The sequence below is a fragment of the Argiope bruennichi genome, chromosome 5, assembly GCF_947563725.1.
Source record: "Argiope bruennichi chromosome 5, qqArgBrue1.1, whole genome shotgun sequence".
NCBI classification, from domain to species: Eukaryota; Metazoa; Arthropoda; class Arachnida; order Araneae; family Araneidae; genus Argiope; species Argiope bruennichi.
The window spans coordinates 110,950,646-111,094,824 of NC_079155.1; the positions used below are offsets into that span (position 1 = coordinate 110,950,646).

Here is a 144,179-nt window from a genome sequence, read left to right on the forward strand (position 1 = left end):
TGACGAGACTATTTTGAATTAAATGTTGTTAATTTATTCTTTAAGAGGATAAAGAACACTATCAATTTTGCAAAATTAAATTTTCAGTTAATGTGAAAATAATGTAAGTTTTTGCTGTTTTTTTTTTTTTTTTTTTGTAGTAACTGTGGAAGAAATAATCCTATCTGAAATATTTTAATAGCCTCTTAGAGTTTCAAATTTTGCTATTTCAGTGGTATCCAATTCATTTTTTCATAGTATTTCTCTCAATTCTGATTAATAAACACATTAATATTTGAACTTCTTAAACACTATTTCTAAAATATCTTTTTACCATGTTTTCATTTGCTTCAAAATAGTGATTTAACAATGCTAAAATGGGGCATTATCGCTTAATCGGAGATAAGAAAAATAAAGCCAAATATTCAGGAACTAATTAAAGTAATAATGGATGAAAGTAAAAGAAAGTGTTTAGTAAAATAATTATTCCATGCTCTTTGAAATAACATACGATAGACAGCTAAATTATAAAATGAAGGAAGGGAATGAATTAAAAGGGAAGAAAAGAAAATGCACTGTAAAATAGAGGGATTAATATCATTCAGCATCCTCAAATCTTTTTTGAAAACTACTGGAAACCTTTTTTTTTTATACAGTATTTTATAAATTATGCATTCGTTTTAAATTAATAAATTTTAGTTGAATACAAAATTTAAAAACACGACGTCATCTCAATGTGGGAGAAATTTGAAAGAAAACTAAAAATGTCAATATTTTTCTTAGTTTTTGTAATGTAATATTAAAAACAACATATATGAAATTAAAAAAAAAAAAAAGTACTTTTCCGTTAGCCGGGCGCAAGCGAAAAATCGCCAAATAATGTAGAATTCCGCCAAACTTCTTACGCCAATCCAAATTCGCATTTGGTTCACAAGTGATGACATGTGTGCCCGGCTAACGGAAAAGTACCAAAAAAAATCATTCTTATAAAGGAAAAAAATTTATTATGCAAATTACCATTTTGGGATTCTGTCATTATTAGATTTATTGATCAAAATGATTAAGTAATATCTAAGTATATTTAAATCTAGATGACCAAAGATGTATAAAGAGATTTCTTAAAACAATTTTTCTCTAAAATATATTTATTATCTGATATATCAATACTTGTCTGTTATGTTTGTTCAAACGCTTTAAAAAAAAATTAAAAAGAAGTTAATAAAAAATCAATACAGCTGTCATTTTTTGGTTTAAAAAGTGATACAAATATAATCTAAACTTTTCTTTTCTCCTTTTTTAAATCAGAATTAAGCTGAATCAGGCATGTGTTAGAATTTGATGCCTGAAACTTTTAGACAACTTTTTGGAAAACTGAATAAATTATTAGTATGGAAATCCATTAGAGTATTTTAAAAACTCGATGGTTTCTTTTTCAATTCAAACAAGCAAGTTTTAGATAACGTCATGTAAGAGGCATTAACGATCACTGTTTCTATAAACATTCTATTCTATTCCGTTAATTTAAAAAAAAACAACAACAACAAAAAAAAAAACCTGTTCCGACCTGTCACTGTGCTGCCCTCTTGCGGCAAAAGAGAAAAACGCTTCAGTGTATCGTGTAGCGTTAGCGAGTGTGTGTGCGGTAGCAAGGCTGCGCCTGCTACGCAATGATGACCAGAATAAAGGGAAAAAGAGTCCAAATTTATTCTTGTGTTGTGATTTTTTAATAATGTGAGAGCTATCGACATAAATTTAGTGCTTGTGTAATCATATGGTCCGTCTCGGAGGAGTTGAAATAGCGATCAGCGATGGATTACGTTTTTTTTTGTGTGTGTGAAAATATGCGAAGTGGATTAGCGTAGGCTTAGGAAACGAAAGTTGTAGCTTGAGTGGTGTTTTTTGTTTCTGTTCTCTGTGTTTTCGCGTATTCTCTCGTCCCAATTCTCAAGGATAATTATTGTGGGTAAGTGTTCAATTACTTAAATTTTCATTATGTCTTTGTCTAGTTTGAAGAAAGACGAATTAAAGAGTTTGTGTACGGAATTAAATATTAAATTTGCATCTTCCGCTAAAGTTGTAGATTTGATAAGTATAATTGAGAATAGTGACATTTATAAGCAAAAAATTGAGGTTGTGAAAAATTTAATTAAAGAGATTTCAGACGAAAGAAGTAAAAATTCGGATCAAGCCGAAAACGAAAGGCGTTCATTAGAACAAAAATTGGAGATTGAAAGGCTTTCGCTTTTGCGTGTAGAGAAAGAAATAGAGCTTTTGAAGCTCAAATCCTCATCGTGTGAGCTTAGAGATAATGAACAGAGTTTTAGTTTAGAGAATTTAATTAAGAGTATCAAAGTTTTGACGATTCCTGTTCCCAAAAATGCTGAATGTTTTAATCTCTTTTTCAATTCGCTCGAAAAAGCTTTCAAAACAAAAGTAGTTAGTGATAAATTTAAAGCGGAAATTCTATTAAATCTATTAGGGGATAGAATTGACAATTTAATGGTTTATATCAAAGAAGAAGAGTTGAGTGACTATGAAAAAATTAAATCTATTGTCTTAAAACAATTTCAACCAACTTATCAAGAATGTCTAAAACAATTTAAAAGTGCAGTAAAATTGCCAACAGAAAATTATGTGCAATTTGCTTCAAGAGTTAGATCTGTTTTTGAGTATTACATTCAACTTCGTAATGTGAATGATTTTTCTAAATTGTGTGAGTTAATGGTTTCTGATCAGATTTTTAGCACTCTTCCTCAAGATTTAAAAAGTCATATCAGTATTAAACAAGGAGAATCTGTTTTTAATGTGCAGGAATTAAGTAGAGAATGTGATTTATTTGTGGCTTCTAAAACCGGAACCAAAACTGAGTTTTCCCGCGCATTCGTTACGAATAGAAATGAGCAAAGGAATTTCGGTAAAGGAAATTTTGAGAATCGTAATAGAAATGTTTCTAAAGTGTTCTTATCGAATATTAATTCTAAATGCGTTATGTGCCAGAACAACCACTCAATATTTAAATGTCAGGAATTTCAAAAACTTTCTGTTAGTGATAGAGTTGCATTTGTGAAATCCCAAAACTTATGTTTTAAATGCCTCTCACCAATGTGCAATGTGAAAAAGTGTTCTGCAAGAAATTGCTTTTGTAATAAACCTCATAATAGGTTACTTCATTATCCCAGAGAGTTTGATCATTTCAGTGGGAGTGGTAAAAACGAAACTAGTACCATAGTTAATAAAGGGGAAAGTTCAACTTTAAACCCGGAAGTTAATTCCTTTTATCCAACTTCTTGCGCAACAAATGAAAATGTGCAATCGACATTTTCAGCTACGAGTACGGTTGAAAATAAACAAATGAGAACTGTATTGTTAAGCACGGCTAAATTTTATATTCGAGATAAATTTGGGAATCTGCAATGTGTTAGAGGGTTGCTGGATGTAGGAAGTCAGTTCGATATTATGACTTCGGAGTGTGCAAACAGATTAGGGTTAAAACAAGAAAAAATAAATGTAACAATTTCATGTTTAAATAATTCCTCAATGACTGTTACCAAATTTATTAAAGCTGAAATTTCAAATGCTGATAAGAGCTTTAAGCAAAATTTTGAGTTTCTTGTTGTAGATAAAATCACTGAGTTAACCCCAGTTAAATATTTAAGTGTTAAAGAACAAATTCCTTCTAATATTAATTTGGCTGATAATTTTATGGTTCCCCAAAAAGTTGGTTGTCTCCTAGGTGCTAAATCGTTCTATCATTTGTTGAGGCCAGAAAAGATCTACTCATCAAATGCAGAGTTGTTTTTTCAAAATAGTGTTTTTGGATTTTTGGCTTGCGGTAGTGTAATGGAATTTGATTCCCCAAAAATTCATTGTGGGTTAATTATTGATGAAGATTTAAACAATACCATGAAAAAATTCTGGGAACTAGAAACTGTTGAGTTAGAGACCCCTAAATCCCATGAGGCAAAAATCGCTGAGGAACATTTTGTTAAAACTCATTATAGAGAGCCTAGTGGAAAATATGTAGTCACAATCCCACTTAAAGAGGAACCTAGTTGTTTAGGCGAGTCTAAAAGTATAGCATTAAAAAGATTAAATTCACTTTGGAGTAAACTATCTCGTGATAAAACTTATTTAAAATTGTATGAAGAATTTATTAATGAGTATGAAAAGTTGGGACATATGAGAGACGTGACGCATGAGACAGAACCAGAAACAGTGTATTACATGCCCCATCATGGAGTATATAGACCAGAGAAAATGACCACTAAGCTTCGTGTAGTATTTAATGCCTCTAGTGCAACCACGAATGGAACATCATTCAATAGCTTACAATTTAATGGGGGAATTGTGCAGGAGGACTTAATTTCAATTATGATGCGATTCCGCAAACATCCATATGCATTTATTGCGGACATTGAGAAAATGTATAGGATGATTTACATTCATCCCAGTCAGCGAAACCTACAAAGAATACTTTGGAAGGACAGTGAGTTTGGTCCAGTGAAAACGTTTGAACTGTCGACAATTACTTACGGTACTACTAGTGCCCCATTTTTAGCTACTCGAACGCTAATTCAAATTGCAAGGGATGAGGGACACAATTTTCCCCTTGCAGAACCCGTTGTTGAGAAAGATTTTTATGTGGACGATGTGCTATCTGGTGCTAAGACTTTACCCTTATGCATAGAGATGCAACAGCAGCTCACTTCCATGTTAAAACGAGCTGGCATGAACTTGCATAAATGGCGAGGCAATCATCCTCAGTTGTCTACCACTTCTGGATGCAACTACGACTTTGCAGACTGTGATAACAAAACTTTAGGTGTCACGTGGGACCATACTAATGACTGGTTTTGTTTTAAGGTGTCCATAACTTCAACGGATGTTCATACTAAACGAACAGTTCTATCCACAATAGCCAAGTTGTTTGACCCTCTGGGCCTCCTTGGTCCTGTGATTTCACTAGCGAAAATCTTTCTACAAAAATTGTGGCTTCTGAATCTTCAATGGGATGATCAGCTTCCTCCTGAAAATCATAGTGAATGGGAGAAGTTTTCAACCGAGTTACAGTGCATTAACAACATCAAGGTGAGCAGATGTATTCTTCCATTTTCCGACGTCGAAGCTATAGAGCTTCATGGTTTCAGCGACGCTTCTGAAGCTGCCTTTGGAGCTGTTGTGTACTGCAAATCCCAAACACCTGCTGGTGAGGTTGTTGTCAAGATGGTGGCCAGTAAATCCAGAGTGGCTCCACTGAAGAAGCTCACGATCCCGAGATTGGAGCTCTGCGCGGCTGTGCTGCTGGTGAAATTGATGCAGCGTATCCAGTCAGCTCTTCGATTGAAAGTGTCCAATATCTATTACTGGAGCGATAGTATGATTGTGCTGTCATGGATTAAAAAAGAGACGTCCCAGTTAAAACCCTTCGTGGCAAACCGTGTAGCCACACTTCAAGACCTTTCGTGTCAGGAGCAGTGGAGACATGTTTCATCAGGTGATAATCCAGCTGATCTTATCAGTCGTGGTGTAAATCCGTCCAAAATGCTCAAGAGTAACTTGTGGTGGGAAGGCCCTGCCTTTCTAAAAAACAGTGAATATCCATGCAGAGAAATCTCTGACTCTGTGATAAAGGACGATGTAGACTGTGAACTCAAAAAAGTTGACTGTGAAAGTGTTTTAGTTACTACATTGAACAATTCATGTGTTACTGATATTCTTAATTGTAGTAATAGTTATACTAAAATATTGCATGTAATAAGTTATGTTTTCAGATTTCTCCACAACTTGAGGAGTCCAACTGAAAGGAGACTGGGTCCCTTGAAAACAGAGGAAATTAGGAAGGCTGAAACCTTCATAATAAAGGAAATCCAGAGTAGGGAATTTTCAGAAGAGTTAAGGTGTTTAAATAAAAATAAACCTGTTCTTGACAAAAGTAAGATCAAATGTTTAAACCCCTTTTTAGATGAGGTTGGTGTACTAAGAGTCAATGGCAGAATAAGACATAGTAATGTAAATTTTAACTGTAAGTTCCCAATTATTTTGCCTAAAGGTCATAAAGTAACTAAGCTTATTATAGAATTCTTTCATAAAAGATATTTTCATTTAGGCCCTACTGCTTTACTACATTATGTCAGACAACGTTTCTGGCCAGTTCAAGGTAAGGCAACGTGTAGGAAAGTAGTGCATGATTGTATTAAGTGTTTCAGAGTTAAACCCATAGGAGTTAAACAATTGATGGGTGATTTACCGAAAGAGAGAGTGACTCCTGACTTCCCATTTAATTGCTCTGGAGTAGATTTTTGTGGCCCATTTCTTGTGAAATATAAACATCAAAGAAAGGGCACTTATCATAATGTGTATGTCTGTTTATTTGTATGCTTAGTTACTAAGGCAGTGCACCTCGAGATGGTCACTGATTTAACATCAGATGCCTTCATAGCGTGTTTAAAAAGATTTGTGGCTCGAAGAGGTTTATGTTCGAAATTATTTTCAGATAACGGCACAAACTTCATAGGAGCAAATAAGGAACTTTCTAAGTTATACAATTTAGTTGTAAAACCCGACGATAGTCTTGCTAGTTATTTGTCAACAGAGGGAATTGATTGGAACTTCATTCCACCTAGAGCACCTAACTTTGGTGGCCTCTGGGAAAGTGGAGTTAAAGCATTTAAATATCATTTCAAACGCATTTTAGGTAATTTCAAATTGAGCTATGAAGAATTCCTAACAGTTATTACGCAAATAGAAGGAATTCTAAATTCTAGACCACTTGCACCTCTGTCGTCCGATACCGATGTGTATGACGTGTTAACCCCTGCTCATTTCTTAATTGGCAGATCCTTAAATACTGTTGTAGAGCCAAATTTAATCGAAGTTAAAGACAATCGATTATCCAATTGGAAAAAACTGACAAAATTAATTCAAATGTTTTGGAGAAAATGGCATATACAGTATCTTAATAATTTGCAACAGAGGTCCAAGTGGAAGGTAGAAAAAGATAATGTAAAAATCAATGAGTTAGTGCTTCTTAAAGATGAAAACCTACCCCCTCAAAAATGGGCATTAGGTAGAATAATTGAGTGTTATCTGGGTGAAGATAAAAGGGTCAGAGTTGTAAAAGTTAAAACACAATCTGGAGTTTATAAAAGAGCCATTTCAAAAATTTGTATTTTACCTATTGATGTGTAATCTTATATTAGTGTTCTTTATTGTGTGATTAATGTTATTACCTTGTAATGTGTAGTGTTTAAAATCTGAATTTGTGTGTTTTTATTCAGCATTGTGCATTGAATTGTGATATTCCATAGTTTTTCCTTGTGTGTGTGTGTTGACAACATTATGTCAAGGCGGGCGGTATGTTCCGACCTGTCACTGTGCTGCCCTCTTGCGGCAAAAGAGAAAAACGCTTCAGTGTATCGTGTAGCGTTAGCGAGTGTGTGTGCGGTAGCAAGGCTGCGCCTGCTACGCAATGATGACCAGAATAAAGGGAAAAAGAGTCCAAATTTATTCTTGTGTTGTGATTTTTTAATAATGTGAGAGCTATCGACATAAATTTAGTGCTTGTGTAATCACAACCCATAAATTTAAATTTTTACCTTTGATCAAATTAGAAATAGATGAAAAATTCCATTAAAAATTAAATTACAATTTCAATAATCGGTATTTTATTGTGTTTATCTTACAGCTATATAAAAATATTATTCCTGTAATTTAAATGGTCCTTCAAATTGAAGATCAGAGTAAACTAAAAATAGAAATAACAATAATTTATTCATCTGACAATTTTAACTCACTACTTTTTATAATATTTAAATGCAAGTTAACAAATTGCAGAGCTTGAAATTAACAAGAATATATTAGTTATAATTTTCAATAAGAATAAAAAATGATGATGAAAAGTAAATAAAAAAAAGGGCAACATTCATGATGTTAAATTGCAATAATAGGATTTTGTATTTTTGGTTTCTTAAGAGAATTTTAGCGAAATAATTAAAATTCTGCTTCTGTAATCTGTATACTGTTTCCGTTTTACGAAAGGATTTATAATTTTAAATTTATTTTTAATCAAGAAACACAGATGGCAGCACAAGAATCGCGAATAATCCGAGAGATGCTCAATTTTGAATAAATGTATAAAATGGGCATTAATTAAAATAGATATTTCATTTATATAAAAAATTATACTAAATGAAAAAAGTCTATAGAATATGTTTATTTATTCAAATTGAAAACACATGCACATTATATATGTTTATATTTATTGATGTCAATTTGATGAGCCAACCAACTATAGTCTCAAATGCTAACTCAAAATTTTATTTAAAAAAATTAATATTATTAAGGAAGTTACATGGAAAGTTATGGAATTTATATTTTATATTATGGACTCATGATTCTGAATCTATTACAATGTCACGAATAGTTCAGACTCAGATTCACTTCATTGTCCATTCTTAGCCACTAGGATAATTATTAACGATTTTTTAACCGAATAAAGTATATAAATACAAACCTCATGTTTTAAATGAAATCCAAATGAATCCAATACATATCGAGCTAGTAGAATTTTTTAAAAAATTATTTTTCTTCACTTTTACTAGAGTTGTTTATGATTACAGGTTTGAAACCTATTTAATTTGAACTGAAGTGAAGTATAGGCACATGGCATATTTATGTTGATTGTTTACCAAAATTCTTATGATGGCTACGGTATTGTGGTATTCGTGAATTTCAATTATTGTTTACCCGGCAAAAGCTAAGAACTACGATTCTGGAGCATACGGCGGAGAACACACCTTCATTCCTTATGAAGGGTACGGAAAAATATAATAACGATTTGTGTTACAAGCCTGTTACACAAACCTTTCAGAAATGTCACAAAAACTCACTTTTTATTTAATGGTTTATTAGCTTCTACAAAATTTATGGGGATAGTTAATTTGAAAATTTCTTAATACATTTTAAACCTCACTATGAATTACCTTAAAATTAATTTATGACTATTTACGTAATGTTCACTAAATTATATTGTGAAAGTAATTTTTAATTTTATTACTTACTGACTTCCATCCAGCGCTTAATAGAAAATGGAAAAGCAGTTTGTGTGTACAATTTGTAACAAAGCATTCACTCGTTTACATTCGCTTAAGACACACTGCCTTGCACATTCAGGAGATCAACCATACGAATGTGACATTTGCAATCAAAAATTTACATTATTATCAAAACTTAAGAAACATAGTATCGTACATTCTGACGAAAGGCCGTATGTATGTGAAATATGCAACAAAGGATTTTCAAGAGCTGATTCTCTTAAAGATCATTTAGTGACTCATACAGGGGAGAAAACACATGCTTGTAATTATTGCCACAAGAAGTTTGTTAATTCATCTCATCTGAAACGACATATGAACACTCATGAAGGAATAAAACCATATGTATGTAATGTGTGTGAGGCTCGTTTTACTCAATCGGCCCATTTAAAAATACATCAAGTAGTACACGAAGAGGATTCTAAAAAGAACATTCACGTATGTGATGTTTGTGGTAAATGTTTTGGAAGAAAAGGTACTCTTAAAAGACATAAGGAAATCCATACAAATAATAAATTTCATGAATGTGAGTTCTGTGGAAAATCTTATTCTCGTTCCAGTACTCTGAAAGCTCATTATTTAACTCATACAAAAGAGGTGCCTTTTGCTTGTGACTTATGTCCTAAAAGATATGCATCCCAAACAAGTTTACGATTTCATTATCGAAAGCATTCCGAAGAGTTGCCTTATGTTTGTAGTATTTGTGGTAAAGGTTTTACAATAAAGAGTGTCATGAAGAGACATGAGCTTATACATAACAATGAGAAAGTTCCATGTACTGTATGCAATAAAATCTTTTCTGGTCCTTCGTCTTTGAAAATACACATTTATCGTAAGCATTCAGTAAAAAGTGAACCTGATTAATCTTTGAATGCAATAACTTCTTTGTACAATTAAAAAAGAGTTTATTTTGTAATACTATAAGCCTTATAACAAGTCTTTAATTATATTTCAATTAGTGTTTTTTATAACCTTTTCACTTCCACAATTTTTTTACTATGTTTCAGAAATATGTAATTAAAAAAAAAGTCATGTATGAGTTATATTTTAATTTTTTATATTTTATTTTTGTTATGAAATATTAATAATATTTCATTAGAATGAGCATTATAGAAAGTGTAATTACATTTTAATTCCTAGGCTGTTTTTATGGTATTTTCACTTCCTTAAATCTTTTTTACTATATATGTTCCAGAAATATGTATTTTTTTTTAAAGTCATGTATAAGTTATATTCTGATTTTTAATATCTTGTTTTTGTTATGAAAATATTTGTAATATGTTATAAAAAGCATTAGTTTATAATTAGATGTTAAAAAAATATGAAACTAGAAAAGCACATAAAAATACAGTTAGTTAAAATATCTGCAAATGATAACAAAATGATTATTTATATATGTATATTTGTCTTTCTACTCAAAGTTTTTGTATTATTAGTTTTTTTTTTTGTTTTATTAGTGAATAAATTTAATGCAGGAAGGGAGAAGGAATTATTCTTACAATTTTGATAAATGATCTACAAAGTATTTTTATTTTAATTATGTGTTTATTTATATTAAGAATCTTTGTTGGTATGGCGAATTGTTCCTTTAAATTTGCGTATAAAAATAGGGATTAACATAAAAATAAAGTTATTTGACTAAAAAATTTTGACTAATTAACATTTACATAAAATATTTTGACTAATTAACATTTACTACAGTGTGTTATACTAATTAGTATTTGTATTGATGTATTTTGTATGCATCATTTTTATGAATTTTTCTTGTGCAAATTACTTCTTATGATGAAGTTGATTTTTTGGGAAGTAAAAGATCAAATTATATCCTACATAAAGCAGTTATGTATTTTGAATTTTGTTATATAGAGAAATATGTTATGAAAAATGCTTTATAATGAGGTTTCAAAAATTCTTCTCTTATATCACATCTACAGCAGACTTGACTGAGATTTCATATGATCTTAAATTATTAAAAATATTCCTGCGGCAATAATTGTAATTAACCGAATTATGAAAAGTGAAAATATTTTTTATTTATTAGAATATATGAGTATTTATTATTAGACGTATACTATTAAGTTATTAATTGTAGAAATATTAACTGTATATAGCATTGATTACTGTTTATAATTATTAAGGCAAATTTGCTTTGTATAATAGTTTTAAAATTAAATAGCCTTACTGTTTTTTAAAATTAAATTGTTAAAATAAATTTATCATTGCTATTTATTGCGTTCTTTTTTCTGCCACAAATCTTATCAACCTTAAATTAGATCTGCAATATTTTTTCATTTTGATTTTCTTGCTAGATTATTTTCTTTTGTTGAAGATCCATATTTGAAAATGATTAAATTGTTTATTTTTGATTACATAGATTTTCTGTGTTATTTTTTTTGTATAATTTTGAAGTAAAACTTGATAATTGAATTATGAATAATTAAAAATATATTCTGACAAACATTGATATTTTTAAAAACATCTCTGAAATTAATTTTAATTAGATAATTTAAGTTTGACAGAAAAGCATTTGACTTCAAATATTTTATGGTGATACCCATCTATTGTTGCCTATTGTCTTGCATATTCATACCTGCTTGAATTCCATCTTTGCACTTTTTTTTTTTCATATATTAAAATTTTTAAAAATATTTTACTGCATTTTTTTATTTTTATTTTATATTGTTGAAGATCTAAAAGTGCATTAGCAGAAACTTAGCATGAATACTATAAATTTATATTAGGATACCACAACACATTAATAATGAGTTACTACTGCTCTGTCATATTTAATAACTGCCATTAGATACAGCTATGGTATGGACTCTGGAAGTGACCATATTTCAAGATTTACTTAAAGTTGCTCATGATAAGTGAGATGCTCCTAGATTCACTATGAGGGCATTTCTGGAATGGATGTGTGATAGAATCATTTTTGTGAATTTATATGAAACTATCAGGAAAACGTGAAGGTATATGAAGATGCACACTTTAAACATTTTATATGCATTCAATTTTATATGCATTATATATGCATATGCAATATGTTTCCATTGAATATTCCTTCCTATATAATATGTTTCCTTTTGAGTGCAAAATTTGAGTTTGTAGTTGTCTGATATATACTTTTTGTTATTGGGATATTTCTATTAGTTTAAGGAATTTTTACAATTTATGATTTTTTTTAGATAGGATAGCCATTAAAAGACAAATATTTTAGATGCAAAATTTTCGATGATAATTATAAAACAATGATACTTTAATTTTTAATTGGAAAAAACATCTGATGAATAAACAAATTATTAATTCAACAAGCAACTTATTAATGTAAGAATCAAGAAATCACTATTTTAGGATATTCTGGTTTAATAAAAGATCTCAAATAATAAATGCTAAAAGGTACAATGTTTTATGGAAACTGATCTGTATAAAAATTGAAAGGGTTAGTTATAATCAAAAGTCTCATTAATTGGCCAAAATATTTCAATTCAATAATTTTTAGTAATAATCTTTTCTACATTTGATAAGGCATGTAAGCATTAATAAATATTTTGGACTATGTTTCATGTGAAAGTGCTTACAGTTAGTGCGTTTTGATAAAAAGTAGAATTGGAAAACGGATTTGTTAGACTGATTTGTTTTGTAATTATGAAATTGCATAATTTTGTCTAAATAATAGAAGTTGGTCAAAATTAAAACATCCCTACTCTCAGCTCTCTATATAGCGAACAACTAAAAGGCTCCAAAATTCGCTGTAAAAGCTCCAAAATTGTTGAGCATACTATTCAAGACATAGGGGGGAAACGGATTACACGAAAAAAAAATTTAGTTCCAGAAATACTGATAGATGGCGCTGTACAATAAAGATAGATGACGCTGCAGAACAAAGGTAGATGGCGCTGTACATTAAAGAATAGATAGTGCTGTACAACAAAGATAGATGCCGCTGTGTAACAAATATATATATATATATATATATATATATATACATTGAAAAGATTCAAAATGCACATTTGTAACACATTTTATTCGAACGTATCAAACATTGAATCACAAGGACCTTATCGGTGCAAGGGAAAACTGCTCAATATGGTTCTCTTCTTCCAGATGTAAAATCGGCATTCTGTGGAGATCTTGTTCAACTGTGGATCGTTATTGGTCGATTGAGATGCTTCTCAAATGCAGAGTGGTACTGTCTTTCAAATCTGCCAAGGTTACCAGACGTCCTCGATAAACAAGATTTTTAAGTGTCTCCAAAACCAAAAATCACAGGGAAAAGGATGTGTGGAACGAGATGGGTAGGTTCCGGAAGCGTCGGAACTAGTCCCGGAAACTAATTACTCTATCATTAGTAAAATGCCGCAGAAGAAACTGCTGCACAGAGTCCAATGTGACGAGGCGCTCCATCGTGCATAAAGGTAATTTAATCAAGACGTTGGCGCTGTTGTATTTTGTGGTACTACAAAATTTTCGAGCATATTTTGGTACCACCTGGTCTTTGGCGTAAATTCTCGTCGACGAAACTCTCGAAGTGCAGCATTTCCTTTGTTTTCATAAAATAACTTCACAAGCAAAGAGCATAGCCATCGCTGATAAGAATGATATTTTCTTATCTTTACCCTTTTTTATGCCTAGAACAGTAGCAGCAAACCAAGGGTTTATGCAGTTTCTTTACTTTTTTTTTCTTTTTTTATATCAGTAATAGAAATTAAGGAAAAATTCTTTACCGCATGTGGTTTTTTTTTAATGATTATTTGTGTTATTTTAGCATATTTTATGTTGTTCAGCGCCGTCTATCGGTGTTTCTGGAACTAATTTTTTTTCTCTACGTAATCCGTTTCCCATGTCTTGAATAGCATGTTCAACAATTTTAGAGCCTTTATACTGAGTAGTTTGCTGTATAGAGAGCTCAGGGTAGGGATGCTTTAATTTGGATCACCTTGTATATATAAATACTGTGTTACAAAATATTAGTCTGGGTTTTAAATAACTGGTACAAAAAAAAAGAAATTATGGTTTTTGAATTAAGAAAAAGGCATCTACCATGATTCCATTGTTACTAGTATAAATTGAAATTTTGATTCCTTCAAAAAATTTATTGTCTATTATTCACAGTTATTTATTCTTCAAAATGGCAACTTGATAAAATATTTGTTTGTTAACATATGAAAATAAATATAAATTGATTTTGATGCTAAATAAGTCGTTGAAAGAAGAAGAGGGGGGGGGGGGCAGAAACTACTGGCTTTTGTAATAAGAGAAATTAATCTACCATGGCTTTGATATTACAAGTATAAATTGAAATTCTGATTCTATCGAGAAATTTACATGTTTTTTATGCCCTTTTTCTCAGGCCCGGATTAAGCCATATTGCGGCAGGAAGCAATGCAAGATTTGGGGCTCCTTTTGTTCTTTTTAACATCTCAATTCATATTTTATTTAATATGTATATAAAAAGTTGTCAAGAAGCAAATATCATGACGAACTAAAATGACCAAATATTTCATTGCAGTCAACTTCAAGGAAACTGAATTTTGTGTTTCGAATATATATAAAAAAGGAAGTATTTAACAAAATAGCAAAAAAATTGTTACAATTTTTAAAATCCATTTTATATATGCTATTAAAAAGTGTTCGTTAGTGTTGTTGAGTTAGTTTGCTAACTGAAAAAAAAAGATCATATAACATCATTATAATACTAGATAATTATAGGTTGTAATAAAATAAGGCAGCATTTTGTGCAGGTTTGAGATTCGAACTCGCAACGTTAGGGTTCGTAGACGAGTAACAAAGTCACTAGACAAAAGTGTACACTCCTTTTCGGATGTTGTTATCTGGCTTATGAAGTTACCTCCACAATTTCTTGCTTATTTGTTGTTTTTCATTCTATAAAATGACCAGTTTTGAAAATGCTAGAATGGTACTCAGATTTGTTTTTAAGTGCTATTTTAATATTGTCTTTCAAATAAGATAGATTATAATAATAGATTGTAGTTGATTATATTTATTTGAAGAAATTCGAGTACACGATTATTGTGAATCAAATGAAAGTATGGAATTAAATTATTTTTAAAAAACTCAGACCCCTTAAAATTTGAGATGTTTTTTATCAGGTGCCTGTTTGATAATGACATCTTGTGTTGTTTGCATAAAAAATACAGTCATTCAAAAATTTTAATTAAAAAAAAACCCACTCAATTTCTTTTAATTTATGAATTTATTCAAATGACAAAAGTACATTCATAATGGTTTCAAAAACTGTCGTTTCAAACTACTTCATAAATGGCACTATTAGAATGAATTTTCATTTTTTCACGATGAATGAAATGCATTCTTTTACACTTCCGAAAACTGAAAGACAAATCACAATTCCTTCCGAAATAAAGGCGGGTTTACACTCAACCAGTTGTAAGATTCCAGTAAGTCACGCATGCGCAGAAGAAAGATTGCGTATGCTGTGAAATTGAGGACAGTAGAAGCACGACCTTAATAGAAGTTCTTGTCTCGATGAGAACGAGTACCTGCTGTTGTACAGTTTCTGATACTGAATGGATTGTATCGGGCTGAATGTAAACTCTACTTTACTTCGCTTCAGATACGATTTCCAGGGGCGACAGTCTTTGGTTTCCTGTTGACTTTGGAGTCAAGTAAATTTGGCAACTGTCTCAATGTTCATTGCAAATGTAAAGTTACCAAATAATCGTTCTGGATTCACCAAAATTTATGAAATCAACTTCACGACAGTAAAATCAAATTCCCATCACAGTGAAAAGTATCGTTTTTACACCATGTTTCGGATATCTGGTGACCCTTTGACGCTCTTAGTCTTGATGGAGTCGTTCGTGAATTTGACCATTGATGAAACAGTCCCCTGCCTCACTGTCCTCTTGCTGTTTTGTCTTTGAGAAGCACGGGACTGCCATAACGAGATGCTTCTCGATCTGTCGATAGATTTCTGAGTCTTCCATCGACCGAAATGATGCTTTAAAGAATTCTGGACCTGTTGAAATGAAGAAACATTTCAATCACTCACATGAGAATGTCATTGTGCAAAGGTTATATTTTATGGTAGAATAGAGTGGGCACAAAGTCACAGACTGATAAAATAAATTTATTGCCTAAAAATATTATTTTTAGATAAGTATTTTTCTTGGTTAGCCGTCAGATTGATGGCCAATCGCCAAAATTGAATTATTTGGGAGATGTTCCCCAAATGGTATCCTGCCAATTTTTTTATTTCAACCTTAGAAGCTGTTTGTTGCCATCTATAATAAATATCTAAGATGAAAAACTTTAGCAGGTTTTTGAAAGATTGGCACGATTTTATCATGCTTAGTGAGAAATCGAACACTTACATTGTCTTTTCTTTAACAAAAATGTAAATGATATACCAAATTTTAGGTGAAATTTTTTTTGCCATGTCCCTTGATTTTAGCGAGTTCGCAAATTGTACAGACTAAGTCTATGGCAAAGGATACCGACGTGCTCTGATTGGTTTAAGCCTTGGCATCTTTTTGGCAATGATTTGCACTCATAATAGTGTAGTTTTCGCTTATTTGGCTCAAACCTTGTACCTTTCATTAGTTTTATGGAAGATACGAGTGAATATCAACACGATCTAATTTTAATTAATATAATTGTTTTCTCTAAATATTACTAGTAATAATACTAATACTAATTATGAATAATAATAATAAATAATACTAATAATACTAGTAATACAAGTAACTAATGTTGTTCATGCACAGAAGTATAAAAACTAAATGAAAGTAATTACTCAACATATAATGCAGCAATTATATAATTCTTATTTTTCGATGATTTTCGTGCCTTTATTAGATAATTTATGCAGTCATTGAAACTTGTTGCTGAACGTTTGTTACTTTCCCATCAACTACATATGGGGAGATGATTACTTAATGCCCAAAACGTATAAATATGTAATCTTTAACGGAATATGTGATTTCGTAGCTAATTTTTTGAGTTATATCAAAATAATATTAAGAAGAAACACACACAAAAAATATTTTAAATAAATTGTCATTTTTATATTTCCCGAATTTAGGTTTCAGGATTTGATCTGTTCTGCTGTATATATGTTCCAGATTAATATTACATGTAAACCGTAAAAAATAGGGGGGGGGGATAAATTCACAAATTTTATTTATTTTTATAATATTATATTTCGGTATGGCATCTTTTTGGTAAAACATTGCCAAAAAAAAAAAAATGCCAAGGCCTAAACCAATTAGAGCAAGTCGGTATCCTTTGCTATAGACGTAGTCTTTACAATTTGCGAACTCGCTTGATTTTATCTCCAATATGGTAACTCAAACAAGCCAGCAGAGTAGTTCTAGCTACTTTACATACAATATGTCGACCATTATCTTTTTTGATCTTGGCGAAGGTGAAATTAAAGTAGAATTTAAAGAGTACTAAAATTTGTAATTACACCAATTAGTTTATCAAATTTCAACATGCTTCCGCATAAGCATAAAATACCCAACAAGATTGTTACAATATCTTCTCGATATTAGCTGACATTCAGAACATCGAGCAACATCGTGGGGATATCGTATAGTATCTTGTGTTAATAGAGTCCTCTTTCTAGCTTGAAGAATGTCAAGCTGGTATTTTACTTCTCACAGTAGGGTGTCCAAAATTTGCAACACTAGGGACAACATTTATTATCCTAATTTTGATATTCAATTATCACGAATTATACCGATTAATGTAGAAAACAATGTCTAAACTTCTCATGAACAAAAGGGGCCGATTTTATTTCATGGAATCACAGAAATCACTGCGCTTTCTCCTTCACCGTTTTGTTAAAAATTAAATTTTCATTTACTCTTGCATATACCCCCCCCGGGGGCACCTCGAAATGAGGATGAGATACTTCCGGCATGGTGGTTGGATCTCGCCACCCTGGAGGGTACACTAATAGGTGGGGGATCTGACTCCTCCCATCGATGACGGGACGTACTTCCTTCGGGGAGGGTTGTACCGTGGCCGGTGACGGCCCTTAGGACTCAACCACAGTTCCCGCCAATGTTGCTGTTGCGGCGGTCCTGTCATTCAGTTTTTATGGTTTAAATCCGTGTGCCTTCGTGGCGGGTCGGAGAGTCAGATGGCTGACTTACTCTTGCATATATTGATAAGATATGTCATTCGCTCAACGATATAAAAAAATTATGATCAAGGTTATGCAATGACAAACATTTTATGCTACTATATTCAACTTTTATGTCACCCAAGCATTTTATAACAAGGTTAATATTTTCTGCTGACCCTCTTTTATATATTTCATTTCTTAATTTCAGTACCATTACGCCTTATTAAAGAAAACTGATTGGTTGCCTTTTTAGTAATTACTAGTGAATGTTTCTTTACAATTCGTTATTGGCTTTTTTAAAATCCGTAGAATTTTTTAAATCTGAGTGATTTTTTTTTTTTTAAATTTACAATTAATGTACTTCTAATTTTCATGCATGTTATACTTGTAATTAAAAGGTAATATCGGGTTCTGATATCAATTACTGCATTATTGTCTCAAGAATCAAGTAATATTAAAAAAATTTTATTACAAATTTTATATATATTTAAAAAAATGAAATGTTTTTCTAAAATTAGTCTGTGGCTAATTTTTTGTAACATTGCAAAGTGGTTTTAATTAACGGTACTATTGGAGAATTTTCATGAAGTAGACTCAATAAAGTTCTTTCCTACAAATTCAACTCCCAATGTAATTTTTCAAAAAATTGTTATTTACACTAAACCTACGAATCAATGAATGATTCATTTCCAGCGGCACTTTTATTATATCTGTAAAATGTTGATACGTGTAGTATTAAAATTGTATTTTAAAATCTATACATTTCCTGTTGTTCAACCAGTAACTATTCACTTCGAGCTAAGCATTTTAGTCCAGATCTAAAAACGAAAACTTTTGTTTTCTGTTATTAAGTGAGAAATACTTAAATTGATTTTAACTTGAATTATATTTGAAACAGTTGGGAAAAGGGATGTTTACCGATGAAAATAATGATATTGAAACTAATTTAAATTAAGTTATTGCCTCATGAGATCGATTTTTGATTTGATGTATCATTACAAAAATCGAATTCCTTATATTTGCACTTTTTCTGCTTTTATAAGTGAATTTTAAAACTGAATACAGTAAAATAAATTAGTCAAATCTTTTTAATGCCGCTGGGCTTTTCGATAAATATTTTGATGAATTTTTTTAACTAGAAATTTCGTATTTTTAATGAATTTGTTTTGACAGGAAAAAAAACCCTTTAAAGCACTAATTTTTATTGAAATATTTACTCTAATATTGTATAATTTTTTTCCTAAGAAATACACTTTAAAGTTATTTTTCATAAAAATGGCAAATGTTCTGTTATGAAATATAAAAATTTGGCGTAAAATCATATCCTAATTGTTCATATGTGTGTATGAGCAATTTATTTGCACTTATATTACCTTATAATCCGCATTTTACCTCTTACTCATAAAACTCTAACTTCTTAAAAGTTTAAAATCATTTTTTAAAAACAAAAATAAAAATAAAAATGCGTTAGATGACTTATGCGGATTAAGCAATAAATACTCAGAAAGTTGTTTAAAGTCGTGCACTGGTGCGAAACGTAGACTCTATGAAATCGCAATCTGGTTTATAATAGTTACGAATGAATTGATTTGCAGTATAACAAGCAAAAGTAAAGTTTAAAATAATTTTTTAGTATTTACAGTTAATGCACTATTAAATATTATATAATGCAAAAGAAGAAGAAGAAAAAAATATTATCAAAAACATCTTTTATTTTCGAATTTAATCAGGAAAAAAAAAAGCAAAACTATAATTCACTTTTAATTAAATCTCTTGTTTCTCTGCTAAGCTCCTTAATTAAGTTTCTCTTGAGGCTTGTTTTAAAACCATAGTCACTTTTTTTTTGTAAAATTAATTGTTAAACTTAACATACTCTTTTTAAAGATGAAAACTTTGATTTAATTAAGAAATATATAATTTCCAAAAAGAAGTTTGAAAAGGACTTTCTGCCTGGGCTGTCGTGACTCAACTCAATCGCACTGGATAAAAATTATACGAAAGGGTTTAATTCGTTGGGCGAAAGTAAATTTTGCAAAATTAAACGCGTTCTTTTTACTTTCTCGTGTACGTAGTAGAGAGAAAGTATAGTAATCGTCAAAAAATTCGGACAAAAGATTTTCTCGATTTTCCACGTTTTAGATATCCATGAGCTCAAAAAACACATTATAAAAATATATATATTCGTCCGTCTGTCTGTGACAAAGATAAATTAGAAACGCTTTGAGCTAGACGGATGAAATTTGTTATACGGTCTTTATACCACATTTGGAGATTTCAAGCAAATTTTGAGCAAATTCCGTTCTGGGGAAGTCTGTCTGTCCAGTTGCTCGAATATAAGTTAACACGACAACTACAAAACAAAGAGAGCTAGATAGATAAGATTCAGTACGCTGATTTAAAATTTATAGTGTAAACACTAATCAAATTTTAAGCCAAATTCAAAAAGGTGTTGAACGTCTGTCTGTCTGAATTTCAGAAACATGTAAACGCGATCATTCAAAAACACAATCACTTAAATATATCAAATTTGGTACCAAAATTGAATTAGAAATAAATATTAAGTTTATAGTCAAAATTCAAAAAGAAAGAAAAATAAGTGCTTTGGCACTAACATGTTTATACCTCACATTGTCTTTTGAAATTATACTTTCAATTAGTAAGCACTTTGCTTTCTTGTTTAAATGATTTTGGTTCCATTTTCATGGTATTTTGTGGTTTGATTTGCTGCTTTCTTATCTGGATTGATTTTACTTGTTTTGGTATATTTTTTATTCTTGTGATACTAATTTTGTCTCCAAAACCTCAATTTTCTGGGATTTTCGGGTCATGACGGGTCAGTTTGTTGGACGAGAGTCAGACCCTTCACAGAAAAAATCCCTGGTTTGAATCCTTGCCTGAGGGTGACCCTTGAAAAAGTCTTCGGGCCGCATTCATTTTATCTTTCTTTTTGAATTTTGACTATAAACTTAATATTTATTTCTAATTCAATTTTGGTTAAGCTCATTTGTGTTTTAGTTGTAGCAGCATTAGCGCTCTCTAAATACAATGTATATTTTATTATATAGATTCAGGAAATTTTATATAAATAATTTTCATATTGTTTATTTCTGGATTGAAGTTGCTCAAATTTGGTACGTGATTTTGTGACAATAAATGCAATTCTATGTCAAAGTTTTTTAATCAATTAAGAAAAACGTGTCTAAAATAAAAAAATCGATTGTCTGGTACTGTTAAAGGCATGCCAGGGATTAAGCGCCAAAAAACTCGCCAAGGATGACACGAAAGATTCATTAAAAATGAGAAATTCGCCCCAAAAGTTAATATATCGTAACTATTGTGCACGTATGTCATGCAAGGCGCTCTCTGATATAAACTCCTTTATTAGAACTTATGTGAACCCCTTGTTAGAAATTAGCAAGTGAATATAATTACAACAAACTTAAAGAATTAGATAATATTTGGCTCACAATTTTAACATCCAAAGTATCAAATTTTGAGCTAAATTCGTCAAAGAGTTGACTGCTTGTTGGAGTATACTTATTCTTGCATGCAAACCGGATAACTAAAAAAACGCAACGATTTATAAAAATGAATTTTAGTATGTGATCTTGTTACTTAAATTGCAATTTTGTGTCAAATTTTAATTTGAGTCGATCGACAAAAAGGTGCTCAAAATGCATACTCGGTTTTCTTCAGTATATTAGGAAGCACTCTCCTAAAAAAACTCATGGCAAAGTCCCTTGTCCGCATCTACTATAGTTTTCCACAGCTTCTGCCTCAACAACTAGAGCGATTTCGCCAATTTCATTCGCCACTTTTCTCGCCATAGCTCGCCAATCAGTATGCTTTATGTTTTTTTGTGCAAATATAATTTCAAACAGATTTTCAATTGATGTGATAAGGTATAGTCCATTAAAAATTGGTTATTATTACTAAATTAATATTATTAATATGATGGCCGAATGGTTGGTCTCCTAAGGCGGCTAGTATATTTTTTATTTAGCAAAAGCAGCATCGAAAACAACTTACCTCTCCATTCAAGAAACAGTACAAAATCGCCACCATAAACCCCTGAAAATGTAAGAAAGAACATGAATATAGATTAAATTTGATTCTAAATGCCTAATTTCTAACCAGTAAATGCTTTAAAAGTTGAAATTGCTCTTTAAGTTTCCCGTTTTATCAATTTGTCTCGAATAAATCAAACTTCAATTGACTTCTATAATTGAATATTTATTTTCGTCATTTCTGTAAACACTCAAAAATTACAAAATTGTAATTAATATTACTGTAAATTTAATATAATTAAAAAAATGATATCAAGAGGAACTAAGATTGAAATGGAACATGGTGTCACACGTTAACATATTTGAATCCATAAGAATAACGAAAATACACATGCTGGTTCCAATTTCAAATGACAGTGAAGACAACGCCAATTGACAGTTGAAAGTTGTTGTGAGTTCGGTTAAAACATCTGATCAGAAACCAAAGCACTATTGTTTGTCCTTCATGCTTGCCAGATCTTAATCCGTTGAACTTCTCTGTCTGGAATCATCTAAAAATTTTTTGCTTATAACACCCGAAGACTTAATGAAGTAAATCGTCGTCGTTTGGGTTGTCATATCCAGACGCTTTCGACGATATCAGTATCCTGGTGTCTTCGAATGTGTCCGAAGATGGTTTTTACGGCATTCCTTGGCATCAGTATTCTGGGATCTGAGAACACATTTGAAACTAGTTTTTATGACATGATTCGACCATATCAGTATCCTGTGGTCTTCGAATGCAATCTAAGCTGGATTTTACTGCATTCGACTAAATCAGTATCCTGGCGTCTTCGATCGCATCTTGAGATGATGCTTACTCATTCGATGACATTAGCATTCTGGTGTCTACGAACGAGTCCTAAGATGGCTTTTACAGCATTAGACGATATCACTATCCTGGTGTTTTTGATCACCACTTGATATGGTTTGTACTGTATTAGACGGCATCAGTGTTCTGGTATTTTCGCTCGCATCCTGAGATGGTTTTTATGGCATTCGACGACATTTAGTGTCTTCGAGCACTTCTTGAGATGGTTTTTATGGCATTCAACGATATCCTTATGTCTTCCAATGCATCCTTGGATGGTTTTTATGGCACTGTACAGCATGAAATGCGCCGTAGATTCCAATATGAGCAATTTATTACCTTTTCAATTCTGTATTGCAGGACTTGAAACATCTCGGAAATACGCTTTTCAATATGACTTATTTTAATTAAAGTGTTGTGTAACCAAATTATTATGATTTGGGATATCATGCTCTATTTAAAGCTTCGTTTTTAAATAATGAAATAGCATTTATATATCTACAATAATAAGCATGAAAATATATTAATCCTTGAATTTTTCTTCGTAATTGTGCATATTTGAAACTTTTATTTCCATGCCGTACTTGTCATTCCCCCCCCCACGAAACATGATTAATTTGAATGGATATTCTTCTCTAAGATTTCCCATCTTTCACATAGAGCCCTATATGCCATGATGAATGTTAAAAAAACTCCATTTCTATTTTCATAAAACTGTTTTCGGCAGTGTTGGTCGCAACTATTTTAATTTTATAAAAACAAAAAATCATTGAGAAACAAAATTTTATCACTGCCATCACCACAATGGTTCTTTGAAATTTATTGCAAATTTATATATTTGTTTCTACTCATTTAGTTATAAACCTGCTGCCTAAGTAATGACATTAAAATGGTTCAATAACCGAATTACTCAGAGCTTTTTTTTGTGTTTTGCATAACGTTTTCAATTAGGTAACTCATCTTAAACCATTTAATATTAATATCTCTCTGGAAACTAAGGATTATGCCACGGAAACCAAGTTCATTGGACCTACCTGTATTGACAAGAAGGTGGCTTGTATGTAAATGAAGACCACTTCTGCGACTGGATCGCTGGGGGTTGCTATGACGATGATGTATGTGACACCGAGCAGAGGAATGAGAACGAGGAGGGCTTTAGCAGCTTTCCTGAAAATATGCAAAACAAACAGTGCAGATTACAACGATAAACTACTAATAGATTGCAACGATCATTAGATGAGTGTAATCATTCTCAGTTTTCAATGCTGATATTCCATTCCATTCGGTTTACTATTTATGACTCTGTAGAACTTTCAAATTTGATAATTCAATTGCTTTAAAATTTATTATTTATTTCCCTTTAAAAGGTCAATTGTAAAGAGGGGGTTAGAAAAAAATGTCTTTTAAATAAGCGCCACTTGTTTTGCCCTTTGTTTGAGCTGCAGGTATCGGAATATATACACTATAAATTTCAGAAACAGTTTCGATATATTGTTACGAAAATCAAATTCCGCTAAAACTCGAACGGGTTCACTGTAGTGGGTGTACACTGTAGTGGGTGGTGACACATAGCCAGCAGGTCTCAATATCAAATAATGCCACTTATTAACACGAATACACAGGCGACAAAACAAGCCGAAATGTACACAAGCTATACACAGCAAATAGCAGCCCACAAATAATATTCGGTAGTAAACAAACACAACAGCACACAAAGAGGCCAGATAGAACTCGGCAGGAGGAGAGAATCCACGTAGCTTTTCCCTTAGATCTCTCCAAACGTCTGCTATTCTGCACTGACTCCTCTCTTTAGCTGTAACCGACTGCCGACTCACTACTACACAACTGGATATTCCTTATACGACTCGATGCTGTTTCAATACTTGTCTCCAAGTCTAGGCACACGGCTCATTTCTTAATCCACAAATCGATTGAGCTTCACTGGACTGATCTAATTCGTCGCTGACTAACTATATGACTGACTTCGTCTTGGACTGCCTCCTTTTTATATCTTCCACAGCACGACACAGAAGGTTCTCGAACAACCAAGCATAACTCGCCTATTATTGGTCCTATTGCCAAAATTCCAGAAAATTCTGGTGTCATCCATTTTATCACCAAATTCGTCACCAAGTCACCAAATAATCACTTAGTTTGTCGCCAAGCCTGGGGGGTCATTGATCCGGCATCCGATCAGCATCCAATAGAGCTGATTGTAAAACGGTCTTTCCTACTATGGAATTAACTGTGCCGGGAAGTAACATTATAGATTTGTAACAATATTATTGAACTTGAATGATAAACTTTCATAATTAACTTTTTATAATAAACTTCCATTAATTATAAATAAAATGACAAAAATAATAATATAATAAATAAAATAAAAATTATATCTGAGTAAAATATTTCAGAAAAAAAAAGAAAAAAAATATATACTTACTTATATTGCCTCGATTCCACTGAATTCGAGGCACGTAGTTTTGTTATTAGGACCCACATGATCCTCGTGAGAAAGAATATGTTGATCTAGAACAAAAAATGAAAATTTATTTTAAAATATCTTACATTATTTTTTGGGTGTTTGAAACACCAAAAACGAAGTAATGTCAAGTATCTCTTTTTACATTTAACAGAGTAAGTCTAGATTAAAAGAACCCATCTAGATACTAGTTTATTAGAATGAAATAAACTTACCAGCAATACCACCATTACCGGGCAGCTAAAAACATAGTCGTAATAATCTTTATTTTGCCAAGGGCAGCTGTAATAGAAATAAATAATTCTTAGGCTTTAAAATACATAAATTCTTAAGTTTTCATATGAAAAACTATACTGACGACATTTGATACAATCCGGTTTATTAAAAATAATTTTATTAAATTTCCAGTCCCTAGTCTAAAAACATGGTAGAATAATTATGTTCAAAATTTGAATCGTTCGGCTTGGTTGCAGCAGCCATTGAATTGCACGTAATGGTTTTTATTTACATCAAACAATTTACAGATAAAATACAAAACTAAAAATAATAGATTAATAAAAGCTAAAGTAAGAATTTCGTCTTGGAGTAATTGTACTAAAAATTTTTTTAAAGCACAATTTTAACTGTCACAAAAATATGCGAGTGCAAGATCTGATTGAAGAAATTTAATTCGTTTTAATTTCATTGCAACAACAAAAAGCATTGTTATAAATTGTATTTAAAAATGAAATAGATAAATTTATTAATCTTAAAGAAGATTTTTAATAACCGAAATTAATTATATTAAGTCATAATGGTTCTGTTCAACTGTTATTGAATTTAAACGAAATGCTCATCTGCTTTTTTTGTATATAAGTAATTGCACTAGCTATTGTTTCACTTTTCCTTGAAATATGAAATATTTTGCCATATACTTACACTGTACCATAAATTGTAGGCTTCTAATTATTCGATCTAATGTTGCGAAAAAGAGCTCAAATAACAAAAAAGGTAGGATAAGCTAAATGTTTATACTCCATTCATATTATTAAAAATATCCTGTTAATGCCAAAACAAGTTCTAATTAACATTTCTTGACGCAAAATATTAACAAATATATTCTTAAAATATTTTAGTTAAAAAAATTGTGGCAGAAAAAGAAATTACAAAATATTGTGTACATTTTAAGATAAATTTTACAGTGTCTAAATTATTTGCTGAAAATTATGTATACTGTACAATCTGAATGTATAATGTTCTTTAAGAAAACATAATTTTAAAATATTGAACTTATACTTTTGAAATAGACAAAATATCAACTTAAAAGGTACAGTGCATAAAATTATTTAATTTTATTCTATCATCTATTGATAAAATTATTTTCTATTAGTGTGAAAAACCAAATTTAATATAAAATGAATCAAAACTAATAGCATTTAGTTTTTAAACAAATCCTACGTGTTAGCAAAATTAATAATTTATCATTTTATTGGAGGAATTTTTTTCCAACAAAATTCCAAAGTATGGAAACCGCGTTGCCAAGAGTCTATAATTTCTGTATTTGTATTATAATACCCATAATTAATTTATGTTTTTATCGTATATCTATAATTATAATAAAGCTCAATGTGTGTGTGTGTCTGCGTGTGAGTGTTGGTGCTCTACAGGCCAGACCGTTCTACATACAACTACCAAATTTGGCATGTGTATACTTTGGAGGCTGGAAATGTGCACCTCGGAGCAATTTTTTTTGAATTTTTTTATTAGAATTAATTAATTAAATCAAAAATTAAACGAAATTTTGGTGTTTTCCGCTCTAACTTCTGAAAATATTACAGCACAAAACTGATATTTACATCATATTGAAGTTCAAAAAATAATCTTTTCAATGATATTAATGTTTTAACGAACAAATTGAGTTTCTATTTTTAATGAATTTAAAAAAATAATTTAATCACATTTTTCAATAATTTTTTTCGTGCAAAATAAATAAATAAATAAAAATAAAAATTAAATTTAAGCTCCACGAGCACGTTGCACGTCAATGGGAAAAAATTAACTTTTATCAACGCGTTGCCATCATATTGACAAAAGCTCGAATTAAAAAATAAGTTAACTATCATTCCAAATTAAATATATAAAAATGTTATTTCAAGCAAGTGTCTGTATGAAATTAAATAACTATGAAACATGATTTTTTTGAAAAGTAAATGCAAAGAAGCGTTTTCTATGATCTTTCACAATACCTATATTACTAATTCAATTAAATAGTTTTATTTAAGACAAATATGATTTAATATGTACAACATATCAACTCTAATTGGAGCCTAACAGTTAATTTGTAAACCTTTAGTAACAGATATACATCTATTAAAAATATTCTAAATGAAGTAAATAATTATATTTTATATAATTTGAGTCAATAAATGCAGATGAATTACGAATTTTAAATTTTTACATACATCCTATGCTTTGTGAGTCATATTTAACAAAATATTCTTAAGATGCTAATATTTTAAATAAAAAGAATTGCACTCCAATCAACTAAATCAATAACTAAAGTTGACATACTTATGAAAATTTCAATATCACTATTTTATAAAAAAAGGATGATTTTAGACCACTTCATCGACCGTCTCAAAGAAGCTAAACCTCTACCAGAACTTTTCCAAGAGTGATTGACCTTGATTTGAAAATGTTGATTGTTCTAATATTGTAATATTCAAAACTTAATAAATCATTCAGATTTAAACGCAGAAAATAAAAACGTTTATTGATTTATTTAAAAGTTGCAGAATCAAGAATATTTTGCAGAATATGATTCCCTAGAACCAAATGATTGTTTAAAATTTAAACTTCATTATTTTTTTGATGTATATTTTTAAACCGAAAAAAATAAAAATAAAATATTATTGACAGCGTTTCTATCCTTTTAAAAATAAAACTAAAAATCCGTGAAATTTTTGCTGAATAATTCTTTGAGATATTATAAATTATGAAAATTATTCTGTATTGCACATAAGATTTCAATGCCGAACAATTGTGCTTTGAGTTCTCATGTTTTTTTAAAGACATGCTAGAATTCCCTAAAATAAGTCTTTATATTAATTATAGTTTCATTATTTCCACTTTGAAATTGAATTGAATTTTACGGGCATTCTAGAAAATTAGAGAGAGACGCGTAATACGATGAACAGAACAGCTTAAGGTCAACATAATAGTAAAAATGAATAATATGACTATTAAATTTGAAGCTTAAAAACCTATTATGAGAACAAGTTACATAAAATATTAATTGAACATTTTAACAAGCATTAATACTGGCGAACTGGCGGTCGCCAAAGGCGGCTAGTAAATAATAATACAGACCTTAACAAAATAGTTATCATGGCTTGAATGTAATTAAACAAATTTTATTTAATTCATGTACTTATTAATTTAGTTTAAACTTTTTACCTTAATAAAATGTAGCAGTCGACTCACCTACTTTGAGTTAAAGGGCCATCAGGTGTCCCACTAGCCAATACTTTAGTGATAGCCCAGGCAGCGGCAATGATTGCTGGAATTCCTAGAAAGCAATTAAAATTATAAGGTTTGCTGCAATCTGACTTTGTTCACATCAAGAAAAATGGAGGTAGTTCTCCCTGTGAGCTAGAGTGTATCTTGTATTTCATATCATTTTATTATTTTTGCACTGAATACCTGCAATTTCTAAAAAGCTAAATTATTTTTATTATATATCAATCAATAAACTTTTTTAAAGATTAAAAATATTTTATTTTTTGGTTAGTTTTGTATGTTGACAGATTTTGTGCCATTTTATCAATGAAAAATAAAAGAATAAAAGCGAATCAATTTAAATTTCTAACTGCTAATTATTATTAGATTTTCTAAGATGCTTAATTAACACTAATTAATCGGATAAAAAGTGCAGATTATTTTTTATTCCAAAAAATAATGCACCATTTTTGAATTACAAAGATATTTTAATGCTTTTTTGGAATAAGTGTATCCGTTAAATTTTAAATAATGTAGGGTTAAGCTAAAATTAATGACTTATTTTTTTCTTGAATTAATTACTATTCTTTTCACGAATTTTACTGTAATTTATTTGAAAACGATTTCTTTTAACTTAATTAAATATTGCATACGTTTATGAAACAATCCAACAATACTAAACGATTTCTCAATTTTATGAGTTTTTTAATCGGTTAACACGTCCGCTGCCATAAACTAGTGCCTGTGATTCCTATATTCTATCTAATAAGATTATCTCTTCACTTCCATCTCTTAACTGTTGCAGAAGGAAATGAATGGCAAAACTTTGGCGAGAGAAGGTTTCAAATTCGAAACCCTGTTTAATTCTTTATATAAGTGGGTCTGGAGTATATCAAATCTTTAGCAGTCAGATGACTCGATCTGGTGTGGCGCGGGAATATAAAGAAAGTATGAGAGAAGGCACTGATTCAGATGTCGTCCTAGTCATCTGACCACGATTATAAAATTAGAAAGACCCATTCCAAAAAAAAAAAGACTTTATGTTGCTCTAGAACTGAATTAAAATGCAAGTAAAATTAACTTAATTTAAAAGAGAATTTCGCTATCTAATTAGATAATAGGCGTGAATCACAAATGTGAGTCAAATGGCATCAGCAGCAATTAAAGTATTGCAATCAGCTTTTAATGAATCAAATCTATCTCACGTTCAGAAAATGAATCCTATAATTAAAAATTTTTTGAAATGAATTAAATAATTTAGAAATGAATAAAACAATTTTAAAAGCGAATTCAATATTTGATATGAACATAATATTTCTGCATTGGAAAAAAACAAACAAACAAACAGAAATCCTTTTTTTTTAAGTCAAAGAACTTTAAAAATTAATGTCTGCCAAAAATTTATTTTTCTTCCCTGGGAAACATAATAACATTCTTGTTTCTTCGCCGGCTCCTGGCGGAAAACCAATAAACACATATTTTGAAATTATTGCATAAATCCTCATAATAAATGAACCCTATTCTTTTCAAAAACATGTATTCTGTGCAGCTTTAATATTTATAAGCAGTTTTAGTCTAAACACCAGTACTCCAGAAATTTCCACGGAAAAAAAAAAAGAAAAGAAACATTTCTCTCCAGAGAGGCATTGAAGTACGGAAATAAAACAAACAAAATGTTGAAAGCGCTTGGAAAATATTATTTACACAATTTGGGAATATTTCTCGGCTCCTTTATGAAGCGGTGTCTTATGTATGGAAATGAGTTCAAATATCTCCAGGATGAATATCAAAGTGAGGAATTTATTCGGCATTTGAGGCATCGGTTGAGTTCTGGGTAAACAATTGGAATATCTCTGAGATGCAGCCTTTAGAATGGATGGCTGATTTTTTGATATTCGTGTGGGTTTGAATAAATGGCACGCCCACGGTTAAGAGAGAATATTATGGATATATGTGTTCCTGAAAAATCGTACAATATTTCAAAAGAAGCGGATGAGAAAAAATTATATCGTGGCAATTTGAATTTCTAATGTGTCTCTTTAAATTAAATTAAAATGCTTTTTTACTTTCTGATACATCTGTTAATATATTTATAAAAACTAAAAAAGAAAAAAAATTGAAATATGCTATCTCAAATTTCAGGTTGTCATGGGAGAGTCGCGTGGTATCAATCCGACAGAGAAACGTCATGTTCTCACTTCACTCATATTTCGCAATTACCAACATTTAGAAAAACGATGGTTTTTGACTATCTCAAAATCAATCAAGTTATAAATTTTTTTTTTCTCGAGACCAGAATTTTTTTTCTTGAAAAACCAGTTTAAACCGATTTTAAACAACCACGTGACTATCAGATTACGCATGAGTCGATATTTAAAAAACGATTGTCCCCCCCCGCTTTAAACTGGTCTGAATTGATCACATGACTATTGTATTGCGCCAATTAATAGAAAAGCAATGGCTTTTCTATAAGTTAAGCCAGCTTTCTATAAGATTTCTATACCGGGTAAAAAAAGAAAAAGAAAAAACAATTCTCTCTCTCTCTCTATATATATATATAACTTTTGATACTTTTCCTCGTTGTTTCGCATTCATTCTCGTTTTCTTCTCCATGCTTTTTTTGGCCATAACTTTTTACGACCCTGCTCTTTATTGGCCAGACAAGAGAATCGGGTACATGGCGGACATTCACGTCAAGTTGTAACTTTCTGTTGGCGATAAGTTGCCGAATGTGACAATCTTCTTTAGTATTTTCCAATAACCCTAAAAGCGAAAAATGGATGCCTCAAAAGCGATAAATCGCCAATTTTCTGCCCTTAATTTTGTGGCTTCGAAAACCTCAAATCAAAACAACATATTCTCACACTAGAAAAAAAAGAACTACAATTTTAAAATTGTAATTGATAGTGATAATTCTTTTCATTTAGAGCCACCATTTATCAGAAAAAAATCTTTTTTCCAGCTATATCTGTATGCAAACCTCATTACTTATGAATTCGACGAGATAAAAACGTAAGAAGCTAGATGGAGTAGGGGGCTTCGAAACTATCGATTCCTACCAAATTTTGGAAGAAATTTTTTTACGGGAAGCGTGACTGAATGTCCGACCGCAATAATAATAATAAAAATAATTATAATTAAAAACCAGTGGGAATGGTCTCCTCAAAACTTTCTCGCTTATTTTCTAATAAACTTGTCATATCAGAGAACTTACATGGCAATGGCATGCAATAATTACGAAATATTAACTTTTAGCGTCAGTGTAGCCTTTTGACTGAATCTATGGTATCATCCTTGGCGAGTTATTTGGCGATTAATCCTTGGCATGTGTTAATATTATCCAAACATCCAATTTTTGTTTTAGGCACGTTTTTCTCAACCAATTGAGACAAAGATCTGACACAAAACTGCACTTGCATTGACAAAATCCCAAACTAAATTTGATATATTTAAGTTAATTCATTTTTGAATTATCACGTATACGTGTTTCTAAAAATGCAGACCGACAAAGAGTCGACACGTAATTGTATTTGGTTTAAAATTTGACAGCTGTCTATACCAAAGATGCTCCTTGGAACAGATTATTCTCAAAATTTGGTTGCAAATTCGGTGTTCCAAATTTCACCCGTCTAGCTCAAAGCATTTTCGAATTATCTTTATCACAAACAGACGGACTTTTTCCAAAAACGTATTATTCGAACCCAGGGATGTCTAAAAAGTGGAGATTCGTCAAAATCTCGTTTGATTTTGATATTTACTACACTTTCTTTACTCTTCCTAAAAAAGATAGTTAAAATTTGTCATACGCTTTTGCCACCAGCATCAACTTCAATTTAATTTGCTTATCTATGTGTAATATACGATGACTATAACTCAAAAATGCAACCATAACGAAATTAAAAAGAAACTTACAACTTTAATGTGAAGATCATGTTCTTAAATCTTCGTGTCTAGTTTCTTACGTTGTGAGTAATATCCCATAGCAAGATTTTATATAACACTGCATATAACTTTAAACAAAACGTTAATATATAATTACTAATCCCAAGAAATAACAATAAGTACTAGTGTCGAAAATCTTAAGTATTAGAAAAGATTGAATATAGATTAAAAGAGTAAATATAGGGACTACCATCTTATATTATCACTGACGAAAAATACAATAAGAATATTCTATATAGCGATTTCATCTCTTTAATTAACTATACATAAATGGAAAATATTTCAAGCAAGAATTAATAGGGATTTCTTATTTTATTTCATAGAGCTTTATTGATTAATTTAATTATTTTGCATTTCTGTGGTAATTCAGTTATTTGCAAAATTGTATTCATTAATTATTTACCTTTTACTATTAAGAAAACTTATAAGATTTTTCACATAGGTAATTAAATTTTGAAAAGTATCCAAAAAAATTCCAAAAAAATCATAAAAATGTTAAATAAAAGAAGCATCAAAAATATTGTTAAGCTATTTGAAAAAGGAATGCAACAGGTACATATTAAAAATTTTGCTGAATTAAATTCTATTTTTTTCATGTAGAATATTGAATTATTTGGAAAAGAAATATTTAACACTTAAAAAAAATTCGGATGAATTAATTTGTGGTTTTTTTCCTATTCATTGTTCAAAGAACTGTTTGATAATTTCAGTGATTTAGGGGGAGGTAAGTAAGTTTAGACAAAATAAAAGGTAACCAAAGAAAAATATGAAAGCAAGTTTCACAAATTTAAAACTGAACTAAATTGACATTTAATTATTTTTTAATTAGACTCGACATATTAATTAAGAAAGAATGACTTCGTCAAGTATTTTTAGCAAAATATTTTCAGCTCTAATTTTCTCAATTCAAAATTTCTCAGCAGTAAATTTTATATACTTTTAGATTTTTTTTTATGAATTCACTTCTTTTAATATTTTGATGAATGATAAACAAGTACAGTGTACACAAAAAATAGAAAAAGTGTTTTATTCAGATTTAAAATCTTATGTATCGAAAATAAGCATCTAATGGTGCTCTTGTTTATAATAGCTATTGCACTTGTAATGGGAAACTTTTAAATAAACACTAAACTTTTTTGTGGAGTTATAGCCTATAAGACCACATAAAATTAATATCAAAATAAAACATAATTTCAGGTTGTTATTATTCACATTTATCTATTTTTCATAATATATATAATAGGTATAAATAGTTGAATAGAGTGTTCGCGTTTTATGCACAATGTTTTAATGCTTATTTGGAAGAAAATAGCGTTGGAAAAATCTAAATTTGGCAGACAACCTGTCAAAGGGTATGGAATATTACGAATGGTCTTCATTATACTACGAAGTTAAGCACAAAACGACTTTTAAAATAAACATATCTTGAAATTCCAGTGTTTTAGGGTGTATGTTCTTTATGAATAAAATTACTTACCCCAACCTATAGCAGCATAAATCTTCAGGTTAATGTTCTCTATAGAGAATGTCTTAACCACTTGCATGTAGAGGTACAGTCCTTCTACTAGCATCCAAAAGAAATTAGTGCCCATAAGGTATGTCAATAAAATGACCAGGAAACAGGCGACCTAAGCAGTTAAGACATATCTAAGTGGAAATTCATTGACAAAAGGAAATAAACATTCAAAAAAAGATTAAACATTTTTGGTGGCAATTTTTTTCTAAGTAATTGGAACTCGATTTTGTAAAAATGCCCCTCCCCCGTTGGATTACCACTCGGGGGGGGGCATCTCAGATATGAGGATGAGAAGTTTCCAGTATGGTAGTTGATTATCACCACTGGGGCAGATACAGAAATGGTGTGAGATCGGCTATCCCACTGGAAGCATGTTTCGATGACGAAACATACTTCCCACAGAAGGAACTTTCCTTGGTCGGTGATGGCCCTTAGGATTGAATCTCAGCTCCCGAGAATGCTGTCGCGATGCCCCGATCAGTAGTCAACTGTGGTTAAATCACCGAGCTAAACACTTTGTTTCCGATTTTATCTTTACTTTTGTTTCACACACAAACACACGCAAGCACGCACGCACGCACGCACGCACACACACACACGCACGCACGCACGCACGCACACACAGAAAAATTCTCTGGTTCAGAACTGCCATATATAAATTAAAATGTACAGAAAAATATTCGTTTCATGTCATTACGACATACATCGTTTAATGTTAGTTTTAATATAAAGAATTGACCGATCTTTCATTCTTAACCAGCGTTGGAGGTTGACATTCAGGAAATTTCGCACTCTAATTTTATAAAAAAAAACATACAGGATTCATATTTTTTATGAAATGCGGTTTGTATTCTATCATCTGAACTTCAGGGGTCTGACAGGACAGAACTGATGCCAACTATGGATTGAAACCTGAACAACTCTAAATCACTATTACCTGCAACTAAATTATGAATTCAAAAGGGATAAAAAGAAAAGAGCCGATTTGAGAATTAAAGAAAATAGATTGAAGCTATTAATAGGTATGAAAGTTTACCTAAAGTGAAACAACAAAACATAGAGGCGCAGCTGAAAATTTAAGAACCTAAAAACATGTTTATTTTTTATGAGCAAGACTAAACAATACATGTTGATGATTCTGAAGAAGACGAGTATCTTAAAAAAATCCTCTAAAGAACGCCGAAATGCCTTAAGCGCTTCATATTTTGAAACGCAACTTGCACCTCTATTCAATAGATTTTACAAACAAAGTAAGGGCGAACAATGTAAATGTGTGAACTAGTTGAGGAAGAATGATCGACAAGCAACAATTAATAAATTAAGAAATTCAGTTATTTTTTGAAAAAAATTATAGATTGCTCTGATATAAATATTTTTATTCTTTTCTCTTGGTGTGATAAGAATACAGTTGATTTTAGATAATTCTGTTATTTTTATCAATCGGTTAATATTATCAAATTTATGATATCCTGAAGCGGTAACATTAAGCAACAACTATTGTATAAGCGAAAATATTGGAAAGTATGTAACAATGTTGTGTTGAGAAAAAATTTAAAGGATATTCAAATCCTTAGTTCGAAGTATTGCATATGGTAATGTTCAAAGCTTGATTTGCATAATTACACTTTATTTTTAAAATTTCTCTTAATTATGTTGCAATGATAATTCGCATACACAGAAAAAATGTGTTCAATATTATCACAAAGCATACGAGTATAAATCCAGTAACTAAAACAATGAACTGTTATAGAAAATTCCAAAATCCTCAATCAAGGTTCCGTTTCAATGTCTATACGATGAAACAATCACAATAAACAAACATTAATAAATATCTCAAGCACACAAGCGCAATATTAATAACAACAGCACATAAGCAAAAAATCGATAGTAAACAATCGTAACAGCACAAAGCGCTTAGAGAGAACTCCGAACGACTATTCACGCCTCTCGATCGTCTGCTATTCTCCATTTGAGATAATCTCAACTACCGATTCACTTTTGACTGAATGCTCGATTCACTACTGACTCGATTATTCGGCATACGATTTGGCGCTCTTTAACTGCAGCTGTGTCTCTCGGTTTTTAATAGTTTGCGTGGCAGGGAAAAGAAGGTCCTAGAAATATGACTATAACTAACAACATTTCGCCGCTAAGATTCCTGTAGATTCTGGGATCTTCGATTTTGTCGCCAAATTCTTCGCCGAGTCGCCAAGTTTTTCAATTAATGCTGAGGCTCAGGGATACAGCATTCATTAGAACTAACTGTAAAACTACCTTTCTTACCAATAGATTTACCACGCTGGGAAACTGCATATTGTTGGAAAATATATTAAAAATGTTTTTAAAAAAATATTAAAATTCGAGAAAAAAAATATACATGGGGATTAAGTTGTCATCAATGTAAAGATGATTTTTTAAGAAAAAAAATTTTTTTTTGAAATAAAATGCTTTCAAATTGTTAAACAGAAACATTTGAAAACCACCTTCTAAATGAGCACCTACAACTCAAGAAATAATTAAGAGTCAAATTTGGTATTTTTATGTTTCACAGTCGACCTGTAGAGCATTTGAAATGATTTTTTTCATGTTGCAGTTTCGAGAAAGTACGCCAACGTACAAGCATTATTATGTTAAACAATGCCATAAATAATTTTCTAGTAATATTTTATTGTATTTGAAATTTGGTTTGCTGGTTCTTAAGACATTTATTGGCATTTATTTTGATATATTAGTCGCGGAATAATATATTTTGACTATAGTAAGTCTGAATAAAATCTCATCAGCCATTTATTGATTACATACAATATTAATTTGCAGAAACTTCGGAAAAAGCTCTTTCATTCAAGATTCCTACTTAATTATTTCTAACATGATATAATTCCAAAAATTTGAAAATATTCGAAATGAGTTGTAGATAATTGTTTTCAACTTGCTTTAAATGTTTTTTTTTCTTAGAATTGTAATTTGTTTTACTGTTTTAATTCAACACTTGCCCTCTATGCCCTGTTTGATATCTTCACTACATTCAACTTAATTTTCCTACAAACCAATGAATTCTCCTGTAATTAGGGTTTATACAAAAACCAACCGACTTTTTGAAAAACCGGTTTTCAAATTCAATATTTCGAAAAAAACCTGTTTTAGCTTGTTTTCGAATTTTTGTCAAAAAAAAAAAAATAGAATAGGGAAAAATATTTTATTTAATTTATATAAAATAACAAAAAACGAAATCATTATCAAAGTTAAAATATAAAAAATAATTAAGGATTCATATACATATTATTTACACAAAATAACGAAAACTCAAACAAAAATTTCAAATAATATTTATATTATTTTCACTCATTTTCATTTCTCCTAAGTAAATAGGATTTAAAAAAAAACATAAAACATCCACTGAACGGTGGCTAAGTCTTGTATTATTTTGGGCACAATATTGCCTGTAATTGAAAATACTCGTTCAACTAGCTACTGAGCTTGCTTTTATAGTTTTAATGACATCAAATAACAAATCTAAGTTTTTGGTTCTTTTATTCGTTGCCTCAAATAATGAAAATTCAGCTTTCAGTGTCTTTGGATTTGTAAGTTTTCCTTCAGGGTCTTGAAGAAACTTATGAATTGATTTTTCTATGGCTTCTTTTTAAAAAGCATAATCTGATGAGCAGTTTCTTCGATTTTCTCTTCATAAGATTAGGTTTCCACATAAGAATTTGGAAATATTCTAGACAATATCTTTCCAGATAGCTTGATAATTTCGGTTTTTGAAGCCAAAGAAAGTACACTAGATTTCTTCGCTGAACTAGAAATGTTTTGTGGACTTTGCAAATACAGCAAAAGAGTTGCTAATTCTACTTGTCTTTTTTCTTGAATTCGTTCTTCTAAAGCATATAATAATTTCAAAATTATTTCAGTGCTTAAATTTTTTAGTTCATTTAACAGAAATTCAAAAATACCTTCACTTGTTTATAAACTGGCATCTCGTCGCCTTAAGTCTTCAGCTGCTAAACGAATAGTTCTAACCGATAAAATTCAAAATATTTGTTTGTTTTTATTGTAAAAGAGGAGGAATATCCAGGCGTCTGGAAAACCGGTTTTCAAACGTGACAAATTTACTTTAAAAAACCGTTTTTTTTTAAACCGTCAAACCCTACCTGTAATCTAAAAATTTTACCGACAATAATTTAAAATAGTGAACTATTCTATAATGTTTAAGCAACTCTATTCTAAAGCTCCGTAAAAACTGAATTTTCTAATTCCATGAATTTCGTAATCTAATATCGTTATTCAATTATTGCAATAACCTATAGGTTTTTTCAAATGAATGTTTAGGATTTATTAAATTAAAAAGATGGTATGAGGCTGACATAACAAACCCGAAAACTAATTTAAATCATGAATAGAGAATTCAATCATTAGTTCCATAACAAATCAGCAGTGAAAATTTAAACCGTAGGTAGACGAAATATTGATTTCTACATTAAGTGAGAAAATATGCAATGTAAGGAACGTAAACAATATGGAAATTGTGTGCAATTTTATCGGAATATGGTTTTGAAATCAATTCTTTTTACTGAATACACATGCTAATAAATTGTTTTAGAGTGTTTAATTTTATTTTTAAAATTTATATTTCGTCAGATCAAACAAAATTTTTAATATAATTTCAAATTTTAATTTTTTAAAAAAATTCAGGTATTTCGTATGATAATTGCCATTGATAAAATTTTGTTGCAAACTTTTCCATATTTATTTTAAGGCAAAGTATTTATACCATTTATGAAATTTATTTATAACAAAAAGTTGTTAAAATAAATATTGGAACTTTTATGATATGCGAATACGTTTTCTTCAGTAATGAAAGATCTAATGTGATTGCTGTTGAAAAATGAATTCAAAGGCATACGATTCATTCTATTGCTTCTCTTCTAGCAAAAAAGGAACTTGTTAATAATAATGTATTTATTTATTTAAATTTAAAAATCTTCAACTAATGTTATTAAAGATTTAAAATGGTCAACCAGGAAGTTGTGCTTTATAGTACTGAGAATTTGTAGAGTGACTCAGCAAGATGAGTTTATAAGAAAGGAATTCCTAAAAATTCATAATTTGTAACAATCATGAGTTTATGTATAGAAATCTACGGATGAAATTCTGTCCCCAGATAAATAATATTAAATGTTTAAAATGGCTAACATGAAGCCCTACGTGATCCTATTTAGATCTTGTAGGGTGATCCGGCAAGACGAGTTTATAAGAAACTCAAAGTTATGAAATTTCATATAAATATTTTCGTTAATGGACAAAAATTACAATGAATATGGTGAGATGCAATGAGTTTAATTAGAATGAGGCTAAAAAAGAAACATATTTATGAAAATCTTCGTATAAATATTGATTATTACCTTGGCAGTGAAAGGATTTGGGTTGGACTGCAGAGTCGCCGTTAGTATCCAAGTAATATCAATGAGAAGATACGTGGCCATTAAATTTGAGTGAATGGTGTTACGCAAGCATTTCAGATCCCTGAGAAAAGAAACAGAAATAGATTCAGTCAATTTTTATTGACACTGAATAATATACATATGGAGAAAAAAATCTTCGTAATCGAGTTTATTAAGAGCAATAAATACGTGCAATTTTAATACATTAGAATCTATCATTACTTGTGAAATGTAATAAATATGAGGAAAAAGCATATTTATTTAATAAATTTAGGGAACACACATAATACAGTAAAAAATTCTCAGTATGATTAATTTTAGAGTTGGATGTTCTAAAATTATATCACATGAAGAAATGGTATTTACGTATTAAGCATATACAAATGATTAATCTTCCCAAAACTCGCCAAAGATGGCACACAAAAAGGTTTTTTTCTTAACTAAAATTCGACTATGTTCGCCAACGACATATGGTAATACTTAAATTCATCAATGGCATGCGGTTATTATGAAAATTCCGAAGAATTAATAACATGCATTGAAGTTTCAATACTTAACCGTCAATTAAAATAAATGCAAAATTCTATCATGTATCGGAATGGATGATACTTGATAGCAGCCATTGATGCTCAGGTACTACTGATAGAGATGACTTATGGAATTGCAAATGTCACGAAGGATATCATTAAGTATTCGGGTGCATTCTTTTCCAGTGGCTCTTTCAAATTGCCGCCTGAAATGATCTTCAAAGATAGATGTAATATTCCAGATATACTCGCCACAAAAAACTAACGAGGAGTGAAATTCGGTGAAAGTAGGATATTTCCTCTCTACCTCCAAAATGATTTCACCAGAATGTTATCAAAATATGCATCAAGTTATAAAAGAAATGTTATAATGCTAATTAATGTGTTTATTAGATTATAAAATGATATATTTTATTGTTTACATAATACAAATGAAAGTGTGAGTACATTTTTCAGGTGTTCTAAAATACAGAGAAGATGCTCAGTTAAGATGTAAACATTTATATCTTTTACGGCGTTATGTGAATATCTGTACCAAGATTGGATGGAAGATAATAAATTGAAGAATGACAGAACTAGAGATTTGTACAGAAAGAACAAGGACTTCTTACTTGTAGTGAGAGAACACAAAAAGAGCCAAGCTGAGAGCAACTAGAGAGATGCCGTATCCGACGTAGTAAATAGTGGCAGCCTCTTTCATGTCCCACAGCACCTTGAGAAAAATAATGTTTATGATAGATCAATGGCATATCGTAATGTTTGTTTTTTATTTTCTGAAAATGATAATTTAAATGTTATTAATCTATTACATAATAACACTGTCTAGGAGGAGAACTTAACAAGATTTTTTAACGGATACCGAATAGATGCTAGATTAATGACTCCTGATTTTACAAAAAAAAATGAAATTTCTAGAAAATGCAAAAATTATGGATCTATTTCTATTAGGAACCGAGATCTAGAGATTCATCTAGAGAATTCTATGCAACATCATGCCTTGTTGGAAAAATTATATAAAATCAATAGGAGGAAGTGATTTTTGAATTCCCTCTTTAGAGTATTCGTCCCATTGCAATTAGTGTTGATACTGTTATTCAGTTAGCGCTTTGCTATCTGCTTATGAGGTGCTAATTTTTATAGCTACTGTTGTTTGCTTTTCTGTTTCCTGTGCTTCATGCCAGCCGTAGAATAAAGTTCCAGTTTTCATTACCCAGCCAATCGGGTTTTTTTAACTATACACACATCCACAAAACGATTTCCATAAAAATATATAGAGTGACCGGTTTAATCGTGACCCATTAGATAATAACTAATTCCTTAGAGTAAGTTCCAAAGGAAATATGCTCTAATTAAATAAAGGATTATATATTATATTTTTAAGAGTCCATATATATCACGAAATTTAGATTGCAAAAAATATTTCGAAATTTAGATTTTTATACAGTCACTCGGAACTTTCAGTCATATGGATCGAGTCTGTGGCCCAAATTAACCAAGTTATGAAACTCTGAGTGATACCGTTCCAAAAGATTTTGGATTTTAGCAAAGACCACCTCAAAGAGGATCCGTAATTATCGACGGCGTATTTCTTCGAGCCAACTGTTGATTGGCTTAAAGCAATAAAATTCAAAATTTATCGACTCATTTAGTAATGGCAGCAGAAGAGTTAATTTTTTTTAAAATTCCAAGAATAATTTATTAAAAATAAATAATAGCACCAGGAAGCTGTAATATAATTTAAGAGTCATGATTTTTTCAGTAATTGGTCGAATATTACTGAATCCTTTCTTTCAGTAATTGTTGTTTCAGTAATTTCAGTTTCGACAATTGATTCACACAATATAAAATATGATTCTTTTCATCATTTAAAGCATTATTTCAAAAGAAGTATATTCTTATTTCTAATGGTTTTTAAGTTAACTATTGAGAAATAGTTGGTAAGGTCTTTCTTGTATATTCATATTATATTAGTTACTAGTCACCTTTGGCGCTCAGCTAGTTCGTTGACTATACTGATTATATTTAATTTTCTTTAAATTATGTCTACATAACTTCATGCCCATGATTCCACCAAATTATCGGACATTAAGGCTGCTTTATTTCAACCTTCTCTTGTATAAGCCTTATTGATTGAGAATATGAACCTTTCTAATGGAGATTAGTCCCATGACGTCATGGAGTTATTAAAAATGTAAATACCTAGTTCATCTATCTCTTAAACTTCGTCTTGTGAATTGCATAGATATTAAACAGATTTCTCCTTCATTAGCTTTCAAGAACTGAAGAAAATTATGCGATCAGCTATTTAAAGAAACACACACACACACACACACAAAACGGTTTGAATTTCAGGTGAACAATGCAATCTATCTATCTATCTATATATATTTAGATAAAAAACGCTAAAATACAAGGAAATTTTTCGATTAAATTGGAATTTAATCATAATTAAATTAGTAACGATTATTAAGTTAGTATCATTAAAAATAGAGCTTTTAAAATGTTTCATAACATTTTATTTTGTGCAGTAATATTACCGGATTTTTTCATGGAAAAACACAAAAATTCATCTTTATTTTTATTTAATTATAAATTTAAAAAATGTGTCTCTGATGTGCACATTTCAGCTTTCCAAATCATATATGAGCTAAATTTAGTAGCTATAGGTCAAAGGTCTGACCTGTGGAGCGGCAACACACACACACACACAAACGAAATCATCTTTGTTGTTCGTAGAATCTATTGTATGCACCAAATATATCATCTTTTATATTTCGGAGCATGAAAAAAACAGACTACAGTTAATAACAACAAAAGCTTTCTCTTTGTAGTAGCTTCTTGGCCTTTTCCTCTAACCTTCTTTTCATTTTTTGCCATAAACATCTATCAAAAATAGCTTTATTGTGATTAGATTTTGAACTAAAGCCGTAGAACGATCGTTTTTCTTTATATGTCATTTTCTTCATTCATTTATTCTCCCACGGTTTGTGGAATCTTAACTATACAGAGGGTCCGCTCTTACTATGACCCAATAGATAATTTCTGAATTATTAGAGAATGACATATAATTCTAATAGCAAAAAACGTTGTAAATGATGGGAAAAATTATATTTTATATTCTTTGATTTAATAAATGCCTTTTTAAGAAATTTCGAATGAATTTTTAAAGAAATTTCGATTTTTTACGGCTTTCCGCCCGGGTCCTATCAATTATATTTGGTAAAAAAATTATCCATATTTTAAAATATAGCGTAGAAAAAAATCCCACTGTTTTATAACTTGGTTTTATTGATCGAGTTATAATTGTTTAACCTAAATAAACTTAAAATACAGATTTATTTTATGGAACAATATGAAAATTTAATAAAAAAAACAACCGGTAAATAATTTTAATTTGTAAATGATCCCTTAAAATTTCTCTCGATGCCGGGATTTAGATATAAAATTTCATGTAAAACAATAATTTTTAGCATTTCAGAAGTCGATCAATTTTAGACGCAGAAGAATGGGATTTTTTTATTTACACTTTTAACGTGTCAACAAATTTTACTTAAATATGACCGAGAGGAGCGCATGCAAAATTAGATTCGATCACATTTTTAGAAATACATTTATTTACTCAAACAACATTAAATATAATTCTTCCTTCATTCAATTAAAATTATATATTTATCTCTAACGGTTTAAATTTTAGGGCACAAATCGGTTTTAACGGCGAGCAATTAGTGAAGGGAAAAAATTTCACCAAATTCTAAAAATATACTCATGTATAAAGCTATATAATCAAAAAATATATAGTTTGACGATTGAAATCGCCAAATTGGCGATAATTTTTCTTGGCGCTTTTGGGTCGCAATTACAACCGACAAGTACCAAATTTAGTTATTAGGCTTTCATAAGAGCGGACTCTAGCCCCATATATCAATATTTCTACTCTTTCGCTCTATTCATTTTTATTTCTTGCTTTATGCATTCAACATGGAAAGCTGTCTATTTTTACTATGTCATACACGAAGAATATACATTATAATAGTCAAAACATCCAGTACGATATTTTGATGAATTTTCATGTTTCAGAACTCCATAGGTCACAAAACTCGCTTGTTTCTATGTGTATGTGAATTATGTGTCTATGTGTATGTGAAAAAGATAACTCAAAAGAGAAACGAGCGCGATAGGTGTGAACTTCATATGGGCCTTCACTCTAAAATTGACGATTTTTTATCGAATTTTAAATCCGAACTGTTAAAGAGGTGTGGTGAAAGCTTATAAGCCAGTTAACAGCTACGCTACTCGAGCAATTGCTTTTGTATTGTGGTCATGTTACTGAGCTGCGAATCACAAAGTCCCAGGTTCTATCCTCGCTCATGACAATCCGCCACAGAGTATACTATCTGTCTTCTTGTATACATATACAAAAATTTAAAATCTCAATAATCTAGAGGAATGAAATTTGCTATGAAGCTTGTAGGCTGAAATTTTAGAGATGTTAAGATTAGAGATTAATCTTAACATTTCTTTAATATGTTAAGATTAATCTCTGATAAGGTTAGATTCAGACGAAATTGGACTAAGAGAAAAAGAATGGTTTCATAATGGAAATATATTCTCTCCAATAAACGACGTGGCTAAAAACATAGCATAGAATACCTCAATAGCGTATAACAGATTTGAAGAAAGAATACTCCCTTCTTTTTTATTACTGAGGTTACCTTTTTCAAGCTCATAATTACTTTTAGGGCAAATATAATTTCTCATAAAAGGTTTTCAGGAAGAATTGCAAGAATCGTTTTCCTATAATATTATTGCTAATGTAATTCATTTTTTGTGATGATTTTTATCGAATATCCATTCCATTAACAAAGTGTAATCACGATAGAATTTCAGGAAAATTGCACCAATAAAACATATTTCTTTAAATCACCAGACACAAGACTTTTATATTATATATAATCAATAGATTATTTTATAAAATGAGGATTTTGTCATTTTTTTTAATACTTAGATTCCTTTCGCCTATATTTTTATTTTCTCATAAATGAAATATTCAAAGAGAAAGTCTAAATATTCAAACTCGAGACTTTGACGAATCTCCACATTTCAGACTTCCTTGAGTTAAAAAAGCATATTTGTGGAATTATGCTAGTCTTTATCTGAGCCTAATAATTCAGAAACGCTTTCAGCTAAACTCATGGAATTTGGTATGTGGACTGAATACCTCATTAATAGATTTTTTATGAAACTTTGAATGAAATCCAATTAGAGGAAATCTATTAATCTGATTGGTCGAGCACAAGTGAAAACGATAGTCACAAAGCTTAAACAACTAAAAGCATAAAATTTGGTATACAGATTAAATGTATTAAATGATATTTTTGTATCAAATTTGGAATCCATTAAAAGTTTGACCGTCTGTCAGTCTGTTCTTTTGCATAAACATAAAAGAAACAAAGTAAAAATGTAACAACTTAGGTAAATGAAATTTGGTTCAAAGTGTTAGAATCTAAAATGTTGAAGCTAAAACTTTATGATGAAATTGATCTTTATCGAATTTTGAATCACGTTTGTCGAAGGGTTGACCGTCTGTCCGTATGTACTTTCACAAGCATGTAAACTTTATAACTCAAAAACGCAATGTCTTAAATATATATAATTTCGTATGTAATTTTGGGACCTTAGCCGTAATTCTGTATCATACTTTGGTTTCAATCGGCTAGAAAAAAAACGACGGAAATAAGTATTCTGTTGTTGTTGTTTCTTATGGCACTTTGTGTACAAGCCCGCTGTACGAAGACAGCGATTTAAGCCGGAGAGGGAGCATCTCTTGTTTTTACAGTAGCGCCAACTAGGGACAAGAGTACGACTTTGCTACTCACGCATTACTCATTCGCTTGCACAACTCCTTTTTACAGGGGTGCACATTCACACATCTCACAGATAGAACAACGGGAGAATAACCATGCCCAAACCGGGACTCGAACCCAAAATGCCCAGATCACGGGGAAGACGCGCTATCCCTATGCCAGGACGCCCGCATAAATATTCTAGTACTAACCTGGCATCTGTGTACTGATTGTTCTCCAGCGATTAAACGTAAAAAAGAATATCCAAAGATTATCATCTAATAGACCCTTTCGTAACTATCGTTCTCAAATGATATTCATTAATACTACACATTTATTGCTTAATATAGACAGATGTATTTATTATGTTGACTATACGAGAAAATTTCGAGAAGATCTCTCTCAGTTGTTGAAATTATGCTTGTCTGTATGTGAACAAACTAACTCAAAAACGCTTTGTACACGAAGATGATACATGACATGTGTTTTAACGCCAAAAATTTCTATACTGTTTTTAATTAAATCCAAATACAAGGAACTTCTATGCCTCTTTGTTAGAGTATAAAAAACAAGATAATTGCAAAATACAAACAAATAAAATTTGGCACAATTTTATCCCCCTCAAACAGGGCCGCGGTGGCCTGGTGGTAAGGTCTCGGCTTTGGAACCGGAAGGTTTCAGGTTTGTGATCCGATTCCACCGAAGAACCGTCGTGTAAGGGGGTCTGTTGCACATTATAACTAAATATAACTAAACTAAAACTAAACTACCCCCCCCCCTAGACAAATAACAAAATTTTTTTATCGGAGGGGGGGGGTCTAGGATTAACACCTTTATTAAGGACTGTAAGGGGAAGATACACTCCCAATGTTTGGTTTTTGTAGTTCTATGAAGAATAGGTCAGATTTGATTACGGTGTGTCTCCACAAGCTGAGAAGAGTTTCTTAATTAAGAAAGAAAACGAGAAGAATTAGTTATAAGATCGGTACAAATTTATTTTTTCGATGGCTCGTTGGTTAGTTTTGGCTCTTTTGTACCACAGAACTATAGAAGTTTTATAGCCTAGTTTTAAGGAAATAGAATAATAATTAAGTATTTTTGTGGTTAATGGTGTGTGAGTTAGTGCTAAGGCGTTAGAGATAAGATTTTATCAGTCTAAATAATAGAATTTTTACTTTTTGTGAAATTATTTATTTGACAAATTGGTTAATAATTTTATAAAAATTTATTTGTCTGCTGCCTCCTTTTCAACTCTGCGGTTCTAGGCAATTGCCTAATCTGGCTAGTTGGAAATCTTTCATTGTTTATGGCATTGTTTGGATGATCTTTAATACTTCGGGTAAAATAACCCTTGAATAGGTTGTGTCCACGTTTATATACAATATATATATTCCACACTTACGATGTTTATAAATATTTAATAACAAAATGACTTTAATGAGACAGGAACCCTGACAAATGATATTCAGCAAAGTGTTAATATTTTCCTAAATATCATGATTTATAAATTTGTATTTTTTTGCGAATTAATTTATTTGGCAACTATTCTAATAAGTTTTTTGATTGACCTGCCTGCAACTTTCCCCCTCCCCCCGTCAACCTTGAGGTTCTAGGCAATTACCTAGTCGGAAATTCGCAATTGCCGTGTTTACAGACAGAGAGACAAATGAATTTTCGAAAAGAAGCTTTTTTAAATGTATCAGAAAAAAAGACTATTCATCAAGAACTCGCCAAGTCCAAGTCCTTTTTTTCAACCATACCTTTATATTTTATGTACAGGGAACTAAAAATTACACTGTTCAGGAATTTTTGTATATTCATGAATATTGATATGAAAAGTATTTCTTTTACACTTTCAGATAATACTCCTATTTATTTTCCCTTTGTTGAAACATATTCTTATTAAAATAAAGCAAAATTACCATTATTCAAACAATACAAATGCTTATACTCTGTTTAAAATAAGAATTATAGTGTTAAACTATTGTTTCAGTTAATGATCGTTAACAATCGTTGTAGCCAACAAACAAATATTTCATCATTTTGAGTTACGACAGCGTTTGCGAAAGTTGCAAAGTGATTTATTTTATTGCGATCTTTTTGTGATATTGCGATTCTTTTTGTGGTATCTTATATTATTCTCTGACACCATGGATAACTATTTCTCCAAAGGTGTTATCTTTGCTTGTCTTGTGATGTTATTGGTTTTGGATTTGTACCGTGATAATTTGTCTCGTATTATTTGTGCGGTTGTGATCCTTGTTGGAGTTTGCGTTGTGGATTATTTGGCTGAAAAATTCAGGCAACAAAGAGAGCTTATTGACACTGAATTGGAAATGTCCAAAGTTATGGATAATATTGATGCTTTAGAAAATGCTATTTACGAATTACAAATGACGCCAAAATGCGATTGGCCTAAAGCCCTGAAGAGAATGATCCGCGATCTTAAGATCGCTAAAGAGGCCCGACAGAAGGCTGAGAAAACTTATTATGAAAATGCATTTGGTGTTTTCATCATGAGACGCTTCTGGAAATACGGCGATTTGTTGTTTTAGTTTTTCAGAAATCATTTTATTCAAAAAGAACTACTATCTGTACTACTTCATTAAACAGGAATTAGAATATGGATCATCAAATATTAAATACCTTGGAGCGTTTCTTAAAAAATTATGATGCCGCAAGATAATCAATTCTCTCAAATGGAGCATTTTTCAAGAAAAAGATAATATATCAGCAATTGGAAAAACTATCTACATTTCGTTGTTAAACAGGAAACATTAAACATAAGTCCTCTCATAACATCCTTGCAGATGGATGCAACTTCACACAGCATCGTCGTTTGCAATAGCCTGATTGGACATATCTTAGTGATTCGTTGTTAAACAAGACTGGACATCAAAACATAAGTATTCTATAACCTCTTTGCAGATGGATGCAACTTAATACAACATGGTCGTCTTCAAATGCCTGATTGGACATATCTTTGTTAAATAAGACTAAACCTCAAACATAAGTCTTCTAATACCATCCTAACAAATGGATGCAACTTAATACAGTATCGTCGTCTGCAAATGCCTGACTGGACATGTCTTTGTGATTCGTTGTTAAACAAGACTGGGCATCAAAACATGTCTTCTATAACAACATCCTTGGAGATGGATGCAACTTCATACAACATGGTGGTCTTCAAATGCCTGATTGGACATATCTTTGTTGATCGTTGTTAAATAAGACTGGGCATCAAACATAAGTCTTCTAATATCATCCTAGCGAATGAATGCAACTTAATACAGCATCGTCTTCTTCAAATGCCTGATTTGACATATCTTTGTTGATCGTTGTTAAACAAGACTGGACATCAAAATATAAGTCTCCTATAACATCCTTGCAGATGGATGCAACTTAATACAGCGTCGTCGTCTTCAAATGCTTGATTGGAGATGTCTTTGTGATTTGTTGTTAAACAAGACTGGACATCAAAACATAGATATTCTATAGCCTCCTTGCAGATGGATGCAACTTAATACAGCATCGTCGTCTTCAAAAGCCTGAATGGACATGCTTTTGTGATTCGTTGTTAAACAAGACTGGACATCAAAATATAAGTCTCCTATAACATCCTTGCAGATGGATGCAACTTAATACAGCATCGTCGTCTTCAAATGCCTGATTGGATATGTCTTTGTGATTTGTTGTTAAACAAGACTGGACATCAAAACATAGATATTCTATAGCCTCCTTGCAGATGGATGCAATTTAATACAGCATCGTCGTCTTCAAATGCCTGATTGGACATATCTTTGTCAAAAAAAAAACTAAACCTCAAACATAAGTCTTCTAATACCATCCTAACAAATGGATGCAACTTAATACAGTATCGTCGTCTGCAAATGCCTGACTGGACATGTCTTTGTGATTCGTTGTTAAACAAGACTGGGCATCAAAACATGTCTTCTATAACAACATCCTTGGAGATGGATGCAACTTCATACAACATGGTGGTCTTCAAATGCCTGATTGGACATATCTTTGTTGATCGTTGTTAAATAAGACTGGGCATCAAACATAAGTCTTCTAATATCATCCTAGCGAATGAATGCAACTTAATACAGCATCGTCTTCTTCAAATGCCTGATTTGACATATCTTTGTTGATCGTTGTTAAACAAGACTGGACATCAAAATATAAGTCTCCTATAACATCCTTGCAGATGGATGCAACTTAATACAGCGTCGTCGTCTTCAAATGCTTGATTGGACATGTCTTTGTGATTTGTTGTTAAACAAGACTGGACATCAAAACATAGATATTCTATAGCCTCCTTGCAGATGGATGCAATTTAATACAGCATCGTCGTCTTCAAATGCCTGATTGGACATATCTTTGTTAAATAAGACTAAACCTCAAATATAAGTCTTCTAATACCATCCTAACAAATGGATGCAACTTAATACAGTATCGTCGTCTGCAAATGCCTGACTGGACATGTCTTTGTGATTCGTTGTTAAACAAGACTGGGCATCAAAACATGTCTTCTATAACAACATCCTTGGAGATGGATGCAACTTCATACAACATGGTGGTCTTCAAATGCCTGATTGGACATATCTTTGTTGATCGTTGTTAAACAAGACTGGGCATCAAACATAAGTCTTCTAATATCATCCTAGCGAATGAATGCAACTTAATACAGCATCGTCTTCTTCAAATGCCTGATTTGACATATCTTTGTTGATCGTTGTTAAACAAGACTGGACATCAAAATATAAGTCTCCTATAACATCCTTGCAGATGGATGCAACTTAATACAGCGTCGTCGTCTTCAAATGCTTGATTGGACATGTCTTTCTGATTTGTTGTTAAACAAGACTGGACATCAAAACATAGATATTCTATAGCCTCCTTGCAGATGGATGCAACTTAATAAAGCATCGTCGTCTTCAAAAGCCTGAATGGACATGTTTTTGTGATTCGTTGTTAAACAAGACTGGACATCAAAATATAAGTCTCCTATAACATCCTTGCAGATGGATGCAACTTAATACAGCATCGTCGTCTTCAAATGCCTGATTGGACATGTCTTTGTGATTTGTTGTTAAACAAGACTGGACATCAAAACATAGATATTCTATAGCCTCCTTGCAGATGGATGCAATTTAATACAGCATCGTCGTCTTCAAATGCCTGATTGGACATATCTTTGTTAAATAAGACTAAACCTCAAACATAAGTCTTCTAATACCATCCTAACAAATGGATGCAACTTAATACAGTATCGTCGTCTGCAAATGCCTGACTGGACATGTCTTTGTGATTCGTTGTTAAACAAGACTGGGCATCAAAACATGTCTTCTATAACAACATCCTTGGAGATGGATGCAACTTCATACAACATGGTGGTCTTCAAATGCCTGATTGGACATATCTTTGTTGATCGTTGTTAAACAAGACTGGGCATCAAACATAAGTCTTCTAATATCATCCTAGCGAATGAATGCAACTTAATACAGCATCGTCTTCTTCAAATGCCTGATTTGACATATCTTTGTTGATCGTTGTTAAACAAGACTGGACATCAAAATATAAGTCTCCTATACCATCCTTGCAGATGGATGCAACTTAATACAGCGTCGTCGTCTTCAAATGCTTGATTGGACATGTCTTTGTGATTTGTTGTTAAACAAGACTGGGCATCAAAACATGTCTTCTATAACAACATCCTTGGAGATGGATGCAACTTCATACAACATGGTGGTCTTCAAATGCCTGATTGGACATATCTTTGTTGATCGTTGTTAAACAAGACTGGGCATCAAACATAAGTCTTCTAATATCATCCTAGCGAATGAATGCAACTTAATACAGCATCGTCTTCTTCAAATGCCTGATTTGACATATCTTTGTTGATCGTTGTTAAACAAGACTGGACGTCAAAATATAAGTCTCCTATAACATCCTTGCAGATGGATGCAACTTAATACAGCGTCGTCGTCTTCAAATGCTTGATTGGACATGTCTTTGTGATTTGTTGTTAAACAAGACTGGACATCAAAACATAGATATTCTATAGCCTCCTTGCAGATGGATGCAACTTAATACAGCATCGTCGTCTTCAAAAGCCTGAATGGACATGTTTTTGTGATTCGTTGTTAAACAAGACTGGACATCAAAATATAAGTCTCCTATAACATCCTTGCAGATGGATGCAACTTAATACAGCATCGTCGTCTTCAAAAGCCTGAATGGACATGTCTTTGTGATTTGTTGTTAAACAAGACTGGACATCAAAACATAGATATTCTATAACCTCCTTTCAGATGGATGCAACTTAATACAGCATCGTCGTCTTCAAATGCCTGATATGTATCTTTGTTGATCGTTGCTAAACAAGACTGGAAATCAAACATAAGTCTTCTAATAGAATAATAATTCTTCTGGAAGATCTCCTCCTAATATGTTTTTTGAATAATCAACATTCATTGAAAATCTTGAATTTGAGGAAGAAAGATTATGAAACAGGAAGATAGAGACTTACTTTCATTTATTTAATATGCATAAAAACTTTGATAGTTTTTATTGTCTTTTGTCTCTGATGAACTATATATTTAAAAATTTCATATTTTCTTTGATATTTTGATACTTATTGTCTAAATTTTACTGTTTCAATGAAATTCAATAAAGATTTAATTTAATTCATTTGAGTCTGTCTCTTGAAATGATTTGTGAGTTATTTATTATTTTTCTGAATTAATTTACATAATATAAATACGTACTTATTGTTTTTCACATGAAATACTATAATTATCTCAAAAAAATATAGCTTTAATTAATCTTTTATAGCAAATCTAAATTTAAAGCATTAGACAGAAAGTTTTTTATATAGCTATTACTACTGTTTCTAATAAGAAAGAATTAAATTAATTAGAGTTTTAATGACATAGTTTTTAAAAATCTAGTCATAAGACTTTAGGAAGAAGAGAAGGAAAGGTTAATTTGCGAATAATCGATAACAGTTCAAATCAATCAGAAAAATAAATAAAAAATAATGCAGTTTCTGGTATTAAATGCTATATTTTAAAAAGTTTTTCGATAAGCGTGTCTATTAAAATAATATTTATATTTAAAAATATTTTAAATTATAAACAACAAAATAGAAGTAATTTTTGAGTGTTTTCCTTTTTATCGATTGAAAAAAAAACATTCAAAAAATTTTTTTTATGAGAAGAACAATTTTTTAAGAAAATATATTTAAGAGGATGATTAACTTGCAAAAATACTAGAATTTTGATAAGATTGAAATATTTCTTTAATAAATAAGAATAAAAAGTAAATATTTATTTGCACATAAAATTTTTTTAAAATTCGGATTAAGAAATGGACATATAAAAAATTATTTAACTAAAATTGCATTTTATTTTGGAGTCAATGAAGGCTCTTTTGTGATAGACCTTGCTACATGGAGTTGTAGTCAGATGACGAAGACGGTATCCGAGCCGACATATTCCTCTCTAAACTTTCATATTAAGGAAAGGATGTTTGGACTCGTCGATTTCACTGATACTGACTGTTTTGGGGAAACCATTACCCCTGGTTTTAAAATGAAAATCCATTGCTATCGTTCCAAAACTTTTTGTTGCCACTTTGGCGAAAGGGAAATAGATAGATTTGTGATGCCAACGCAATACACAATCATTTTGAAGTTTCTCTCTCAAACTCAAAATTTAAAGCTAATTTTTGTTTGGGAAAATTTTTATGTAACTGACAGAAAAATTAGATTGCTTTCAAATAATTACATACTATTAATTGTTATTAAATGTTGTAATTATACCTATACTTCAGAAATAAACAAATATGTTGCATGGAATTTTATGCTATCATTTATGGTATTCCTCTTAAGGGCTGTGCAATTTTAAATATGGAAGGTTAAAAAATATTTTGAAGGTCTCTGGCTGTTTGAAAAATAAATAGAAATATCTTTAGGAAAATTATTAATTACGAACTTCAGACGATGCAGTCGGTTCTTAAAACTATTGAGCTTATTTACTTCCATTTACATTATTATAAAAATAAATGATATTCAATACATCTATTAGTTTCATATTTATTGTGCACGAGATATTAATGCCTTTATAAAAAAGTTCAATAGATAAAGTTACTGCTAACTAGCGCTTCGCTCAAAACGCATTGAATGATGGGATATATTATTTGTAGAAGAACCACATAATTATGGACATAATTTTTTTTTTTTTTGCACGGAAGCCAGTACTAGACGAATTGAGGTGCCCATAATTATGAATTCAAGTAAAAAGGAAATTCCAATTTATTTTAACGAACTACTCATATTAATGGAACTTTCATATGAAAGGAAAAATTGTTTTTTAAGAAGATTTCTAAGAATAGCAAATATAAATTCGTCTGAATATTTTCTTTAGCTCCCTGTTAAAAAAGTTCGGTGAAAAGATAAGTGCTTTTAGTATACCATTTTCTTTTAAAAAGATTTTTCATATAAGATTTAAGAATACTAAAGAAACGAAAGAACTCAATGATCTGAAATGGCTGATAATTTTGCATCATTTTTTATGGCGCTATTGGCCATGAATTATAATTACACTTCAATAAAGCCTCCATCCATTAAATATATGGTTAAGGGAATGTGAATTAAAAAAAAAGAGATATTCTGTTTTCCTTTTATTTAGTCTACTTATATCTATATAACAGTTAAAGAGTAGTTTTCATCTTAATTATCATTTTTCGAGCCTTTCTGAAAAATTCAGTATTTCGAGATTTCCCAGTTGCAGCTGAAAACTAAATCAATGTTTCTTATTTATTGAAAAATAAACCTTTTTACGCGCATATAACAAAAATAAGGTAAAAAGTATTGAGTACAGAAATAATGCATAAGCATTCTTTTAATTGAACCGGCGGTAGTGGTCTCTTCAAAATTTTCTAGCATACTGTAATGTCTTGATCTAGATTGATCAAATAACGAAGCAGAATTTCCAGACAATTCTTTATTTTACAGCCCTATATATACAAAGAACAACTGGTTCTAATCTTGGTTAAATAAATAGTTATTTACACCTACAGTAGGAGATACAACAGTCGAAGTCGAAGGTTTCCTTGAAACTCAATTGGTTCTCGGACTCCGGACTCGTGGGCGTAGTCCAACAGTCTGCCTACAATTCGCTTCTTCCCTTTTCCTAAAAAAAATCTTCGCTCTTTATTTCGGCGACAATCTCCGCCTCTTAATTTACATTAGTCATTTGAGCTCTTTTTCGGCCAATCGAGGTTCAGCAATATGCTCTCTCAGCGGCGTCAGTCGGTCGTGGGAAGGTCTTTTGTGTGACGCACCTTTCACAACTGACTATTCTGGAACACGGAGTTATCCTAGTCCTTTAACAATGAGAAACATTTAGCATCCAGATGTTTGGACACCCCTTTCTCTTTGAAGGTACGATCAATACATCTTGGACAAAGAATTCCACATGTGGTCTTTCACTGTAGTCGCTAATGAACAGATGTGAGACCACCCAGGTGAAAAGATCAACCATCTGGTTATCTAGAGGGGTTTAGTTAGTAACAGCGACGACACAGCTGGCTGTAAATGTCTTATCAGTATTGGGAAACTGGGAATGTTACAATACTCTCTAATAAACTGGTCATGACAGAGAACGCTTTACATGGCACTGCCGTACAACAGTTATGAAACATTTACCTCTGGTGTGAATTTAGCATTTTTACTAAATTTATCGTGCCATCCTAGGCGACTTATATGGCGATAAATCACTGCCATGCTGTAATAGCACCCAAAAATAGAATTTGTATTTTAAACAAATTTTTCTCATCTCATTGAATTAAAAACTTGACACTAACCTGCACTTATAGTCACGAAATTCCATACTAATTTTAACGTATTTTAGTCATTGCATTTTTGAATAATCGCGTTAACATATTTCTGAAAGTACAGACCGATAGACAGTTGTTGGTTTTACCTCAAACTTTGATTGGTGTCCAAATTACAGATGTTAAATCTGTGTACCGAATTTCATCCATCTAGCTCTCTTCGTTTTGTATTTATCGTGTTGATTTATATTCAAACAGACAAACTTCCTCTGAACAGAGTTTACTCAAAATTGGTAGAAATCTGCAAAATTTGATGTAAAGACCGTATACCAAATTTCAACCGTATAGCTCAAAGCGTTTTTGAGTTATCTTTGTCACAGACAGACAGACATTTTCCAAATATGCGTTTTTCGCACTCAGGGAGATTTTAAACGTGAAGATTCGTCAAAATCTCGAGTGCGAATTTTTTGGCGTATGAAAAATTATAGAATTTTTCGTATACAAAAATCGTAGGCGTAGAAAAATACGTATAGAATTTTTCTCTATTATACGTATGTTAGAAAGTAAAAAGGAATGAAAAACAAAATGCATTAACACAACGCAATTCAATTCTTTACCAGATAGAGCCTTTCGATCGTTTAAATATTACTGATTTTTATGTCTTTCCTGATCTTTAAGATGTAATGCCGAAATTTCAAACTATTTGTTTTTTGTGTTTAATCCATAAGACCTCAGAAGAATCTTATGTGAGATTTGCTTTGTATATGAAGAAGAAATGAAATGCCATCGATTTTTCAGGCTTAAAGAGTAACCAGGGGAATTAAAAAAATAATCTGGAAATGAATAAGAAAAGATAATGAATATTTACATATTGGCACAATCTAACACGAAAGAAATATGCCTTCAAAAGAGGAGTATTTCAAGAAAACATACGTGATAAAAAAATAAGGGTAAAGTCTTCCAGTAAATACAATCGGTTTCATGATAAAATTCTACTTCCAATAATTTTGAATCCTTTTTGTTTAATTTCAACTTGTTTCATGTTCATAAAGATGGAAATCTGTAACAGATTTTTCATTGGCTTCCTAATGCACTAAAATTCCGAGTTTTTGCCAGTTGTGTGCAATAGATGACAATATACTATTTTAGTACTTTCAGAACATAGTAGTTAGTTAATAAGTCGGAATGAGAATAATAAAACAATTTTATACCAATGACTCCATCTAGTAAATAATTTGAGAAACAACTGATTTCAAGACAACATAATATTTTGATTTAATATAAGTGAAAACCTCTCATTGTGAACATGAGAAAATTTATTTAAACTTTCTATACTATTTATAATAAGGAATTACGTTAAAGACTAAAAGAAAAATAATTAAAATTAAAAAAAATTAACATTCGAAAATAATAAAGTATATTTCTCAAATAGTTTTATAAAATTAATATAATTAAACTCGCGTTTAAAAACTCCCTGCCTTATAATTTCAAAAAAATCTAAGGAAACTTTTAATAATTCTACCAGATGCGTTTTTGCGACAGGAATTTTCTCCCTATCTTTACAGCAAAATAAAAATATTTTAAATTTATTTCTTTTTTTTCCTTCGGTTTTGTGCCCAGTGCTTTTAATCATTATGGTTCTAAATAAAATTTTTTAAATATACATAAATTAATCGATACCAGTTTTTTCTCATTACTTATGATTGATATAGTATTGTTCAACCAGCGTCCTGGCATAGGGGTAGCGTATCTTCCCCGTGAACTGGGCGTCCCTGGTCCGAGTCCCGGTTTGGGCATGGTTGTTCTTCCTGTTCTATCTGTGAGATGTGTGAATGTGCCCTCCTGTAAAAAGAGGTTGTGCAAGCGAATGAATGATGCGTGAGTAGCGAAATCGTACTCTTGGCCCTAGTTGGCTCTACGATAAAAAAACAAGAGGCGCTCCCCCTGATCGGCTGTCCGTGGCAAGTGCCATACGAAACAACAACTATTTTTCTGCTATATTACGAGTAATTCCTTAAAAAAATGCAGCCACATGCATAGATCCATTTATGACAAATTTTGATCATTTAAAAGAAATCTGACCTGTAGGAATTCATGTTCATGTAGTTGTAGAGGTTGGCATGACCGATAATTAGACCAGGGCATCCAGGTTCCATTTTCGAGGCACAACCGACTGGCATTTTCTGTGGAAATTCAATTAATAATCATTAAAGAATAAAAGGTTTTTTACATATTACTATCATGAAATGAGCTGCTGCGGATAATAGAATAAAAGAAATGATAAATTATACGATAATTATTTCTGTTGATTTTGTAGAGCAATAACCAAGAAATGAATTTGATTTTATAATTCAGTAAATATGTATTAGTTCTTTACAATTCAAGGAAACACTAAAAATGTTTATGATTTGTTGTAACCTCAAGAAAATATTCAAACAATGGAAATGCATTACTGAAAATGTGTTGTTCATATAGTACGGAAGAATGTTGTAAAGTCAATAGAAATTTAGTATGGGTTGTCAACTTTTCTATGAAAAAAAATCATTCTGTATTTCATAAATACATACTTGCTCACTAAAATAAAATATTCTGAAACAGATAATAGTGCATCAAAAGCAGTATTCTTTATCTTGAAAGCTAATCAAGTATCGAGTTTTTCCCGGTTTTTGTCTTATTATAACTTTGTAATAGATAAAAAAAAAAGGAACAATGTTATATCAATTACATAATGTTTATATAAACTTTAAACCTTTGGTGGAATATTTGACAAATTTTAATAAAATAACTTATAAATTAATCCTAATTTTTAATCGAATAGTTTGTTTTACTAAGATACATGTTTATTTATTAATATTATAAGTTACATATTGTTACGAAATCTCCGGGGTTCGTTTGGATAGTGGGAGTTATATGGTGTGGAGAACACTCAATCAGCAGTAGAAAATAAAACAACGACGTTTATTTACACGAAGACACACGGGACAGCACAAAGACGACAACTATATACAGCACAGAAGATGATATCTTCAGCCGAGACGTGCAGACAACAGCACACAACAGACTCTAATGCAGACCGTGGCGCACAACTTAATTCAGCACTCACTTGACTCCGTCGCTGCTCCGCTAATCTCTGGAAGGCCAGTTCTTTCTGTCGATTCCGACTACTCTGCCCTAGCAGCTGCAGCCGCTTCCTTTTATATGTCTCAAGAGGCGGGGCAAGACGCCTCCCAACCAATCAGGAACGTTCGAGGCGTATCTCCGTTCCTACTGGATGAATCGGGAAAATTCTCGATATTTCGGGTATAATCTATTTTGGCGCCAAAGTCACCAAATTCGTCGCCAAGTTTGTCGCCAAGCTCCGGGACCCTCCGACGTGACACCGGACTCCGTACAATACCGATGACTGTAAAACATTCTTTCGGATGGTGGAACTAACTATGCTGGGAAGCAGCATTACAGATTCGTAACAATATGTACAGCGAATTTATATAACAGAGATAACTTATAAAAATGTATTTAATACACACAAATATAAGTCTTCTCACTATGAAAAATATTAATAGAAATTATAAATATATCACAAATATTAATTAATATATTACCATGTTTTAAAAAATTAATTAATAATATTATTATTTAATTATTTTAAAAATTAATTTAATTATTTAGATTATTAATATTATTGAATCCAACATATTTTTTAAACATATTAATTAATATTAAAAAAATTGATATCATTAAAATTATATTTTGAATTTAAAAAAATATTTTATTAATATTATTGAGAAAGAATATAAAAATTTTGATTCATTCCCCCCCCCCCAATTAAAATTCTGATTTGAATTTTCAAAAATACTTTCTTCTTGAGCACTCACTACCAAAGAAGTAACTACAGGTGAAATTTGGCAGCTCTAGATGCAATAGTCAGCCTTGTAGAGCAGCATACATGTCATAGAGCAATTTGCAGATAATATACCAGCCTATAAACATAATTCTCACTATAAAAATATCAAATGTAATTAAATTTAACTTACTGTTCGTATCATAGTGAACTCCATTAAATTCTGCAAAGCAGGGGACGTAAGCTACGTTACCGGCAGATGTTACTGGCCAACAGGATAAACCATCCCACGTCGCATTACAGTACACGTATCCATCTGAAAGAAATTGCCAAATGTTTTTTAAACAAAAACTTTTCAAGCATTTGTTGAATTGTTATTTGTTGAATTTTATTTTATTCTGACAAACACGTAATTCCTTTCTGATTAAAAAAATGACTTTTTTCTTCTTCAGAATTTCAACATTTCTTTGGGATGACACATGACAACTTTTCTCCGTTTTCTTGCATCAAATCTTCCGATGAAAAGTGCGCATGATTATTTTTGTAAAATATGATGACATAGTTTTTTTTTATTTTTTTATTCTGTCAGCGAATCAACTTGAAGAAAGATTTTAAGTTCTTTCTTTTCAATTCAATTTCTTTTCAATATTTCTGGATTTTATATCTCTGTTTCTTTGTTTATAAATATATTTTTTTTAAACGAAGATGTTCCAAAAATACATTGAGTGCATTTAGAGGAATAAACAATTTTAAAGTGTTTTAAACAATACTGTAACTCGTAAACATGTTTTTCTATTTGTTTTTGGCAGATTGTTTTTTTTTCGATGCCGTGATCTTTCCTTTACAGTTATATCGTGAAAGAAAATGCATTACCTCAGATTGCTTACAAGAATAACAGAAAAGAGATAATTAAAAAAAAAAGAGTTTGTATAAAAATAATATGATAGTTTTTAAAAGTGAACAACCTATTTATTTCTCTAATTTATTAGAGTTTAGACTTTTAGATTTATTTATGTTTGTACATGTAGATTTACACATGTTCGTATAGTTTAATTTAGAATTCAATGTACGAAATGTAAATAGATAGAAATCGTGAAATCAAGTCACTATCACATGGTAATATAAGAACAAAAAAGACCGTGGGCTGGGATAGTCTGGTTGGTAGAGCGTTGGATTCGCGTCTTTTAGGTTGCGAGTTCGAACCTCGCCGGCCGAAGACTCTCCGTGTGTGTGGTGGCTGGCGTACATATAAATTTGTCGTGGTCACGAAGTCCTCCATGTCGAGAGTAATATCACTGGGGGTACTGAATCAGGGGTTATCGTTCTCTGATTCAGGTCTAAATTACGATATGTGAATGAAATGCATGAATGAAGTCCGCCCCGTAAAAAGGGTTGTGACGTGTGTGTAGCTAAGTCGTTCTCTAGGCCCTAGATGGCGCTAATAAAAAAAATCAAGAGACTTACCCTTGGCTTAAACCTCAAATAACTTCTTAAAGTCAGTGGACTTGTCTAGACAAGAGCCATTAGAAACAACGTAACCAAACAGGCCTTTCGGATTATTAAGAATATGTAATAACATGCAAGGATGAAAAGCCAAAATTACTTTCACAACAACTACTGAAAGATTTTACCATTCACAATACCATTAGTGACTCACGAATTTGTAGATTTTCCCAGAAATACTATTCGTTTCGGAATTCCGTGCCTATCCCTTTTCGATGATTTTGCTCCTCAAAGGGGTGATACAAAATGAGTAAGAAGAATACTTATCCGGAGTTCTTTGTTCAGATCGTTTTCTCCCCTTCTTTTTTATTATTCTTTTCCAACGATTTTTTTCTTTTATATTTGAATTTCAGTAGTTTGTTTTCATTCGTAATTTCAAGGTGCACGATTTTATATAAGGTGAGGGGGATAATATCTTTATTAGAGAGTATGTGAGAACGATTCGTAAAGACCACTTCCGCAGATTGTATTACTTTAATTAAAGAAAAATAAAATATAATCTTACATAATTGATTCTAAATCTTTTTTCACCAATGAACATAAAATTATTCCCGGAGATCATTTTTAAGATACTTATACAGCTTAATAACTTATTAACTTATACAGTCTAAAATAATTTGGAAGCAATGAAATTGCTTTTAAATATTTGTGAAATTGTATAAAAACTGATGCAGTATCGTAACAAAATCAATCATATGAATATTAAAATAGAAATTTAAACAATATTTCAAAAAGACAAAAAGATTATTGCATGTTTAATTTTTATAATGAGATCCACACATAGAGGGCTGTCAATAAAAGATTAGTTATGACAAAGAACAAAGCAAGAAATGAATTATTTTCCAAAAGATGCTTATATTCAAACGCCATACGAAACAAACACTAGAAGCAACAGCAACATGTAAGATTTCTAAAAAACTGCATATTGTTGTATTGATTTAGTCAATACTTCACTGAACACTGAAGACGCTTATGGATTTCACAAAATTTTTGTATCGAATTATTACATATGTAAATAGTTAAAAATTAAAAAACAACAACAATAATTTATGTACGTTTGATGCACAGATTTTGTTATTATGGGGTTAAATTCAAATCATTTGATTCAACTTTAATCCTTGGAATTTATCATTTCTCAAAGAACGTAAAATTTTTCATTCACTTAAAGCTAACATTAATTTTTTGGATTATATTTCAGCACTTGATGTGCAGTTCTGCAGTACAACTTATTCTGCATTGAAAAGTTAGGTATTATTTATATTATAAGGTTATTATTTATATTATATTTATATTTTTATTAAATCATATTCCATACGTCGCAAGATAGGGTTATGTATGGAATAACAGATTGGGAAAATGACCCCCACGGCTTTGCTGACATAAATCTTTTGTCGAATTTTTCCATAAATGTGGTTGATTTTCGTTGATGCAGCGGTGGATTTCCTCCTTAAATGCTCACGTAATTGTGAGCTTGTTGGCATAGACCTTTGACTTCAAATAAACCCATAAAAAGAAATACAGTGGTGTTAAATCACATGATCTAGGAGGCCAATTCTCAAATACTCGAACTGTGACTGCTAGACTTTCATTATTTTTGAAATATTGTTCAACAATGAAAACACTTTGTTCTATTGTGTAAAGCTCCATTTTTACTAACCCTAAACTGTCAGCTGTCGAATGGTTTTTTAAATAGGGTTGCCAATACTTTATTGAACGAATGGTGGCAAATCTAAATGTGTTTTAATTTTGTGGTTCTGTTACTTGTTCTGTGCTGAAAAGTTACCACCTGAAATGCTTTTCTATAATGAATAGACTCTTCCCTCCTTTTCCTAATTTCTGAAATTCTCATTTGTCTGTTATTGAAGAGAACTCATTTTTCTCCATTATATATGCTCCATTACCTTCTTAACAGAGGATATAATCTATTCAGAACTATCTTTTGGATTTAAGAAGAGAGCATTGCCGTTAATTAACTTTAATAAAAGAGGCAGAAGGGAATAAAAGAGGGGAATATTCGAAATGCTAATGATCTTGAATTTCTTATATTCCTTTTGTACAATAAATTCGCGAAAGGAAAAAGAAAATCCACCATTTCTGACCGGAGAATTTAAGCCGAATCCTCCAAATGATATGTCAAAACTTATAAATTAAAAATTAAGACTTTCGGAAATATGGGAAGGTGAATATTTTATCTTGGAATATGCTTTATCAAAATAAAAGTCAGTTACTATCAAACGAATTGATTTGTATAACTGAAATCCATTTTTCAGAAAAAGAATCAAGATAAACGAAGTATTTTCGAAACGAATTAATGACTCGGATTTGAAATAACATCTTTAAAAATCAATACTTCATTTGCGTAAAGTTCTGAAAATAAGCAAATGAAAGGAGAATTAATATGTTTCGGATTTTTTTTATATATTTCGATTGATTTTTAAGTAAAATCACGCATCTTATTGAAAGATATGGATTGATGCAAGATAACATTTTTTTAAAAAGACATTGCGAAATAAACTTTCAATCGTAAATCTTAATGAAAGATGAGAGGGGAAATAAGATGCCATGACAAAATTCATTTTGAAACTTGACTTTTGAAAAGTGAAGTATTCATTATCAATCACAGTTCTCTGAACTTTTCTAAGCTAACAGAGTTAAATGTTAATAAGTTTCTGTCATGGCGTGTCGATAACGTTTCGATAAAAATAAATTAATAAAAGCATTCGTTTTATTTTAAGATCTTTTATGACTAGAGGGTGGGTATGAAATCGGGAGTACATTCCTCTCGGTCCTTTCTTATTATTTTTACTGAAGTAAATTCCCCATGGCGTGCGATCAAATACAATTGTATCATGCAGGCAAATATTCTTGACTGATATTAATGAAAGATGTCAAAAGTGATATCTATTAAAGATTCAGAATTGACTATTTTGCTAATGATTTACAATTGTTGTTTTTCGAACTTCTAATTTTGATGCTTATTGGCGATGTTTTTCGTCCTTTTAAGATTATGTATATAAGTGATGGTATTTTTTTATTTTAATTTAAATCTTAATTGCTTTCCTAATTTTTGTCTTAAATTAGTCCATGTTTCTTTATTTCAAAATTTTCCTGATCAATTCCCAGTTTTTTATTTAATTATTGCCGACACTCACTCTAAAAATTCCTTTTACTTTGTTTCTCACGCCATGAGAGAATGCATAAAAATCCCTGGTGCATACTTAAGTGTTACAAAGATTACCTAAGATTCCCTTCCCTAAGTCTACAGTCCAAAAAGTAAAAATCCCTTCCTGTCAAAAAAATCCCTATCAGAATCTCAAAATCAAAATACTAAGAGGAAAAATTTGTTACTTTGGTCTTATATCATGATGTAAACAGACATCTTTTTACTATCGCTTCTCCCTTGTACAAATAATGCCATCCTTGTTAAAATAAATTGAATTTTAAATTTCAAAAGTTTCATATTTCGGTCAAGCATCTGCAAAATAATGTTTACACATACTCATGCTGCGCACGCATGTACGCACAAACACACACACCTCGATAATATAATTACAATAATTCATATTTATTTTGTGAGAAATCGCAGTACTCAAATAAATAAACCGAATTATTAAAAATGTTTATTTTAACTCAGAAATAAATATGCAAAGCACTGATGGCGATATATTTTGGAGAAAAAACAACTGCATGCAAAATAATGATTTAGTTCAATTACTAATAAAATAAAATATTTACATGAATCTGTAATGTTGCTTCCCAGCACAGTTAGTTCCATAGCAGGATAGATAGTTTTACGGTCAGCTCTATTGGTTGTTCATCAGATGCCGGATAAATGACTCCCCCCACCTCGGGCTTAACGACAAAATGGATGATACTAGAATCTTCCGGAATTTTGGCGATTGGATCAATAGGAGGTGAATTATGCTGGATTCTTCGAGAATTTTTTCTGTCCTGTTCTCTGGAAGCTCTAAAAGGCCAGCAGTCCAAGCCGAACTCAGTCGTATAGTGAGTGAACAATGGATTAGTTGGATCAGTCAACGAAGCGCAAGCGTTGAGTGGAGCTCAAGCAGTTAGTGGATTGAGAATTGATACTGTGTGCCGAGTTTTGGAGACAAGTATTGAACCAGAATTGAGTCGTGTGAGTAGCCAGTTATACAGTCGGCAGTTGGGTACAGCTAAGGCGAGGAAACAGTAGAGAATTGCAGACGTTTGGAGAGACCCCAGTGAATAGATTCCCTCCTTCTGCTGAGTTCTGCCTGGCCGCTTTGTGTGCCATGGTTATTGTTTACTACCGATTTCTATTTCATCTGTCTTCATCTGTATCTTCGTGTCTTAAACGTCGTAATTTTTTATTGAGGACTGTTGACTGTGTCACCATACACCCACTATAAGCTAACCCGTCTTCGGATTTTAGTGGAATTTTAATTTTCATAACGATATTTATCGTTCTTTATCCATAAATGAGACAAATGTGCGTGGGAGATAAGCAGGCTAGACATTTCGTTCTAGAGCTATCAATCTGGGTCAAACATATATTTTTGAGGGTGGAAATGCACATATCAGAGCTATTTAAAAAATCTTAATTAGAATTTTAATTAAATAAAAACTAAGCAATATTTTGGCGTTTTTCAGTGATAACTTCTGAAAATATTGCAGTACAACAATGATCTTTACATCATCTTAAAATTTAAAGACTTATCTTTTGAAGATACCATTTTTTTAACATGAAAATTGAATTTCAATTTTTAATAAATTTAAAAAAATATTTCAAGCATATTTTCCAGCATTTTATTTCCCATAAAATAAAAATAAAATTCAACATGCATGAAAAAATTGGCATGAGTGGTCTCCCTGAAACCTACTCGGATATTTCTAGATGAAAGTAATATTTTTGTCCCTCTCCAGAAAAATTGTGGGCCTTAGGCAAGCACATGAACTTCACGAGTACTTTGTTTGATAAGTCTCGCGAATGAGCGCTTTGTACTTCATAATATAATGGGATAATAACCTTGAATATTCATTTTGGATTCTTTTTGTCGATTGGTTGAAAGCAAAATTTGGCACAAAAATAATTTTAATAACAAGATCACACGTCAAGATTCATTTATATATGTCATTACGTTTATGAGTTATTGCGCTTAGGTGCATTCAAATGTACAGACCGACAACGGTCGCTACCTTGATGGATTTGGTTAATTTGATTCGGATCTAACATTAGACACTAGAACAGAATACTTTGTAGTGATCATATTATTTGCACTAAAGAAGATAGATAAACTTTCTGTCTATGGGTTTCATTCAAATTTTTATAGAAAACTATGAATTTAATAAGCATACCGAATTTCATAAGCCTAGTTCAATGCTTTTTTGAGATCACGGATCTCAAAATGCATGCATGCGCCTAGAAGCGAAAGATGTTTTTGGACTTAAGAAGTCCTGAAACGCAAAATCTTGAGTTATAATCTTTTGATGATTACAATATCTCTCTTTATACACGAGTAAGTATTAAACGATTATATTTTTTGAAATTAGAACAAAAAAAAAACACCGGATAATAGGGGCTTTTGAAGATCTTTTGAGCATTTCGCTCTACAACTGATAAAATACCACTTAAGAATGATTTAATTGAAGATAATTTACCCAAAGAGCACGCGAAACGATTTTCATTCCGTTCCTTTTCTTAGTACTCAAAAAATTTGATGCTTACGTGCAATAAATAAATCCCCTTTTCAAGAGGAGGATATCAATTTAATGTTGTTTTTTTTAATGGAGAAGTCGATAAAAAAATTCAAAACAAGCATTTGTATTTTATACGCTTTTATTCCATTACAAAATGCTTAAAGTCGATTTATTTCGACAATACGGTATTATCTGCAACATTTTTTTTTGCTTTTTTTTTAATCGGAAACATTTTTTCTCGGCTTTAAAAATAAGAAAATGTGATTTGGATGATTTTTACTAAGCCGTCTACCATAATCGATATTTATTTTTACCACTTCAGGAACGAAAGAAGGAGTGGAGCAAAGCGATAGTTTTTTTTCTCTTAGAAAAACGTGAAAAATCGGATTTCTTTGATTTTATTTTCTCAAACAGTCAACAGCCGTGACGTCCGTGCCTTTTTGTAGTTCGGCGAGGTTTCACGTTTTGAAATCAATTGCATAAGTGCACTACAAATAAAATGGGATTTTAAACTCGTATAAAGGAACCTGTGAGCTGATGTAAGTTTAAATCTAGTACAACTCAGTCAACAACATTTTCTTGATTCCAACGGAGAAGGAATGCATCTGCAAGCGAATAATTTCTTCAGGTCTAAAAAATTTATTAAAAATTATACTCAAACTAAATACAGGGTCTCCCAAAATTAAAACAAGATTTGAATTTGTCATTTTTCGGGCAGTAAAGTGTTGATAACCCTAGTAAAAATCATTTGACAGCCGATAGTTTAGGGTTACTTGATAGAACAACATATTTTAATTTTTGAACAATATTTCAAAAATAATGAAAGTCTTGCGGAAACAGTTCGAAAATTTGAGAACTGCCACCCCCCTCAGATCGTGTGATTTAACACAATTGGATTTTTTTATGGAGTTATTTGGAGTCAAAGATGAATTCCAACAAGCTCACAAGCACGTGTGCATTGAAGGCTGAAATTCAATGATGCATCAACGAAATTCAACCACATGCAAAATGGTAATGGAAAATTTCGACAAGAGAGTGCTTATGTGCCAGCAAAGCCGTGGAAGCCATTTACCCTATGTGTTATTTTATACATAAAATTACCGTGTGTACTTTACGATTCAATAAAAATATAATAATTTAAAGAAAAAAAACTGTGCTTTTTATTTAAATTATACCTTGAGTTAACACATTATTCTATTGTGTAACGCCCTATTTTTACTAACTCTAAACTCAAACTGTCAAATGAATTTTTAATAAATTTTACTGCACGAATTGGTGCACCTTTCAATATATTAGGTGATGTTATTTCCATTCATTAAAACTCACTTTGAATAATTATTACATAAACCATTGAAGGCACGCATTGAAATGTTAGAATTTAAACTAATTGATCAAAAGCAGAATTTTATTTTTCATTTATCGTTTATGTTTGAACTACTATTATTGTTCATACACTGCTTTTGAAATTGGTTCATGGAAATTGCGAATGGCAGTAAACAGTGGCACGAAATGGCAGTTAGTATTTGGATACATTCTCTTATGATCGATGTTTCATTTCACTGATTGCCGCTGATTCTAAATTATAAACAATGTTATTATCATGCGGTAAATAAACAATGCTATGGTTATGGGTTAAATGCTACGATTACGAATTGAATATTAAACTTTGGCATCTCATTAGAATAGAATGGAGATATTTTGGCGTCTTGGAGAATGGTTTAATAAATGTTTACCGACGGTTCGAATATTGAGAATACAGTTGTTTGTAATTTTGATCACTGCTGTGATAGGGTTGAAATTTCGTGTATTCTATATAGAATGGTAGATAATAATACTGTTTACATGTAATTCAGATGGCAATCGATTATATCATGAAGTTCAAATTGGAAAATGTGAGGAATTATTACTGATTCTATAACAGCACTGATTTTTGATATTATATCTGCCTATCTGTTAACACGACAACTAAAAAAAAAACTAAGGGATAGATGGATGAAATTTAGTATAAGGAATTACGACCGAATTTGTAGTTTACTATTAAATTTTGAAAATATATATTTACAGAAAGTCTGTCAGTCCGGCAATCCGAATATGAGCAGCACGAAAACTACAAAATGAAAACAGTTAGATGGGTAAAATTTGGGTGCCTAAATCTAACATATAATTAATATATAATATAATTTGGAACTGAATACATTAAGGGTTTGATTTTCCGGAGTGCTTTCACAAGCATGTAAACGCCATAACTCAAAATCGTACAAACTTAAATATATGAAATTTGGTATGTGATTTTATGACTACAAATGCAGTGCTGGATCAAATTTTGATTTCAACCTCGCTTCAAGTAACTAGTAAAATTTCTGTACATGACAAAGATCAGCATTTCTTATCTATCTTTCACCAATGCCATGCAAGGTATTCGCAGGCTTTACTCAGACTCCTTAATTTTATGCGGAGATGACTAAAAACTTTATTGGAGAGTATGCAAGAAAATTTCATGGAGATCACTCCTGCTAATGGCAGCAAATTATCCTGCGATCGATCCACTTTAAACACTATCTTGAAATCTTTTTCCGCTGGCGTCCTGGCATTGGGGTAGCGCATCTTCCCCACGATCTGGGAGTCCCGGGTTCGAATTCCGGTTCGGTCATGGTTGTTCTTCATCTGTGTTCTATCTGTGATGTGTGTGAATGTGCTCCCCTGTGAAAAGGGGTTGTGCAAGCGAATGTGTGTGTGTCATCTTCATATGAGCTAGAAGTTAGTCTTCTGCCCTCGGGTGCTCAGGGGTCATTACCCTCAGAAGCTACTGCACCTCCTTTTCGTAGTAACGCGGACACATCATCTTCATCAACGGAATTCTGTTGTGTGCTCACTTTTATAAACATATGGAATGTTCTACGAATAAAAGTCTTTAAGAACAATAAAAATTTATTTCAACTCATAAATATTTATCGAAATTGTTTACTTAAGATTTTTATTGCGATACCAAAAGGATAAAAACAAAGGAAAGGCCAGAGGATGTTCTAAAATCTAATTTCTAACCGCTCCCTTCATGCATAGCGTTATCAACCCAGAATTTTTTTTCAATTCACAACTCCTTCCCTTCTAGAAAAATTATAATGCTAAATGCGTGGAATGTAGGAAGACCTGAAGTGACGACTCCAACCAGTATTGACAAGTATTGTCGCATTTGATATTGCTGATAAATGTTTGTTAGGTTTTGAAATCTCTTTTACAATACAATTTCTATATTCCGTGATTATACTACCATCCATTGTTCAAACTCACCTGAAATGCAATATCTAAATATCTAGAGGCGTCATCTGCCCTCTAATTCTTTTGTGAGTTTTTTCCAGCGATCTTTAAAATATCATCTTACACTTCACTCGTATTCTCCATGACGTCGGCATTTCAGAATGACCTTTTGTTCGATCTTTATTGAGAGTTCATGACATAAATGGATATCTTCTTGCAAAGACTTTTCAAAATAAAAGACCTTCATGTTATATTCTTAAATACGTCTTTAATGTGAAGAACTATAATTCCCTCTAAAAATTATCAGTACAATTAGTGAAAATAGGCATTTAAGAAAAGGAGTCAATATAGAGTTTTCAAAAAAAGGAATGTCAGATTAAAAATATTTATCCCTGCTAAAAATGAATACGAATGTGAGTATATGTTTTGGTATTCAATAGGCTAGACTGTTTAAGTTATAAATCAAGTTTGATACGGTCATACCTTACAGCGTAGAAATGTGTACCTTGGAGGGATTTTTTTTTGAAGTTTTAATTAATATAAAAATTAGTTTGAATTTTGTCGTTTATCCGCGATACCTTTTAAAAATATTATTGCACAAAAATAAATGTTACATTGCTTCAAATTTTTTTTAAAAAAAAATCTTTTTAATGGTACCCATTTAATAATTGTTCAAAATTTTAAATTTTGGCAATTTTTAAAAAATATTCTTTTGTCTAATTTTCAACAATATATTATATTATTGTCCTTAAGATTAAATCATTTCAAATTATTCATTAAATAATTGATCACTGGATTTTCGTCTATTGTAGAATGCTAAAGAAAAAAAAATTAATGCCAGTGTAGTTTATGAGATGTATAAAAAAGTAAACAGATGAACTACGGATGACAAATATTCATATATTTACATTTATAATAGTGCCATGATGTCATGAGATCTATAAGAAAGTTTCATGTGCACAATGAGCAAGTATGTGCACGACATTTAAAGTAATATATCTTAAATCGCTGATAATTTCACAGTGTCGTCGCATGAAAATATATGAAAACGAATTAACTAAGTTAAAGTGGCAACTAGTTTCTAATAAATGACAATCGAGGCAGATACGAAACGTCACTGGATATAGGAAAGTTCTAAATTTTATCTTATGTATCTGGATAATCCCCATAAAAGAGGGGCTGTTGTTTGTTTAGAGAAAATGGCGACACCCCAGAGAAAGCTGTTTCTTGAGATGCATTATGCAAAGAATGAATTGCATTTTCACTTCGTTGTAAATTTAATAGAGCCACTTCATCACATCATTGATAGTTGGTAGAAGAAATTAGTATAAGATGGCTCCATATGCAAAAGGAAAAGGACTGACCCTTCTCATGTGTCAGATAAAAATGTTACGCCCCGGCGTCCTGGCATAGGGGTAGCGCGTCTTCCCCATGATTTGGGCGTCCCGGTTCGGGCATGGTTGTTCTTCTTTCTATATCTGTGAAGTGTGCCTCCCTGTAAAAAGGGGTTGTGCGAGCGAATATGACGCATGAAGTAGCTAAGTCGTACTCTTGGTCTTAGTTGGCGTTGATGAAAAAAAAAAAAAAAAAAAAGAGACGCTCACTCGGCTTAAATCGCTGACAGATAATTGTTGGCGATCTTGTGAAGTGCCATAACTCACAACACAGCAACAAAAATGTTAAGCTTAATCGAACTGTCTTAGAAGTAATCATAGGAACCTAAGTCCTATTTGTGAGTAGTTAAACAACACAGCAACAAAAATGTTAAGCATAATCGAACTGTCTTAGAAGTAATCATAGGAACCTAAGTCCTATTTGTGAGTAGTTAAACAACACAGCAACAAAAATGTTAAGCATAATCGAACTGTCTTAGAAGTAATCATAGGAACCTAAGTCCTATTTGTGAGTAGTTAAACAACACAGCAACAAAAATGTTAAGCATAATCGAACTGTCTTAGAAGCAATCATAGGAACCTAAGTCCTATTTGTGAGTAGTTAAACAACACAGCAACAAAAATGTTAAGCATAATCGAACTGTCTTAGAAGTAATCATAGGAACCTAAGTCCTATTTGTGAGTAGTTAAACAACACAGCAACAAAAATGTTAAGCATAATCGAACTGTCTTAGAAGTAATCATAGGAACCTAAGTCCTATTTGTGAGTAGTTAAACAACACAGCAACAAAAATGTTAAGCATAATCGAACTGTCTTAGAAGTAACCATAGGAACCTTAGTCCTATTTGTGAGTAGTTAAACAACACAGCAACAAAAATGTTAAGCATAATCGAACTGTCTTAGAAGTAACCATAGGAACCTAAGTCCTATTTGTGAGTAGTTAAACAACACAGCAACAAAAATGTTAAGCATAATCGAACTGTCTTAGAAGTAATCATAGGAACCTAAGTCCTATTTGTGAGTAGTTAAACAACACAGCAACAAAAATGTTAAGCATAATCGAACTGTCTTAGAAGTAATCATAGGAACCTAAGTCCTATTTGTGAGTAGTTAAACAACACAGCAACAAAAATGTTAAGCATAATCGAACTGTCTTAGAAGTAATCATAGGAACCTAAGTCCTATTTGTGAGTAGTTAAACAACACAGCAACAAAAATGTTAAGCATAATCGAACTGTCTTAGAAGTAATCATAGGAACCTAAGTCCTATTTGTGAGTAGTTAAACAACACAGCAACAAAAATGTTAAGCATAATCGAACTGTCTTAGAAGTAATCATAGGAACCTAAGTCCTATTTGTGAGTAGTTAAACAACACAGCAACAAAAATGTTAAGCATAATCGAACTGTCTTAGAAGTAATCATAGGAAACTAAGTCCTATTTGTGGGTGGTTAAACAACACAGCAACAAAAATGTTAAGCATAATCGAACTGTCTTAGAAGTAATCATAGGAACCTAAGTCCTATTTGTGAGTAGTTAAACAACACAGCAACAAAAATGTTAAGCATAATCGAACTGTCTTAGAAGTAACCATAAGAACCTTAGTCCTATTTGTGAGTAGTTAAACAACACAGCAACAAAAATGTTAAGCATAATCGAACTGTCTTAGAAGTAACCATAGGAACCTTAGTCCTATTTGTGGGTGGTTAAAAGTCATTGGAATATATTATCTGTGCGTGCTGCTCTTTAAGATCTGGGAAATCGAGTTGTTACAGTCGTGAGTTGAACAACTAGGTAAAACAAATTGCTTAGCAAGAAATGGATTTCCAATTTGATGTTTGACATGCAACAAAAAGAGTTCATATTAAAACATAAAATAGAATTAATTTTTATTTACTTTATGTTACCTTTATTTAATTATTTATTATACTTATCTTTATCTAATATTGTTCATTTGAAATAAATATTTTAAATCTTATTCTTCTTTTTGAAGGAGCAATTTTGAAAAAAATTGTAATTGGTTTTATATCATGTTTATAATTCATTTTTAATATAAATTAAATTAATTAATTAAATTAATTAGAAATAAGCCAGTTAAAAATTAATAGTTATACACAAAGAAATTATAAGTTAATACAAATGACAGATACTTGTTATACAAATATATCACATTCTAAAAAAACATGTTTCCTCTAAATATCTAAAAATAATATTTTAGGCAATTGAAAAAAAAATAACTAGAATAAGATGCTACAAAAATAAATGAATTTTGATTAAATAAGCTTTTTTTAATTAGCAAATGTAACTTTACTTTCATTGAATGTTTTTTTTATCAGCATGTCGTCATCGTCTACTCTATTTTCAAAATAAAAATATGCAATTAAAATGCTTTAAATAATATTTCTCACAGAATTTCAAATTGTAAAAATTCCAAAGTAGACTAAACAACATTTCAACAAAAACGTGTCTACAAATATATTCGCTGGATAATAAGAAATGGAACTGAAAAGGCGAAGAACTTTCTTTCTAATAAAAATTTTTTGTTTTATGTGAGATGAAGCACAAAATCGAACAACGCCCACAAGAATTTATATCTTTCAGTTTCATTGAAGCGTACTTTTCAAAAATTACTTTTGAGTTTAGTTGTCATTCGTTGGGCGAGAAAAGATTCCAAACTCCGACAGTTTTTAATCCGAAACTAATTCTTTTAGGGGGGGGAAAGAAGCGATATCAGTTTAATAAGAAGGTTTTGTAGTCTTTTGCTTTTATTTCTTCGAAAAACATTTTTTTTTGCTGTTTCTCGATTATTATAGATCAGATACGAAAATAATTTTTTGGAACTTTTCAAAAACTAATTTAGTGAAATGTCTTTGAAAGGGGGAGAAAAGGGTGGTAGTTTATTTAATGTTATTGTTGGAAATTCAAAAGTTTTTCGTAAAAGATACCAAGAATTACTCTTATTTTGTATAAATGTTCTCCTATTTTTCAAATGTTGCAACAATTTTTGGTTTATTATTATGATTATGATGATTCTCATTTTGTTTGGTTTAGTTTAGTTAGATAAACGATCCACATGGAAGCAACACTAGTGCTAGTTTGGGACGAGGACAAATGACGAGGACGATTCATGAGCTGGCATCTTTCTTTTCAAACTTCTTCTCCATGCAATGAGACGAGCATATACAGCCAAGTCTACGAATCAAAGACTCGTGATCACGTTGAAGTCTGATATCCCGTGTTTGTCGAAGCCGTTTTGAACATATGAGGGTAGAAGTCTGTTTTTACTCTAAGATATAGATGGAAGGGGTACTTTTCGGAAATAATTTCGAGAAAAATGATCCACATTTTAATTCAGTTGAAGGAAGGAGCCCGCCGACAGTGAACGAGTAACTGGTAAAGTGCATTTTTACAAGATTTTGTATAATACTGGTTTTAGAGCACATCCAAATAAAACAACATCACATTTTCCTCTGATTAATGCTTCTGACAGGTTAAGCCTAAGCCAATGAAGCCATTGACGGGGCTGAATACTATTATAACTTTTATTATAAATTTAAAACTCGAATCTTGGGCGCATATGTAATAAAATTGTTATACCTCCTTCCTTCAGAATAAAATTGATGGCTTAGGGTTAAGTTTGAATTCCAAAAGTGCTGTGCTTTTTATACCCATAATCCTATACATGAGAGTTTTGTGCTTCGTAGTAATGTAGAGAAACCCAATTAAGGTTAATTTGGACGATCCCACAAATGCATAATTGGTATGCGTTTGTTGGCGCTATACATGTCAGACAGTTTGACTGACAGTTATCGAATTTGACACATATATATCTTGGAGGATAGAATGTTCACCTCTGAATAACTTTTTGAAACTTTAATTAAAATTAATTTCAACTGTTAAGTTGAATTTTGCGGTTTTCCCACAATAACTTCCAAAAAAAAAATATATTGCAAAAAAATGAATTTTACACCGTTTCAAAATCTAAAAAGTTGTCTTTTCAGTGATACTGATTTAATAATTGTGAAAAATCTACCAGGCGTTTGGCAGTTTTTAACTTTTTTTAGCTTAATTTCGAACAACAGATTACACTGTTCCTTATAATTCAAACCGTGTTCATTGCTTCATAAAATATTTAATAGTGTGGATTTTTTCCATTGTCGAATGATAAAGAAGGACTGTTCTGTTTAATATCTGAAATGACGAATTAAAAAAGAAGAGTTAGATTATCGTGGAAGTTAGAAAATGGATTAACTGGACAACCACATTTTTAAGAAGCATTATGATGCCGCGGGACTTGGTTTTTTTATTAGCATGGTTCATACTCACAAGGAAGAGAATAAATATTAGTTTATTAAACTAACATAGTATTGATGTTTGTCAAAATTTGGTGTTTAAAATTATATATTCTTGAAGGAATCGTCTAAATTAAAATGCCCAAGAGATTTAATTGATAAACGCAACGCATATTCTCAGCTGGTGGCGTTAGACGGTTAGTAATTGAAAATGATAACAAAACGAAGTTGTATATCTGCAAGCAAATGGAATCTATCATTTCAAACAGTTCATTCTTGAAGCTGCAAGCCATGACGGCAATGATTTTTTCAAATTACCAAAGGACATAGATAGAAGGTGAGTAGGTTACAAATTTTATTTGTTGCAAAAGTCAGATTTTGCTGTGCCCTCGAAATGTAACAAGTCAGGATTTTTACCATGCTTTTTAAATTGATATAATTTAGGGAAATATTCTTAATCTCAAAATTCATTAAAAACATAAAATTTACTTTTTAAATTTATCCTGGAAGATTAGCTAAATTATAATTATTTTTGATTAAATTATCCCAGTGCTTTTTACTTTCTCAGATGCATAAAAGAAAGTATACAGTAATTGTTACAAAATTTGGAACGAGAGTTTGATGATTTTCCACGTCTTACACTTCCCTGAATCGGAAAACGCGTTTTTGGAATTACGACTGCCGTTCAGTTATAGCGTTCTCAGATAAATGAACGACTTCAAATTTATATGTACTTCAAATTTCTGTCTTTCTATCAAATTTTGAATGAAGTGATTCAAGAAAAGTCTGTTTCTCCGGCCTCCCAATTATCAGGCAACACGATTATTATAAAAAGAGAGGACAAGGTTAATAAAGTTTGGTACGCAGATATAATATCTGAAATGTTAATACCTAGAAAATTTAGAACCAAATTTGGAGATTGACTGCCTTCGGTATGTGCTTTCATAAGCATGTAAACGCGATAATTCAAAATCGCAGTATCTACGTATATGAAATTTGGTATGTGATTTTATGACTATAATTGTAGTTTTGTGTTAAATTTTGATATCAGTCGCTTGAAAAAATAATACACATTTTTTCTGGTGCTTTTATATCAACCACATTCTGACGATTAACCACCAAAAACAAATCTCTAAAGATCTCACGATGATATATTCTTTCGTAACTATTGTTCACCAATGGCATGCTGCTAATAACACACTATAGCATTCATTAAAAAGAATGGGAGAAATTTTTAAAGAGACCACAATGATGATTTTCATTATTTTCATTCTATGATTTGTTTTTAAATACTTTTATTTAAATTAACTTGTTTTCTGTACGTAAAGATATAATTTAGTAATCGACATTTTACTTACTTCCTGGCGTGCTATAGATTTTATACTTTATACACTTGTATATTCTAGATGACAATACACTATTTCAATATTTTCATAACTTAGTTAATAGAAAAAAAATTTATAGTTGATTCCATAGGAATGGCGATAACTAACGGTTAACATGAGAAAGAATAAATTCCAAAGTTAAAAAGAATAGTGGTGAATAAAATTATACAAAAACAAGATAAATAAAACTAAATTAAAGTGAAAGAGCATTAAAAACGAATTTGCGAATATTAAGATGATTAGAATTATTATAAATATGGAAGAAAATATAGAATAAAATTAAACAAAATTCTGCTTTTTAATAGACAAAGAAAATTGTTTTATTTTAATTTATTGCTTCTGATCTTTTCCTGGAAAATTTTCCTAAACTCTTAACTGAAAATTTTTGATTTTGTTCCAAATAATTTATTTATGTGGAAAATCATTTTATACTATATTTAAGCATAAAAATAATTACATACATGTTTCTTTAAAAAGTAGAGCCTATAGACGTAGAAGCAACAATAAAAACTTTAAGTAATTCATTCTAATGCAGTTATATTTTTCTGAAAGAAGGCCTGCTCCTCTATGAGTATTTAGATTTGAATGTAGGATGAATGTCGCTATCAAAATTAAAAATATTAGAAAAAGTGATTAAAATTTAAGCTTTATTTACCAAACTTCTTGAAAAAATGTTAATAAATACTTTTTTTCTATACAATGAATTATTCAATTATTATTATTATTTTATTTCTAAAGTTTATTATTATTATTTCTAAAGTTATTTTGTAGAGATAAAAAGAATTTTAAAATTCCCCTTCTATCCAAAAATTTTTTCTTTATCTACTTTTTCTCAATAACATTTATATGTAAAAAAGAAAAATATTCGAATAATTATAAACACATTTTTATTTAGGAGTAAAATTATTAGTGAATTTTAAAGAAACGCTTTTACTAAGGATATTTCTAACTATTTATATCATTAAACTTTAACTCACTTTTTAAAATTTTACATTACATATTTTGAAGTTACAAATTTAATTAACAAATAAGTAAAAATTTAGTCATTAACTTTATGAGTTAAACTTTCGGAACATGCTTCCTCGGGACATTTTGAACCCATTAATCATCAAAAACCAATCAATCATTCTGGACATTTGACAGGTACAGAAACAACCTTGACATTTTAGAAAATAATATGCCAATAAAAAAGATCTAATAAGTAAACAACATTTGCAATATTTCGCACCTTATTCACATTACTATTATCAGTAGAATTTTATTTAGAAGCAGATTTTAATATTTAAAATTTTCTCGGATTTCTTTTTGATATGCACAATGCGGCTCGTTTTATGTTTAACTTCGCTGCATAGTAATCAAATCGAGTATGTATTTTATGTATCTTCCTGTTGATCGATTTGATATATGATCGATCTATTATTTTGGTGTCAATATTTTGTGCTAAATTTAGTTTATTTTTCCTGTATTGCTTTTGAGTTATTGTGCTAATATACACATAGAAAGATGATCGTATTGATAATTTGTCGATCGATGGATTTAGTCCAAAAGTAGGTACAGATGCAAGACTTTATTTAAAAGTCTAAATATGGATAAAAATAATATATATATATATATATATATATATATATATATATATATATATATATATATATATATATATATATATATATATATATATATATATATTATATATATATATATATATATATATATATATATATATATATATATATATATATATATATATATATATATATATATGTTGGAGATATCTTCTTAAACAAATGGTCAAATTTTATTAAACTTTGCAGATTTATTATTTAAAACCCGAGAAACAATATTGTCATTTTTTCAAAATACAAAAATAAATCAATGAAATATTCGATTAATTAGAATTTAACAAAAATTGTGTCTTTTTTACACTTTGAGCACTTGTTTTTTATTTCAATGCGTCCTTTGCCAATGTTTTAATTTTTCTAAACTCATTAAATGTGATCTTTTTTTTTGAAATTTTTTGTCGGATAAGTTACATATGTGCACAAAATTTTGTGTAGCAGTGTAATGATAGTTAAATTATGTTTTGATTTGAAAATATAGGATATTTTTGAAAAGAGGTATCTTTATAAAGTGATCAATAAAATCATTTCAATAAAAAACAAAAGACTAAGTAAGTAACGGGCAGTTACTATAACCTTTAAATTACATATTTATGTACGGCATTTCATTATGATATAAAAAAGTCCCATAGAAATAAAAAAAATATAATGCTTTAAATATGACAATCTGTTCCTTTCAACTTATAGACGAATTTCAAATTTGTTCTCTTGTCGGAAAAAAACGGAATATATACTTTCAGCAACACATAACAGATTGATAATTGATAAAATGAAACTAAATTGTCGACCGTACCAAATATACTTTTGGCGATGAGCGGTGTACGTAAAATTCCACAACATCCAAATGGGGATTGTGGCAACTAATGGGTTAAAAGAGTGATTTAATAACGCTTAAAACTAAGGTTAAGTCAATCGTTCAGAAAAAGACAGCCCTTTTTTATAGTTTGGCCTTTATAAATAATCATATCCTTTGAAGACCAATAGACAACTGATATAAATGCTCATCTAGGAATTGGTAATACTATCACAAGAATCGTTATAATTTTCCTTTATTTATTTTAATTTTTGTGGCAACGGCTTTATAAATAAATTATTTTTGTAGAATAAAATTCTTTCCGCCGGAAAAAACCTTCATGTGACGTTTTTTTAAAAATCGGATTGGAAATGAGTTATTTTGAAGCTAAAAGAATTGGTTAAATTTCTTGAAAGCAAGTAATATTGTCTCAAAAATTCATGGTAAGAAAAGTAATATTATCTCAAATATTGCGGGATAGTATTATTTTGAATATAAATAGATGATGCCACGCAACCGTTGCAATTAGGAGAAACCATTGTATGATAAAACAAGTAAACGAGCGGACGTACTTTCTTTCGTTTATTTGTTTTAATTTTTGTGGCAACGGCTTTGTAAATAAATTATTTTTTGTAGAATAAAATTCTTTGCACTGGAAAAAAGCCTTCGAATGACGTTCTTTTTATTCGGACTGGAGATGAATTATTCCGAACCTTAAAGAATTGGTTAAATTTCTTGAAAGAAATAATGTTGTCTCAAGAATTGCTGGCAAGGAGGGCAATATTGTCTTAAGAATTGCTGGATGATATTATTTTGAGTATGAGCAGATGGTGCCTTGAAATTATTGCAGTTAGGGGAGACCATATCCTTTAGTAATGGATATTAGTTTGGTGTTCTTCCTGCCCAGACAGTTATTTTTTTATCGACGCCATTTTGGTAACAAAGCCTTTTTCCACTTCTTTCCTTCATGTAATGTTTTTTCTTACTAAATTTTTCTTCTTTAAGTCCTACATTGTATTTCTGTAGTATGAATTTCTTGTTATTTTTTCAGGTTTACTTTTTTTAAAAATTATAACAAAATCAGAATAATTACTTATGTTTTGTACACTAGTGTATTTCGCATATGAGTAAGTATCAAATATTGATATCTTATTGTTTTTCCTTTATTTAAAAAAATGAACTTCCTTAATTTCAGTAACAGTAAAAAAATCCACTCATAAATCCTCATTAGCATCATATACACCTGCACTCGAATCTGAAATGGCAAATCCAACGCAAACTATAAAAAGAAGCATTCACTAGAGGAAACAGTAATTTTTCTTCTGGTGTAAAAGTTACATTATTTAGTTTTATTTAAAAACTAAAATCAATTACATAAGAGTATGTCAATGGAGATCTCTACTATGAATAACACAGTAAATGAATATTGCACAACGCGATGTTTTGTACCGAGAACTATTCGCAATTTCTAAGCCGTGGCAACAGCAGCGCAAACGAATAATTTAATTAAAGCAGTGCGGGAATTGAATCAAATCAAAGAACTTTATTTTTCTCGTGATTCTAGAAAGGGCTCGGGAAACTCAGAAGAATGTTTTTCTTAATTAACGGTTGCAGTTAATAAGGAAGGAATGAGAACGTTCCCTAACCGAAAAACAATAGAAACTTGTTAATAATATCAAATGAGTCAAAGTCATCTGCGATTTGTTTTAATTAAAGTTCGCTGGGGTATTGTTTGGAATTATTTAATGACTTCTGCGAGTGAGTCTTGCTTGTAATGAATAATGTAATGTTTGATTGCTTTTGGAATTAAAATGGATTAGATGAAGTGATTATCATTGCTTAAAAATAGAGCCCCTCGTTGAATGTTTCTTGCTAAAAGTAAGGGAAAATGATAATCCCCAAGCCCGGAGCTTTGCTGAAAGAAAACACTCGATTCTTGCGTAGGTGTCGGATGGTAGAATGTTTACACACCGATTGTTTTCGCAATTGCATAGCAGCCCTCAGCAAATTGGAAACGAAACGAATAAGCTGAAATTAATTGCTTTGGGAACAATCCTTTAGTATGATGCGAAAATGGCCGAAAGTTTATATTTTAAATCAAAATGGTTAGTATTTAATATCTTTCTAAATGTCAATACTTAAATCTTCGCATCTTTCATGCATGTTTTCTAGTGGGATAAAGTTCGAATATATTCCTTACATTACAAATTCAGTATGATTTTAGTTCTGATTCCAATTAATCCAGTACAACTAGCCAAACCCACGAGACAATCTTGCTCATGAAATTTTGTTAATGGATCTGAGTTATGGATCTGAAATAGAAATTAATTCCAATATATGGGGATAAGTGGATTTCCTGAAATTGTTTTTTCTTATATTTCAAACAAGGCTAACTTTCAGTAATTGATCCATCTGCAGCCGCTGCTGAAATACATGTAACATCGGTCTATCAGTTTTACAGTAGATTCACTATAGGAAGACTACCTATTGTAATGTTAGAGATCTCATGACACGGCTTTGGGAAAATTTCAGCTGAATTTCACTGACCATGGTTCCTAAATTCAAACGTTTTTATATATAAAGTTATGTAGCATGTTATATATATGTATAATAGTTTGCCCATGTTATTTTGTTAATATGCTAATAATTGGATTCTAAATTCTTTGAGATATGTTATAAAAAGAGTAAGAATCTCTGATGATTTCATAGTTGAGCCATCTAATTCAAAGAAGGTGAAGACAGTAGGATTGTGAAATTTTCACTTTTCCCTAAGTTCTTCATGGTTGAAGAAAGAAAAATAAATCAAATTAGACCAATTATCATCTCATTGACAGTAATAAAACATAGAACCGAATTTTTTTCAAGAAAAAGTTTATAAATAAGCCGATATTTTATTGAAATCGCTTGGTTTTTGCAAATGAAAGCTAATTTATTTCCAGTTTCATTTGACATAATATGGTATGGAGAAAAAAAAAATGAGAACTTTTAGAACAAGAAAGCAGGACACTAAAAATGGAACACTAGATAGAACATTATCATGCTGATGGATGTGTCCCAGTGCGGTGATACATGTTTGCATCAGCATTATTAAATAACCAATTATCTTTCGATGACACAATGTATAAATACATTTATTTAAATATTTAAAGTAAACAGTTTAAAATTTTCCAATTTAAAATTGTGATGTGAACATAATTATTTTTATCACAATAACAAGTGCATAATTTGCAGCATTTTCCTCTTGTGTCTCTGTAAATTTTGCAACTCAATCGCCAGATTTAAATCTATTGAAATACATTTAGACGATTAAAGCATAAAATATTTTTTAAAAAAGTTATTTATTCGTTAATTTCTATTCACAGAAATGTAGGGTTATTTCAAAAACATAATTTAAAAAAAATTAAAATGAAATCTACGATCACAAATTTCAAGTTATCATGTGAGAACATTATTATTTTTAAGTCATTAATTAAAAGTCATTAACCAGTTTAAAACGGTTTGAAACAATCATGAGACTTCTCTATCAGTCTCTATCCCCAAATCCCCCTCTCTCTATATATAAATATAATGATAATTTTTTTAAACTTTCATTTTCAAGTTTTCTAGCTGGCAAGCAAAGTTTTGGAGCTCGACCGATTTTGAGATGAAATAACAGCTATGATGTCATAGTTCTACTCAATCTTTTAAAAGCGCATCTGCTGTCAAAGAAGCATTCGTAATAATAAAGCAATACTGATAAAAGCAGGTCAGACTTTTAAAAAAAGCATCTGCTTTCAAAGAAGCATACATAATAATGTAATACTGGTAATAGCAGGTAAAAAAATATATGCGATTAAAAGATGATGATGAAAATTGCCATTTATGCTTTATTCATTGTCTACGTGATTTTGAGCTTCAAAAACCCCCTAACCAAAACAACGTTATGTTCTCACATGACAAAGTAATATTGAAATGAAAAATGTATTGAGATCCTCTAGAAACAAAAAACTGAATCGCTATAAGCAACTGAAAAATAGGAATTTTCTGTTCAATTGTATAATCAATAACAATAGAACGGTAATGCAATGAAAACATGAATTGATGCCGAAAGTGAATCATAAAAATTTCACATTTCCATATTTTACTAAAAATTAATTAACACCATTTTTTATAATTGTTACGTAATTAATAAGATTTTTTAAAGTTAAAATTTACTGTGTCAAAAAGGTTTCATATTAACAAGATAAAAAAACTTTTCATTTTTTTTCAAAAAAATTGAAATTAAAATATTGTTTTATAAGGATACATTAAAATAAAGAATTAGAAGAAAATTCTTTTATCAGTTTGTAAGCATGAAATTTAAGTCAGAAAAATCAAGCATACCAAGAAGAAGTTGTTTCAGCATCTCCTTCAATAAATGTCTCGCATATTTCAACGAGCGCAAGAATTAGACAAGAATTCGGAGAATTCAAATTATCGATTTTTTTTGGACGGTAAAAATAAATTATCAAAAGGCGATAAATTGTGAAAAGAAAAGAAAACAAACTATTTGGGAGGAAAGAAGAGAGTTTAGAGAACTTAGTTTTTTAGTTTTTAATTGAATTTGCGCCTCGTATGGGAATTCTGTTCTAGAGAGCTTTTTCTTTATTTACTGAATTTTTAAATCGTCTGCGCGTGAAACTTCAGCTATTTCAATTAAGCCGATGTTAGTTTATTAATACATGTTCTAACTTCACACGAAGAATTTTAAATTGAAGCGTAAAGATGTAACTTATTTTGCATCTTTTTTTAAAAAAAATATCTGCCGTGGAATGATTTAATTTTAAGAAGACATTCAAAGCAAGAGATAAGAAGGTACTAAAGATACGAAAATTAAAAATTGACTGTAAATTTACTGCAAAATATAGGGCTTGCTACGTTTCAGCGGCATATTCTCAATTAAAAAATTCCGCTTGGTGATCTGGCAAGCAAAAGTAGATTCCTTATAATCTAAGGTAAAATTTTCATATTCTTTTCAATACTTAGATAAAAATAATGAAATAAGCATATTCAGATAACCGTCGATAATGAATTTATTGATATCTAATAATTATTTGATATTTATTGATGAAATTATCGATTATGCAACAAGTATTATAAAAATTAAATATAAAAGGATTTATTTCAAAGTTAAAAATATATTGTTGACAATCACAAAAGTTTTAAAGAAAATTCTAAAAGATTATATTAACCAACAAAGACAAAGTTTTATCGTCTGCATTATAAATATATTTGAAGAAAATAAATATTCTTTTCAATTATTATTATTTTAATTAAATGCAGAGAATATCGTTTTATGATTCAAATTAAAAATTTATTGTTTTATTTTTCACTTAAATTGGAGTTAAATATCGTCTGGTTTTCTTAATTAATATACGAATAAAGATCTTATCTGTTGCACTTTTGGATGTTTAAGTTATAATTATTAATAGAAATAAATGGAAATATATCGTCCATATTTGTTTTAAAGCTATAACGGTCATCTTTTTTTAATACAGTATGCTCTCAGTAATGTTGCAGAAATCGTACTAGTGGACAACCAGACTAAAAACGCTCGAAATCAACGAAATTTATTTAAAAAATGCATTTAAATTACATCATTATGCAAAATATATGAAATTATACAGAAAATTCAGATGACCTATTTTGACCCTTGACAAGCAACTGTTATCTGCTTAATAAATTAGCAGACCTCCATAAGAATCAGTTTCATGCTAAGTATTTTCTTTGTAAATGATAAAATTAAAGATATTAAATCTTTCCCATAGTATTTAATTATACTTAAAGAAAAAATTTATTATGCATGAAAGAAGCATCTGCCAAATTTCAAATGTCTAGTCCTAAGGGTTAAGGAGATTTTCGCTTTTATGTATATTATCAAGAGAATAATACAGTTTAAAAAAGAATTTGGTTTACTTTAAAAAAATGAAATAAAGGCAAAACAAATACATTCATACTATCGTTTTTAAGATCATAATAAATGCATTCAAAAAAACTAAAGCAAGCATATCTTCTGAGATTTCCTAACCATTTTTAAATAATATTGCCAATACATATTTATGTTCTTTTATTTTTATTAAATTAGATTTCTTCAGTTTATTAAACTTTTGTACACGTATATTTACACAATTTCAGTCATAAGAAAATAAGAATAGAAGTATTTTATTTAATTGAATGTGGCAATACAAATCATATTAAAAATAGCGAAAGCCAGGGGTTTGAAATAATTTTTCATTCCTCTTGTTTCTAAGCAATAATAGCCATGGAAAAACTTTTCTACAAAAAATGCTCAGCTTTATAAGATGCTTAACGGTCTACATTGATTTTCTATTTTATCATCAGTCATGAGGAAATTATAGGGAATGAAACATTCCAACCCTCTCTCCAATTCCATTCTTTTTGAGCCACCCATCCACATTTTTTTGAATTATATTAGAAAAAAATACATAGTTCTAAAAATACATTTGAGGGCCGCAATGATCTTCTGGTAAGGAAGGCACTGATCTCGAAGCCGGAGATTTCCAGGCTCGAGACCCGATTCCACCAAAGATCTATCGTGTATGCGGGCCCACTGCATGCCAAATCCAACACCAAATGCAACTCTGCTGGTGTGGTGTAAATTTGGAGAGGCGGTACAGGCCACAAAATCACAAGATCCATCTCAAAATTGCCTTAGTATTGCTGTCTAAACGGTTCGTTAATGTAATAAACTAAACCAAAAATGCATTTTTCTGGTAAGGAAGGCACTGATCTCGAAGCCGGAGATTTCCAGGCTCGAGACCCGATTCCACCAAAGATCTATCGTGTATGCGGGCCCACTGCATGCCAAATCCAACACCAAATGCAACTCTGCTGGTGTGGTGTAAATTTGGAGAGGTGGTACAGGCCACAAAATCACAAGATCCATCCCAAAATTGCCTTAGTATTGCTGTCAAAACGGTTCGTTAATGTAATAAACTAAACCAAAAATGCATTTTTCTGGTAAGGAAGGCACTGATCTCGAAGCCGGAGATTTCCAGGCTCGAGACCCGATTCCACCAAAGATCTATCGTGTATGCGGGCCCACTGCATGCCAAATCCAACACCAAATGCAACTCTGCTGGTGTGGTGTAAATTTGGAGAGGCGGTACAGGCCACAAAATCACAAGATCCATCCCAAAATGGACTTAGTATTGCTGTCTAAACGGTTCGTTAATGTAATAAACTAAACCAAAAATGCATTTTTCGGATCCAGAGAAGTTTAAAATGTGAAGATTCATCAAAAGTTTAGATTCCTTGACGCTTGCACTATATTCAGGGTATTTATTGTCCTTCTTCTTATACTATACTTTCTATGCAAGAAAGTAAAAATATAAATAGCCTGGAAAATAATTATTACTTATAAACTAATGTATCTAAAAGAATGCAAACTGATATATGAAGAAACAGAAAAGCCTGTTTTCATTAAAATTATTCTTTAATACTATTATTCGTTCGATCATTTCTTTAAACATTAAAATAGTACCTTACAATCAGGGGCAAAGCATATTTAGATAATTGCACAGAGCAAATTTCTTTTTATCTCGCTATGTTTCATTCTTGATTGTAAGTTTTTCAGAATTTTTTAAAATTAAAATATAAATATATATATTTTTTTTGTTCTAAGATGAAATAGAAACACAGTTTTTCTTCAAAATAACTAGAAAAGGTTTTTATTGGTAAAATACTTACCTTCTAGCTCTTTATTGCGAATTTCCGACTCAAGGTGCTGATAGCATTCGATTTTTTCCGCAGAATTTAAAATGTGGTCAACGACTTCTGCTGCTACGGACGTATTGTGACGGTTTCCTGGTAAAATTTCACTTTCAACAATCATGTTGTTTCTATATCAGATCTTTTTTAACCACAAGCAGGTTTGTTTTAAACTTTTTTCAGTATTTACATTTTTTTAAAACTCGTGTTAAATTTCAGACGATATTTTCCAGTTCTTTAGATAAAACAGAAAGATTTTTTGAGGTTTCTCTCTTGTCCATTTCAGATCTGCTTGTTAGAAGTAATCCTTGTCTTCAGATTTGCAATCAGAGATTGGTTTAAGTGTTGTTCTAAAGGTTAAACTGTGTTGCAATGAATTGATGCAAATATCAGAAACTTTCATATAGCAAAAATCTTAAATAAATAATAATGAGAATTAAAATTTCTTTATATTATAATAATTTTCCCTAAGACTAAATTCTTATTCAGTTGAAAATTCTGCAATTTAAAAAAATTACGTATAGAATACTCAGTATATAATAGATGAATTTAGTGATATAAGAATGGCATTATCAGGTTAACTTTTTAGAAAATACAGGAATAGTCAGTAACAAATTAAATATTTATGGAACAAAAAGCAAGTTGTTCAATTTAAATAAATTTTAAGGAATAATAATTATGAAATATTGTGAAAACGGAGTTAAAATGAGAACTTTTTCATTTCGTCCTGTATTTGTTTGCTTGCTTTTCAAATAACATATATTCAGGAATTTTCTATTTTTTGTAATTAGAATATTTTGATTAATTTTCATCCAAAATTTAAATGCCAAATTCGAAAATATATGTAACTAAATATTAATATCGAACTCTAAAGATTGATTAAATATTTTAATTTACAAAATTCTAGTACGTAATAAGTTTATTCTTGAAAAATTTCTGATGTGGAATTTATGCTTTAATCTTCTTGAATAATTGGAAAATGTTATCCTTATTCAAATATACCACATGAAATCTCTTTCTAAAACAATTTTCTAGAATGAATTTCCTAATCCAAGAGTCTTTGTTGTATAGATTTGATCCTTTTTTAATTTATCAGTATCTTCCAGGATTAGAGACTATTATTGTTTCAAGACAACTGGACACCCAAGAAGTAACGTAGATAACAATCTGAAAGAAAAACAAGAATAATATGACATTAATATACAATTTATTAAATTCACTTACTATATTCAAAACTAAATAAAATATATGAGATTGTAAACTAGAATTAGAATAATTTTATATCGCAAAAAAAATTTAAAATAAGTTTTTAACTAATTCTAATATAATTTTTAAATATACATTGAATGAATTCAATGTCATTATAAAGATAATTTTTTTGAATCTTCAGCATGGTTTAAAATTATTTTTGCAGTGATTTGTTCACGGAAAAAGAAATTTTGATGGAAAAATTGCAAAATTTTTCATCTCCTATTTCATTTTTATTATTGTGTCATAGAAATCTTTTAATACTTCACTTCATCTATTTAAGTGCTAAGAAAAATGCGTGTGCTAAATATCGTTTGAATCCGTCATGGAATATTGAATTATATAAGATTCTCTCTCTCTCTCACACACACACATACGAGCCAAAAAGATGGAACATTTAGAACTAAAAAAATACTAGGCGATTTATTTCATCCTGGAAGGTATAATTTTGCACAGAGAAAAAACGATAAGTGATACGTCAGCCTACATTACGACACAAGAGCGAAAAAGCGAGAAATTTTTGCCTTCAATGATTATGAAATTTTGAGAGGGATTTATTTGACACGTTTGGATTTAGGAAAGAGAATTTTAAGAATCTTTAAACGAATGCTGTAAGAATGAGGGTTTTATCCGTTCACTTGGAGCGTAAGAAAATGCTTAAGTCATCAGTTTTTTAGAGCGAGTGTTAAAAATAATTGAATAAAAAATTGTATATTGGATCAGGAAATTGAGAACATTTTTAAATGTTGTTAATATGGACCCAACGAAGATAAAAATTAGTAAATTAATTAGGTTTTTAGATTAAGAGATATCATTTCACACACACACATATGTGAAGATTTTAATTCTTGAAAGAATTAAGAAGGATTTAACACAAGCAGTGAAGAGACTTTGTTATATTTTTAAATTAATTTTAATATTCATTTCGTGAAAGCATAATTATTTACAAGCAAAGACGCGGACAAGTCACGTCCGCTACAGCGCGAAACAAAAGCAGAAGTAAAGAAGAGCGCGAAACAAATGATCACTAGTCTTATATAACATGGGATTTCCACCCGCGCTCCAATTCAATACACGTGGTGACCTCTGACACCTTTTCAAGGGCACCGAAGGTATTACTTTCATTTGATACATATATTGATTGCGCAGTAATTTTTTAATCCGTGGAATGAGATCAAGAAATAAGAGAATATTTTACTATGGGCTAAATTAAGATAAAGCTTCGGAAATAAATTAGTTTTAAATTAAGAGTTTAAAATATCATTACAATCTCCCCCGACACCGCAAGACGTGGAAGTGCATCAGGGCCCTTTGACACACAGCCATACCTTACAGTGGTGTCTAAGTAAGTTTAATTTAAAAGTATATTGAAAGTGACACCTAAGTTTCCCTTCACTTTACATAAATACAGAAATCCCATTTATCATTATACAGGGTGATTATAATTAAAGTTTAAGTTTCAAAACGCTATAAAAAAAGAACCACTGATGAGAATGATGTCAAATTTGAACGGCATGTTTCTGAAGAAGGCGGAAAGCGTATGTCAGAAGAAAAAAAATTAGTTTCAAATTTTAGCAAAAGATGGCACTGTAAGTGGCAGAATCACGACGAGAAATGGTGCGTAAAACAACGGCTAAGGTGCAAGTTACACATTAAAACACATTGACAAATTAGAATTGTTGAATAGTTTTATTTGCATGACTGTACGTATCACATCGAAAGGGACAAATCGGTTTCAAGAGTTTTGCGGCGACATACCGCATAAGAACCATTCATCAAAGAATTTCGGAAATATCGCGAGACTGGTGCAAAACATGTTCAATATGGTGTCCACCGTTGTGTGCAACAAGTTGAAAGCGACAAACAGCATATTCCACAACGGATCGCAGTGTCTCCGAGGTGATGTTCAGAATGTGTTGCGAAATGCATGCCTTTAATACCGCTAAATTTTCAATTGGAGCACGGAACACAACATCTTTCAGATAACCCCACATCAAAGAAGTCACACAGAGTAAGATCAAGCGATCGGGACGACCAAACTGTAGGGAAATGGCTGATAATTCAAGAATTTCCGAAATGGCGTTTCAGCCGCTGCTTCACGGGATGTGCAATATGCGGAGGAGCGCCATCTTGAATAAAAATTATTCCATCCACACATTCACGCTGTTGCAGAGCTGGAATGACGTGGTTGCGCAAAATATAAGCATAGCGATGACCAGTGACGGTAGCGGTAACAGGACCGGAAGCACCCGTCTGCTCGAAAAAATATGGCTGTAGGATGAATGATGCCGTAACGCCGCACCACACCGTGACCTTTTCAGAATGAAGTGGTACGAAGGTGCGTTGCCAGTGGATTTTCTGTTGTCCATATTTGACAATTCTGGGTATTGACGTACCCTTTCAAATGGAAATGTGCTAGCATTTCAGGATGTTTCGTACATTTTTCAGCACCGAGCTCATAGGACTGTCCAATGTTCGGGCAATTCCTCGTGCGCTGCACGGTTGCACATCACCGGCCGACCCCTCCTGTAATGCTGTGGCCACTTCTTCAACTACCGTTGAATGCACTCGTTTTCTCCCTCTACCAGATTGCACATCAAACGAACCTGTCGTTTTGAATTTTTGCATCATTTTCTTCAGATCCACGACACTCATTGGACCAACGCCTTCTTTTATACCCTTCAGTGTCGTGAACTTTTGCAGAGCTACTGTTGCACAATCACCGTTCTTGTAATACAGCTTTACTAGCAGAGAGCGGTAACACCCATGACGAACGTCTGAGACGCTACATGAGGAACAGCCGTGTACCTGGGGTTTTTATAACACTGGAATGTGTCGTGCGCATGACAGGTATTTTAATTTACATCTTCTGCCGCTTACAGTGCCATCTGTTGCTAAAATTTGAAACTAAATTTTTTCTTCTGCTATACGCTTTCCGCCTTTTTCAATAACATGCCGTTCAAATTTGACGTCGTTCTTATTAGTGGTTCTTTTTTTTATAGCGTTTTGAAACTTAAACTTTAATTATAATCACCCTGTATATATATATATATATATATATATATATATATATATATATATATATATATATATATATATATATATATATATATATATATATATATATTATGAAGCTGCAACCCCCCCCCCCTCTAACTAAGCTCTGACAACTTTTATTATTTAAAAAAAAATGTAGGAATATTTTTTTTAAAAAAATACCATGCTATTAAAATCATTGAGTTATTAGGCATTTAAGCAGAGCGTCGACAATAAACATGCTGTGTATCATTTTTTTGTACAACTTTATTTGAACGCAAGTATACATCTAACAGGTTATATAAGATGTATACACAAAATAGATTATACAGATTCAGCCAGACATCCTTCTTAGGGAGAGTAATTGAGCATTGTAGTTGTCAGGAACATTTGTTCCTCATTAGTTCTAACAGGTCCTTCCCCCCGTTGTCTCCGTTCCTTTTCATTGAACCGATAACACACAGAGAATCTTTTCAGGTCCATTTGGCAACAATCTTCTTAATCTGTTATCAGCAGAACAACTAAAATGGGGAAATAGCTTTCATTTGCTGAATATTTCTTCTTTATAAAGATCCAAACCTATTGGGAAAATATTCTAGAAAAACCAGACTGTAAGCGAAAGAGGCTCGCAAGGAAATCATTTCACCTCATAACTAATGAAATATGCATTGTTAATTGTTTTGAAAAAAATTATACATAAACTTTTCAATCAGTTTTGCTTCTCTTGAAGAATTCCAACTACAAAATGGAATTTTTTGAAGTTGAATGCAAAGTTGTCATGATAAATTAACAAATCGGCAAAAAATAATCGTGATTATTTTACAAATAGATAGTTAAACTATCTTTATGAAGTCTGACTTGATTCCAAGTATAAGGATAGGTTGATTTCCTAAAGAATTTTATGAGAAAGTGAATTAGTTTAGTTATATTAACGCCCCGTTTAAAGCAACACTAGGGTGATTTTGGGAGGGACCTCGTAATTTTCAACCGCGGTCAGATGACGAAGACGGCACCAGAGCTGGCACCCTCTCTTCACACCACACCAGCGTGAGGACGTTTGGTCTTGACAGATTTAACGCGTAACAGACCCCCTTACACGACGGTTCTTCGGTGGAATCGGGTCACGAACTTCAAACCCTCCAGTTCCGAAGCCGAGACCTTACCATCAGGTCACCGTGGCCCCAAGAGAAAATGGAATATGTGTGTGTTTTGTTTGGAAAAAGGCAACGAAAACCTCCAAGAGCCAGTTTGACCCCTGGAAGTGATTTATAGCTAAAACATATATCGGCTTGGTAATTTTATTCAAATTATATTTGTTTAGAGCAGGGTTGATGAATAGAGCATATAGCTTTCTTCATACAATTTATAAACATCATTCATTCCATGTTTTAGCTTACAACATCATTGGAGGACTCATATAGTATGTAAATCACCAAAAAATGAAGAATGTAATAATATAAATGAACAAAACATAAACAAAGCAGCAGGAGTGCTCTCCCTAAACTTTTTTCGCATACTCTCTAAAGAAGATATTATTCAAGAGAGTGCCTTGCATAGAATTGGCATACAATAGTTACGAAATATTAATATTTGCCGTGAATTTAGCGTTTTTGTTGAATCCATTGTGTTGTCCTGGTCGAGTTTTTTGAAATTTCTGGTATGCCAATAATAGTATCGAATATCGTATTTGCGTTTTATACTTATTTTCGCAACCGATTGATACAAAATCGTGATAAAAAATAAAACTTGTAGTCACAGAATCTCATACCAAAGTTGATATATTTAAGTCTTTGCGATTTTGAGTTATCGTATAAGTGCGGAAAAAAGTCTTTATTGGATTTGGCTAAAAATTGTATATATGTCTGCACTATAGATGTTAAATAGGTGTTGAGAATTTTATCTATATAGCTCTCTTTTTTTTAAAATTATCGTGTTTATTTATATTTTAACAGCCGGACTTCCTCTGAAGTGATTTTACTTAAAAATAGATATAAATCTGCAAATTTGGTGTAAAAACAGTATAAAAATTTCAACAGACTACTTCAAAGCATTTTTGAAGGAATATCTTTGTCACAAATAAACAGGCGGATATTTTCCAAAAATATCTTTTTCGATCTCAAGGAGATTTAAAACGTTTTCGTCAAAATCTTGAGTTCGAATTTTTTGACGATAACAATACTTTATCTATAATACGTATGCAAGAAATTAAAAGGGAATAAATTAAATGATTTAAAAATACAATTTAATTGAATCTCAAGAAAGTTATTAAAATTCGCCCACTGATAGTCTAAAACATTATTTATGTCTTTACTCAGCTCTTCTTAGTGACTTTAAGAATGGGTGTTTCAAATAATTCCATAAGCTTTATGTGCATAATTTATAAGGGTACATACAAATTTCAAAGTGTTCTTATTACAAGCAAATAAAGACATATCCCCATCATTAAAAATTGCAGAAAGAAGATAGTTGCTAAGGTCATATGAAGGCTATTTTTTTTTTCATTCAAGAATGCAATATTTTAATGAAGTGGCACTCTATTACTAAAAATCTCTGCAAGAATAAAATATCACAAAATGCGGAAGTCCTGAGATTTAATTTTCCGCCGGTTTTCTTTTTTCTTCACTTTAACACTTATTAGTCTGTTAAAAAGACACTTCATTTAGCCGACTGGGTCGCGACTTCTTTGTGTCCCATTTGTTGCACTCTTTTCACTTTTAGCGGAAAGCAAAGATTCGGTTAATGAATACAGCAGTGATGCCATTAAAGTGCATTTAATTTTTGCTTAGACGCAGCTGAAAAAATGTCCCACGTCTTAAATGCTTGAATTTTTTTAAAAATTTTCTTTTACTTGCAATTGTAACTGCACCGAAAAACAGAAAAGCGAATGATTGATAATGAAATTAAGTGTTTATAATATTGTTACAAATCTATAATGTTGCTTACGAGCACGGTTAGTTCAATCACTGGAAAGACCGTTTTACGATCAGCTTTGTTGGATGCTTATCGGATGCCGAATCAGTGAGCTCAGGGCTTGGCAACAAGCTTGGAGACTTGGCGACGGATATGGCGACTTTGACGATAAAATAGATAATATTGGAATCTTCCAGAATTTTGGTGATACAGTCAATATGCACTAAGAAATGCTTGATTGTTCCAGAACCTTCTCTGCCCGGCTTCGGGAGCTATAAAAGGATGACTGTCTAAGCTGAAGACAATCGTGGCGAAGTCAACGGCGAATAGCTGGATAGTGCAGCGAAGAGCAAGCTCAAGCGATTGCTGAATTGAGCTATGCGTAGGGACCTGTGTTTATTTAGAAGCAACATCTAGTCGTGTGAGGAGTAGTCAGTCGTGTAATAGTGAATCGGCAGTTGGATACAGTTGAAGCGAAGAGACAGTGGAGAATTGCAGACGTTTGGAGAGACCGTAGAATGTAGCTACGTAGATTCCTTCCTCCTTCTGAATTATGTCTGGCCGCTTCGTGTGCTGTGGTTGTTATTACTACTGATTACTAATAGTGAGCTACTGTTTGTTGTAATTTTCTGCTGTATGTTTCCTATGTTCGTCTCGGCTGTGCATTTTTGACCGCGAATTCTTATCGTGTTTAATAAAAGTCGTCATGCTTTATTAAAGAACTGTTAATTGTGTTTCTTCATCGACCAACAAATCGAAAGAACCCCGAAGTTTCATAAGAATATTTAAGGAAAAGAAAAGAGAATATATCAGAGGCTATTGTTATTCAGATATATTGCAATTTTTTTGTTAAGTTCTATTTTAATACAATGAAATGGCAAATAATATTCGATGTGACAGAGAATCGCAGTAGAACGAATTAAATTGAGTCAACTTCAATCATACATCTGAACTGGTAGTCAATGCAGAATGCGGGAGATGAAATGAAAATAAACAAAATAACAAAAATGGGAAACAGTTTCATTAAACTAAAAACATAAGATCCGACTGAGCAAATAAAAAAAATTAAAAAATGTTAAACAACATAGGATTGTTAATCGCGCATTATAAATATAAGTCTCAATTCCTCCGACATTTTGTATTTTTGAGGAAAATCCAAACCATGCGGGGTCCAACTGACTTAGCAAAGATTAACATAATAACTTAACTGCGTGGTACTGAAGTTAAAACAAGAAGTGTAAGAGATTTATGTAAACACCTCGTGTAAAGTATATCTGGAATTTTGTAAGAAACAAATTAGCTGTAACAGACTAATTATTAATATTTATTTAATTGTCAATGATGGTTTTAATTGCATATAAATGCAACAGCTAATTTTGGAATTATTTTAACGAATGAACTATCAAAAAGTAGTATTTAATTGCACCTCATATTCATAAAGATCACGTACGATGCAATAATTTATTTTGCTAATTTATAATTTTTTGTGTTAATATTTCGTCAATTTTAACTAATTAAATTTAATTACAATCGCAAAATTAAATGAATTCCATTTTTCTTTGCCAGTGTTAAGAACAATTTATTCAGCTGTTAAAATCAAAATTGAAATACCGATATTTTTTTTAGCAACATAAAACCATTTGTCTTTAACGAGCCAACAAAGGTAGATGATACTTAAAAAAAATGTCTAATAAAAACACTTATTTTCATTCTGTGTATTTACCGAGCCTACAAACGTAGCAAAAAAATGCAGCCTGTAATAAATAAAGGACCATATAAAAAACTTAACAAGCCAGTAACTAGAAAAAAAATTAATTAAATGAATTACGAACCGGAAATTTCAAAAAAAGAAGAGAAAGGACATTGTAGATATATTTTTTTTGCTGTAAATCTTCAATTAGTAATTTTAATTTCTGAAAAAGGAAAATTATATATATATGAGGTATTTCTACAGAGGTAAATCATGAAAAAACTTAGAAAACCTTATTACTAAAACTAGAGGCGACTCTTGTATAGGTAAGAAAGTGCTGTAGCGTTATTAGTTTCTTTCAAAGGAACTATTTAACCATTAACGAATAGCTTTCGCGTGAAATATTTATATTAATCAAGAAACCAGCCTTTCAGAGCTTTCACTAACGAAAAGAAATACAGAAAAAAATGGGTTGTCTCTCTTAGTAAAAGGAGATTTCTTGAAAGGCTTCTTATCTTCAATGCCTGATTTCTTTTCACTACGCTTGCGCAGTAACATGGAGCAATTTATTCATTCTGTCCTATTATTTAAAGGGAAGAAGGCTCTATAGAAATACACAGTTCCAGGAATGTTGAGCTTTTTGAATATCTTCCCCAGGGGATGAGTTTTTTACGAAACCAAAATATGAAAATAAATAAATTTAGGATTAATAAAAACTAAAAATTAATTCAAATATTTAACAGCAAAATATTATAAATAAGTACAAAAATAAATCCCCTATATGTATATTTTATTTAATATTAGACTTTAATCTTACTTTTTGTTTTTAACTTTTAACTACAGTTCTGCGAATTTTTCTCAACAAGAATAAGGAGTAAAGTTAGAATCACCAAGAAAAATTATTTGCATCTAACTTCGTTTATTGAAATTAATAAAAATTGCTTTATTAAAATTTGTACTAAGGCGAAATTCAAAGTATGCGGAAATACATCCATTCCCATTGTTACAAACTGCCAGTAATAAAAATTAAATAATAAGTGAAACACCAAGTGGTCAACGAAATCGTTAACTGGTCCATCTAATTGAGATTTGGTCTCTCTTTTCATCCACAATTTTAGATGGGAAGAATGGCTTGCACGATGCAGAGAAATTTGAGCAAAATGCGAAGAAGTAAAATAATTACTGGTGTTAAACGTGATTTTGTAAACCCATAAAATGCAGGGTTGGGTATCTAAAAAAAATAATGATTATACAGCAGGAAATATTTTTTCATCTGTCAGTGCATGGCCAATCATTCAAATTGGCGATGAATACCGTAGATACAAGCACCCTTCATCTATGCTGTCTTACCGTAATAGCATGGGTGACGCTAATTAATAATGAGGAAAGATTTAGGACAGCAGAATTATAAATCGTTTGAAAAAGAAGCTGTTTTCTCTCCTGGAAAATGATCGATGTATGTCATTAAAGGAATGTAACTTTTTCAGAGACTCAGTCGCCAAAAATTTGATAGAACTTGGTGATTTATGAAAAGCCATATGCCATATGAAAAGCCATATTTATATTTTTAGCTCAATGTGTGATTATTGAGTTATGTTTCAAACATAGACCACGAAAACTGTGGATTTTTTTTGGAAGCATGAAATTTCGAAACGTGATGTCTAGCCGAATTTTTGAAGTATCAAATTACTTTACCGTAGTAAACATTTCGAATACAAGAAAGTTAAAGCTGTCATGGAATAATGGAACAGAATGGGGAAAAAAAAGACAGCGTGATTGGTCACACCAAAACTTTCTCACATATTATCTAATAAATTTATCATACCAGAGAACGCCTTACATGGCACTCGCGTGTGGTACTGACAAGTTATTTTGCAATTAATCACTGGCATACCGTTAAAAGTATCTGAAAACAGAATTTCTGCCGTGGACACGTTTTTCTCAATCGATTGAAACGAAGAATTGACTCAAAATGCAATTGTAGTCACAAAACCAAATTTGATATATTCAAATTACTGCATTTTTAAATTATTACAATTACATGTTTTTGAAATTATAGACCGACAGACAGTCCATTTCTTGTGGTATTTGGCTCAATATTTGACAGGTGTTTACACTATAGATGTTAAATCTGTACACCGAATCTTTTCAATCTAAATCTCTTCGTTTTGTAATTATCGTGTTAACTTATATTCAAACAGCCGGACAAATGGACGGAACTGGGTTTATTCAAAATTTGATAGAAATTTGCAAATTTGGTGTAAAGACCGTATAAAAATTTGCAACCATCTACCTCAAATCGTGTTTGAGTTATATCTGTCATAGGCAGACGGACATTTTCCAAAAACGAGTTTTACGAACTCAAGGAGGTGTGAAACGTGAAGATTGGTCAAATTCTCTAGTTCGAATTTTTTGACGATTATTATACTTTCTCTGTATTACGTATACGAGAAAATAAAAATTGTCATAAAAAGCATAATATGCTGAATATTATATGATAAAGAAATTAAACCACAGAAATATTCTTAAAAAACCTCAATACTCATAAAAAACAAATTATTTGATAAATGTGATTGAAATTTCAATTTATTTAGAGTATTTATTTAAACTATTATTTTTTGTAAGCTAAGAACTGGGTGTTTAAAAAAAGTTTTAATATTTGTTATTTTTTGGTTTTCAGTCTTTCATATATATTTTTTTTTATTTTCTTATAAAATTCCCAATTTCTAAAAATAAATAATTTAATTCTTTATTTCTTTTCTGAGAAACTTCTTTTTTAATATTTTTATTTCATATCTTAAATATACGATTGATTCGGCAGCTGGTGAAATCTTTAAACTTCACCGAGTTTTTTTTCTTTGCTTGTAAAAACCCATTTGGCGAAAAACATTCGTTTATTTTTTCGTTTATTTCATTTTTTTTGTTCGTTTCTCTCATAAGTTATTCTCAAAAAATTATTCAGATATTGATCTTACTGAACTTATTTATTCTTCACTAGAAACGAAACTAATTAATTAAAAACGTACAAATACATAAATTTTCGTATTTTTAGCACATTAAAAAACTAGTAAAAAATAAATTACAAACATAAACCAACTCAATTCAAATACACGAGTATCATCAAAATAACAAAAGATTAGAGCATAAAATCAAATTACATTCAATAATCACTTTTATCCAGTTTCTCTTATAAAATTAAAAATATATATACGTCAAAAAAGGTATTTCTAACTAAAATATCTTATATTGACTTTTAATATATCTGCACTTCTAACACACTTTCAACTATTTATATAACGGGTCTTCTAGAACGAGAGAAATTATTAACACTCAAGGATTTTGATTCCCTTTTTTCATCGACAGCTGGAATTTCCACTTTTTTTTAATTATAAGCAAGAATATTTGTAGCTCTGTGACGTTTCGCTCCATTTGTCTTTTACTTATTGGTGAAATTCCACGTTTGACAGCCTTTCATTATTTTATCGTCTGCGCGGTATTCTGCTCTCTCAACTCGTTAGCGAAAACAGAAATTATTTTAATCTGGCGAATAGAAATTTTGCTCTTGCATTTTCGAATCTTGTTTGACTGACGTAATAACAGATGAATTATTTATCTGGCTCAAGGCGAATATTAGTCATTGCTTAAGAATTCAAAACATATTCTCAATAAATTTATATTTAGAGAAGCTTTGAAACAAAAGTAGCTAGAACAAAAGTTAATTAAAAATAGTGAAATCACAGAAACATAAAATTACCAAATATAGATGAGTTCAGAAAGTTTTATTTTTTTCAAATACAATTTAAGAACTGTTTCGAGGAAAATTTTATAACTTTGGAAATATCTTGATTTAGAAATGTTTACTTTTAAGTCTGTTTTTTTAAATTCTTAATTTAAAGTCAGTTCATATGGTATCACGGAATAATCTTTTCCTTCTTTTTAATTACATTTTATTCTTTTTTCTTGTAATTTAAACTTAATACTTATTTATAATTTGGTTAATCCGAGGAAGGCTATCTACTCATTTTTGGAATGCTTCTTCAGAAATTGCAATCCATTTTTGCGAATAAAATTAGACGGCTCTGTTAGTAATAGGAGGCCCCGAGAGTGTTAACACACACACACACACCTCTTCCCAGCGCAGACAGCAACAATTTATTTATTGTGATTAAAATTTAAATATCATACATTTGATCATTTTACTTTCGAGTATATGAAGTATACAAGTAGAAAGTAGTATTATAATTGTCAAAAAGTATGAACATCGAGTTTTTGATGAATTCTTAAATATTAAACCTCCAGGAGGCCTAAAAACAAATTTTTGAAGTTATGTTTATTTGAGCTAGACAGATGGAATTTGGTATATGGTCTATACATCAAATTTATAGATTTCTTTCACATTTTGAAAGAAATCCATTCAGAGAAAGTATGTTTAACAGGCTTTCCGAGTACGAATGAACACGATGAATATAAAGCATAAAGAGAGATCGATAAAATTTGGTATTTAATTTGGAAGCAGATCCATTAAGGTGTTGACCGTGTCTGTCTGTCTGAACTTTTTTATTCAAGTAAACTCAGTAATTCTAAAACACACCACCTTAGATAAATGACTTTCGGTATACAATTTTAGCATCTAAAAAGTAGATTTTAATGAGATTTTAAACTAAATTTAACAAAAGATTGACCGTCTATCGTTTTTACTTTTACTATCATCTAAACGCGGTAACTCAAAAAGGCAATAACTTAAATAAATGAAATTTGGTATGAGATGCCTTGACAATAATTATAGTTCTATGTCAAATTTTGAAGGTTAAAAACATATTCAGTTTTCTAATGCCTTTTTCAGCTATTAATTATCAAAAAAAATTTAAATAAATATTGAATGATCGCTGGTAGATTCAGTAAAAGCAACATTTCTACTCCAAAGATTGATATTTCTTAGCCATTCTTCACTATTGTCATACAATGAATACACACGCCCTTATTTCCTTAGCAATGATACGAAGCAGAAATCGCTCATGGGTGAAAGGAAAGCAAGGAGAATTCGTGTTATTCAAACCTTGCTATAGATTCACAACTTTATATGTGTGTGTGTGGGGGGGGGGAATAAGAAACAACATCTATATTAGAAAATATGCGAGTAAATTTTGGGGCACCATTCATGGTATTTCTCAGTTTTAAGTATCAATTCAGGTGGTTGAAGATTCTTTTATGGGTCAATGTTAAATCGCATTTAAGTTACTGCAAAACAATTTGGTAAGGTACGAAGGATATTATGGTGTTACATTTGCTGTAAAAAAATCGCTCTCCTGAATTTGCTCACTAGCATTGCATGTCGAATAGCGATCATAAACGCTCACGTTTATATATAGATATACAGAAAATATAGTGATCGTCAAAAAATTCGAACTGGAGATTTTGACGCATCGCCACGTTCAAGACCTCTCTGAGATCGAAAACACATTAAAAAATATTTATTTGTCTGTGACAAAGGTAACTCAGAAAACACTTCGAGCTCAACGGTTGAAATTTGGTATGCGAGTTTTACAGCAAATTTGCAAATATCTATTTGAGTAAAATCTGCTCAGAGAAAGTCCGTTTGTCAGGCTAAAAATAACACGTCAACACGATAATTACAAAATGAGGAGAGCTAGATTTGATGCACAGATTTAACATCTAAAGTTTAGACACCTGTCAAATTTTGAGCGAAATCGAACAAAGAATTGACCGTCTGTCAGTCTGTACTTTCAGAAACATGTAAACGCGATAACTCAAAAACGCATTGATTTAAATATATTAAATTTGGTATGGATTTTTCTGACTAAAAGAGTAATTTTGTGTCAAATCTTTGTTTCAATCGGTTGAGAAAAACGTGTCTAAAATACGCTTTCGATTTTTGAATATTGTTAACCGAATGCCAAGGATTAGTTGCCAAAAAATTCGCCAAGACCGACATGATAGATCCAGCAAAAATGCTAAATCCAAGCCAAAAGTTGATATTTCGTAACGATTGTATGCCACGCAAGGTGTTCTCTGACATGACAAGTTGATTATAGCGTAATCGAGAAAGCTTCTGGAAGACAAAACCGGCTGGTTTCTAAAACAATTAAATTATTTTGACGAACTTTTGCATAGAAAAATTATATTATATATATAAAAACTATATAATTAAAAAAATGGTATCAAGTATCTAAACTTACCTATATATGAAGCAATTGCAGAAAAGTTAACAAAAGCTAATTTGATTACATCCAAAAAGAAAAACACCCTAAATATAACTTTGAATAATAATAACTAATCAAAATTTCACTAGGAGGTTCTTTGACTGTCGCAGAATAGATCAGAAGATGAGTAAAGAGAGAATATATGATTTTATATATAAAATTTAGCAATATTTTTAAGCTCTTTTTTTGGTCTTTCTCATGGATGAAAAACAACCTTGATTTATTTATGGAAGAAAAGAATTTCTTTTTCTGTCTACAGCGATATAAAATTCCAATGTCTAAAAATTTTTGAAAAAAAATGACTATATTTATATGTTAATAATAACCGCAAAAAGCAGAAAACTTATGCTGCCATCTAGAAAATTTATAGTATAGCTTTTCTTTTTTATTTAAGAGAACAATAAAATATATAAAAAAATTAAAACACTTTAACCCAACAGAAAAGCATGATAATAAGCGGAAATGAAGCAATGTGAAAATAAATTATGAAAAATAGCCATTAAAACGAAAGAATAACGAGTCTCCGATGACAAACGATACTTTCGTTTACTTTTTTTTTGTACAACACAAGGATAGGGTCATAAAACTACCAAACAAACAGGAAAAGGAACAGACATAAAAATACAAATCGAAATATTTATTACCACAACAGACTCATAATAGATTCTTAGAAATGAAAATGCATAAGTGACCAGAGAAATTAATTTTCGTACTCCTAAGCTTAAAGTTCTGCAACTAAATATTGAAACAATATAAGCTTCAAGTTCAAATTTCTACAACAATATAAGTAATGTCTAAGTTAGGTATTGCATTTAAAACTAATGATTTACGAATTTACTATGTAAAGGGCAATGACAAAATAATTAGCGATGCAGATAAATAAATAAATAATAGAAAAACGCAACTTGTAAAAATAGTTTTACATGTGAGTAGCTCAAAATTTTAAATTTTAATTATTTGAATTGCAGTTTTGGAAAATTAGCATCTATTTTAGTACATTTTTTCAATGAGCGTACTCGAATGAAAGAAAACGATTTTTTACCAAACCAGAAGATAGAAAATAAACTACAATTATTGATTATGCTACTACCAAAAGATACTTAATGAGAAAAAGCGAAGGGGGAAAAATCCATTCAGCAAATTCTAGGCTTGGATGGAATATGTGTGGGGGGGGCATCAGTTGACCGATTGAATATAACATTAAAAGTAATAAATATAAATAATAATAAATTAATAAATAATAATTTTGTAATACAAACAAAAGTCTCTTTTTACCAATATATTTTTTACAATGCTAGAAAACATATTGTGAGATAAAGGGAAATAAGAACTTGTAGCCAAATGGTTGCACAATGCACTGTAAGGTTAAATACCACTGATTTCACCAATGAAATTATTAGATATATGAAAAATATAGATACAAAATTATGGAAATGCAAGTATAATAAATCGAAAGGTGTAAGGCTTCTAAAGTAACATGAATTATATGTCTATCGAATTGGTAAGCTTAAAAATATTTTGTTAAGGAAGCTATTAAAATCAAATTAAACAAAATACAGGTTGGTTATAATTAAAATTCCACATTGAAATGGTCATAAAAAAATTACTGGACCAAATGTTATCAAACTTGGTAATAGTTTAAAATAAGTCATGGTAATTTCTTTTCCACCAAAAAAAAAGTTCAAAAACTCACCATCAGGAGAGAAATGGCATTGTATGCAATATTGTTAAACAAAATAGGACCTGTAAGAAGACATCGGTTTAAAATGAGTTTAATCATTTCTAAAACGTGTTACAAAGCATGTTCAATGTAGCATCCACCATTTTCTGAAATCAAGTGAAATAGCATTACTGCATTCTCAACAGTTCTCTTAGCATATCAGGAGTAATGTTAAGCACAAGTCAGTGCATCGGATCTTTCAGCTCCGCCAAATTGTTCAGATTATTAATATAAACAGTGCTTTTTGAGATAACACACATTGGACATGCTTTGCTAGCACGTTTCAGAAATGATTAAACACATTTTAAAAACGATGTCTTCATGCCCTGTTTTGTTTAACAATATTTCATTCAGCGTCATTTCTCCCCTCGTGGTGACTTTTTGAGCTTTTTTTTGCCGGAAAAGAAATTTTCATCTCCTTCTTTAAACTATTACCACGTTTTATAACATTTGATCCAGTAGTTTTCCCTTTATGACCATTTCAAAGCGGAACCTTTAATTATAACCACCCTGTGCACAGTTAAAATCTTTAGCAGCCATCCATCCCGGCAAAGCAACTGATTGCCAAATATTAACACAGGCGAAAACAATTAGTCAAAACGAAAAATAAACGTTTGACTACAGCAAATCAGCCCGACATTCTTTGGCAGAACATACTTTATCTTTGGGATTAGGAGCAGTCCCAAATTAGTTCAAAATCACTTTGGTGCTTTTAAAAATCCTCCTCAACCAGATTTTCCCATAATCAATCAACTATTCGAAATTCCCTCCTCGTCCTCCCTGCTGTTCGAAAGACGATAACAAACAACCGCACCTGAAGCGACATGTTTTATGCATAGAAGTCACGTTCGAAACAGGCCGGATCGGTTGAGACAAAATCAAAGAAGGGAACTACGGAACATTTTACTCTTCTAACAAGTGTCATCAATATCTAAAGCCTCTATTAGCATAATTGATTAATTTGATATGGTAAACTGCGAAAGAGCGTTTTTATTAGTAGAGGGTCGTCTTCTAGTTCGCCATGGAACGAGAGTTTGAATATTCATGAAGTTGAGTCATCGAAATTTTTGAGTGAATAAAGAGATTTTTTTTGAAATAAAGAGTTATGTAAATTTTGCATTCGGTTTTTCATGGACTAATTGCTATTAAAATCTATATAATTATATCTTAATTATCTAATTATTTCTTATTAAGTGATTTAATGGTTATGATACTAATCTTAGCTGATTTTCCACATAAAGTAAGTACAATTTATAATGAAATGAAAAATTGCAAGAAGCCATATTTCTAGAAGAAATATTTTCAGAAATATTTAATGCATTTCTCTCTTTTATAATAAATTGTAATCGAATTCTAAACTACATGCAATCATGTCAGAGATGTGAAACAATAGTCATTAATAATTAAAAAAAATCTGTTATTACTTTATTATCTACTTATGTTTATAAAATTAAACTCAGATTTTAATTTAGTTCCATGTTATATATAATAATATTTTTAAATCTGAATTAAATATTAATTAGTTTCCTAATTTTTATCTCGAATTAGGTTATGTTAACTTCTTTCTAAAATGTTCTCTTATTTCTTGATCCAATTCCTCCTTTTTTGATAAAATTTACTGTAACACACGCTCAATAAAACTGCTGATTATGTGGTTCCTATACCGGAAACAAAGGGATTATATATATATATATATATATATATATATATATATATATATATATATATATATATATATATATATATATATATATATATATATATATATATATATATATATATATATATATATATAGAGAGAGAGAGAGAGAGAGAGAGAGGGTGACCCTTGAAAAAGTCTTCAGGCCGGATTCTTTTTTTATATTTTTTATAATTTTTTGGTTTAATTTTTTTGACTTTTTGTTTTTCCTATTAACTTGATTCTAATAATTTTGTATATATATATATATATATATATATATATATATATATATATATATATATATATATATATATATATATACAAGTCTACAATTTCATTTATCTGACTCTTTCCGTAATCGAGTACTTTAATTCCCATGAATACAAACAGACTGACTGACTTTCGGTAGACGGATTTCGTGCAAAATTTAATTAAATTCCACTATTTTGTCTCTAGACTATATACCAAATGTCATCAGTTTAGCTTGCGCTTTTTCTAAGTTATCGTATTCACAAAGAGACAGATAAAATTCCAAAAAAATTCACTTTTCGAACTCAAGGAAAATCTAAAACGAGGAGATTTGTCAAAATTTTCAGACTGATATTTTGAGCTTGATGATTACAATCCGTTCTCTTTTTATATATTTTGTGTTTTAGAAAGTCAAAATATTTCCTTATGTAACTTTCCAATCTATTTTTAACATTAAAGCATACATTACTAATGCTGATGCATAGTTTTAATCTACAGTTCTAACGCATAAAATTTAAGAAAACATTAATTGATTGATCAGGGTAGAAGGTAAAGAACATAAAGTAAGTCAACCAGTTTTATTGATGGACATTGTAACCCAGATTTTAAACCTCTTAATTAACTGTCATTTTCAGACGGGCAAAACGGAGAACCAAATAGAAGCTTCGCTGGTCTAGCCAAGTCTTGTTATAATAATAGTTTGTAAAGAAAAAGATTTGTTGACAAATCTTTCCAGTTTGTGTATGAACAAAATATTAAGAAACTTCATTTTAATTCTTAATTCTTTGAAGAAATGTTCTTTTAAAATGAGAAATTATTTTTTAAAGGAAGTGCATAATAATACGAAAACAAAAGTGAAATTATAAAGGAACAACAATGCGAATAAACATATGAATTTTATTGATTTATAAACTGAATTTATTTTTGCATACTTCATTTTTGGTTTACCTTCTTTTTAAAAACAAGGAATAAACCCGCAATTAACCAAATCAGTAAAAAATAAACCCGCACTCAACCAAATCAGTAAGGAATAAATCCGCAATCAACCAAATCAGTAAAAACTAAATCCGCAATCAACCATATTGGTAAGAAATAATCCGCAATCAACCAAATCTGTAAGGAATAAATCCGCAATCGACCAAATCAGTAAGGAATAAATCCGGAATCAACCAAATCAGTAAGGAATAAATCCGCAATCAATTAAATCAGTAAGGAATAAATCCGCAATCAACCAAATCAGTAAGGAATAAATCCGCAATCAACTAAATCAGTAAAAACTAAATCCGCAATCAACCATATTGGTAAGGAATAATCCGCAATCAACCAAATCTGTAAGGAATAAATCCGAAATCGACCAAATCAGTAAGGAATAAATCCGGAATCAACCAAATCAGTAAGGAATAAATCCGCAATCAATTAAATCAGTAAGGAATAAATCCGCAATCAACCAAATCAGTAAGGAATAAATCCGCAATCAACCAAATCAGTAAAAACTAAATCCGCAATCAACCATATTGGTAAGGAATAATCCGCAATCAACCAAATCTGTAAGGAATAAATCCGCAATCGACCAAATCAGTAAGGAATAAATCCGGAATCAACCAAATCAATAAGGAATAAATCCGCAATCAATTAAATCAGTAAGGAATAAATCCGGAATCAACCAAATCAGTAAGGAATAAATCCGCAATCAACCAAATCAGTAAGGAATAAATCCGGAATCAACCAAATCAGTAAGGAATAAATCCGCAATCAACCAAATCAGTAAGGAATAAATCTGAAATCAATAAAACGGGTTTACTGAAACCCGGGTTACTTGATTCCATTGATCTTTATTGTTGAATGTCTTAAGTACTTAATGTTAATTGCTGGAAAAAAATTAATAGGATGTAAAAACAATAAATAAGAATGGTGAATTTTTTTAATGATTAATTCATAAGTTATAAATTATTATTTAGCATATATCGATGCATCTAATGTAATCTTAAAAATATAATTTAAATTTTAATAAAGATAATAAGTGTAGGATAGTAGTAATGAAAGCATGGAATTCGTTGTTCACTCAAAAGATTTCAAGATTATTTATTGTAAATGATAGGTTTTTCCTCTATTATCGTGACCCAATAGGTTATTTCTAAACCGATAGAGATAGACATATAATTCCACTTTATAAATTGCTTTAAATGATAGGAAGAATTGTATTTCATATTATCTAAGTCAATAAATGTATTTTTGAAAAAGTTATGAATTTTAAATTTTTATACATCCTCCGTTTCTATCAGTCATGTTTAGTAAAGAAGTGTAAATACTCTAGAACATAAATTCATTATTTAGGACTAATACAGATCGAGTTAAAGTTTTAAACCTAAATAGGGGTCGTATGCAAATTTAGTTTTAAGAACAATTTGAAAAAGCAGCACAACAATATATAATTTCAGTTTGCAAATTTAAAGAGAAATATCGAAATCACTGCTTTACATTTTCTATGAGAAAAAAAAAACCGCGATTGAGTTCCCCAAGTACAATCACTGTACCGATTTCACCAATTTTTATTCCTATAAAAGTTAATGATCATTAGATACGGCATCAGTATATTTCTGCTTCTTCCATTCTCCAGTTTTTGACAACACGAAGTAAAGCTTGACATAACCGTTAGCCAGAAAGATTGGATTGATTTCGTTAATTATTTTCTCCATTTTGCACGTTTAATCTATACTTATAATAAAGCTCAATGTGTGTGTGTGTGTGTGTGTGTGTGTGTTGGCGCTCTACAGGTCAGACGGTTTGACTTACAGCTACCAAATTTGGTACATGTATACCTTGGAAGTCGGGAATGTGCACCTGGGGTTCCTTTTTTCGAATTTTTAATTAGAATTTTAATTATTAATTAAAAACTAACTTTCCCGCCATAAAAATCTCCCATTTTCCCCACCGCCAACTTTTCCGCCCAAAAAAATCTTCTATTTTCTCCACCGCCAAATGAGTAAGGTTTCAGTTTTTTTTCACCCAATAGTAATGAGGCTAGGGTTAATATTTTTCGGCGGATTATTTCAAACGATTCTGTTTATTTTCTTAATGTTTGATGCATTTAAAATTAAACATTGTTAATTAATCCATGTTTCAGATTCCTTCTGAAGTACTTTTGAATTAAAATAACACAGAATAAAGGAAATTAAAAATGTATAATCTGCATAGCGTTACCCCAACTGGAGTAGAAAAATTCACGCATTTGCGTTAACGTAACTGGTGAAGAAAATTCACGCATGCGCACTGTGTTCTGATTGTTGCCATGACAACCGTTATCAACGGATGATTTAAATTATTTTTAGGTTAGCTGCATGCTTTTGTAAGTAAATTGTATTTATGTTAGTTATATATTTTTTTGTATATGCTTATAGTTTTAAGTACATCGTTTTTTAAGTAGTTTTTTTTTAACCTGTTTTCAATGATTTAAATTATTTTTAGGTTAGTTGCATGCTTTTTTAATTAAATTGTATTTATGTTAGTTATATATTTTTTTGTATATGCTTATAGTTTTAAGTACATCGTTTTTTAAGTAGTTTTTTTAAACCTGTTTTCGACCGATTATCTTAAACGATTCATTTTATTTTCTTAAAGTTTGATGCATTTAAAATTAAACATTGTTAATGAATCAATCTGTTCATGATGAATCTGAGATAATTTTGTTGACAAATTCTTGAGATATTACATAACTTAAGAAAGATATTCTTTAGTGCCCATAACGTTTAAACGCTCAGTGACTCTATTATCAGTAATCATAATATTAAAAAAAATGCTTTGCTTCAGTGAAAAATATTATTATATTAATTGCAGTTTAGTCATTTCCATTTTAATTTTAAGCATATATTCTACCGAAACTAACAGAAAATTAGAGAGATACATATTATGTTATGGCTGAAGGACTTTATATTATTTAGAGTGAATTACATGACTATCAAAATTTGAAGCTTTAAAATATTTGATGAAGAAGATATTAAAGTAGGAATTACATAAAATATTTAATTATTAACATTTTAACGAGCATTAAGATTGGCGAACTGGCTGGTCGCCAAAGGCGGCTAGTTAACCAATAAGATTATTATTTCTTATGCTAAAAGTATAATTACAAATAATGCTATCGTTTGGTGTGATAAAATGCAAAAAATTAAAATTGATTGATATTACTAAAGTAATGCTAGTAGTATGATTTGCGAATAGTTAATGGGCTGTGGTGAAAGCTTATAAGTCAGTTAACAGCTACGCTGCACGAGCAATTGCTTTTGTATCGTGATCATGTTACTGGACTGCGAACCACAAGGTGTCAGGTTCTATCCTTGCTCATCTCAATTCGCCACAGGGTAATGTATGACGCTATTGTTAATTATTCCAGTATTTCTGAGTGGTAATTTAAATAAGATTGTAAAGAATTAAAATTTATACTTTTTTGTATACGAAGCATAGAGAAACTATAGTAATCGTCAAAAAATTCGAACTCGAGATTTTGACGGGTCTTTCTTGTTTTACACTTCCCTGAATTCGAAAAATACATTTTTGGAAAATTTTCATCTGTCTGTGACAAAGTTAACTCAACAACGCTTTGATCTAGATGGATGAAATTTTGTATACGGTCTTTACATCAAATTTGCTTGTTTCTATAAAATTTTGAGTAATATCTGACCAGAAGAAATCCGTCTGTCTGATTAAAAGTTAATGCTATAATTACAAAACAAAGAGGGCTATATATATAAAATTCGGCACACAGATTTAACATCTATAATGTAGACATCTGCCAAAATTTGAGCCAAATTTAACAAAGGATTGAATGTTTGTCGGTCTGTACTTAGAGAAACAAGTAAAGGCTATAATCCAAAAGCGCATCGTCTTAAATATGTCAAATTTGGTAAGGGAATTTGTGACTAAAAGTGCAGTTTTATGTCATATCTTTGTTCCAATCGGATGTGAAAAACGCGTTCGAACACATAAATTCGATTTTCGAATATTATTAACAGCTCGCCATGGAATAATCGCCAAAAAACTCGACAGGCTAATTCAGTAACATACTAAATGCACGCCAGAAGTTATTATTTCATAACTATTGAAAGCCAGTGGTTTTAGTAAGGAAACCCAAGAGATGCATTTCCCAAGGAAACGTACAAATAACTAGCCTCGAAGATGACTTTACAGTAATTGTGCCGAAAACCGGAAATCTCGGAACAGCGAAAACGGAAGTAAGCAAGCAATTCCTGTCCTTGTCATTGAGATTCTAAACATTTCCGCTTAGCTTTCTTTCCCTAAGAAATTACGCATGCAAAAAAAGGAGTTTTCTTTTGTGATGGCAATCGAAGTATTTTCGAAACTACCATGAGGATAAAGAAGCATAAAAATAAACATAACAACCTGACCTTTGTACATTTGAAAGCAACACAGTTTCAAAATTGATACCGATAATGCAAAGTGCTTAAAATATCATGTTACTTTGAACAAGCCTTTTTTTTTTTTTTTTTTTTTTTGCCTCCAGCTTATAACAATGATGTTCTACAGTTGAACGAAATTTCGTGCAGCTCTCGACTTTTGACATTTTAAACAAAAATTCGAATTCTTAAACAAAAATTTCTTTTATATACTCCATCAATATTTAAGAACAAGTTTCTAATAAAAGAATTTTTTACAGATTTTTATAAATTTTAAAGATATATTAACGTTTTCGTATACAATGCCATGTTTGACTAGTGTACCAAATTACTGGATTTTTAAATTTTAAATACGAAATGAAATGAAAGTATTAACTAATTTAAAATGTTGAATTTCTTAAAAACACTTCACTATATCAGTGCCCATATATTATTACAGAAATTAAAATAATAATAATAATCCAAAATACTTTATATCAACTAATTAGGAAGTTAAGTAAAACCATATATTAAGAGGTTAATTTAATTATTAAAAGTATGTGAAGGATTTTCTAAAGAACTATCAGTTTTAAGAATGTTTATAAAGTAACCCTTCAGTGAAATTCAAAATTTTAACTAAACACCCTGAAGGAAAAATTTTGATATATTGCGATTTTATAGAAATAATGGTTATATCAATATCTAGCCCAGGCAGCAGAATAGATATAAAGGATATATTGTAACATGGAATATCAACATTGTCGATGTTTTTGTTTTTTAACAAGCAGATAGTTAGTTTTAGAACAATCATTCAAAAATCAAGATATCATTACAATCAATCAATCAAGATATGCGAATTACATTGAAAGTCATTTAAATTGATCGGTACAACAAAATGCGTTACAAATAATGTAATTCTGTAAAAAGGCAAAGAAGTCTTTTTCAGTTATCAAGTATTCATTGGATAAATCGTTTTTTCAATTCCTACTATTAGTTCACACTCACCCTATATATATTTATATATCTTGTTCAAATTTTCAATCGTTAATAAAATACTTTTTATTCATCCACTAAAGCTCAAATGCATTTTTTTAAACTTGTAGTGGATGACATTTGATGTTAATACAGTTTTTTCAGATATTAATTAATTAATTAAATTTGTCCAGTAATTTCTATTTGGTTTCCAAATCTGTTGCCATGTCGCCAAATGGTGGCCAAGTTTGTCGCGAAGCTCTGAGATTACTGACACGACACTCGATCATAAATAATATAAGATATATATAAATAATATAAGAAAATAAGTAGGAATTGACTTAATTTTTTTATATATATATATATTACTTGTTTGAATACGGTTCATCAAAAGATTCAGGGCACTATTGAAATGACCTTAAAGTCTTCCATCTTCTGACAAAGTAATGATCTACACATTTATATTTATACTTAAATACTATTTACTCTTGAATTACTATTTACTATTAGAACAGATTGAATTGTACTAGATAGCTGAACACGCAAATTCATTATCTTGAACAGTAACAATTTAGCTATACAATATATTTAGCAATTTTGAAATACAAAATAAATTATCTTTCTTCTTATTATTTTTCATTCTATTATTAATATTTTAGAAATCTAAGGAATTTCTGTTTTAATATTTGTGGAAAATTCTCAAATGTGCAGCAATTTATCATTTTAAAGAATTTATGAAAAGATTATATGAAAAGAATGATATCTCGTTTATTTTTTTCTTAATGTCATCTTCAGATACCACTAACCACAATCAGTTTTTTTTAACAAGGAAATACCACTTAGAAAGATGAAATTTTCCCCATTTTCCACTCTTCATTGTGTTCCTAAGCGAAAAATTTAAAACTGAAAACAGAGATAATTCAGTTCTTGTTTCATAATTCACATCCGTGGCAAAATACATGTGAAAACAGAAAATTTTCTCCACACTGGTGCAAAATAAATGACAATTTACAGGCTGAATCCTACGTGCAGCTACGAAATTTCTGCCATACTTTAAGCTCCTTGCTTATATTAACTAAGAAAAATGGAACAATGAAAATTTATTCATTTTTACAACTAAGCTATGTTTCACCGAAGAAAAAAATGAAAGGATGTTCGGCGGTTGTGTTCAACTAAATCGAAATTATATCACGTTTTTCATTCGAAAAACGTGATTCTTACACTTTACAGAAAGGAAAAGCAGTGCAAAAGATCAATATATTTCTTTAAAAATCAGTTCGATTTTTTTTTTATTTCTCTTTTGAACTAACATATGGTTTCGACTGGTTTCTGTTGAAATCTTGATATTCTGACCAAATAATTTAATTTCGGGTTTTGCATTTTTTTCTTATTTAAGTTGATGTCCTTCTTGTTTGAAAAAAAAAAAATGGAATTTTGCATTCGTTTTATTATTCAATTCTTGAGGGATAAGAACTAGAATTTGCTAATGGAAGAGAGACTTTCTAAGAAAAAATTCAGTATTTTAATTTTTACAGAGTTCAGATATGAAATAATCTATAAATATTTATTTCTATTAATTGAATTAATCAATAAGCGATTATTCTATGAAAGAGGTACAAAGTGATAGCGAATTCGAATGAAATTCTGTAGAAGATGTCAAATTAATCATGATAAGGAATCATAAATTATATTAATGAATAAAATTTAGAAAATAATAAAATGATTTTTTTAAATGAAGCTTTTATTTATAAGTTTAAAATAGAAAGTAAGATTTAAAGAGAAATCTATGTGAAAAAATAAAAATAAAATGAGAGTTGCTAAAAAAATATAATAATGAAACTAAACTAAAATGGACTATTAAATGATAGAAAGTTTTTAAGCATTCATTAAAAACATTGACCTTATATTATTAAAATAATTAAAATTCTAATTTATGTAAGGGTACATCGATCCACGTCTTAAATTTTTACGACTTTATTTTGATTTCCAGTTCTCCGATAAAAGAAGGTATATTCTACTTTTATTATGCGGACAAACGTGCGTTTTCCATGTTTTTATGAGCTAATTACTATTATTATCCGTTTCATATTTTAAAATTCTATACAAAATTCTATTCTAACTGTGACGCAATAGTTAATTTGTAAACATTCGGATATGTGAAGCAGTTTTAACTTGAAAAAAGGCTTTAAATGCTTTTTAGTCAATAAGTGTATTACTGAAAAATTAAATTTTAGTCTAATTTTTATTAAGTCTACAATCTTTGGTCTTATCAGTCATATTTAGTAAAATATTCTTTATACAAGCATTTTAAACAAAAAAGATATTCTAGTCTTTTATAACACTGACTTTTATTGACAATTTTTCAGATTGACTCTAATTGACACAGATAAATTTTTAATATTTTATTTTAGATTATTTCAACGGCTGCCTCATAGATCTTCATTTGACGAATCTCATTTCTGAGCAGTGTCTAAAATAATATTAGTTATTGCTAATTATAATTGTGTTGACTATAAGTTAATACTAATAAGATTGGGGTCTGTATAACGATTTAGATTTCATATTTTTTTTTCAGCAGCACATTTAGACTGTTTAACATAAAATATAACTAACATAATTTAAAGCATTTTTCGAACCTGAATTATATGCCCATCTTTGGCAATTTAGAAATGGGTAGCTAATCCCTGATTAGTGTGTACATGCTTTAGAATAATTCTGAGAATAAATTAATATTTCTTTGTTTTATTTCTGCTTCCAAAGTTTAAATTGTCCGTCAAATATTTTCCATTTCTATAAGAATGAAAAAAATTTTAAAATTAGATAAATATTTGAAAGATAAATACTTAATAAATAATTGACCTTTCATTTATTTCAATAAATATATGGCTTATATCGAGGTGTTTGACATTTAATTTTTGGTGGATTTAGAAACGTAAGCAAATGAAATCAGAATGCGTAACCTTTGAACAATAATCTTATCAGCTAGAAGTAAAACTCAATTTTGAAATTAATTGAAGCTTGCATTTCACTCGTCCAGAGTATTAGATAATTAATAGTAGGCGGTGATTCCATTGCAAAACTCATCATCAAAGAGACTTTATGAGTATGATATTTCAATTCCTTTGTGCCAAACTGTGTGTTGCCTTATATCTCTAGGAATTGTAAGACCTTTCTACTAAGACGGCAAGATAACAATCTTAAGAATTCTGACTTCATAAAAAAGACGAAGAAAAAACTCTATTAGCTTGCAAATGGAAGAGTTAATTGAAAGTAAAGAAAAAAAATTTCTTGGACAAAAAATATCTATGTGTCTGCAAACGATTTTAACGGTTAGCACTTTAAGTAATTGCAAGATAATTATATATTTAATAGATTTTAAAAACATGTTTCATCATCTGTTTCTTTTTCCTGTTTTAATACGTGAAAAGTGAGATAAATTACTTCTTGATTAACACTCTACTTTGAAAATACATGCATAGAAAAAAGACTGCAAAATTTATATTTGAATCAGCATCTTTTTACATTTCTTTCAATTGCTAATATCTAAGCGAACCTTTCTGTTTCATATAGCATATATGATTATTACATAACGCTACTATTCGTTTTGATTTTTTGGTGAGGTTATGATATTAATATTAAAAGAATGTAATCAAATTTTAGACAAGAAATGATAAATAGAGGATATTGTGTATTTAAAAAATTTAGTAATAAATGAAATTTAATTATGAAATTCGTGTACATTTTTGCATTAAACAGATGGTTGAAATGTATGCCATCTAGATGCTTTTAATCCGCAAAACATTTCTGGAAAAACAAAAAAAGACTATTAAGTTTGTGAATCAATTTTTCCGTATTTTCTTTTTCGAAAAAATAACATAGAAAAAATGTTTATTTACCTTGAGATTTACAATTTTTCGTGCATGAAATTAGGAAGAGAATAATCTGTCACGATCAGTAAGAATTTCGGGTGATTTAATGTTTCAAGAATGAACAAAAGGAAGAAATTAAGCAAATTTTTGTGTATAAATATTGCAATACATTTAATAGATACAAATGACCATGCAAATTTAAATTTTCGGAATTTGGAAAAAATTCACATTTTTAAGATTATTTAGTTAATTAGGAAAATCAATAAATGTCCTTCATCATAAAAATTTGTTAGTAGATTTAATACAATACTGATAAAAGTATTTTCTATCAGTTTTGAAAAAAAAAACTTTGGTTATATTTTATGTTATTGATACATTGTATTTGTTTCTCTTTTTAAACTTTTAAGCGTTCAAATTAAAACCAAATATTTTAATAGTATTAAGAAGACTTATTCGGAGATTAGCATGGCCTGATACTAAAAAGGTTTGCTTTACTTGGCCAAAATTTGCATGTGAAAACTTCTCGGTTTAATTTCATAGATCAGAGCCAATATGAAATTTAGATGAGGCAATTTAAACCGAATAATATGTTAGTATGATTGTTTTAGTCTCTTTGTGCGGGTAATAAAATAGTGTCATTAAAAATCAAACGTAAAAAAAAATGAACTAGCCAAATTTTGTATTTAAAATATCTTTTTATTGCTTTGATGTCCCGTTTTAGAATTATATAAAGTTGATTTGAGAATCATTTAACACACAAATTAACACATTAATCACACACAAATTGACTACTCCGACCCGCCCTAAGGTACACGAATAAAACTGAATGACTGGACCACCACAATTTCAACAATACTGGCTGAAACTGTTGTTGAGTCCTAAAGGCCATCACCGGTCAGGGTACAACCCTTCCAGTGGGAATTACGTCCTGTCATCGATGGGAGGTAACCACCCCTCACTTTTTTCTGCATCCACCATGGTTATGAGAACAAACCACCATGCCGGAAGCTTCTTATCCTCATCTCTGAGGTGCCCGCCTGTGGAATACGAAAAATCTCTTATGTCATTGTTTTCCGATGTATCGAATGAACGGCATTGACTAAAATTATTTCGTTGTTCTGCTAAACGTAATAAACCTGAGTATGAAACAAAGTTGGGAAAGGTTTCAACTACTGAGATAACACTAAAAGCGAACTGCTCGTGATCCATGGAGGGATCGAACCTATGACCTTCGTGTTATTAGTATGACCCTCTAACCAACTGAGTTAACGGTCCTAAGCAAAAATGCAGAGATTTCAGGCCGACAAGATTTGAACTCGTTATCTCCTGTTTACTAGACAGGCGCTTTAACCAACTAAACCGCGATGCCAACAAGGCAGCTCTCAATGGTGAATCGTGATCAGATAACGAGGAAGTTATTAGATTTGACAGTACAAATTCTAATGCCACACAAACTTGCTGACGACAATGGTAGATTTGTGTATATTCCCCGTATTGAAGATCATGGGATCAGATATCGATCCGTAAAATTTCCAATCCCGAAAACATCGTTACGACTTTTATCTAAGGCTCAGAAGATTATAAAATAAGTAATATCTTAAAATTTCAGTATATTTTTTCATTACGATTTATAATTTTTTAAATATTAAACGACTCGTATCCTGAAACGATCAGAGGCAAGATATTGGCTGTATTGTAACTATACATGTATATTCTTTTTGTTTCGTTATTATCAATGCGTATCATTTTATGGTATAATAAAACAGAATATAAATTCCTAGATTTATTACTTTAATATATGTTCCTATCATTCTTCACTGAGGTTTTGTAAATTTATCAAATCCTGCTTACGAAATCATAAAACGTATATTTGAAATTAAAGAATTTATTACCTATACCTTAAATTTTGAAAAAAAAAAATTAAAACGGACATTAGTGCATACAAACAATGATGTCTCTAAGGTAAATAGTATCGCGAAATTCAGGGAAAATAAATAAAAACATTTTAAAATAATAATTCTATTGATTCTATTAATCTAAGAAATAACCAGCAAGTATGGACTTCCCGAAATGTTGATTCATTTCCTCGAATAAATATCTTCTCCTCTTTATATATATTGTATTTCCTATTTTAAACTTTTTTATTCTTTAATGTATTTTATACTTCATTATAATAAATATTATATATTGTAATTATGCTTTTTCCTAAATACATTAGCAGATGGTATTTTTAATACAGAATTCAAATTTCCTTAAAATTAATCGCTCAAATGATCATAAAATTTTAAAATTACTAAAATATAGCATTCTTTTCAGAAACATATAATTGTAAATAATTTCAGAGTGCTATTGCATCACGAAATGAATAAAACAATAACAAAATTATTCCATAGCTGCAAACATGGAAGAATATAATTTAAATAACAGCTTGTAAGAATTATGAATTTTCATTCGGAATTGATCAAAAATTTAGTATAAAATTTTAGGAAAACAATTGGTTGAATTTTAACAGAAGGTTTTTTTCCCCTATCACAACATACATTGTTTATATCAACACTTGCTCTAAATTATTTTTCTCCCTACTTTTCTTTGCTTTCGCCAAATTTCTTTTTTTTTCAGCAACACATTTTTATCATTTTTTATACGTCAGAAAAAATTGTGATAATAAAATTATGCTAACCTATATTTTTATAACAAAATCGATTATCTGCAGTGAATTTCTAGAACGATTACTAATTTTGTTCACGTTCTTTGATTGCAGATGCCACCTTTTTCTTTATCGCTGTGCCTTAACGCCATCTGGTGAAACTCGTCGCGCTCTCACGGTTTCTTGTTTTTTATCTTTTAGTACGATAATTTTTAACTCCTTGATCCTATTTATTCAAAAATTAATATGAAAATATTTATAGGTAGGCATGTTTTATGTAAATTGCATGATACAAAAATGTTTTAAAACGTTCTTTAAGGGAAAGAGAGAGCTATCAAATTTGACCAGTAATTATTTCTTATAAAATAGGTTCTGAATACAAAATTGTTTTTAGAAAAATTTTTTTATTAGATTTTAATTCAAAATTTTGATTTTCTTCCCTCGCTAACTTTGAGTATATTATTGAGCAATAATTATTCTTACATCACCTTAAAATTTACAAACTAATCTTTTCAATGCTCCCATATTTTTCCGTACTATTTTCCACCTAATTTTAATAACTTTAAAACCTGTTTTTAAGTACATTTACAACAATAACTTTGAAGGTATTAGTTACTTGACTCAAACTTACACACGTTAAGACGATATTAAATAAAAATTTTGTATTTAGTATCATTGCATTTACAATGTTTATCGTTACATTCTACATTTAGCATTTTTAAATTAATATGTCGATAATTTCGAGAGCATATTATTTCAGTTGTACAATTAAGAGAAAATTTTAAAAATAAAATAAATAAAGACTGATCAAGCTTAAAAAAACATCATACTAAGATGTTTCGGATTAGAACTTCGAATTTTAAAATTTTTTGTCTGTTTAAATGTTCAAATGGTCATATAATTCTTTCATCTTGTATGCATAAAGATGCAAAATGGTCATATAATTCTTTCATCTTGTATGCATAAAGATGCAAAATGGTCATATCATTCTTTCATCTTGTATGCATAAAGATCCAAAATGGTCATATCATTCTTTCATCTTGTATGCATAAAAATGCAAAATGGTCATATCATTCTTTCATCTTGTACGCATAAAAATGCAAAATGGTCATATCATTCTTTCATCTTGTAAGCACAAAAATGCAAAATGGTCATATCATTCTTTCATCTTGTACGCATAAAAATGCAAAATGGTCATATCATTCTTTCATCTTGTACGCATAAAAATGCAAAATGGTCATATCATTCTTTCATCTTGTAAGCACAAAAATGCAAAATGGTCATATCATTCTTTCATCTTGTACGCACAAAAATGCAAAATGGTCATATCATTCTTTCATCTTGTAAGCACAAAAATGCAAAATGGTCATATCATTCTTTCATCTTGTACGTATAAAAATGCAAAAATGTCTCTCACAAAATTGTGTATTTTAGGTAAAGTCGCGAAAATTAATTACGAAATATTGATCTTTGGTGCAAATCTGATATTTTTACTTAAACTGCTGTGAGAATATGTATTTTGGTCACCGTTTTGGCTATAGATTTAGACCAAAATTTAGCTATAGCTGTAGTCGCAAGTTCTTATACCAAATTTCATTGATTTATGTCATTGCGTTTATAAGTTATTACGTTTACAGGTTTACGAAAGTACAGACCGACAGACGGTCGATCATTTGACAAATCGGGTTTAAAATTTGATGAAAATCTGTATTTTAGGTGCTAAAGCTATATACCAAATTTAATCTACTTATTTATTTGTGTTTTGTAGCTTTCGAGTTCACTTGGACTCCAACAGGAAAGACTTCCAATGAATAGATTTCATTCAACATTTAATAGAAACTTACAAATTTTTTCTAAAGTCCATTCATCAAATATCATTCATGTCATACAAAATGTTTCTGAGATAGACTTATTGGCACAGACAGATAGACATATTGATAGACAGACATAATTCCCCAAAAAATTTTTTATCGAACTTGTAAACATTTTTTTTTTTTTTTTTTTTGAATTGCGGATAGTATTAGAATAAATCTGAAATTTCAAAAAGTTGAAATAGAGAGAAAAATTAATTATTAGGAAATGAATTAATATTGTTTATTTTACATAAAATTTTACCCCCGGGGGGCACCTCGAAATGAGTATGACATGCTTCCGGCATGGTGGTTGGATCTCGCCACTCTGGAGGACACATGAAAAGGTAGGTGTCTGTGTCTTCCTATCGACGACGGGAATACTTCCTTAAAGAAAGGTTGTACCGTGACCGGTGATGGTCCTTAGGATTCAACCACAGTTCCCGTCATTGTTGATGTTGCGGCAGTCCGGTTATTCAGTATTATTTATCCATGTGCCTTCGGGTGGGTCGGAAAGTCAGTGATATGACTTATTTAAAACTTATTTCTTATATCAGCAGAATTCCTGAAATTATTTCATTCATTGAATCTGAAAGGATAATGGCGAATAAATAAAGACTTCCTAAAAATTAAAATAATAATTCTAAAATCTATTTTCAAAATTTTTTTATTCCATACGCGTTATCTTAAAATATGAAAAGAAAGAAAGACAGCAACTCAAATTGCCATAAAATTTTATCTAAAGTTTTAAAGTGAAGGTTAATGCTTACGAAAAGAGATTTAAAATGCTTTACTTGAGATGAATTGTTCACTTAATTTTCTAGAAAACTGAAGGAGAGCACTTCTCAAACTTATAATTGGATTATAATTACATAAACGAAGAGTGTGGAATTATCTTTCATTTGGATAAGTGGCAATGCTTTCGCCTTACAGAAGGGAACTTCTTTCCATTAAATTTTTTTTGTTTCGCTTCGAAACACAAAAGATGAAAAGGAGGGTGGGAGTGGGGGTGGCGTTATCCCTAGAAGATTTGAGAAAAGAGATTGGGAAGTGAACTCAATTGTTTTAATCTAAACGCTTTTCTTCTAAAGACAATAACATCATTTCACGTTTGTCTGCATTACGTCTGTTTCTTAACCTTATTGATTCTTGGGTTTGATTTTTCATTTCTTTCTGTACATCTCATATGCGAGGGAATTTTTGAGGCGCACTTTGTAAGTTGAACTCTTCATTTGTGATGGGTAAAATAAACTAAAGTTGTTAAAATTTCAGGATTGGGAAAATTTTTCGTTGTGGAGTGGATTTTCAGCTGCTGCTACCTTTGCTAAGTTTTGAGTGGTAAGTAAAAAGTGTAGGAAGAAGTTATTCTTTTATCGGTTAAATTCCTTGATGATGCCATAGTTATTGTTTCTAATTCATCTGAAAATAAGATCTTGTTCGACTAAAAATTTTCAGAATCATTGGTCAGCCCACAGTAGTAGGGCCGGAAACAGACAAACGTCTAAGGGCTTTACAACTTTGGATGCCCTCCGAGATCTCGCGATACTTTCGCGGTATTTTCAGAGGTCAATTTTTTAAAACTGAATTTACGAGAGACATGTACTAGTATTCTTTTAAATAAATATCTGATACAATGATATCTTATAAAACGGCTGGGAATTCAGCCGTTTGATATTAGAGTATCGCAGTGGAAATGATGACAAATAAAAAGTCTCCAAAGATTGGGTCCGTCAAAAGGAAAGGTTTAATTTAAACACAATTTATTAGGAGGAAATAAAATTGAACACATGATGAACTATTTACAGATATGACGGGGAAAACTTATAAATACATAAACGGTCATTACAGGACCTGAGACAAGTACCGAACCGAACAATCTTACAAACATAATGACACGTATTTATATCATGTCTTAATTCTTAAATTTGTATATTAGCTACAGTTGCTAAGTTAAATAAATGTCAGATACGATACCGATTAAATAGTTAAATGTTTAATGTCACGTGAAGTGATTTACTCATACTAATGAAGCACAATAGCAGGTTCAAAAGGCATTGTATCATTTTTCAACAAAGTAAGGGAGACAAAATAATTTGGAATTAAGAACCTTAATGCCGAAATTTCCTAACAATATCGAATATCTTTCAGGAACGATATTTCTCCCACGGGAAGGGGCACCTCAGCAATGAAGACGAGAAGTTTCCGGTATTTTGGTTGTTTCTTGCCACCCGGGTAGGTACAAGAATGGTGGGGGTCGGCTACCTTCTACAGATGAAAGAAAGTACTTCCCAAGGGAAGAGTTGTATCGTGGCCGGTGATGGCAACGAAGGACTTAACCATAGTTTCCACTAGTGTTACTGCCGTGGTGGTCCGGTCATTCAATTTTTTCCGTGTATCGTAATGTTGGAATAGCCAGTTAAAGTAAGGCACGTCTGATTGCTTTTGTGCATGTTTTATACTATGTTGGTCTGTAAATCTAAAATAAAATGTATGTTGTTTTAAAATTAAAACGAATAGAAGTTGTCTCCCGAAACTTTATCACACACTCTTCAATAAAAGTCTTAATTCCCCTCTTCCGCAAGAAAATGGTGACCTTGGGTAAAGTCACGAATACTTTAGCTGAACGATAGCTGAGAACTCTTTCCGGTAAATATAGCATTTTACTTAATTCATTGCGAGAATATATATTTGGAAGACTTTTCTGCTGGCCATACGACATGAAAATTTAGCATAAAAGCTACAGTTGTTATCGCAAGATTACATACCGAATTTAGGTCCTCGCGTTTATGAGTTACATGCATGCGAAAATACAGACCGACAGATGGTCAACCATTTTACAGGTTGAGTTCAAAATTTTATAAGAGTTTATATTTTCACTATTTAAATTTGTGTACCAAATTTTGTCTACTTAATCATTTGCATTTTGTACTTATCTAGTCAGTTAATACTCGAACAGTCAGAGGCAGTCTGAGAGTACCTATGAATGGATTTAGTTCATAATTTGATAGAAATTCAAAATTTTGGTCTTAATTCCATATACCAAATTTTAAACTTCTAAATTAAAGCATTTTTTTTCTTATTTTGTTTACATACAGATAGACAAGCATGATGACAAAAATGTGTTTTCATCATCATGGTTGGAGGTCTGCAATATAGAGATTCGTTCAAAATTTTGAGTTCGAATTTCTTGAAAATCTGAATATTTTCTCTAAACTTCTCGCGCAGGAAAGTAAAAATTGGGCAATCTAGTAATTAAAGAATATCTAGATCGTATTAAAAAGGATTGTGAAATTTTTTACAATTTTGTTTAAAACTGTTACATTTAAAAAAATTTTACAAGCAATATACTGAAACAAATGCTCTGGAGGATGGTTCATAATGAAATTTTTATTATTTCAAATTATTAAAATTTGATGTTTAGTGTTCCTTATACACAGAATAAAATTAAAATCAACAAAAAAAAGTATTTAGTTCAATAAATTTGTGAGGGAAAAGTGCGAAGGGTTCGAGACTTGCATTGCTTCAAAGTCTCTAAAGATCATGATCTGGCTTTTCTCAATAGGAAGGGTTATCACATTTTCTTTATATTACCCAAGAGATATTTCTTCTCTCCTCTAAATAATTATAAATCTGACACTGATTATTAATCAAATAATTTCTAATATTACTTCATTTTCAATAAAATGATAGCGGCATATCGTCAGTTTAGAAACGAGCAATGCTGTATAAAATATTTCTCAAGAAGATACTACGGCCGGCATAGGGGTAGCGCATCTTCTACGTGATCTGGGCGTCTCGGGTTCGAATGCCGGTTCTGGCATAGTTGTTCTTCATCTGTGTTCTGTGTGTGAATGTGCCCCCAAGGGGTTGTGCAAGCGAATTTGTGTGTGTCATCTTCATATGAGCTAGAAGTCAGACTTCTGCCCTCGGGTGCTCAGGGGTCTTTACCCTCAGAAGCTACTGTACCCTCTTTCCGGGGTAACGCGGACACGACATCATCCTCCTAAAATAAATGCAATTTTTTCAAAGTATTTTTGTATTTTTAATAGCTAACCATTAAACCATTAACTATAAAAAACCATTAACTATATTTTAGAAAATTATCACCATAACTTTCTTTGATGAGTGACTTAAAATAAAAGAAAATGAATGCAAATTAAAGCAGATAAGTTTCCGGAACCTTTATATTTAATTATAAATAAAAGAATGCTTATTGATATAAATTTTTAAATCGATAACGTAATTTAAAAGATCAAAAGTTGTTCATGTTCCTTGCGCAAGCGTGAACAAAGGATTTTTTTTTTATTTCTGAAAGATAAAATAAAACCAATATTTATTAAAATTGGAACATTTTCGTTTGATGCAATATCTTTGAGACAATTCAGAGACAATGTGAAATACCGAAAATTTTCTAAGCTTGTTTCAAATGAATCGAAAAATCATTTTATTGAAGATTCAACGATGGATAAAGGTTTATTTGATTGAAAAATGAAAATTGTAAAAGAATTTTATTCGAATCTGAAAACGGAATGGTTTATCTAAATATGCTGTTGGAGACAAAAAATTCAATTTGAAATTTAAAAGGTCAAATATTATTTCACTATGTTTTTTTGTAAAATCTTTTTATGGATATTTGAAAGAGAATTTTTAAACCGTCTCTCTTTGCTCTGAATAAAATATCCGAAATTCAAAGAATCATGCTTATTTGTGTCGCAAAAGTCATGTATTAATATAGATTTATAAACAAGTTCTTGCCATGCAACAGGTGTTTTTCAAAATTATTTTATTCCAGAAATGCAAGCAGAAAATATGGATTCGTTTAGAATCTTAATTCAAATTACATTTATTGACTAAATTATAATTAACATTTCAAAAAGCTGTAGAAATTATTTATACAATTTCGAATTTCATTATACTGCAGTTAGTTTTTAAAAGAATTCGAACTGTTCTAATTTTGTATATCGTTTCTTAACTGGAGATTTCTCAACTTAATTTAAATCATTCATTCACACAGCATTCAAAATCACAGGAAGTGGTTTCCACAAAGATTTCTCAAATACTCTTTGATGATTATGATGTCGTGTCCGCGTTTCCACCGTAAGGGGGTGCAGTAGCTTTTAAGAGTAAAGACCCCAGAGCACCCGAGGGCAGAAGTCTGACTTCTAGCTCATGAAGAAGAAATACACACATTGGTTTGCACAACCCCTCTTTACAGAGGGACACATTCACACACCTCACAGATAGAACACAGACGGAAAACAGCCATGCCCAGACCGGGATTCGAACCCGGGACGCCCATGTCACGGGGAAGATGCACTATCCCTATACCAGGTCGTCGGATCAAATGTTCTTTAATAAAGATGTTATAGTAGAGAATGCTGTGCAAGGCATGGGAATACAATAGTTACGAAATATTTATCTTGGGGCGAATTTAATATTTTTACTGAATTTGCTTTGCGATCCTATCATATCATTGGCCAATTTTTCGGCCAGTCATCCTGGCATGAGGTTAATAGTATCCAAAATCGAATTTGTGTTTTAAATATATTTTCCCCAATCGAATGAAACAAAAATTCGACACAAAATTATATTTGTAGTTAAAAAATCACTTATGTTTGTAAACCAGCAGGCAGTCAATACTTCATTGGCGTTAATTCAAAATTTGATGGTCATCTATACAATACATGTTAAATCTGTGTATCGAATTTTTCTAAGTCTCTTCTTTTTGTATTTGCCATGCTAATTTATATTCTAACAGCCGTAGAGATAGACTTCCTTTGAACACAGTTTGCTTAAAAATTGTTAGAAATCTACAAATTTGGTATAAAGATCGCACGAAATATTTTACCCGTCTTGTTCAAAGCCGTTTTCAGTTATCTTTATTCCATGTTGACAGACAAAATGCCAAAAAGGTGTTTTTCGAACTCAGAGATGTTTGAAATATGGGTATTATTTTAAATATCGTTTTCGAATTTTCTTTCTTTTTTTTTTATGGTTATAATGCTTTCTCTAGATTTCGTATACGAGAAATTAAAAAAAGCCAAGGCTTCTCCAGTTATGTGTCTGATTCTATTTAGAATACCCAGATTTTATTTCAGGAGGAAATATAGTTTTTACTAAATAATTTTCTTTGTTTTCTCTTTAAAAAAAATTCTACTGTCTTTTGAATAAACTTCAAAGTCCATTTCTGTGTTGTTTTTTTTTGGAAAAATTTGTAAAATAAAAAAATGATTCTTAGACATTATTTACGATTATTTACTTAAACATATTCTGAAAGTATTATAGCTGTTTTATAAAATTTATAGTTCATTTAATTAATTTCCTTCTATTTAAACTGGTAAATATTCAATTAACCTCATTGTGTCTGAAGGAGCAATTAAGCGAGCAATATTCCTGACTAAGTAATTGGAAGCGATTTATATGCTTTGCCTTAAGTATTAGCCATTACTTTGTTTCGTCTGTGATTTAAAATTCCACGGAAAATATTTACATTGAATATCTCTTGTATGCAGATGCGAGTAGTTGTTTAGAAAATGTGTCTTTATTTCCTTCTCTTATGCGTATTATAACGGTTTCAATCTTCGCCGTATGTTCATTTAAAACAAATTACATTTATGGCTCATAATACGTGTTTTGTTTTAATTACATGCTGTTTTGAGCACTTTCACTTACAATAAAGGAAATTCTATCGTTGCTTAATTTTATGAGTTTAAAATATATCCAATTCAGTGGAAAATTAATAATTATTTTATTTTTAATTTCTGATTTAATTTTCTCGAATTTTATAAATGCTGAGCGAAATGAGATATTAATAGTAAAGAGCGTCTATTAATAGTAAAGAATGTAATTAACTACTCACCTGGCCTTAAAGCACGTCATTCAGATAATTAATGGACAATTTAAATTATTCGGATAATTAACTGATGATTAGATTGAATTTATGGTTCTATGCATTACCTAAGGAAACTACTCGGCGAACTATTTTCTTGCTTGGATACTAAACACACACACACACACACACACACACACACACACACACACACACACACACACACACACACACACACACACACACACACACACACACACACACACACACACACACACACACACAGGCAGATAAAAAGATAGCAATCAAAGAGAATTAATACATTGTAATATTCAAATAATCTCTCTCTATATAAAACACTAACATACGCGGCACAGAAGTCACTCTTATTACTTACTGTCGAATGGCAACAGTCAAAAATAAACAAACCGTCGTATGAGTTTCAGATGAACGTTTTTAAGAGGGCATTGATTTGAGAGCTTCGTTTAGATATTTAACGGAGCTGCAAAATGTTTTTAGAAATGTTCAGGAGAGTGTTTATAGTGTCATCAAAAAGCCTATTCAGGCATGCGGATTTCCCCTGAAGATATAAAAGAAGCCAAGAAAGAAGCTTCAAACAAACAGTCTAACTGAGCGCAAAAATAAGTTTAAATATCGTTTAATGGGTAATCGTTTTGACTTGTCTATGGAAATTTCTGCTCACATTTTCCAAAACAATTACCTCATAAAAATGGTTTTCGTATTATCTTAAGACTCAAAAAAATGACCTTCTTACTGATATCAATTCCATCGCTATACAATTTCCCCTTCATTTGTTTGATATTTTTTAAATTTAATTTGTTACTTAATCCAAACAACGTCTTTAAATATCATTATGAAATTCATATTCATTCATCAAAATATTCACCTGCTTCCTTTTAACTTTGTAATAGAACTTTCAGTTCCGCTTTTATTTCGTAACATAAGTATTTTTTATTTTGCAGTAAAATGATTGAATTGACTACATGTTTTCAAGTACATTACATGAAAAAATGAAAGAATTCCATATTAATAATTTAACAGCCTAGAAAATCAATCATTTGTGCGAAAAAGCTGGTCGCCAAAGGTGGCTAGTTCTACGTTATCCGAAAAAATTTTTGAAATTATGTCATCTGTATCATCTCCACTATTCTCACACATTCCCCTCTACCATCATCATCCTACTTCCTTCACATTGCCACTGCCATCATCCTATTCTAATATATTATCCATCGCCACCCGTTTACTTCTCACAAATTGCTCACAACCATCACTTCGCTTTTGTATTAAATTTGAGTCGAAATCCCTTCATGGGTTCAGTTCAGTTATATCAATGTTCCATTTTAAAACAACACTAGGAATAATTTGGGACGAAACTTGTAATTTTGTACCTCGGTTAGATGACCATGACGACACTTGAGCTGGCACCCCCGCCTCAAACGTCCACACTACACCAGCGGGAGAAAATTTTCCCTCTACTGATATAATGTACTCCAAACCCTCTAACATGACAGTTCTTTGATGGAATCGGGTGTCGAACCAGGAGCCGTCCTGTCCCGAAGACGAGACCTTAACACCAAGCCACCGCTGACCTGTCCGGTAATGAGAAATCTATATATCTGTCTATTCTTTTGTTTGTGAACACTATAGCTCCAAAAAACAATAAGATAAATTTTCACTTGATTCTGATAATCTTATGAAGCTTTGGAAGAACAAAGATTATTAGTGATTTCGTTCATCAGATTTTTTTAAATGGATTCATAAAAAATATTGCTTTGTTTTATTTAATTTAAATTATTTGTTTTAATGTTCGATATTTAAGATAGGGGCATTTGGGGATGGATCTTGTAATTTTTACCTTAGACCAGATTGACACTTGAGAAAGCACTCTCTTATCCAAAGTTCTATAATATACAATGGATAATTGGCTGACTAAACGAATTTAATGGGCTTCAGACCAGCGTATGCGAAATTTTTTGGTAAAACTCGTTCTCTTATCTATGATGCTCCAGTTCCAAAATTACCAGGTCACCTTGATTCCAATTTCCTATGTAGATTAAATAGGTTACAAAAATATTAAAATATGCATTTCATCTATTTATATGTTGCAACTGCCCCAACAGATCTTAGCTGAATGACCAGAAGGTCAGAACTGCACAGTTTTTTATTGTTTTTGTTTTGTTTTTGTCGTGTGACTATTTTAAGCCAAATTTTGCGCAGTAACTTCTGAGGGTAAAGACCCCTGAGCAACCGAGGGCAGAAGTCTGACTTCTAGCTCAAATGAAGATAGCTCACACACACTCGCTTGCACAACCCCTTTTTACAGGGGGGCTCATTCACGCACTTCACAGGGAGAACACAAGGAAGAAAATAACCATGCTCGAACCAGGACCGCCTAGATTACGGGGAAGATGCGGTACCCCTATAGGCCAGGATGTCAATACTGCACTGTTTATAGAATGAATATAAAATTGAAAATGAAAAAGAATTCTGATTTTTCTCGGATTATTTAAGTATCCCAAAATCGTCCCGTTTTTCATATACGAATAAATAATTAATAATAAAAGTCTTTGTATATATACTATGATTAAGAATTCACAATGAAAAAAAAATACACAAATGTGGATAAGACTCTTTTAAAAACCCATCAAGAAGATAGCTTACTTCTATATAATCAAGTGAAGGCAAGATTTCTACACTAGAAAGAATATATATATAAGTATATATATATATCAGGCCCATGGGCATACTTATTTTCTTGATAGAATTTCGATTTGTGCATCATTTCTGTTTTTTTCCTTTCATATATATAAATAAATATGATCTACTATAATAAATATGATCTGTAAATAAATATGATCTACAAAGGTTATTTTTTATGACCAAACCAAATTAGATTATATCTGTGTCTGCCCGTTTCCCTCAAGATTTGATATATTCACTGGAATATGTAACAAGTGTGTAAATTAGCTGTCATGAATCACTAATGAAGTCGTCAATCGATACTTATTCTCGGGATAAGATTTGCGTCCACTTTTATTGACTGTAATAAATACTCCTAGCAATAAATCACTTTTGAGTGCGATGTTCTCTCGATATAAGATTATTACAGAAGTGCAATAATTCCAAATCGTGTGATTATCATAAAAGTGCAATGATTCCAAGTCGGAAAAACTGTTAAAATATTCTCTTACTAATATGCATTAAACTTAGATGAGAAGATTGCGAGGAATCATTAATGCTAATAACCTCTTTCTCATTTGTATTCTCTTCGAAACGTATTCTTTTAATTTAGATTCCATTTGTGCGGATATATAAAGGAAAAAAATTACATCTCTCTACCACTCCCCTCTCTAATTTCATAAGGTATGAAGTTTTGACGATGGACGATGGTGAAAGATATTGAAACCGAACTGTGCGTTTCGTATGTGAAGAACATCACACATCATCATACGTGAAAAATAAAAGGTAGTTGAAATCTAGAGTTGAACGTACTTTATCAGCCTGCAATTTTCAGGCAATCGTAATGGTCGAAAATCCGAAAATCGAAAAAATATATAAATTTTTGAAGTAGTTTCGTGACCGAAGAGAGAAGAACTTTGAATTTTTAAAACTTCGTTTTATTCCATCCCTGGAAGCATAACCTATGTACAAGCAGAAGCGACCAGATACATCACACAGAACAATACAAGATCTTCCCCATGATCTGGGCGTCCCGGGTTCGAATCCCGATTCGGGCATGGTTGTTCTTCATCTGTGTTCTATCCGTGAGGTGTGTGAAAGTGCTCCCCTGTAAAAAGGGATTGTGCAAGCGAATGTGTGAGTGCCATCTTCATATGAGCTAGAAGTCAGACTTCTGCCCTGGGGTGTTCAGGGGTCTTTATCCTCAGAAGCTACTGCACCCTCATTCCGTGGTAACGCGGATCCGACATCATCATCATCAACAATGCAAGAGCGAAATGAGAAAAAGCTAATGAAATATTTGTCCCCATGATTATATACTGTAAGATTTTGGCAGGGATTTTTTTACACGTGTCGATTTAGGTAAGGGAATGTAGGTATCTTTTAAAACGAATTCGCTTAGCCAGGCTATTTTTTATCCCTTCACTCAGAGTGTGGGAACTTGTCGACTTCAGCAATTTTACAACTCGTGTTAATTAAATAAAAAAAGGGGGGGGATTTCTGCAGGAAATACGAGAACATTTTAGAATGAATTTAATATGGGCTAAATTAAGCTAACAATTAGGAAATTAATTAAGCTTAAATTAGATTATAAAATATCATTACATATATATATATATATATATATATATATATATATATATATATATATATATATATATATATATATATATATATATATATATATATATCTATCTTAATTTAAATCCTAGTTAATTTCCTAATTTTTATCTCAGATTACTCCATGTTAACTTCATTCTAAAATGTTTTCTTATTTCATTATCCAAATCGCATTTTTTATTTAATTACTTTACTTAACACACGCTCAACAAAAGTACTGATTTTATCGTTCTCACCTAGAAAAAAAAAGGATAAAATTTCTTAACATCTGCACATCTTTTTAGAAAGATATCTAAGATTCCTTTGCCTAAGCTAACATGTGGCAACGTCTCTGTCAGCATCTTTTAGCAAAATAACTGAAAGGAAAAATTTCTGCCAATTTACTCGAATATCACGATGAAAACGGACTATTATTTATTATCGGACCACCCCTTTACAAATTATGACTCCGTGTTAAACAAATCGAAGCTGAAATTCCAAATGTTTCTTCTTTTATGCACGCATTTGTTAAATTATTTTTACAAAACATAAACTAAAATTGGAAACAAGGCGATTAATGCATCAGTTACTCATCAGGGGAAATCAAAATGAAACACAAAAAGAATTTACAGTATTTTGTGTAAACAATATTGAACAATAAAGTGAAGAGATACTGTATGTATACTATATCCCAAATGATTAATAGACCAATGTGGAAAGGTTGAAAAAGTGATGCAAAACTGAGATAAACTGAGATTTTAAAATATTTTAAAAATAATTTAAAAGTAAAGCGTTTTATAGATTAAGCTAAATCAAATATAAAAGCATATTTGAGATACAAAGTCAAGATATTAAAATGAAATATATCAGAAAAGAAAAAAAAGATAACGTGAAAGACATATTTTGTGCTGATTGAATGAACATATATTTGTGGTGTATCAAATTACGAGTATTTGACGCCTGTTACTGAGTGTAGCCAGATGAGAGAAAGGATTTGTAGCGAGATACGAGCGAGGATAGAACCTGGGACCTTGTGATTTACAGCCCAGTAACACGACCACAATACAAAAGCAATTGCCCGTATAACGTAGCTGTTAACTGGCTTATAAGCTTTCACCACAGATTCTCCCTCCAGTGAGTCGTTGGTGAGACGAACGATATGGCTGTTGAGTGGTGATGTATAAGCTGTTTATTCTGATGCGCCTGTACCCATTTGAGTAGCGCCAAGCGTTATGTCGACCGTGTGTGGGTGAGTGGTTGCTGTTGCGCGTTAAGTGAGTCTGACGGCTTTGTGTTGCTTCGTCAAGTGAACCTGACGACTTTGGTTTGCTGTGAGTAGATGGCGCCCTAACAACTGTACGAAGGTTGAAGGTTCGTCGTCCGGGGTCACCAATGTAGCGGATTGGTATGGGCGAGGATAGAACCTGGGACCTTGTGGTTCGCAGCCCAGTAATATGACCACAATACAAAAGCAATTGCCCGTGTAGCGTAGCTGTTAACTGGCCTATAAGCTTTCACTACAAATTTTTGAAAATTCATTTCAGATTTTGCAGAGAAAAAATCAGAAATATCTCGTCACATGTTGTTTTCCATTGCACTTCGTCATTCTGTTCAGTACAACATGCACTGTTTTTCTTAGTTACCGTCATCATGCGATTATCCTTCCAATTGGACAGCAGTTCAAAGTTATTAGATACAACTTGGCATTACTTAATATACAATCAAGAGCGAAATCAAATCTGGAGAAACTTAATATCCTTGAAAACATAAGTATACTTCATTTAGCGGGTGTGGTCTCCCCAAAACTTTCTCGCATACTCTCTAATAAACTTGTCATGCCAGAGAATGCCTCAGATGGCATTGGCGTACAATAGCTACAAAATAACAATTTTCGGCTGAATTTCGCATTTTTACTGAATCTATCGTGTCATCCTTCTAGTTTTTCGGCGTTTAATCTCTGGCAGGCGTTAACAGAAACCAAAAATCACATTTTTGTTTTAGACGCGTTTTTCGCAAACAGGCAAATGACACAGATTAATATTTGTCAGTCACAAAATTTTATACCAAATTTGATATATTTAAGTCACTGCGTTTTTAAACTGTCACAGTTACATGTTTCTGAAGCACAGATCCACAAACATTAGACCGCCTTTGATTTTGACTCAAATTTTCACAGATGACTACACTAGATATAGTAAATCTGTGTACCGAATCTTATCTATCGAGCTCTCTTCGTTTTGTAATTGTTGCTTTAAATTTTAATCGCACAGCCCGATATATGGGTTTACTCTAAACAGATTTTACTCAAATTTTGATAGAAATCTGCAAATTTGGTATAAAGACCGAATACTGAATTTCAGCCGTCTAACTCAAACTGTTTTTCAGCTATCTTTGCACATAGACAGACAGACATTTTCCAGAAATATGTTTTTCGAATTCTGTCAGGTCTAAAACGCGGTGATGAGTCAAAATCTGGAATTCGAATTTTTTGCCGATTACAATACTTCCTCTATGCTACGCATATGAGAGAGAGAAAAACGATGAATCAAAAATCAAAGGATGATCATTATTATTTTTATCTTTCCTCTTTTGTTTTAAGAGTTCTACGTGCTTTTTCTTTGTACGTGCAAATTGTGAAGATTAATTTTTTGTTGCCTGAATTACAAATAAATAAATAAATATCATATGGGACTGATAAAATCTTTCAGAGTTCTTGATCAAATTGAATGGAACATAATATGTCATAAATTTCAAGCCTATAGGTTGTAGAATTTTTTATTTATCATGTTTATATACAGAGAGACATAATTAAAAGAATATATATTTTTTAGATTTTAGGTGCACTAAAACATGGAAATTCATCAAAATCTTGTGGTCAAATTTGTTGATTACAATATCTCCTATGTATATGAGAGAATCAAAAGTTATTTAAATTAACATCTGGGCAAATATGAAACATTAGCTAAATAAAAGTTGGAATCAGAAGTCAGAAAAATTAATTACTCTGTAAAATTATGACCGAAAAATATAAAATTACAAAAAATTCCTTTGCCTCCATTTAAACAATACTATAACATTGCTGCCAAAAATAAATTTTAATTAAATCCTTCTTCCATTTTAAGCTGACATATTCAACCATTTCTATGACGTAATATCATGTTGCAAACGATAATGATCATATCTTACAGCTCTTGCTTGATAAATTAAATATCAGTTAAAATTTTTAAACTTAATCCTTTCTTCTATCACTTTTATTATTCGAAAGATAAAATCTCAAAAGACTTTTTAACACGGGAATATAAAGACACGCCTAATTATTAACTGATTCCATTGTTCTAAATTCATTTTATTCTTGTTTATTTAGTAGAAACGAGAAAACACGAGAGATTGGAATTTTTAGGGCATTGTCAGGATATAATATAATTGCCATCAAACAAAAGAAAACTTAAAAAAAAAAGTAATACAAAGGAAGCCTTTAAAAGGAATTGAGGAAAATTATTAAAATTTTTTCTTATAATTTTCTTATGTAAACTTAGATGTAACCGTGTAATACAATGAATTAAAAGAAATTTTATACATTCAAGCTACAAACAAAATCTCAGAAACAATTTAATTCATATTTTATCAAACAGTTATTATTAGGAAGATTCTCATTAATATTTAAATTTTTAGAGCAACATAAAAAAAGTTCAGTTGTTCTGCACGAATTCATCAGCATGTATTTAAAAATTCACGAAAGAAAAAAGTGTAGTAAAATAAGTATCTTCGACTAATTGTAAGGTATTATAGAGAATTAACAAGTCATTTTAGCTTGTTTAAGAACGTTATTAAATGATACCATTTATTTAAATGCTTCAGATGTTAAAGAAATCGTTTAATTAGCATTTATTTCTAATACATAACGTTATTAAACTTCATTTTTAATTTATGATGATATAAAACGGTATTCACCATTATTTAATTTTATAATATAAATATGCACCTTGAATAGTAAGATTCAGTTAAACCCGGGGGGATGCATTATAAAAATCAAGAAAATTCTTCGATTCGGGATGATGGTATGAATTAGACTGAAAAAAAAAAAGAAAAAGGTTAAAATGTCAAATGAATTATAAAGTAACAACTTCCATAAAATACAGATGGGATATACGAGGGATGCATAATGTCTTTTCTAAGTAATCGGCTTTTTTGACTACAAAATTTTTTTTCCATCTCGACTTGTGAGAAATATCTCGTAACTCATCTCATTTAACTACTTATTGGAAACTATCTTGACATTATAGTTTAACCCGTTAAATGCGGAATTTATTTTTTAACGTCCCCCAAGTTTCTTTTTTTAAAGTGAAGCGATAACGCATATACACGTTGAACGCTCTACAAATGGTTACATAATAATGTTTGCAAAAATCACACTAAAGCGAAAAAGATTTTATTTTTATTAAATAAAAAAATTACACATAGACTACCCCAAAACAGGGATTTGGACTGATGATTATAAGTCAAACGCGAACAACTAGTTAAAAAGAGCCTTTTTTCTGATAAGTACTCCTTCAGTTGTTGAGAAACAACGTAATCATTAGGAGCTAAATCAGGGCTACACGGAAGAAGGCTATATATGTTTCATTGGAAGGCTTTGTTTCAAATCTTAAGAGTGGCGTGCATTGTCACAGACTGTATATCTGACCGATTCAAAGGAGCGACACCTATAAAAGATATAATGTCCGTTCATAACTTGATTTCCATAAATATCAATAGAATGAATATGAAAACAGACTATGCAAGAACATTCTTTGCCGTAAGAAAATATGAATATGAATGAAGTATATATGTGATTCACACATCAACACGATTATGGTCAATTTTCGACTTCTCTCGGAAATCCAATGTTGCAATTCATCAGAAGATAACGATCTTTGGAAAATTGTAAAAAACTAGGGCCATAACACTTATGGGGAAAAAATTTTATTTCCAAATTACTTGTTTTGGAATAATGCTTCGAATAATAATTTTTATCAATTGATTCTCTTAATGAGTATTATAAATGGTATACTGGAACATGAAATCATTCGAAAATTAAGTATCTTTTCATTACTCTATCGATCCATTCGGCTTTCTTTATTTTTCTGTCAGTTGCCTTTGGCGACCAACTGTGGTTTGCCGGGGATATTACAAGAGATTAATTACGAGTTATTCGCAGTTTTTAAGCCTCCTAAATTCGTGAATAACCCGAGTTCACCTTATTGTTAAATGTAAACATCTCCTCCTTTCATCTTTCCTCTCGCCTCTATTTTGACTAAATAACACATCCTGACGCATGCGCAAGAGTGCAGAGGGTTTTCGAATTCGAAAACGAACAGTATCGTTTTCATTTTCCAGCATGCAAAGTGATATAAGAGACAAAAAAAAATTCACTTCGAAATCTTGACGAATATCCATGTTTAAGACCTACCTAGTTCCGAAAACACCATTTTTCGAATTATGTTTGTCAATCTCGAACATGACTACTGAAAAACTAATGACCCAAAGATATGGAATTTGAAAAACTTGGATTTATTTTTCCCTCAAATTTTCAGTTTTCTATCAAATATCGGATAAAATTCGTCCAAGTCTGTTCGTTCGGTCATATACATACATATAAATTCTCGAAAACTGTAAAAAAAAAAAAAATAGCTGCAATAAGCTTTATAGATTTGTCATTAGAATTTTGGATCTGAATCAAATTTTGGACCCAACACATCTAAGGAGTGAATAATTTGAAATCCATTCGTGTGAACCGACGATTCAAAACCTCAACAACTTTCACAAATGCAATATAGTATGTGATTTTGTCGCCAACACTGCAGATTTGTGCCAAATTTTAGTCCTACTCAGTGGGAAGGAAAACAACAAGTCCTACATTTAATGCTAGGGTTGGTAAAAATCCATGTATCAGATTCAAGTCAAAACGGATGCTCGATTGTGCTCGATATAGCCAGTAACCGATTCATCTTCCGTATGAGAGAAACTTAGTATTGTAGATATCGGTTTTCGCGCTTGCACCGAGATTGAGATCGAGATGATATCCAGTTTTACAGTATCCAAAGGTAGGCTGATACTGATACTCAATTGTGCCTGATACTTTTATCTGAAAATTTAATATTTGATATACCCGGCAGTCGATCCATTTGCCATCAATGGGCATTAAGAAGTAGGTACCTGTTAATATACGGAGTAGTCGGTAAAATCCTTTAAAGTCCTTTAAATTTCTAACGTCATATTGTATATTCAGGGAAGTAACGCGTACTTATAATAAAGTGATTACGGATTATTTTATTGAGTCAGATTACAGCGCCCCTAGTGGCAAAATAAGGAAATTAGAAAAATAAAGGAGATCGGTCGAAGAATTCAGATAGAAAAATGTATGTCATACCATAATCAAAACCCAGGTAAAAAGTTTGAAGATTTGTGAAATCGAAAGAGATATTTGAAATTAAAATTTTGAGCTTTCTGTCACTTGAAAAAGTGCTCATCTTAAAAAAAAAAAAAAAAAAAAAAAATCCCTATTCTCTTCTCTCCCGAGTGCTTTTTTCAGATTTGTTTTAATTGTCTTTGTTTAATACCTTCTTTCCTTAAATTTCATTTCGCAGTTGCTAAAACTATATGACAATATCAGAGTTTCAGTTTTCAGTTTAGGACGAACCTTTTTCAAGTCACGGAAATTTCATAATTTGAATCGCAAATATCTCCACCAATGCCCAAGATTTCACCAAGAAACTTTTTCCTGTGTTTTTATTATGATATGGCATATATATTTCTAACTGGAATTTTTGAAATTCTCCATTATTTTTTTTGAGTTACTTTTGTATCTTCCTTATTTCGCCGCTAGAAACGCTGTAACCTGTTTAAGAAAATTCAGCATAGTCACTTTACAATAGGTATACGTCCCTGGTTATATTAGATGTCATTTTGGATTTAAAATGCTTTACAGAATACCGATATACTATATTACCGATCATCTTGTATGCTACCTCTTAAAAAATTCTTACCTTTAATCAATTTTATCGTTACCTATAATTTTGGTTGTTAATTTTAATTGAATGTTTTGTCTTTTTTAAAGCTTTATTAAAAAGGTAGAACTTTTATAAAACTGATAGCAAGAGTTCAAATTTATTTTTAACTATTTTGTTTATTAAAAATATTTATACTTTTAGTTTTTAAAATATAAATATTTTAGTTTTAAATAAATTTCATAAATCTCTATAATTTAGAAAATCCATTCATGCTCAAAGCTTCATTTTTATTTGCTGCCATTTTATTTATTAATACCGATTTTGTCATTTGAGTTATCGATTTGTTTCGAACGAAAAGATTGTAGGAAAAGAAAAATACATTTATTCATTCATCGGGAAATCTCATTCATAAAATTTGATACTTAAAATAACCAGCGAAAATTATATGCTCGCAACTTTCTTTCATACTCTCCAATAAAGATCTTATTCCCTTTTCCCGCATAATATTATGAATTTTGAATAAGTTTGCTAATGCCTTAAATTAAATGGGCCGCGATGGCTTGGGGGTAAGATATTGGCTTCAGAACGGAGGGTTTCAGATTCGATGCCCGAATGCACCGAAGAACCATCGTGTAAGCAGGCCTGGTGCTTGCCAAATGTATCTGCCCCGACCTAACCCCTCCCGCTGGTGCTGTGTGGAAGGTTGGAGAATCGTTGCCAACTCAGGCATCGCCCTCGTCATCTGACTGCGGCTTAAAATTATGAGGCCCGTCCCAAAAATAGCCCTAGTGTTGCTTTAAAACGGGACGTTAATATAACTAACTGAACTAGCCTTGTATGAAATTAGCGAACAATAATTACAAAATATAGATGCTTGGCGCGAATCTAGTCTTTTTATTGAATTTATCGTCCGAATATATATCTTGCACGCCTTTTCTCCCTCCGATTGAAACCAAAATTCGATAGTGAACTACTGTTATAGTCGCATTATCACATATCGAATTTCACTGACGTAAGCCAGTGCGTTTACATGCATGGAAAAATACGGACTGACCGACAGTCAATCTTTAGGTAGATTCGTTTTATAATTAAATACGGATCGACAATTTAGATGTTAAAAAACTATATACCAAATTTTATCTATCTACTCTCTTTATATTACTCAAACAGATTACCTTATACTCAAACAAATAGACTTCCTCTGAATGGGTTTTGTTCAAAAATTTGACAGATATTCACAAATTTGGTCCGCAGATTATATACCAAATTTCATTTATCTAGATCAAAGAGCACTCGAATTATTGTGTTTCTAGACATACATAATTTTAAAAATATGCTATTCGAACTCAGTGAGGACAGACACATGGAGATTCATCAGTCTTGTTTTACTTTTTTTGACAATATTTTCTCTATATTTTCTATTCGAGAATGTAAAAAGGATTACAAAACAACTAAGAAAGAGTAAAAATTCAAGAATAATACATGCATTAAAAGGCACTAAATCCTTCAAAATAAATATCTATTTCAATGATTTTTCCCCCTTTTCTATTTAAAGGTTTGCTGAAAACACATAATCTCTTTCTTATCTTTTATTTCAAAAATTGAAATTTTTACGGGACGTTTGCACAGTGGTAAATTTGGTATTCTTGAGGGTTGTTCTTTTCCGTTGATTCATTCCAGCGTTCCATTATTTATAGCTTTTTATATGTAAGGAAAATAACGAACGAAACAAAACATAACAATATAAATCAGTCGAAACAAATTTCCCTTTAATACATAAAAGCAATAAAAAGTTTTCAACTTCAACGAATAGTTTAAAAGAATGCATTTTAAAATAATGCTTTTCAATATATGCAATGAACGTTTTGTTATTCTTACAAGTCTTTATTTAATTTTTATGAATGTTTGATGAGGGAAAATGGTTTTTCATGCTGTAAAAAGTAATCATGCTGAAAATAATATTGGAGGAAAAGATTTAAAGCTTAATCAGCCACAGTAAAACCAGGTTACCCTCCCCCCCTACTAAAGCGACTTTTAAAGCATATGCTATAAACTTTTCCTACTTATGATTAATTTTGAGCTTTATTTATTATTTTTTTTACAATTTTGCTCTAAAACTCGTTAATAAATAAACAAATTAAGTTGAATAAATAAATAAAATACATAAGATAATATTTTAATAAGTAATAATTTTTAATTATTTAATTAATAATAAATTTATTAAAAATTAATTTATTATTAAATTAATATTATTAAATTTAAAAATTATTTATTATTGAATTTAATAACTAATAAATTACTTAATTAATAATAAATAAATTAAATGATCAAATAAATAATTAAATAAATAAATCTTAAATAAATTTAATTTCTTTTCACTTATCATAAAAAAAAGGTTTAATTAACAAATTCTTAGTTAATAGTTAATCAACAAAATTTTTAATTTTTTTAGATAATTCCTCCATAAATGTACCGAGATGCATAAGCCATGAATGCCCCAAATTCAGCTCCAGTGATGCATAATTTAAGAATCCTTGATTTTAGGAAATTGAAGTTCCTCATATTTACTGTATACAAACTAGTAATATAAATAATACGTAATAAAGTTTTTAGTACTTCTTAAAACTTTTTACTTATTTCTCTACATAAAGAAAAGATGAACTATTTAAAAATAATGCCAAAAGTTTTCATAATCAATCAATCAATGGTTAAAAATATTCATTTTAAATAATAAATAAGTTTGTGAAGTGCTTTATAAATTCTAATTACATTAATGAAATACTATAATTTTATTTTATCATTGCTTATAATACAAGAAAAAGTCCTATAATTTTAAACAGAAAAAAACAAGTAATGAAATTATTAAAACATACTTTTCAGTTATATTATATCAACAAAACTTACCAGACGGATTGCTGCCCATCATTTTTTCACAAACAGCACTTCCTTTACAACACCCCATGAAATTTAATCTGGCTCCATCAAGTGTTTTTTTAATTTATTTTCGTCATTAAAACTTTCACCTGTTCGAATGTTCTATCTTGCTCGCAGAGCGCGAAATTGCTTCTGCCGAATCTAATAGAAAAGGCGAAAAAGGCGGTCGTTGGTGAAGAGCGAGCGCAGCGACATCTATGATAATTTTAATCGTTTGGTGGCTAGTTAACTCTTTTTCCTTTTTCATTGTAAGAAACAAAAAATCGAAGAAACTGAAGTTGCAGCGAAAAGAAATAAATTTTTAATGTTTCTTTTGGCGGAGCTTTACCCCATTAAAATTTACAACTCACTTTGAAAAACTATTGGAATTTTTTATTGTGAAACAAATTAGATTTCTATGTACATTAAACAGGTGGTTGTATAAAAATAAAAATTACCAGTTTCCTCGAATTTATTGTTTATCATTTCGTTAGTTTCACTTATTTAGTGTATCAGTCTATAAATAAGTGCAAATTAGTAACAACTTTATATAATCGTTTTTGTAATAAATATCGAATGAAATAAATTTTATAATAAAAAAAGACAAATTTAATAAGTGAATTAGAGAATTTTACGAATTAATAAATAACTCCAATTTATTTTCAATTAAATTGATAGAGTTTCAAAAAATAAAAGATAATTAATAAAAGACAAAAGAAAAATATTAATAAAAAATAAGAGAAAAAATATTTATAAAAAGTAAATTTTACTAACGAACAGGTAAACATTCTAAATAAATAAATGAAACCGATATATTTTCATGCAAGTTGGCTGCAATTTCACGTAATCGCTATATTTGTAATAAATCCACTACTAAGAAAATATCATTGTGTTTTTAATATAGGTACAATTTAAAAATTAATAAAATAAAAGATAATTTTAATAAATGAATACTTAAATTTTCCAAATAAATAAATCCCATCGATCTAATTTATATGCAAGCTAGCTGCAGCTTCATATACTCCCTACACACTTTTTGTGATGAATATACAACTAAATTTTCCTTTTCTTGTCATTGAGATTGTGAATAAATATTGTTTCACCAGTATAATAATTTCTCTCAAAATAATTTGAAACAAAAGTAGGAAAAATGAAACAGTTGTAATGAATTTTTTTTTTTTTTTTTTTTTTTTTTGCATTTAACATAAACAATTTAAAATAGAAAAGAAACATAAATTTTCGAATACCAAAATTTTTCATTAAGTTACTTTTAAAAAATTATGGTGCTATTTTTTATTCAAGTATTGAAAAATTAATATTTTCTATACTTGAAAATATTAACTGTCATTTTTTTACTAAACATATTTCTATTTTAACATGATGAAATATTGTTTATGAACTGCATGATGCAAAAACCATTTCGTAGAGAAGTTATTGTTCCGTTGGATCTAGAGCTACCAATTTTGGCACGCAGTTACTTCTTAGGTAATAGGTACTCAATTAGGAAAAGTTGTTCAAAACCTTAATTAGTTTTTCAATTAATTAAAAATAACATGCTTTTTAACACTTTCATTAGTGACTTTGAAGCATAATAAGGCATTGCACATCATTTTATGCCACTTTGAAATTAAAAAAAAAAAATCAGTGATACCAATTCAGTTTCCTTAATAGCTTAAATTTTTAAAAAAATAAATTTTCGAAATTAATTTAAAACATTACTTATAAGAATTCTTTTAATATTCTGATGCAATTTAAATCAATTTTAATATTTCAACAAATCTTTCAGTCCCATGCTTTTAATATTACGATTTTTTTAAAAATTGTTTTCCATTAATTGGGACGAAAAACTTCCAAATAATAGAATGTCACTTCCGCTTTTAATAATATGATAATGTGCGACATAGAATATTTTTTCTTTAAATTGAACCAAATAAAAAAAAATGCTACGCTCAGAATGCAGTTACTGTAGCAATCCAATCAGATGAATGTTAGACACACAGACGAATTCAGTATAAGACATAATTCTCTGATGTTTTGAAGAAGGTTTAAGC

The 144,179-nt window shown here is 30.7% G+C and overlaps 2 protein-coding genes across 2 annotated transcripts; one reads left to right on the forward strand and one right to left on the reverse strand.

Annotated features, from left to right (window-relative positions):
• Positions 1 to 8,658: 8,658 nt before the first annotated feature.
• LOC129969175 (zinc finger protein 239-like) lies at positions 8,659 to 10,051 on the forward strand. Its single transcript, XM_056083614.1, has one exon. It carries the CDS (start codon positions 9,066 to 9,068, stop codon positions 9,933 to 9,935), a length of 870 nt encoding a protein of 289 aa, XP_055939589.1. The 5' UTR covers positions 8,659 to 9,065; the 3' UTR covers positions 9,936 to 10,051.
• Positions 10,052 to 15,332: 5,281 nt separating this feature from the next.
• LOC129968964 (diuretic hormone receptor-like) lies at positions 15,333 to 88,106 on the reverse strand. Its single transcript, XM_056083344.1, has 12 exons — positions 87,595 to 88,106; positions 60,143 to 60,265; positions 58,191 to 58,291; positions 41,034 to 41,134; positions 39,857 to 39,977; positions 34,416 to 34,566; positions 28,982 to 29,066; positions 25,735 to 25,801; positions 25,481 to 25,566; positions 24,075 to 24,207; positions 22,213 to 22,254; positions 15,333 to 16,068 (listed from the first exon to the last, which is right to left on the reverse strand). The coding sequence occupies exons 1-12, from the start codon at positions 87,737 to 87,739 to the stop codon at positions 15,850 to 15,852; spliced, it is 1,374 nt and encodes a 457-aa protein (XP_055939319.1). The 5' UTR covers positions 87,740 to 88,106; the 3' UTR covers positions 15,333 to 15,849.
• Between the last annotated feature and the right edge of the window lie 56,073 nt (positions 88,107 to 144,179).

Bases quoted from the DNA above. Each gene is read 5' to 3' on its own strand.
- LOC129969175 (XM_056083614.1), top strand. From the start codon at position 9,066: ATGGAAAAGCAGTTTGTGTGTACAATTTGTAACAAAGCATTCACTCGT.
- LOC129968964 (XM_056083344.1), bottom strand. From the start codon at position 87,739: ATGATTGTTGAAAGTGAAATTTTACCAGGAAACCGTCACAATACGTCC. The intron at 25,567-25,734 runs GTAAGTTTATTT...TTTTTGTTCTAG, and splicing joins CGGTAATGGTGGTATTGCTG to ATCAACATATTCTTTCTCAC. The intron at 16,069-22,212 runs GTAAGTTGTTTT...TCATTTCAACAG, and splicing joins ACTGTTTCTTGAATGGAGAG to GTCCAGAATTCTTTAAAGCA.